The following is a 144,179-nucleotide window of genomic DNA, read 5'->3' as shown; positions in this document are numbered from 1 at the left end:
TTATTTGATATGCACCAAATTAGCTAATATATATTAGACTTAATTTCGTATATAACTACAGCTATTTATATGACATTTTGCTATGTAAGCGTATATGGAATTCAACTTCTGTTTAACTGATGAAACAACTTTGCATTATGATTGTACATTCCGAGATATTTTCGTCTTTCAAATTATGTATTAGTAGGTATTATAGTGTCTTTTAACGTGATAATGTAACCAATCCATTTTATTGGTATCGCACTTATACAAGATCGTGTGAAAGATAAGTCTTTGGTTAAACATGTATATCTCCTCAATAAATACATCTGCAATCATCATGTTTTGATCCTCAAATAACCATAGATGAGTGTCACGATCTTCAGTCGAAGGTTTAATTTGCTAACCGAGAGTGAGTTATATAACTAGCCTTTTCTTATTTATGGACACCTCCTTAGTTATGTAATGTTGATTTATTTTACCACGAAAACCAGCGAAATAAACGATTTTACTCAAGTGACTTTGTGGTGTCTAGTAGGTAGTTGTACGGAATGCAATAGGGTTAACAAAGTGTTACTTCTTCCACACTTACATAGCACACCCTCGCTCTTGTCTGTTAACAAAGTGTTACTTCTTACATACTTACATAGCACACCCTCGCTCTTGTCTGTAAACAAAGTGTTACTTCTTACATACTGACATAGCACACCCTCGCTCTTGTCTGTTAACATAGTGTTACTTCTTACATACTTACATAGAACGCCCTCGCTGTTGTCTGTTAACATAGTGTTACTTCTTACATACTTGCATAGCACACCCTCGCTCTTCTCTGTTAACAAAGTGTTACTTTTTACATACTTACATAGCAAACCTTCGCTGTTATCTGTTAACAAAGTGTTACTTCTTATATACTTACATAGCACACCCTCGCTCTTGTCTGTTAACATAGTGTTACTTCTTACATACTTGCATAGCACACCCTCGCTTTTCTCTGTTAACAAAGTGTTACTTTTTACATACTGACATAGCAAACCTTCGCTGTTATCTGTTAACAAAGTGTTACTTCTTACATACTTACATAGCACACCCTCGCTCTTGTCTGTTAACATAGTGTTACTTCTTACATACTTGCATAGCACACCCTCGCTTTTCTCTGTTAACAAAGTGTTACTTTTTACATACTTACATAGCAAACCTTCGCTGTTATCTGTTAACAAAGTGTTACTTCTTACATACTTACATAGCACACCCTCGCTCTTGTCTGTTAACATAGTGTTACTTCTTTCATACTTACATAGCACACCCTCGCTCTTGTTTGTTAACAAAGTGTTACTTCTTACATACTTACATAGCACACCCTCGCTCTTGTCTGTTAACATAGTGTTACTTCTTATATACTTGCATATCACACCCTAGCTCTTGTCTGTTAACATAGTGTTACGTCTTACATACTTACATAGAACGCCCTCGCTGTTGTCTGTTAACATAGTGTTACTTCTTACATACTTACAAAGCACATCCTCGCTCTTGTCTTTTAAGATAATGTTACCTCTTAAATAACACACTCTTGATCTTTCTATTTAAATCAAAATTCGAATTTTGTTTGGAATTTTGTTTCAACTCTAATCAGACGTATACGTGAGTAACGAGGGGATAGAAAATGTACAAAGAATGGTCAGAGTAAAAAACACATTATACAATACTCATTTCTATAATAAAACATATTTTAATAGTCCTGAAAGAAATATATATATATATATATATATATATATATATATATATATTAGAATAACTTAAAACAACACGTCGAATTAATTATTAGCGTTTTCATTTCTGAATCTTCATGATGCTTAATAAATTACCAAGAAACAATGAAGATTCGGGAATGAAAGCGCTAATACTTAATTCGATGTGTTGTTTTAAGTTGTTCTAATATATTTCACCGGACACTGAGAATTCAACGCTTGTCAAACAGTATACATTTTTGAAGTCAATTAACTAGCAACCCTACAATTTGTTGTAGATTTCTTGTCAAGATAAGCAAGAGACAAATACCGCGATGTTGTTGTCAATATCCGAAATATTCAACCCCTTTCCCTTCCATCATTAAGTATAATTTATGAATGTTTATAGATACCCAAAATACGGATACATGCCACTACCCACTTATAAAGGATGAAGCGATTTGGTGAAAACGTTTTTCTCATTGTCATGAAAAGCGAAACGAATTTGATACATTATTTGTTTTAAAATTAAATCTACATGTCACTCAAGTTTTACATTTAGAGGTGCAGCGTCTCCATTCCAAATTAGAATTTCTGCATCAGCCACAGACAAGAATTAACTGAAAAAGAATCATAACTGAAGATATCATGCTAAAATGATGATGATCTCTTCTTAATATAGACACATTTCCTTTGATTATTGTCTGAAACTTCATATACTAGAAATGATTATTTTCATTGTAAAATGATCAATTATCAGGATATATATCGATGAGAAGTGTAAAATAATATAAATGTGTAACATTAGAATTATGTTATATGTATTCATGCACTGAATAAATACTATGATATCCCCGTTCCTCTGCAGTCACCCTGTTCTTTGTGCAACATGGATGGGGAACGCATGAAACGGCAATCGCCGAGACCAGCGGCGAGATTCGAGTGATGGCCTGGAAGTTTGAGAACGACATTACTTTGTACAGACAACATCACCTGCGTACAACGGTCATTGGAACAACAGTATCTCCCATTGTTATCGATTCCGCGTTACTTCCTCTGTCTGGTGATGACAGTCAGCTACTACTTGTACAGGTATAAGACGACATTCAACGACCTTCTGCAGCTAGAGCGTATGAACTTGACATGTACCTGCTTTCTGCATTATAGAACCTAATTTTGGATCTAATGTTTTCTTCTTTCTAAACAACCATTTTCTTCTTAATATTCCCCTTGACACTGCTATATGTTTGGACTGCAGTAGAGAGTTGGCCCCTGAAAGAAAGGCTTAGTGTTCTGTCCACTGCCCGAGATATACCAGCTTAGTTATACTACTTGTTCAATGCTCAGGATTGTGGTATTTTAACTACTGGCTCGCCTTTCAGTACATAGTATTCAGGTACCTCAAAGCGGTAGCGTTATGGTTACATTAATCATATGACATTACAGTAACGAATCGATAACGAGGCAAAATTACAATTACGTCACCAAGCAAATATCGTGTTTAACAACAATCTCCTGCCCATTTTCTTATTTTAATATTCTTGTCTCACCCCGATGGAAAGAAAACTTCTAATCGATAGACTTAGAATAGTTCAATGTAAATGAAATAGAAATTTCTTACCTTTCAAGAAGATAAACGTTATATTAACATTAAGTATCTTTATCAGAAACAACAAGAAAATACGAACATGTCAACATAATCATAATCCACACTCAAATTCAAAAAATACAAATTAAGGCAAAGGTACATGTATAAAGAGTAAGCGTCTTAATTTAGCTTTGACAATTATATTCCAACCTTAGATTATAAGGGATACATGATAGAATTCTCCGTTCTCTTAGACAGATGTTTATCAAATATGATTCAATAATGCATATGTTAAAATGATTACAAGAGCATATGAATGCGTGTTCTTAGAGGTAAGAATTTCGATGAATATTTATCCCGTAATTTTCGGTTAATCTAAGTTTTATTTTTATTTTATGTTTAGTGTGGATTCAATTACACACTGTTCAAAAACTCTGGATTTCGGTTTCCTGGGATAGGCTCCTCTATGACAGAAGGACAAGACGGGACCTTCGGAGGATTAATCTACGGTAAAATGGACAACTCAATATATATGTGGATACCCAATTCCTTCGGCAGCGAACAATTTAAAGGGACGATCTGCATTCATGAACCGTGGTCTACAATCATGACCAAGCAGTGCCAAGATTTATTTGGTCTTTTAATCATAGAGGTCATCGCCTACAACCTGCCATCTATAGGTAATTTTACGAATGATATTCCTTCTTAAATAATTTTTAACAAAAAATATTTCAATATTTTTTATTGTATTTTAAGAGATTGAGTTCAGTTCTTTGTTCGAATTGTCCAATAAATTGCTGGCAAGAATAGTATTAAAGTTGAAAGAAAATAGTACACTTCTTGAGTAAAATCCACGGATGTGATCATCCGGACTGTCGTAAAATTCGGCCAATCAAATAAAGTACGCTTACTAAGTTATTCAAATGTGTAAGTAAAAGATTTCTCTTGGAAAATACGGTGCATTCGGTATTAATGTTTTCATCAATGCTGACGATGATCAAACTTTGTATTTGCAAGTGTCGTGTTTCGTCACACAGTGCACTAGCAACGTTCTACTCTCTCTGTCTCTCCGTCTCTCTCTCTCTCTCTCTCTCTCTCTCTCTCTCTCTCTCTCTTGCAATTGTACACAAGTCAGCTGTTATATTTGGTATGTTTATACTCTCATTTCATGTATGCTACTGTCATATTGACACGAAAAGAACAGCAACATCCAATTTTTGATAACGTTTTAAAGATCTGAATCAAATTTTCCGTTGAAGTATCATAAGAAGATACATATACCATGGATGTATAAAGTCACCTGCATTAACACGACAAAAAGCAATATTTACGGTACGTAATTATCGACTGTATTCCATATATATGTACAGTCCAGTAGGTGATATCGACGTATGGTCTAAACTTTGTATTGGAACACACAAATATTCGTTGGTTGCGTATTACATTGTACTAGAATAGATATATGATCACTGAAGTGATAACAACAGCACGAACGAGTGCATTGTCCAATTTTCGAGGCAAACTTCCTTTCTATAACGACCACAAAATATTAATAGATCACCTCGCATACCTAGAATATTAACAACAAAAGTAAGGAAATACCAACAGAAAGATTACAAGGGGACTCCTTAAGAGTTACAATTGATTAACCGGATATGGAAAATTAAACCAAGTGTTCTGAAAGGGTAAGCGTCTCCTGCTTCTTTGACCACACCTGTCACGTGAATCCCAGAAAAAAGGGACCAACGTAAGATATTCTACTGCAATTATCATTTTTTTAGATGATGTCAGATGTCACTTGGACATGGCCGTTCAGACATTCCTTAACAACACTAAGTCCAAAGTTACACAGAATGTAACCCAGCAGGCGAGTTTCAAGTTTAACGAAACGCTGACCCTCGCCTGTCAACAAGGTTTTATCCACGTTTCCGGGAACGAATTCATGTATTGTTCAAGGGAAGGGATTTTTCAGAGTGATCTCGCCATTCAGTGCATTGGTAAGTTAGATTAGTGGATTATGCATTGTTAAGCCGACTGCAAGGTTTCCATGTCAATTCTATCGACAACTTGTCAACTTTCAATGCCGTTACTTCGGTTCGGTTGTTGTAGAAGAATTTAAAACGCATTAATTTTAAACATGGTAACACAAAGCAGTTGTGCCTGTTAACAGCAATAAAATATTCTCAGTGTAGGAGGAAACCGAGATATTTAGGAGAAACGCAGTTAGTTTCGATCGAGCAAGGATCAGATTGATGGAATAAGGTTCTAGTTGTCATCGAATTTGGGAAATGAGTCATACATTGGTACACCCCCTCTTCCCAAAAACCATCCCTTCCTCATCGCTTTTAATGGGATTATATATCAGTATTTCAGAAATTGTCTCCAATTGTTCTGCAAATGTATAGTTGAAATGAAATTAACCGAAATATGTTCGGCTTAGATTTGGCGCCATCAATTTACTAAGTGTGAGCTATGTATAAGCATAGAAAATAAATATTTTTATAAGAGAAATGATAAACAAAGGACAAATGACATTGGTACTTTCCAAGGTTTGCGTTTAAACGTAGTTTGTTTCACTGTCACACACTGTAAGCAGAGTATATGGTTCAGACACATTCAATAGAATTCTGTTGATTTTGTTTGCAGATGTAATATGCCCAGACCCCGAATCCGCACCAAACACAAATCCTCCAAATTCCTCTGGAACATCTCTAGGGGATTCTGTTACATACACATGCAAAGACGGTTATATACCCGATGATCCTACCACAGTGACACGCACTTGCCAGCAGAACTCCACCTGGAGCGGCGTACTACCTTCCTGTAGTCGTGAGTACATTAACCTAGCATTTTCAGGCACTGCTTCTTCTTCTCAATAGAAAGCTCATGACAATAGCCTCCCTCCGAAAGGAAAGTCAAAATGTAGATGGGAAGGTACACTTTCCCTACCATTCAATGAATTTCGTAATTTTCTTATATATCTGATGAGAAGAATGTCAAATTACTTATGTCAAAAGCAATAACAGATTTTATGAAATGTTTGTTGAATAATTTCCACTCATAATGGTGAAATTGGTGTTTTTATTAAAGTACTTTATTTGTGCACGGTTCAGATGATACACACATACATGCCATTGGTTTTTAATCAGCACATATATGAAAATTACGAAAGGAAACGGTGAACTTTGATTGGAGAACCTTTCACACACTCACGAAAATCAAAACGAGAAACAAGTAATTCCCGATTGTTTTTGGAATAACTCAGTATTTCTATTAATATTTTTGTTAATATTTTTTGTTATGATTTGTAATACAAATGTCATATTTTTAATTAGTTACCAGTATTTCACGACATGTCATTTCATTACCCTCTTACTAATATTTTACACTAAACACACATGACACAAAAGATGTCATTATCAAGTTTGACGTGTTTGATGCACGTTATGTTTGCCTGTTGGTGTCGTGGGTGAAAATCTTGCAATACCCTCTGCAACGGCTTTTGGGAAAGGAGGTTTACTTGAATCAGCTTGTCCGTCCGTCCGTAGATGATTTTTTCAGTGCAATCGTTTATTAATTTGGTGAGAAATGCCAATACATTATGAAAATGTGCCCCTTTAAAGTACCAAGAAAGTTATCCCCGTTAATATATATTTATACAAAAAAATAACAAAACAAAAAAAACCCAAAAAACAAAACAAAACAAAAACAAACAAACAAAAACATGAATGCAATTTTGTGCGGCTTCGCATTTTGAGAAATGGTTGCTTGTCGATCATCCACTTGACTTGAAATAAGGTTTACACGTTCTTTTACATAATACATGGTTTCTTTCTCTCTTAAAGCAAAACTCAGCTCTGCTTAGAGGTGTCATCTAGTTGATAATGGATTTAGAATACTGATTTCTTATATAAATACTCTTGTGGGATAGTGTACAATATGAAGTAGATTTAAACAAATGATTAGGATTTTTCAAACATTTGCCATGTTTTTGGATTTGTTTTTCGAAGTCTATTTTCCAGCATCATATGTAGCTTATCTATTTCTGAATAATCATTTTTTTCCGAAAGGTTAATTGAAATTCTGTTGACACCTTCGTTGAACAATATCATTAAATATATGATATTTTTATCCTCTTTTGACCAAAACCATTTCCGCTTAGTTTTCGGTGTATTTTGGACTTTCTCATTTTTCAAGTGTTAATCTCTGCTCAATGTCTTTATATGTAGGTGATGATGGATTCAGAATGCTGATTTCTTGTTTTTATGCTTAAAGGAAAATGAATTCAAGAGCTTTCTTTGCAGGATCTCCCGTAAAATCCCAACTGTACTAGCTGTACATTTCACCGTAACTCGCGAGTCAGTCATGACAGTATCATGGACTTGATTGATCATTTCTAGGGTTGCAACAGTGACAAGCCTTCCAGGACTCATCCTCAAAGCTCTGCCTACCACGCTTAAATCCTGCCATCAGTTTCACTGTAGCATATGAATGGGCATCATTCCCTAGTGTTGCTACCATATTAGTATGAATATCCTTGGGTGTTAGACCTTTCTTATGTAAAGTAACTTTTTCTGCGTTTCGTTAGTATAGCAGAAAAATATTGTCTGTAAGTTTTTATTGCCATATATAGTATAGGCGTAGGCTGATGAATATGCATTAGGCCAAATAGGCGAGTAAGGCATTTTGCACGTGGTTTTCGTTGTACTGAGTCAGGTATACAGGTGTATTGTATAGGTGGGGTCATTCTAGCCTTGGACAGCATATCGTACAGGCTGTTTTTTATTTTTTAATGTCAGAATTTAGATTTAGTAAAAATAGAATTTTTTATCTATGGGAGGTAACTCGGACATGACAAAGTTGTCGAGTGTAGGTAGTGAGCCAGAAGGTTTTCCAGAGCATTTAGCTCATAGAGTTTATCTCTGGTTTTTAACCCTGGACTGTATTGTATGGAAATGGAAGTTTAGAAACAAGAGTTATTAGTAGATATGAGCAAAATATTTCGGAGTATGTATTTCAAGTAATTTTATATGAATAATACAATAAAACAAAATATGTGTCAAATATTAATAAACGCCGGCTTTCTAGCTGTTCAGCAGGCTAAATGCATACCTGGCATTTGTGTTTTTATTTGACAAAGTGTTTTATGGGAAATAGTTTAGACTACTAAATCACTGCTCTTTCAGCGATTTTGTCCATATCGCAAAAGTCACTTGCCTTGTTAACTGTAGTGAGCTACCGATCCGACATAATCTGACCAACTGGAACACAACCTAAAATAGACAGGAAATAGTAGAGCTAAATAAAAGGACGTCTCTTCTTAACTTCGCCATGACAAGGCTCACAATTTATTAATCAACCCTCGTAGAAGACACAGATTTTTTGTATTATGAAGCCAGTGAACCTCCTAATCTTGATACTGCCTTTTTTCGATCAATCTTTATTTTCCTTTATTGCCTCCTAGGTTTCTTAATTCAAGCTACTAGCATCACTGACGAAGAACGAAACAGCAGTATGATCCAACTTCATCATAATTTGTATTTTCTAGATATCTAAGTCTTAATTTGTTATGAAATTTACTGTTCACGTGTGTTTGATATTGCAGGTGTTAGCCATTGGGATACTTAGGTCTCCGATGTTTATAGTAACCTACACGATTCATTCCAATTCATACACATGGACTTGTTATTCTTACGAAATTTATTGAATCATTGGGTTGATATTATCATCATATCATCTTGATTTTGATTTCATAATGTGCTGCAGTGTACACAATATATGTACTAAGTTTTAAGAAACTATTCTTTTATCATCACTGACGAGTCCTAGAAGGGCTGAACAGCTGAAGGATGCGGCTTTATAATTCGTTATCTGGATCTACTATATATTATCATACTTTTGCATTGAAATTTGCTACCCACTGGTGTGTGTTTTATCGAACAGTTTGAGATATCCTTGTGTTATTGATCCTAGCGATAGAGATATATATCGCGAATAAATTAGTTTGTCAACTTACGTGATTTGTAATTGATTATCTGCTTTTGGTTTGCTATTATACCTTTTTTACATTTCTAATTAACAGTTTGTGATTGTCCTTGTAACGGGCATAATTCTACAAGAAAACTCAATATGACACTTGAGGAACTTTTGGCAGCTCTAACAGCGGAGCTCAAAGTCGACAAAAAGAAGACAGCCATAGCCTTACGAAAGAAGATAAGCGTGTACGAAGACAGGCCTGTGGCAAAGGGACTCGGCAGCATCGGAATCGCCATGTTGGCATTCGTGTTTGCAATCGTTATAATCCCAGATGTACCAAGGCTTCTTAACGACATCCGGTTTGGACTACACAATTTGTTCCCGTGTTGTGGCCAGGCAAAATCTTATCATCCTTGATCAATGAGGAGCTAGTCAGCGGGAGGTGAATAAAACATTCATGCAGGATCATACATGCGTTTTCCTATGAGATTTACCGAATCGAGTAGCAAATAGACTAAAGTGTATATAAATGTAATGATTGTAGTGAAATCGTATGAGATGGATGTGGCATTATGGTATTTTAAGCTTTTCTTTTTCTTTTTACAGTATTTTGATGTCATAATGGATTTTTTGAGCATCGCACATCATTTTATGACGTTAGATAGTTTTTATTACATATGACCCCACATACAAATATAACATAGTTCATGATAGTTGTAATATGTAAAGTTAGATATTTCCAAGTAAAGGCTATGTTTTCATTCATCAGCATCATAGCATGATCATATGACAGCTCTATGCTCTTTGTCATACAGTCATACGATTGCATAAATCAAACAGATGATGAATCAAACGGTGAATAAGGTTTGCTTTGTATTCTCGCATATTTTTAATACAATATTGACTTACATATTTTGTATCTGTGCCGCTAGTTTGGTGACATTATCACATTGCTACATGTATGTTCACATTGTATCTGCTGGTGAAATGATAATAAACAAGAAATGCTCTTTTTACATACATTGTTCGGTGACGAAGTATGTGATTGTCACAGAAACGTTATTGTTTTGGTCACAGAAAAGGTATGGTGTTGGTTAAGAAAACGGCATAATAAAGGTCAGATATGATGATGGTAACTGAAACAATATAGTGATAGATACATAAATGGTAAGGTGATAAGCACGAAGGTATCATGATTGTAACTGAGACGTTGACAGGCATAGAAATAGTATGGTGATAGGCATAGAAATGGCATGAAAGTGGTCACCAACACGGCATACTGGTGCTCGCAAAACGTTATGGTAATTGCAACTGAATCGGTATGGTAATAGGCACGGTATGTCAATTAAATGAAATGATATTGGCCATTTTTCTCTCTTTTATATACATATGTATTGTTTTATTTGATTATCATGAAATGTAATTTGTATTTACATCATTTGATTGATCGTTTCAATATTCAATATTTTTATATGTTAATGTGTACTTGTACTAATGTTGTATTTCAACTGTAACGTTAACGTTCGAGATAATTATTACTTAATATAAGTGTTTCAGCAAAGGTATAAGCATACTATACAATACTCACATGAAGAACTCCATAAGAGGGAGTCAGAATATCAAAGGACTGTTTAGTAAGACTTTGATGTATCTGTCTTCTTAAAAATCTTTCGTTGGGCAATATATCGATTCTACCCTTTGGTTATTTCCAAATGTACGCTTTAGATGCATTTGTTTTATATATCTACATAAATTTGTTCATGACTTGACAGAATTGCAACAATGGTGCTTTTGTTCAGGCAAAAAAGGTGATTTTGAAGCAACTCTCTTTAGGGATATTGACAACAACCTTGACCCCAAAGTTATGGCAGACAGTAAGCATGAAATTATACATACACACACACACATATATATATATATGGAAGTCAAATATTTTGGTCCTGAAGGGAAAACGATGGCGAGGATGAGGTCTGTATGACTGAAATGTATCAAAACCTCATGCATGTGAAGAAGTAGTATAAAACGAAAACGCGACAAGGTAACACCTGTTCAGTCTGGCCAGTCACCCGTGACGGCTATAAATATGTCAAAGGCTCGTTAACACCAGTACGGTCATAGGAATAATCATAAAGAGGTTTATGGTCCTTTATTCCAGCCATTACATGGGTTTTAACAACACACACACACACACACACACACACACACACACACACAAACATACACACACGCACAAACACATCCCCCCTCTTTCGGGCAGCAGCCTCGTACTATACTTACATATATTACTTAATGACTGATTAAACAAACTAAATATTAATGATTCATTGTAATCGGGCTGTATTTAGGAAAGGTTATTCTACGAAAACAAAAATATATTTATATTATATTCGCTTATATCAATTCATTTCTCTCTTAATGAAAATTATATTGCAGTTTATTGATTTCAAAACATCTTTTAATACTGTTTTTCAAATGGGACTGTGGACGAAATTGCAAAAAAATATATATATAACGAGAAAAATATTCGATGTTATCCATAATTTATGTTATGATGCAAAATCTTGTGTTGGAAACTCTCAAGACAAATAATAATAATTATTTAATTATAACTATTTTCTTTAGACAACATATCAATAACACATCAAGATGTCTGTGATCAATTGTTTCTCCTAAATAGTAATAAACCAGCTGGGCCTGATGGTATTGTACCAAAGATAATCAAGGAACTTCAACATTCTATTTCTCTTCCTATAACTTTGCTATATAACAAAACACTACAAACAAGAGTTATCCCCCTTAGCTGGAAAACTGCCAATATTAATGCCATTTATAAAGGAAAAGGTTTAATAAATGAAATATCTAATTACAAACAAATCTCTATAACTTCATGTTTAAGTAAGATTATAGAAAACTTATATTTAAATACATGTTTAATTATCTAGCTGATCATGAAGTTATTTCAAAACATCAATCTGGTTTTATGCCTAAGGACTCTACAGTAAATCAACTTCTTTCAGTATATCACACTATTGTACAATGTTTAGACCATGGTAAAGAATTAAGGTTTGTTTTTTTGTGACATAAGCAAGGCATTGATAGAGTCTGGCATGAAGGTTTATTGTATAAACTTCAAGTATATGGCGTCAAAGGGAAATTTCTTAAGTGGTTTAGGAATTTTTTAGATGATAGAAAACAAAGAGTCTTAACTGAGGGATATATATCCACGTCTAAGTCTGTTAGTGCAGGGGTACCACACAGAGCTCTAATCTCGGTCCATTATTGTTTTAACTTTATATTAATGATATTGTTGATTGTACTCTGTTAGTGCAGGGGTACCACACAGAGCTCTAATCTCGGTCCATTATTGTTTTAACTTTATATTAATGATATTGTTGATTGTACTTCTAATATAATTACACTGTTTGCTGAAGACACTTCCCTGTATGCTATAAAATATGATGATCCAGTTGAACTAGCGCAAAAACTTAACAGATGATCTCAGTAATATTCAACTCTGGGCTAAGTGATGGGATATAAAATTTAATCCAAACAAACCTGAATCTGTCATTTTCTCTAAAAAATTTAATACCCATCATCCAAATCCTTTAGATCTATTAGATTATTTGATCATCCTCTCTGTCAAGCTGTCAATTATTATAGTAGCTTCTTCCCATCCATGTTTAATGAAATTAATAATATAGCTCGGGATCTTCAAAATATTCGTTCTACTTATCAGTTTAAAAAATTCATTACACTTGTCCAAAACCTTAACACAAGAACAACTGATATTTTTAAGTACTTTGGAAATCGAGAAACCAATATAATTCTCTGTCAGTTGAGAAATGAGGCCAGCAACCTAAATTGTGTCCTTCAGAAAGATCATCTAGCTGAGTCCTCGGCTTGCTCTTGTTGATTTAGATTTGAAACAGCATCTCACTACTTTCTTGATTGTTTAAACTTTAATCAACATCGTGTTATACTTTTTCAGAAGAACCATTTAACTATTGACATCATTCTAAATGGTTGTGAGAGATGCAATGGAATTGAAAATAAACATATCCTTCTATCTGTCTCAGATTATATCTTAAGAACTAGAAGACTTAGTATGTCTAACCAAAATCTCTAACTCATTCATTTATTCATTATAATTCATTCATTCTTTCATTCATTAATTCATTCAATGTCATCTGATTTCCAAATAAGGCACCTTACACATTGATATTTGTTCTTTAGGGAGGATTTAGTTTTCATAAGACCAGTTATGTTGTCTACTCAAAATATTGGGAAACAACTTTATGAATAGCATTATAAATTTGAAGAAATCTTATTGAATAACACAGATATCAAACCTGTAAACAGACATAAATTAAACTATTTGGTGGGATTGAATTTCCAAATTCATCAGTGGATGGTCTTGTGTGATACAATGGACTTTTCTATCCTGTAGCTGTTGGGTGAGGTAATTTAATACAATTTATCTCTAATAATTTTCATCTCTTCTTAAATGAAATGTAATATTTTTATTTAAAATATTATGCGTAAAGGTTAGAAAATGAAATCAAATGGAATTATATGAGGAATATATCTAAGTAGTTGTCTCCCCTACTTAAGCATTCTGGTTTATTTATATATATTTGTATATGTTCAAATGTCTACTTTTCTATGAATATGTTTGTACCATTGTTTGTTAACATGTTTGGAGAGTGCTTAAATAGGCTATGCCTGCTGCCCAATCCATTTGTCAATTTGACAATAATGATTGTTGAAATTGAAATTACGATATATATATACCGTAACTGCATTGTTACTACCAATGTATATCTATAACTAGAACAGATGTATTGATTCGACCATCATGTGTTGTCTAGATTACCTCTTGTAGCACATGTATATATGCGTAGAGAAGTAAAGAAAACTTGAAAACTTTAAACTTGCAAACTAAACTCAAACGATAGCAGCCTTGACCTCACGTAATTCCAGCATTAGTACTGATAACGGCAACCTAGTTCCAAAGTAACCGTCACACATATATCGAGATCTATTAGATATTTCAACAACTTTACAATCTACAGAGAGATTGGTATATTCGGCTTCACCAATGTTTATTTACCAATAGGACGTCTATAACACGGTTTTGCTGTCATTAGTGAAAATTACAAACATTGCCCTTGGTACTGTGAACGAGAGATGTACTACCACCAACAATGAATCACACTAAGACCCTATCATATTTAATGACCTCTTAAGGATTAAGACATTACATATTTTTCAAAATAGCTTCAACCTTCATACTGAAAAGGAAATATTCCTTTAAGTCGCACGTTCAAATGTTCTGTAATGCATTTTATACCTTATTTATGTCCTGTTTGAATTTTGAATATTTATGTATTTTATCATGATCTACATGAATATATTTTTTTATATGTTTTCGCCCTTGTAATGTGTAGCTTACTTTGATGTATTCTGATTAAACCATATCATTAAACGAGTTTTAAGTTATTTCAATAGTATCGATTTTTCCTTATCTCTGTTGATAGGGAAACCCATAATGGCTTCCAGCTTTTGTGACCCAAGTACATATATCCTTTATGTTATTCTGCCTCGCCATTTTAAAGAGATGGTAGAAGGAGGAGATTGGCAATATAGTCGGCAGTGGTGTTTTTTTCAGCTTAATTGTTATATTTTTCGACATTCCTTATACCACACTTTTATTATTTAATAGTGGGTATCCACCGTTGAATATTATGAATAAATAATCTGTAACTCCAAATATCTGTTATCAAATTGAAGTATTTATATGGGTTTAATCGATATAACATGTACAGATACAATAGGTATCATCTGTGCACTATCATAGACTGGCAATTCGGAGTGATTGCAATCTGTGTCCATCAGAGGTTAATTGGGGTTTTTCTTGATATATTTCTTTTTCCAAGCAGCGTTGAGTATCAATAATTCAGGAGTTATTGAAAGCTTACCGACTGGTATGCCACGTAAACAACAAAGCTAGTAGTTTTCTCGTCCCAACAGGTAGTCAGATGGGTAAAGATGAAGGGCTAATTTTATTGCTTCCTTTCACTCTGATATTACATATTGTAAAACATATCTAATTTTTGTCTTTCTCATTAAAATGGTATCTCATTTTCATGTGGTTGATCTGATTGATATACTGTTATTATACATTGTATTTGTGATTTTCAATATTATTTCTTAAGTCTAATAATATATGTATATTGCTATAAAATGTGTTTATCGGTTGAAATTCACATGTAATGTTTAGCATAATTGTTATTGTTTACTAATCCACCCACGCCACCTTTTGATTTTAGTTCACTTCAACACAGCCAGAAAAAACTCAGTAGTATCTGCATTTCCTCTTTTCACGAACAATAGACCTTTCAAAAATTGGACCGCTTCGTTGAAGTGTAAAAAAAATGGTAACTTCACAAAACCTGGTTTTAAATATGGAATGCAAGCGTTTGTCTGACTTTTTTTATCATCATTATGTGATAAATAGCATTCCTCGATATAACGAACAACAAGAAATTTCACATTTCTCACGATTAAATATGAAAAAAGTATTTGAAAGTAATAATCAAAAGTTATCGTTAATTGGTTGTCAGAAATCACTATAAAATTGTCTATTGATTTTACGATTTCAGCAGTTTATCAAACTGTTAAACATTACCATCTTATTTCTAGAAATAAATAAATAAAAAATATGTATTCTTATTTGAAAATATTTGTGTCTTGCTTTTTAAATTTAACACCATTTCACTAAATGGTTTGCAATAAAGATATGTTTAGACTACTGGTTGTTTGGCGTAGTGGTAACACACTCGTCTTTGACTTAGCCATCCGTGGTTAAATTCCAGATTATGACAAGTAGGATGTTACGACAGGTAAGATATATAATGACAAGTAAAAGTTTATTTCATGAATAGTGTTATGGCAGTTAAGATGTTACTGTAAGTGGGATATTATGGCGGGTAAGATATCACGACAAGTAAGATGTAATGGCAGGGGAGATGTAACGACAGGTACACTATTATGAGAGGTAGGGTGTAACGACAGGTAGGAACAACAATGGGGATGTTACGACGGATGGAATATTCCGTCAGGTTGGGTGTTATGGCAGGTAAGATATCATAGCAGGTGGGCTGTTATGACAGGTTGGATGTTATAGCAGGTATATTGTTACAACAGTCGTGTACCCGTTAAGGAATGGTCTCTTCAAGTTTGCGGACGTACACGGCCACAAAATGTAGATGCTCCTTTTAACCTAAAAAGTTACTGATTTATGGATACAATTTGACAGATACAAGTACTATACGAAATTCAGAAATTCTCGAAAATTGTATTACACTATTTGCATGGTGTGTTGTGGTCATAATAATTGTAAGCCCTTTGCAAAATCGACCGAACTGTTGATTTCGGCATCGAGGCGCGACTTGCTGTGAGATACTGTTCCAATCGAAATATTAAAGTAATCTAAGGCTTATTTGCATTATCAGAGAGACAGACCAATAGCATCGGCTTTAAAGCGAAAACAGTATCTGCTCATCGCCCCAGTAATATTCACAAAAAAAATGCAGGAAAACAATCTTCTTTAAGTAACGGACTGGTCCTCAGAAATATATAGCAACTTTGACAGAAAATTCGCGCACCTGCGTCACTAATGTTTACCTACATGTACATACAGTAAGTATCACAAGTACAACAATAGTACGAACAGTACCACGTATTCCTAATTCTGCATGTGTAGCAATAATTATAGGTATATAAGTTACCGCCTGACTTTCCTGAGTCAGTCTGGTCATTCCTACAGATCACAACAGCTCACTCTTTGTCCGACTCAAACCCCCATTTTATAATGTATGGGTGATATACATGTCCGTGTAACATTATCTGATAAAATCATAATTTCGACTTGGGAGATTGACTTCTGTCCGGCTACACTTATCAATATCAAAAATTGTACAAAAGATGCACAAGTTAGTTAATCACCCCGTCTATATTTTTACTTTTGCATCGGTCAAATTTCATAATTCGTCTTCTAAATTTCCGTACTTTAAGTTCAATGTATCACCGACGAGTAGTGTAAGAATAAATAAAATATCATGTGTGGCGATTTTACAACCGTTTTATTGACGTTGAGTTTATATTCTATCCTGCTTTTTTCACTACCACAAAACCCTACCATCAGTTGTGTCCACATTGGTGAAAGCTGGAATGGGAAGGAATTCTCAGACGTTTATTAAGGTAAAATCACGATAACCATGATAATATTGAAACGAATATTTGGTTGTTATTTTTTTGCACTGCTCTTCAGTATCAAGAAAAATAATTTAGTAAGTCTGCTTATTTCTAGAAGCAAAATGAAATCAGAAATAAAAACGATGTACATTGTCCAAACAAAAACTCACATTCTTCATCGATAAATACGTTTGTTTACCTTGCCAATATCTACGTTGAGCTATGTGATTTAAATTCCAACAGCATATTGGTATATGGGATCAAACACCGCTGCTCACTTCACTAATTCGTTATAGAAGATCGTATAAAAACTGGTCGTAATGATGTCCTGTTTTTATAAAGCAACAAATTTATTTACAATGTCAATCGTAAATACCCATCTGAACTTGAACTCGGACATGACAAAGTTCTCTACATCATCCGCTTCCACCATGGACAGCCATCTTACAAGCTGTACCATTAGCATACTGATTTTAAAAAAAAAATCAAGAAAATACTGATATGTAAACCTATTCATAATCAAAGTTTGAATTCCATAAAACTAGAGCAAAATATTATTTACATAGAGACATTTGAAAAATCACAAGAATAAGATCAGGTGTTCCGGAAGAGTAAGCGTCGTCTGCTTAATCGATGACATCCGCCATATAAACTTTGGTTTGTTTGGAGATGAAGGGAACCAGAAGGCAAACAGCAAAAACGTCCAGCATATGTATGTCAATAGTCTGTTTGAAGATCTTCCCAACAAACTCAACGAAGATAATATAAAACAGAAACCCGATCATTTTTATGATTTCGTTCCCAATATTTCTCCTTTGATTTGGAAGTATTTTCTTCACAAATTGATGTTTCCTTCGTGAACTTTATATTTTAAGATAACAACATTCCTTTTTCCCCAACCTGCTGTGTTTACATTATAGAGTTGCTTCGACGTTCATTGGGTTGTTCCAGATATCAAGATCTTCGTGAAAGGTGTTGATAGCACATATATGAACACACAATGCAGCGCTTCCACATATACAAGGTGATGCAGACTATTGGGTTGTTTCATTATCGTCATAAAGATGTTGTTTCTAGCTACATGTAGTAAAATTGATAGTTTTCTTTTTTTTTTTTTTTTTTTGAAAGTGACATTACTTCCTTGAATCGATCAAAATTACATAGCGGATGTCGTCCATGAAGCAGAATGCATTTCCTTTTTCGGAACAGGCAGAGTTATTTATACCTCTTCGAATTCTGTGCTTGAATTGAGATTCTGTTTGACGTATCGGTAGTTACTTTTTTATTATTATGCACTGACGAACTGATCGGTGAACTATTAAAATCTCCAATGACCAATAGGGAATCTACACCGGAGCGTGTCGGAAGTTCCCGAGGTATGAACGACTTTGCCTGTCTCTTCCATTGTAACTATCTTCTGATATGCAATTACACAATGTGTGCGCGTGTGTGTTGGGTTTGTGTGTGGGGGGTTGGTTGGTTGTGTGTGTGTGTGTATGTGTGTGTGTGTGTGTGTGTGTTGGTGTGTTTTGTGTGTGTGTTGTGTGTTTTGTGTGTGTGTGTGTGTGTGTGTGTGTGTGTGTGTGTGTGTGTGTGTGTGTGTGTGTGTGTGTGTGTGTGTGTGTGTGTGTGTGTGTGTGTGTGTGTGTGTGTGTGTGTGTGTGTGTGTGTGTGTGTGTGTGTGTGTGTGTGTGTGTGTGTGTGTGTGTGTGTGTGTGTGTGTGTGTGTGTGTGTGTGTGTGTGTGTGTGTGTGTGTGTGTGAGAGAGAGAGAGAGAGAGAGAGAGAGAGAGAGAGAGAGAGAGAGAGAGAGAGAGAGAGAGAGAGAGAGGTGTGTGTGTGTGTGTGGGGGGAGTGTAGGGGTTTGGACTAAAAGTATGGGGAAGTTTAATGATGGGCATGATGATCTCGCCGAGAAATAAACTTTTTTCTTTGTGTGATAGGAAGCTGGACTTGCTTAATGCTCGTTACCTGCTTGTCACGTTCTTGTTTATGTTGTTCTCATTTGGAAACATGACATCATACACTTAGATTTACGTGGCGGTTATCGTTGATGAAGAAGAAGACGTTTTCCATACCGGAATGCATGGTCAATTTATCCTGGTAACATTTCAAGAATTTCCGTGCAAATAATTCTTTTGATCTTACTTTACCCTTTCGTTCATATTTTGCCCTCGTTTCTTCGAATTTGTGTTTGAAAAATTATTCTCTTAACATGTCGGTATTCACTTTGTTGGTTTGAGTGATTGATACATAATGTTTATGCATACTTTATAGTGTAGAGGAAATACATTTAGGTGAATATCTTATTTCATTTTGTTGTCATTATATCACTATCTCATGGGATCAACCGTCATTGACTTATCCCTTCATAATTTCTTCATAAGTTTATCAACGGTTATATTGAATAATTATTTATTAACAACACTACTGCTTGAAATATGATTGAAAACATTTTTTGAACAGGTGGACATGCAGAAGCACTTAAAGTATGGAAACAAGAAGGTCAACTATTTGTTCTTGGATTAAGCTTCGTTTTCGATTTCGGAAGAGTTAAAGCCTCATGCTGTTACCCTTTTCTTGCTTGAGCATAAAAAGAACGAACCGAAAAATACATTTAAAGCGTTGCAATAAATATGCCAATAATACAAGCAATGTGCGTGATATATTTCTATATAAGAATCAGGCATCAGGATACCATTCACTATCCTGGTTTGCTTATCAGTTTCTTCATTATAAATTGTATAATGTATAAAATACGATAGAAAAAAGTCCAGGGTAAAACAGAATTCACCATGAAAAGGTCAGAGTATAGCAAACTCTGTAACATCAGTAATGCTTGGGATCGTTAGTGCAACGTGCTGTCTCCATAACGCTGTTGACAATACATTCATAGGAATGATCTCGCACTATTACGTAGACTATTTCATTTGACAAAACAAGAGGAAGGGTTCATTTCCACAATAGGTTTTCTATTTGTCCTTCGCGTACTTTTTATTTCTCTTGCATTTGAAAAGTATATGAATACATTAGTCTGTGTAAGTGTTAACTTAGCATTACAGTGGTACCAGGGAAAGTATCTGCCTTCTTTTTTGTACGTTCTATGATTGGGAATGCATCGAACCCATTGTTGTTTAGCTGTCCCATGTAAAGGTTTAGACTCGTATGGTTTTGCTATCTATGTTATCGAAGTGTTTATACAGCTCATGCTATTTGTAGTCGGAGTAATAGGTACGAAATACATTGTCAAAAAATTTTGTAAGATTTTCATTACAATTGATTATACAACAACTTAAGCAGACATGTTATGCCTGTCATTGTCTTTCTATTCACGGCCATATGTATATCTCAAAATGAACTGACAATCATCTCCATATTAACTGTATTGTCGTATTATGTCATAATAAAATGTGTTATATATATATATATATATCATTACGGGTGTTTGTTGTGAAGAAACTGTCTTGGTATTAATGGCTAAAGACAAGCCAGGAAATTAAAATACCATATACCTTATCATCGGGGTTCGTTTGGTGGCTACAGAAAAGTCATGAATTTAGAGTTGTACACTTCATTACCGTGGTTAGTTGTATCGACTCTCTTGTAGTATTTGTATTTATAGACAAACCTGGAAATCAAAGTATTACATACATCATTATCAGGGTTCGTTGTGTAGAAACTCTTGATACTAGTTGCTATAGGCATATATATATGTATTATACTATGTATTTTTTCTTTATTTTTCTTCCTTTTTACTTTTACTGTTACACATTTTTACACATTCGAATCAGCGTCTCGAATAATTACATATCTAAGTTTGATGATACATATGGTTTTTCTCTTAATTCAGTGTTATACTTGGCGTATACAAGACAACAAAAGTGTTGTACATGAAGCATCTAAAGAGGAAAGAGTTAACAAAAACAGTATTCGTGTCCAACTATTAACGAAAGGCTTTGAAAATGTACGGAAATGTATGATGCAATTTAATTCATTGCTGGTCTCTATCTGATTCTACGTTCGTATTAAAAGGGTGTTATTCTCCTGCTTGTTTTTGATAAAATTTCATACAATGACATAATTATCAACTTATATTCAATGAAACACCACATGCTGTAAATGTCTAACCATGTGCCGCCAGTGCAGTCATAATATCACGTACAAAGCCGAAATCTCTTTCATATTTATATATTATATATATTTTGGAAAAACGGAAGTAAGTAACAGTAATTATTCAGAAAGAACGAACACTTTTTAGATTTCACTATGTATAATTAGATGACACAATGCTTATGGTGTTATCAAAATTCAGCTATATTTTAGAATTGATGTCAACACGCAATGTTTTTCGCTTGGTTACACGGTAAGGTACTTCTACTTACATTAGGAATAGCAACGAAATCGATACCCTTGTCGCATTTGGTTCACAAGAGACAAAATGCTTTATCGCATGGCTGCGAAAAAGTGATGCTAACGGGTATGATGTTGTATCACCTACTCACGACTGCCAATAGGAAACCATTAAGGAGTTTCCGAGGCCTGCAAGGTAAGCATTATGGGGCTTTCACGACATAGCCAGATACGATTTCCAGGTAATTGATATATCGTTTTAGATGTCCATCTTTTATAATTTTTTTTATATCTATATCTGTGTCAGATTCGTCATCTCTATTCATTTCTTGCCAGGTTCGCTCTTGCCATCATCAGTAGAAAAAGAACTAATTCAAAACACATGTCTTTCAGACATCAATTCAATGAGTGCTTCATCATCTGCATCGGAACTGCGCGCCCAGTTCACAACTTGCAAAAACCAGCAGAGATAAGTTTAATTGATAGGCATGTTAAATTGATAAATGTTTAATTGGTAGATAGAAATGGAAGTGATGATTTAACAACTTCGACAGAATTACTTCTAACCATTGGCAGAAGTACTGACAAAGTATATTTCTGTACTATTTATAAGTATCCTTACATACTCTGTCTTGTTGGAATTGTATGGGAAGTGTTGCTGATTAAGAGTTTAAATAAATGAATGTAGCGGCAATTTTGATTACATTAACTCAATCTTATTTTGTAACAAAGAAACTCATGAAAAATAATACTGATGTTTTCTCTTTATTTACATCGTTTTTCCCATCTTACCACCTTCAGTGTTTTATGTTATTAATGTCTTTCATTGGAATGATATCGACACATCATTTTGTCCTTCCAAGTGAGGAGACGTGTACGAATTTCCGGTATGCGGGAGGCATAAATGATAGGATTAAAGGCTGAGTTTAAACATCCCAAATAGACCAGAATATGTCGGACTTGTCTGGAGAGCACGAAATCCTCAAACCATCCTTCCATAAACACCACAACTACAATCATGGGTGTCATTGTTATGAACAATATGACCGCTAGAATGATCAGCGTAATTACTGCCCTTACCTGGTGCTTTGTTGTTCGGGGGCGCCGTTGTCGCTGCGTGGGTGTCCCGGCAGTCAACGACTTTAGATATTGCACGCTTAGAGGCAATTCATCGCGTTCCTTTTTAAGATAATGATATTGTGTACTATGTTTTGAATCAACCAGAATTCTAGATCTTTGTGCTTCTGGGGTAAATTCTTGTGAAGTAGACGGACTAGGACAATATCCCGCATGTTTCACTTTTTTACCCCATGCTTCTTTAACACCAGTTTTATGCATCCTTGGTGGAGACTCCTTCCTGGTTCCTACACTTTCTCTCTGTAACCCTCTGTCGATCCTATTACCATAAAACAACCTACAATTTGAAGACGTTTTCTCATCTCTTTCCGAGTTTTCGTTGACAGATACGCGTCTGTGGTGCACAATATTCTTCGAACCTGTGTGACTAGATATTCTCTTCCGATAGATGGATCTATACAAAACTAAACTCATCAAAATACTCGAACCGATAATCAAAATCTCTGCGAATAAAAGAAGCAATGACCATGATTTCAGTAATGGGGTTGCTCCGTTACAGAAAAGTGTTTTGACCGCGCAGTGTGATAGATTGTAATTCTTTCCATAAACAGTGAATGGAGCTATGGTGATTAAACCGGAGGTGGACCAAGACGCAAATACAATGATCCAAAACCGAATTCGGGCTTGTTTCAAAGATATTGGAACACTTCTCAGGATTGCCCAAATTCTATCAAGACAGATGAAACATAAATGAATAATTGAAACTGCAATTGCAAAGCAGAAAACACAAAGTCTAACCCAACATTCATTATAGGAGATCTGCCGAACTGTGAAGGACTGGTACACCGGAAGAAGGGAAACGCATGTGAGCAGGTCGCTAAAACTCAGGCTAAGTATATGGATATTGGTGATAGTTTTCCCAAGACACCTTCCACTTATCATTATGATTATCACGGGTACGTTCAGGAACACAGATATCAGCGTGGTGAGCCCGACAACAAGATGTACGCCCATGTTTGCGGTTTCTGTATCGTCATCCAACACGGAAGACAGAATGTGGCTATTTGTTGAATTGTTCGTGGTTGATGCCATGGTTATAACTTTATACTCCACCTGCAAACTAAACAAAAATGTTGTTTTTTTTTCATGGAATATCAAAGACGTACCCAAATGCTTATACTCTAAAAATTGTTTACCAAAGCTAGAATATGAATTAGCACAAGCAATCATCTTGTTTTGTCATCATCCTAGTTAGTCTAATACAAGACACTGCAGAACAGGAAACAATTGAACAAAACAAGATGCGTACATATACATTCGGCATTAATTGTGCGATTAACAGCGAATTTTGACAAAATATCCCGGTGCAGTCTACAAACTTAAAAGTAACATATATTCTAAAGCTACAAAAAGCAAAACCAGTACCTTTGTATAAAACTTTTAAATGTGCAAACGATAGCTTCACATACTTTAAAAGTTACAAGAAGTTTTAAAAGCTGCAAATAAGGCATTCAACCTGAAACCTTCAAGACATGTACAAACTTAAAATGTACCAACAGCTGATAATAAAACCCAATAAACCGTTATCAGAATGAATTACTAACAGTCGCAACATAACCATTAACTGATACATAGATTAAATTACAAATAGTCGGAACCTAAACCATAAAACCGTTATCAGAATGAATTACCAACAGTCGCAAAATAGCCAATAAAATGAAACATAGATTGTATTACAAATAGTCGCAACCTAAACCATTAAACCCGTAATCAGAATAAATTACAAATAGTCGCAACCTAAACCATTAACCCGTAATCAGAATAAATTACCAACAGTCGCAACCTAAACCATTAAACCCGTAATCAGAATGAATTACCAACAGTCGCAACATAACAAGTATACTGATACAAAGATTAAATTACAAATAGTCGCAACCTAAACCATTAAACCCGTAATCAGAATGAATTACAAATAGTCGCAACCTAAACCATTAACCCGTAATCAGAATAAATTACCAACAGTCGCAACATAACCATTAACTGATACAAAGATTAAATTACAAATAGTCGCAACCTAAACCATTAAACCCGTAATCAGAATGAATTACAAATAGTCGCAACCTAAACCATTAAACCCGTAATCAGAATGAATTACAAATAGTCGCAACCTAAACCATTAAACCCGTAATCAGAATAAATTACAAATAGTCGCAACCTAAACCATTAAAGCCGTAAACAGAATAAATTACAAATAGTCGCAACCTAAACCATTAAACCCGTAATCAGAATGAATTACAAATAGTCGCAACCTAAACCATTAACCCGTAATCAGAATAAATTACCAACAGTCGCAACATAGCCAATAAAATGAAACATAGATTGTATTACAAATAGTCGCAACCTAAACCATTAAAGCCGTAAACAGAATAAATTACAAATAGTCGCAACCTAAACCATTAAACCCGTAATCAGAATGAATTACAAATAGTCGCAACCTAAACCATTAAACCCGTAATCAGAATGAATTACAAATAGTCGCATACCATAGATTGAATTACAAATAGTCGCAACCTAAACCATTAAACCCGTAATCAGAATCAAAACCATTAAACCCAGAATAATTACATTAAACCCGTAATCAGAATGAATTACAAATAGTCGCAACCTAAACCATTAAACCCGTAATCAGAATGAATTACAAATAGTCGCAACCTAAACCATTAAACCGTTATCAGAATGAATTAACAACAGTCGCAAAATAGCCAATAAAATGAAACATAGATTGTATTACAAATAGTCGCAACCTAAACCATTAAACCCGTAATCAGAATAAATTACCAACAGTCGCAACATAACAAGTATACTGATACAAAGATTAAATTACAAATAGTCGCAACCTAAACCATTAAACCCGTAATCAGAATAAATTACAAATAGTCGCAACCTAAACCATTAAACCGTTATCAGAATGAATTACCAACAGTCGCAACATAAGCAGTAAAATGATACATAGATTGAATTACAAATAGTCGCAACCTAAACCATTAAACCCGTAATCAGAATGAATTACAAATAGTCGCACCCTAAACCATTAAACCCGTAATCAGAATGAATTACAAATAGTCGCAACCTAAACCATTAAACCGTTATCAGAATGAATTACCAACAGTCGCAACATAACCAGTAAAATGATACATAGATTGAATTACAAATAGTCGCAACCAAAACCATTAAACCGTTATCAGAATGAATTACAAATAGTCGCAACCTAAACCATTAAACCCGTAATCAGAATGAATTACAAATAGTCGCAACCTAAACCATTAAACCGTTATCAGAATGAATTACCAACAGTCGCAACATAACCAGTAAAATGATACATAGATTGAATTACAAATAGTCGCAACCAAAACCATTAAACCGTTATCAGAATGAATTACCAACAGTCGCAACATAGCCAGTAAAATGATACATAGATTGAATTACAAATAGTCGCAACCTAAACCATTAAACCCGTAATCAGAATGAATTACAAATAGTCGCAACCTAAACCATTAAACCCGTAATCAGAATGAATTACAAATAGTCGCAACCTAAACCATTAAACCCGTAATCAGAATGAATTACAAATAGTCGCAATATAAACTGTTAAGCAAGTAAACAACAACATATAAATAGTAGCAACATTTACCTAAATCGGTTCTTAGACTGAATAATGAATTGTAGCAATGTAAACCATTAAACCAGTCCACAGGAAAAATACATATAGTAAGCTATAAAGTTAGTATAAAGAGTAATTCATTAATCTACCTTAATGGAAAATCAATGTATATTATGTGTTCATGATGTTGATCGTTATCTTGACACATCTATCTATGCAGCTTTAAAACGGTTTAAGTGTTGGTGCTACATTTAAAAAAAAATACATCCTATTAGCCGAACTCTCATTGAACGATAAATTCGTAAATTATTGAAATTGGTGACTCCCAGTCATGTTCTTTGTACAAGCACTCACCTTTGAACTGGTCTTCGCAAATGAAGATAACTGCATTCATAACATGAATAAAGAGTTTACTTGGACTCTCTTGTCTGCAATGTTAACAAACATCCAGGACGTCACAAACCCCTTACAAATAGTATGTTTTGCAACAGTATTTCCTATCTGGGTGTATCAACATCTACACCACGGTGTCTAGCATGTTACCCAATTAGTTTTCATATCAACAAAGCAAACATCTAGAAAACATCATCTTCCAAGCCCGCACTGAAAACAAATGACACAGCAATCTTTCTTAACACTACAGGTGGTGTGGTTTGTAATCAGGGTTCCGTGACGTCATGCTTGATGGTCCTCCATAATCATAAACATTGCAGAGGACAGAAAGCATACGAACTTCCTTACAGCTAACCAATCAGAACACCCACGTGACATTTTAGTAACTACCTGATATGATATCTGATTGTTATTCTCTCTCTAAGATTAATATGTCTTGTGTTGTTCCGTTACACTATCCTCGGCGCAATGCTGGATCTGGTAAATTACATATCTAATTGTTTTCTTTCCTTCATACCTGTATATTATTGTATTGAATGCCTCATTCGGACCAAATATGATTATAATTATATCAATGACATTGTATCAATGAGTTTAAATGCAAGCACGTTTTATACTACTCGTGTTTTTTATGATGAAATAACAAATTAAGATGTTCAACAATCTTACAACGAGTTTGTCTAAAATTTACCTAACTCTTATTCCCATAAAAATATGGGCGATTACGTAGAGATGTACAAAAAAAATATACAGAGGATTTCTTATTAAAGGGCGTATATACAATGTCACCACATAGTTATAGCCTGATAATGAAGATCTCACTGATGAGATTTCCACTAAAAGACAATTTTAAAATATGGTAATTATATTTTTTTCTATATTCTAGCTATTTAAGTCATATTACTAACATGTAATGACATAATACATAAGATAAAATGTGGTTGTGTGATGAAAAATCGTTCACCTTGTTCGACAATGCTTTTAGAACACTTAGATACACCTTCTAAATCTTTCCTGATACGCTAATTGCCCTTTCAATAACGTCTTTTATTAGATGCGTGTGCTGGTTTTACATCTTATGACCCAAGTAATAAAGATGTATGGAAGTTTGTTTCGACCTAATTTTATAATATCTGTTTGCATTTTTAAGAGGACTAGATCACATCACAAGTCGCCCGGAATAGCCAAACCAACTTCCGGTATAGCTGGCATTTATTTAATCATACACTATTTTCAAGACACGTTTATTAACGTGGATCACGATTTGACTGGTCACTAAAACACCAAATGGTTACAGATAATTGCTTCGTTTGACATTTTATACATAAAAAACGTGTTTTAAAACAAAGATTTCCAATTCATAATGACTTATGAGATAAAAAGTGTAAAACATGACTGTATATTTGGAACATGTAACCCTGTTGTACTATTTCGACAAAAGTAGTTGAGTTCGACACCAAATATTGAAGATAAAATATCTGTGTGAGATATCTTCATTCTAATGATACAGTTCATTTGCTAATTAATTTTTGCACGCATTTTCTATTGGAAGTTCATTCTTGTTAATTCCCGAGTTCTTTTCACAATGCAAATTTGTAAAAAGTATTTGAAAACAGCAAAGCCTAACAAGAGTGAAGCTTTATGATTACCGAAGCACAGGCATCAGATTGAAACACTGAATAGACGCATGTTAGTCATGGCTCGAAGATTCTAAAAGCTGATTTTAGTACAAATTGTTTGATTTTTATATCATATTTTCGTCTTCATCATTGTATTTGTAGTGTCCATGTAGTTCTGTTCTAAAGCTATACACATTATTGCTTCTCATGTATCAAATTCTTTGCAAAGTCACATATCTAATGCCAAATTAACCTGTATTCTGCAAACTATATTTAGTTGAAATATTCTTCAAGTTAATAAAAATGTATATCATTGTTTCATTAAATGAAGTCTAGTTGTATCATGTCTTCATCAAGGTAAAGCAGGATACAGCGTACACAACAGCAACGTTAACGGTACGTTTATACGAGGGAGGCAATTTCAATCACCTAGCTTCTTAATCTTTTTTACAAAATATCGAAGGATTGTTGAGGAATACTTTGTATCCGTTATAGTACTGTTTTAACTCTCAATGAATCTTATTCTGTTCATAGTGTGGAGGATCAATTGTTGTCAATCATCTATGGTATTCTGTTGACTTTTCATCATAACACGAAACTCAGAGATCAACAGATATTTGCATGTAACGGATACATGTACAAATGTATCAGATCAAAACTAATAATAAAGGGACAACACCACGTACATCAATCTGTTTCCATGCCATGCATCTGATCAGCATGGAAGCATTGCTTACATACATCAACGATACCCTGAAGATTAAATTATCGTGATCAAGAAGTTTCGTTTCTAGTCATCCATATAAAACTAATGTCAACATTTGGGATTGCGAAAAATAAAATTAACATCGAACAATAGGTGATAAAACGTTTAATAGATTGAATGGTTATATTACATTTCACGTGTCTTGTCAAGGTTTCCTATCTCAGTACACTAATCTGTATGAGATTCATAAAAAAAACTTGAATTAATCATCATAGTTGCAGCAGTCAGGGGTCATAAATTGCCTCCGTAATTAACCTTCAGCCTACTAAAAATGTTTAGCTTTAATAAGACATTTATACTATTAATGTCGAATTAGTTTATCAATTATAAAGCATGCGATAAAATTGCAGGTGCTGGCAAAATGCACGATATGAATGTAAACCAGTAAGTTTATCTTCTAAGTATTACGATATTTATGCGTTTACACAAATTACTAGACCGAACGATATATAACTATTATATTTTGGTCAGTTGCTACTTGTATAAAGGGATCATGAAATTGTTCACTATTTTTTGTTCATAGCTACCATTTCCATTTAATGTAATGAAAACGAATAAAGTACATATGGAATTGATGTTTTTTAAAAGGACTACAGAATTGGCAGGGTCATATAGATAAATCAATATACAACTAAGTTGAAATTGACGCATCTTATATGATGACCATGAAACCAACAAGAAAATACAAACAAGTGGGAACGTAATTATAATTCAAACTCAAATTCCACAAACCTCAGGCAAAACATTAACAAAACAATAAATTACGCCTGAAAATTACTAGGATAATAAGATCAAGTGTTCCAGAAGAGTAAGCGTCTTCTGCTTCATCGACAACCTTCGTTCAAACCTTGGTCAATCCAAGTCAGTGATGTGACGTTATCAAATGAAAGCAATGTATAAAACAACGAAATCAACAGACAAACTAATGAGCATCAAACACATCCATCTTTATTTGTTATGACAACTGCCAAATATTACTCTATTTGTTGGCGATGCATGCATAGCTTCATATTCCTCAATCGTTGGTTTGGATATTTTCAGACTTAAAATGAAACAAACAATTAACCTTCATAGTATCTCATTTTTCTTAGATAATAGAAAACATCAATTCAATTTCCCCAAATATTTTATTGATAATGGTCGCACTGACAATAAACTTATCATCATACTTCTTTCTTAATCAAAACAATAATATTATAATCACCAAATCAACACGCTTATTTCTAACGGACAACATCTGGGAGTTTAAATGCCATATATCCGCCGTTTATTCACTGTTCAAAATTAAAACCAACGATATGCTCAATAGTTTCGTTACTCGAATAACGCAACGCTGTTATACAAATTACGATTTAATTCAAAACATCACCGAGTTCCTGTCACAGAAAGTAATTAATAAAGTCACAATTACAATTATTTATCATACATATCTTGTATTATGATATTAATTTTTGATATTATGCTTAATACTCCAAAATATCACGAAAATAGTATCGTGGTGTTTTATAATTTATACATGGCAAGTGGATAAATATCTATTCTTCTTATTCACTTATTTTCTAATTCTGCAATGTCAGTGCTTATTGCGTTATTGACATATCATAGTTATTTCCATTTTCATTCTTATGTTGTCTTTCTTTCATACTTCTATTTTCATCTATATTTCCTATCTCGTCCGAATGTCCATTTTCACTTATGAATCCGTTTTCATTAATGTTTCCATTTTCACTAATGTTTCCATTTTCACTAATGTTTCCATTTTCACTTATCACAGATAATCTTATATTGTTGAAATCCACTTGTTCACTATTTGGACATAAACTTCTTGTTGAACTATTTCGTCTTACAGACATCCTGTTGGGATGGCCACCATTTTGTATGTCGGTAGAAACATTGGATAGGCGTCGAAGGTTTGATTGGTATGTCAAACTCCTTCTAGAATCTCCAATGAAAGCTGAGTCTCGTCGTATTCTATAACTGGCTTTGATTAGAGAGGAAACCTACAAAACATGAAAACTAAGACTTCAGCCAAATTACAATGAAAACATGATAAACAAAACAACTTAAAAAGAAACACAATCTGAAGAGAGAGGATACCAGGGTCCATAGAATAACTCACCTCTCCGTTGAAATAGCAGTATATGAGCGAAATGATTATTCCCTGGAAAATAAGATTTATAGCATTAAATAATTTTAGATATCATATATATAATGTGTGTATTGACATTTTACTTGTTTTACTAAAACTTTTAAACAAAAATAATGTCATTTTCGCCAAATTCATGAAATGGATTATAATTTCCCAGTGTCACAAGACTCAAAACTGAACACTTTTATTGCATTTGATGTAGCAATTTAATTTTGAAATAAAAGTGAATAGTAAATTTTCATATGAAAATTGAATACGATTCTCAAGTGTGTCTTGTATACAATCTAAGAATCTAGAGCGATTGTACATAATACCTCTAATAAGATACTAATCAACGTCTTTAAAAACACGCAAATGAAATGTTAAAAAACACAGGGAATGGTCCCGTGGGGACAAAACACAAAAATAAGTTTTTTTTCAAAAGTGGACAAAAGAATTTAATGAGTATTTGCACAGTTGGCGTTTAAAACATTTAAATGGCGAAAAGAATAATCGAAGGTACCATCGAAAATTTAATGCCACTTTTAAAATTTAGAAAGCACGGAAGTGAAACAAATTATGTTTCAATAAATTTCGTAATTTCATGGTATCTGGAAATTTAAAAAAGCAGAAAAAGAAGAAACGAAAACGTGAAGTACATGTTTATATTCTAAACCGTGGGTCGATAAAGAATATTGCTGTCATCTGCCTTCACCTGTAACTGAAATAGACCACTTACGTTGTAGAGAAGGTGACCTAATAATCAATATCAGATAAGAGCTGTTGTCAATCATACAATAAGCAGATTGATATAAATATGTGTTTATATCATATATACCTAAAAGTCGAATAATATCTATCTTTGGTATATAGCTAAACGCACACCTGTGAATTGTATACAATTGTAGACGCCATCTGGAAAAAGTCGAAAGCTTTCTGGTCTGGAGGAACCAGGTAGATTATAAAAAACACATGGACACCAAATAGTGGAACAAGGATAAAGGTAGCCTTAATCGCTTGCCTGAAAAAAAACATACAAACCAAAAAATACAAGTCATTTCATAATGACCAACTAATAAGTAAGGATGTTCTTTTGATGACTGCTCTTTGAAATTATCTTAATGATAGTAAACTAGTCATTTTGTTTTAATCAACAGTATAAACGTTAAACTGATTCAATTTAAAATTGTATTTAAAAAACACCTTTGGCCATTTTATTCTAAAATCTTGCTTACATGCTAAATCATACTCAATAATTACTTTTCTCCCAACTAAGTTATAAAAATTGTGTTTGTGACACGTCCTTAAAACCATTTAAAAGCAAATTAGTCAGTTTTACTTGGTTATGATTGTTAATAAATGTTGCTCTATATATATATGCTTATATTGCTACAAGCTATTCTTCTAAAATAGTTAGGTTTATCATGAAGCTAGAGGTTACATTTATTCCATCACCATAAACTAATGAATCATTTCTTTTGCATTGCTGAGTTAAAATCATCATAAATGTTTACTACAATTATCTATTAATACATTACAAATATTGTTAAGGTTTTTTTCAGATAGTCTAACCATTGTGATAAGTATCGCGAAATCGATTGATAACATTGTGACAACATAGAAAATAAAATTTTGATATATACAGTTGCATATCGTATTGTCGGTTAAACAAAACAATTCGCGATTTCCATATGATTCATAGGATCTAATGTTTAAAATAGAATTCCGCGATCTGGCATTAACTGGATATCATTTATTTGACGAATAGCCCTAAGCATAAAGCGATGTACATATTACTTACTACATAATATCTGTTTCAAAGGTTTAAATAGCTGAATAACTCGTAACAACCGATTCATGTAATGAGTGCAAACAGTCTGTACCTAGATGCAACCTAACGATATATCGGTGTTCACAGAAACACTTAATATCACGGACAATATTTCCAAGGGTCTTTATATTTCACGGATCAACATTTTACGATCACGTAAATTACCCAGAAAATAGGGAAAAAATCATCCCCTTGGAAATGAAAGGCTACATGCTATATTGAGGAATCCACCCAAAATTTGTCTCTCCTTAAACGATACAACATCCTATAGGACTGAAACTTCTATTTACATTTGATCATTTGAAGAGACCTCACCTTACTACGAAAAAAAAATAATCCGCGTCTTATTTCGAAGTGATAAGGTATTTAGTTGCTGTTTTGTTTATCGAAGTGATGGTTATCGGACTATAGTAGAAATGTACCTGTAACTTCGCGGCTCTCGTGGATGGGATGACACTTGTCTAATTACGATTCGAATTATATTTAACATCAGGAAAAGATTAATCTGAAACGAGATTAAAAACTGAGTGACTACAAAGGTTATCAATGGTTAATATTGTATTCATCTAGAGTTATGAGATTTGAGATTTGCATCTACCGATGAAATGGAACAGAAATAAAATAAAACATATTTTAAAGCAAATTTCTACGTTGAAATATATTAGTATGATAGTGTAATACACAGCTGCAATTTATGTCAAAGTGAAGTAGCCTTACCACTATACAGACTAACATAGGGGCAGTAATGATCCACTCTATACCACCAGTAGATCCCTCTGGAGGCTGGATCCAACATGACCTTGTAAAAACAGAAAGTTTTGGATGTATGTTGTTGTTAAATACAGTTGCTAGTCTACATTCAGGTTCCGTATTTCGAAATCAGATTTTTTTCGCTTGAGGTAACATACGTTTTTAATAATTAAGTTAAGAACCTAATCATCCATATAAAACAGACAGATGGATCGTGTTTGTTAACTGGATAATGAAAGTAAATTTTAAATTAAGAAAACTTGTACAACTAGGCATACTTGTTCTACTCACTGGTCGTCAGCTAATGTCTTTCGTAGAATTCCGTAAAGAACGGCGAAAAAGGCAGGACATCCTCAAACGAAATGAAAGGTGTTAAACAATAGCAATATATCGTTTTTTAATCATAACATGTTTTATTTTCTTTGAACGTTTTACTACATTATATCAAATGTTATGGCTTCAAGAAAAGTCTTCTATTACTTCTATAAACGATGTACAAAAATGTTCAGTTTCACGTCGTAACAAAAGTGACTATTTTTTCATCACAGTAATTGCATCTATATTATATTATTTTAGTAAAGTTCAGTTACTTTTACATACTTCAGTTGTTGTAGAAACATATATGTGTATTTGTGTTAATGTTCATCCGTCACTCATGTGTGAATAATATGTTGACAATTGATTTCAGTGAAACACGATATAGCAACGCCGTTTGGCATTGATCATTTGCCATCTTCTCAGCAAAGTAATGTCTATCATATGATAAGAACATAAATAATACCATAATAATCGATACTTTCTGCTAAGGCAATAATATCGATGATATATTTTGATAAAACTGGGATATATATAGCTTCCTACCACGTCTTTGCGTGTTCCTCAATGAAAAATGGTTGGTATATTTACCGAAAAATGCAAACATACCATGGTTTTCATTATTGTTTTAAACGAATGTCCAGTATGTGCTTATGTTCTGAACCGTGCAATTTTTCTAATGCTTAGAGAGTAAACGAAAATTACAGAAAACCTCTTGGATTATTGTCAATTAGCAGTGTCTACCTCATGACAAAACTAAATCTACAAAAGAAAATAAGGCCTGAATTTTAGTTCCATTTTACTGAAGCATTTCATTCACACAGAAAAATCAATAGTACTGTAGGTCTCTTGATTATTCTGACAAGAATTGTTAAAGCCTACCCCATCCTAAGATGTAATATCCAACAATTTGTTTCGGGGGTTCGAATGCCTTCATCAATAAGGTGTGCAGAAAGAATCCCTCACATAGCATCCAGAAGAAAGGCGCGATCCGAGCAAACCTCCGGAGTATATTTAAGAATTTACAGCCGTCCTATCAAAAATACAAACATTAATGATGTATTTAACACTCCACGATATATATACACAATATTTTACTAAAAGTTTGTTGACATGAACATTTATTTCTGTCCTGTTAATGCTAAGGCTGAGTTATTTCAATTATGTTGTCTCTCGGGCTTTGTGTAATGGATTTACTTTCAATGCCTAACAAATGATAACACATGTTCAGTGTCCCGATTATATCAATAGCCTTAAATATGAGCACCTGCTTGTCACGGATACACTGGGAAAGAAGAAATATACTGAGGAAGAAATCATAAAGATGACCGAGTTTCTGGTTGACATCTTTGTTGAGTGTAATGATAATATGTTCCAACAGGCAGTTGGGATAGCTATGAGAACTAACTTTGCCTCTCTGTTGGCTGGCTTGGACAGCTTTACACGAAGTGTGATGATTTCAATACTATTCTTGTCAATTTTCCGCTTTTAGATAGCAACAATCCTGCATCAACAACCTGTGATATTTACATGTCATAGCTGATTCGATATCCAAGGGCATGTTCCCATTATCACGATTGTCGTGCAATTGGGAAAATGTGCGGTTTTCATAGAAATATCTTTAAAAAATATTCTAATTTTTGTGCAACATTAAGCTGGACGTGTTTGCTACTCGTCAGTTTGCATGTTGTCGGATGCCTTGTTCTCATTTGAGAACATGACATTACTTACATTCATTGACAAAGATTTACATGATGGGCGTCGTTGGCAAAAAATATGACGCTTACATTTCAATGACTCTCCAAGTAAACCTTTCTTTTGTTATATTTTGCCTTAGGTTTTCTTCATTTAAGTTTCGATTATGATTATGTTTACATGAATATTAACTCTGGAACATATAAAAAAAATGACAACTGTCTCCATAATGAAATGGAACTTAGCCGGAAATAGACAATAGTCGGTTTAAAGAGTACCCAGTGCATTATCTAGATATGTTCTCAAGCACACAAAGATATGAATCAAATAATTTTTCTGAAAATGAAATCAAAACAAAACATTTACAGTTACAATTAAATGGTACTGTTTCATATTAGCAGTAATGTTGATCTGATTTTATTGTCATTACTCACAAATACCTCCGTTCCATACAAAATGACTTCAATTACTTTGTGAAACTATAATTAAATACAGAGAATCCAGCTAAAACCTTTAACCATTATTAAACCATCATGTGATCTTATAAATCAATGACACAAGCAAACCTGGTCAGTGTGAACTAGAGAGTGGGTTCCATCGTGGACCAGTCTGTTGTACCTGACCACTACATCCCAGCACATCCAGATAATGCCATATAAGAGCAGCGATGTGAAGAGATGAATATGTATTCGAATCCTCAACTGTCGACGTAACTGCCTATATAAAAGACATGACAAACATTTTGTACTTCATCACATTAATATCTGCAGCTACAACTGTATTTATTGTGTGCTCATTTCGCTAAAACAATACGACTACTGACATGGCAACATACTAGCTTATTATCAGCCAATGACAATTCTACTCTTTGCTTAAGTCATTTGTTTGGAGCTGAGAAACCTGGATCTAATTCCAATAAATGTTGTGCATTTACCTGTAAAAGATGAAGACGACAATTGCGGGTATTAGAAGTAGTATTCCTAACCCATTCAGCGATATCCCGACAATAATGGAATTTTTATACACCTGGAATAAAGATTGGTTTATATTGAAAATCAAACGGGGCTTCCGTTGTACAGTCAGGATAAGGATCCAAAATAGAAAGAATCGAAAATAGCTGTATTTCCTGTTTGAAACATAAACAGAAAAATCCTATTTACGAAACAACTTAATAAAAAGAGAAGTCAAGTTACACCATTGGGAGAATACAAACTATTTTTGGTTCCATTCAATTTAACAGATAAGCATTATCCAATGGTATCGGACCTCCCGACTATACATGGTCCTCGAGGTGCTTATATACTAGGTAACGGAGGCGTCATTTTCATCATTGGTACTAGTATATTAACATACCAACAAACCAGATGTTGCCTTTTAATCATCTGAAATATACTAGTACTCTTGTTTACTTCCATAAATAATAATGAATTATTTTGTACATTTTGACATATCTATTATTAGGTTATGTCGTTGTTAAGAGTCTTAAAATCTAATATCGTTTTATAAGTATCTGTTTGATAAAGGGCCACAACTGCATCCGAACAGCATTAAAGCATGTGTAGCATGTGTCAGTAATTACTCAAAGTGAGGAAGGAATAGGCATTTCTGTATCGCATTACTGACATTCCTGAGTGTATGTACATACATACTGGAATAGCGGGCCAGCAGATGCTACATATATACACATGCCTGGTTATCTACAATACAGCCACGCTACTCACATGCTTAATCAGAACTGATTTGAAACATTAGACAAACAAAAACTCTTTTCCTCTACAAGTTCTGATAACTTTTACTTTACAATCTACAGTTAAATGTAAAAGTAAACATATAGGGCAAAGGTTAACTTATATTTTGAAAGTTTAACAGTATAGCAGAACCAATTCAAATTCAAAGAGAAACTAACTTGAGGTTGTTATATTTTGATAGTGATAATACATTAAAACTGATGAGTTATATAATGGTATAATACTAATAATCGAAAATACCGTCTGCGTAAAATAGTATATTTAAGTCATTACTGATAATCTGAAGGAAAATGTAGTGTGGCGTGTTAAACATACCTATTAACCTGATAATGGAACCTTTTTCCTGTGAATCTGGTTATGTTTGTTTCTGAATTTGTATTGTATAACTTATAATTTCCTTGAAAGGAACTTCAAGCTATCATAATAGAATCTCTTTGATGGATAAACATGTGATCTATATTTGTGACAAACATTTACATTTATTCAATAATTCCACTCACTATGATCTTTTTAACGTCTTGCATTGGGCATAAGCACTTAATTATAGGTATACTTGCATATCTTAGATTATTTTAATGAAAAAACATAATATTCAAAACTATAAATCAAGAGAGTGATCCCACCTTTCCTCCGCCCTCCATCGCAAAGTATAAGAAGATAGTATACACAGTTCCGCCTTGAATAAATGATGGGTACCTACATTCGTTTTCGTTTCAACATGCGTCTCTACGAGGTAGGAAGAATAGACGGAGAGACTCCAGGAAATGAATGTACTCCGATCAATATTTAACGTTTAACATCGACAGATATATATAGATTTATCTAGTGTTTGCATATGATTGAGAGTTATTGTGTAGTCCACACAATTTTAATTATAAAACGTATTATGTCAATTATATGAATCAAGACGGTGGATTGAATAATGGAGACCTAAAGTGAGAAGTTGATAGGGAGGGAAAATTGAATATTGTAAACAACCATATAAAAAACCAAATTTAAAGCCTTTGACTAACTTCATTTAGTCTTAATATCACACTCCTTTTAAAGTAAATAAAATCCGCGATCCTAAATCTGCTAAGAAGATTTTTATATATGATTACATTCCAAGTTTTAGCATTATTTAATTAAGCTTTTACGTTAAACATATGTTTAATGGTAAGGCGGATTCATTTTAACATGCAACTGACTAGGTCATATTGGAATGTATTTAAAAAACTAAAATAAATATCACACAAGTTGATTCTTCTTCTACGATTGTGACCTCGTCGATCTCGATATGAAAACACAAACTGCTGTCTCCACACCTTCATAAACTAGTTTACGGAGGGAGAAATAAGTTGAAACTATAACTAATACATTACATCGTGAATATTAGCAATCAATGCGTAAGTAACACCTTATTACAGTTATAGATTAGTTCACGATCCTACTACGCCTGGTTTTCTATTTTTTCCTTTAAACGAGTGATTGCAAATAATTGAGATCTGACATTAAAATGAGATTCATTACAAGTATATCGAGCTGTTATATTTATCCTTTACAAGTCATTATTGACGAAATGTATCCCTGTTTCAAAGACCGATTCGGTAATATAGGTATGTCTAATATTACCTTGAGTAAGCTACGGTATTCAGTGGGAACACACGTGGTGTAATCGGAACGTTCCATATGAGACGTGGGGTCCACCCACCAAGAACCGTTAGTTGTACATTGCTTCGTTACCTTGGCTGAAAGTTTAAAAAATAGATATAAAAAATGTGTGAAGGATAAAAAAGTAAGTGATAAATCTTAAGTAATAATGTGATTTTAAAATCTGTTTAATCCGTTGCATCTATTCATATATTAATAGAAATTAGAAAATAGAAAAATGAAGACGAAAGGATTAATGTTTTATTGCTCTGTTCAAGAATACTTTTTACACATTATTACCACAATGCATGGCCCTATTCACCATTGTCAATACAATAGAATTATAAATGTTAGACTTCAAAACAATCCGAATGACACCAAACAGAATTAACATAAGGGCAGCTTTCATTCTTCCAAAACACCTTGTCTTATTCTCTTTGTCCTTTTTGCTTATTATAATTATTTGCTGTTGTCTATACCTTATACATTGTGATACTGAATTCTACACCTTACACTGCTTAAACAAAGGTTCTTGCAACAGGACCAATCCATCCATACTATGTGATTTTTTACTTATATATTGAAATTCCCACTTCAAACGCCTAACAAAGAAAATCCTACTTTACATTTCAGTCTGACAATTTAGTTTACACGTAAACTATGCATATGCTAACATAAGCGCGCGCTTTTAATGAAAATTTGTACCATTATTTATTGTGATGGAATATTCAATCAGATGTTTTAAAGAATTCAATTTGAATGTAATTAACAAGTATTTAAAAGAACCTTTTAACACTTACGATTCATTTCCAAAATGATGTACTTCAAAAACGACGGACAGACTTGACTTGTCGTTGTCCCTTGCTCTGTAAAATCCCAGCATGACCAACCATCCCATGTCTGAGGACACATTGCCTGCCTTGATTTTGTAGGATTTTCCATTTGATTTTCACAACAACTCCAAGCGTTTCTACAACACTGACTCCAATCGTTACAGTCGTATTGTTCCCCATTGATTGTGCTGCACACGTGATCCATACTTGTTTGGTTGTTTACATCGGGAAATATACGAATATTTTCTTTTCTGTTTAAAAGGTATGTAATATACTCGTTTTGGAATAAGGTCATTCTTTTTTGAAACATTGGATTCCGTATAAAGAGGTAAAAATAACATTCAGAGCAAGTGGAAATGCGATAGTATAATGGAGTACGAACTATGCCCCGATCACGACAAGTTGGCTGTTCATCTGATGTATGTGAATCTCTGTCCACTGTGCTCGTGGAAGCAGCGTCCTGAAAACAAAATAATTTAGTGCTTAATAAGGGTAAAACATAACGTGTCGTTATTTTCGGATAATGAATAAAGGCTTGTCAATCTATTTTTAACCACTATTCATGGAGTGTATAATTATCATGTAAATGAATTAAAGAATTAACATGCAAAATAAATCATCGCATAGAGTCAATGTCTGTCAATCATGCTACGAACACAAGTTGGCGTTAAAGTGCTCTAGAGCAACAGTTATTATCTCACTTACTATAATGAACTTATGTTTCATAATTAATCGTGATTATATCAGTTTAGTTGTGTTTATAACAAAACGACAATATCAGATCGCATGGACGTATAACACTAATTCATCTGCACATACCTTGGAAATAACACAGACCACTAAAATCAAGTATATGCATTTTCTGTTTGAAGTCCTCATAGTTCCCCTTTTCGTCTGAAGTCCTGCATAAAATAAGTAACACTTTTAAAAAAGGCATGAGAATGTGTACATTCTGAACCGCTCAACTACTTGAATGAACTAAAACTTGTGATGGAGGTAACGGCAAACCTCGGACACTAAATGTCCAACAGAAGTATCTACCATCTGCAATCTCGTGACTTTCCGTTGTATCTTATAACCAAAATGATATTGAATTACAGATCAGTGCACCTCTCCATTTTACTTTTTCAACTTTAGTTTAGTTTAGTCAGTACACATTCCTCATATGCAGTATGAAATGTGTTTAGTCAGTACACATTCCTCATATGCAGTATAAAATGTGTTTAGTCAGTACACATTCCTCATATGCAGTATGAAATGTGTTTAGTCAGTACACATTCCTCATATGCAGTATGAAATGTGTTTAGTCAGTACACATTTTTCATATGCAGTATGAAATGTGTTTAGTCAGTACACATTCCTCATATGCAGTATGAAATGTGTTTAGTCAGTACACATTCCTCATATGCAGTATAAAATGTGTTTAGTCAGTACACATTCCTCATATGCAGTATGAAATGTGTTTAGTCAGTACACATTCCTCATATGCAGTATGAAATGTGTTTAGTCAGTACACATTCCTCATATGCAGTATAAAATGTGTTTAGTCAGTACACATTCCTCATATGCAGTATAAAATGTGTTTAGTCAGTACACATTCCTCATATGAAGTATGAAATGTGTTTAGTCAGTACACATTCCTCATATGCAGTATAAAATGTATTTAGTCAGTACGCATTCCTCATATGTAGCAATGGTGCATGTGTACCTAATTGTCATTTATGGTTTGGGGTCAATAAGGTCATCTAGATTTACCAGTAAACCGAAGCGAATTTAGTTATCTTGTAGTTTGAATAGCACAACGTCGGAATCTGTTAGTGATAAGGACCGATATTAAACTTCCGAGCAGTCAAATAATCCTAAATATAGAATTACACTTGGCGAGAAGTTCAGGCAGAGACAGTGCTATAATGTTATGTTTTAATGTCATTATGTAGGTTTGCAAATATAGCTTTCAGACACCTGTCAATGCGATGTACAAATTTTAGGGAACGGAAGGACGGATGATGGATAGATTGCAGACGGATGGATGGACGGTCACACAGACCTTTGGTCCTATGTTTGACAGGAGATTTAAAAAATCTTCAGAATATGACGTGTCAAAAATCAGCATTGTAGATGGTATCCTGTTTTGATATCCGGGATGTTCTGTAATACCCCCAGACCTATATAGGACGGTTTTTACCACACTGCTGTAGATCCGTTTTATCTACACGAAAATCTTTTTAGATAAAACGCTCATACGTGTGTGTGTAAAGCAAATACATATCGGTAATACACGCGATATCTCTAAATGTACGTTACAAATAAGGAAATCGTAGCCTCAGTTGGATTCTATATTATCATGACTTCGTAATCGCAAAGTTATCGAAAATGGCAATATATCATCTGCTTGTGACCTAGATTTTTAAGATTTACAGTAAACGAATCCAAGAGAGAATACTATTTTAATCTGTTAAAATACAAAGTGTAAAGATTGAAAACATAAGCATACAAGTCTCTCTATTGTCCGGTATCTGTTTATTTTAATATATTTTTTTTCCAATTCTCCTTATTACATTTTCTCTACACTGCTACTTAAGAGTAATGTCTTTAGGAGAGAACAAAAATCTTATAAACCAAGACCTGTGCCACCTATGATATAATTCAAATAAAACGTACGTTAAAAAGTCAGTAAACCATCTGAAAACGAGAGCAATGAAAGGCACGAAATTTTGATGATGTTGTGCACGCCAATAATGTCATCAGTGAAGACTTTGTACTAAAAGTACACAGAGAGCATTTAAATGTTTCGTTCAGTTGACAATCTCAGAGTTGACTGCGTGATGATGTTTGTTTTATCTTTCATAATATTGATGCATAATTATCGTAGCAACAAAAGAATAAGGACGTGTTCACCGACAAGCACCTCTGTTATTGGTCAGTTGATTTCAGTGTTATGTAAGGACTGGTCGATCACACCAGGATAAGATAATCCACAAGTAAGTCACAGGCAACATGTGTCTCGAGCCGATTATATATATATTATTTTTCATGCATTAATTCTGTTTGTAAAATCAAAATTCTTTTGAAACCGAGCAACAGCATATAATAGGTGTTACCTATGATATATGTTACCTAAATAGTCAGAAACCATGTATTTAATCACAGAAATTGAACGTTATCTTAACAGAAAATACATCACATCAAAGAACTTCAAATGGTAGCTGTTATATGTGGGGAATACATTACGTCAAGCGAGGCTTTCACACATTAAGTGTGGAGTAATCACCGGTCATTTAGTACACACACAGCGGATTGGCTGCAGGAGATAAAACTGCCATTTTATAACACCTAAAGTTGTATTCTCCCGATAAAATTTTATCGAAACCAAAAGCAACAAACGCAATCTTTGTTTGTTATCAAATGCACGCTTTACTGTACAATAAATCATTTTTGTAAATATAGTTGGTATTGTAATATGTACTTAACGTGAAGATTAATCCTTTCGTACTCAAGGGTTTTTATTTCTATATCAGGGAAAAAGAAAAGTCAAAAAAGAGAAGATAATATGAAGTAAAGAACTTTATCACTATCATATTGAGATATATTACACAGAGACAATTGGTATACAATATGATATAATGGTCACGTATACATATATGTAGTTTCATGTAACGTAAATGACCGTATCTTACATATTATAATCACAATCAATGCAAAGGAACAGCACATTCCAATACTTTTTAGGAATTCAATTAAGTAGAACCAAACAATTATTTAAAAGGCAATGTACACCTATTTCGACGCGTCTACATTAGCTAAGCACTACATGGAGAGTCGTATCACCAAACTGTGTGGTATGATAATCTCTATTTCCCTACTGTACATTATAACCTGTTTCTTAATGACATATTTGATTTTCGTTGTACATGGATATATTTACTGCAAAGAAAAAATGACATAACCCAAAGACAATCATATGCGAATTTTTTCCCACGCACCTTTTAGTTGTCAGAAAACAATGAGGACAACATGTCAAAAGGAGCGAATTATGGTAATAATGGAAGGTGTTTGGCAAAAAGCTAATTAAATACTATTTACGTTAAGAAGATGCATCCCACTTCCGTATATAACATATTATCAATGTTGTGTCAGAAGGTATTTTACCAATATGACAAGAAGATATACAGTGTGATGACAATGCATCGGGCTGTGTGATAATTTTCGATATTTGGAACGTCTATTGTAAAATTACTTTACGACAATATGCACACTGTATGCCAATAATACTTCTCACAAAATCTTAAGTAATTAAATCTTAAGATATTTCCATATGCTTTTATTTCCCTTATATCAATAATAAACAAATATCGCATTAATATAAATGCATCAATATTTAACTTCTATCTGAAACAAATATCACAAAGTGTAATGTGTGTATAGTATAGTGAGACATTCCCATTTTAAATGTTATAATCAAAGCATTTTATATTGACTCTCTCTAGCTATCTAAAATCTCCTGATACTTGATTATTTGCACGAGAGAAAACGTTTGATGACCTCATTCATGTACTACTTTGGTCTTACTTTTACTTGAATATCATTGACATGGTGTTAATTTTAGCAGAAATCTCTAAATGTAGTCAGTACCATTTATTCCTTAAATTCATTCACTGGTTTACTTCCTGTTAGTTCAGTTCTTCCCGGATGATGGACGTCATTAAGACTTATCATAAATTTGCGAGCCACGTTTTATTTCATTTGAATAGTGGCTAGGTTCAGAATATACACACGTACTTGATATTCTTGAAATGATAAAATATTAGAAAGTAGATCATTATGTAATCTGTTGAAATATAGTGTCAATTTTTCTTTTGACATATAAATCTTCATTAAATTGTTTTATTACTGCAGATATTAGATATAACAGGGTTTGATTCAACCTTAGTTCAACGTATGTTCGATATCTAAATTTACATTTTGTAACTTAAATCGTTGTTCACAGACCATATTGTATAGTTACCCTTGATATTTTTTATGATAATTATCATTATAAATATTATAAACAGTGAAAATACAGAATATATATGTTTTTCCACGATGTGCTTTTCTGAGAATGGTACTATGAAGTATATCTTAAGTACAAGTATAGCATTATGTATACACTAATTAACGATTGACTGTAAATATTTCTGGTATAGATGTATTAAATGCATTCTGACATTACATCCTTGAATCTGAGGAATATGTATCAATTTATGTCGTGCTGTCATATGTTAAGTTAGACCCAGAAGCCGTTTTCGTCGTTAAATGAAAGTTAAAGTGAAGCCAATATTTCAGCATTAATATCTCCCAACCCTGTTGTACAATATATATATATATATATTGTCTAAATCTGTCTAGAGGCAACACCTCATTCAAATGATAAACCTTAACAATCTAGATTGTAGCTTGGGATCCATTATTATTAATTAGTCACTTACAAATATACTTAAATATAGCGTTATTCTCAATCCTTTTGTCAAATAGCAGCAGACGGTGTAATGATATTAAAGTCTCTGATATTTACAGCAGATCACAAATGAACAGACTTGAACATACATTACGTATATGTATAACATGTTATTTCTTTTCTCAATCACGTTTTATATCTTTCTGAGAAGAATGACAGAAACATTTGATTTTACCCCTGTGAGACCCTTGGAACATCTTAGTCTATATGGTATCGTTACTTCAGTAATAGCATGCCCGTAGTTGTACTGAAAGTTTGAACAAACTATACACAAGTGATTTTCACCTTCCAATGCAAAAACAACAGTGAAAATACCAACCTGTCAACAGAATCATAATCCAAACTCAAATTCAATACAACTAAGGTAAAATATGAACGAAAGATGCTTTACACGGACCCGTGAAAACAAACAATGCAAACTAGACTATATGTAATTTGTAATCGTTTGTAAATAACAATTATTTGGTCATTCTACGACTAGTCACTAATACAAAGGGCTAACATTTGAATACTAAGATAAAACCGATGAGAAAAATGTAAAAATGTAGATGGAAAGGTTTACTGGGCTTATGATTCTATGATATTGTAATTTTTGCTTATCGTATAATTATAGAAAATGTAAAGAGCCTGTGTAAATTAACAACGCCACTCTTCTAATGAATTAAAACGTGGAATACGGGTTACGGCAAACCTCGGGGATTAACGTCCACCAGCTTTGTCTACCACCTACAATCTTGCAGATAGTACAAAATCAAAATTCATCAAAAGAAATATCAAAGTCTAGATAGGGAGGTGTTTAGAGAACAGAATTAGCGAAACAGTTTAAGAAATGAATACTGTTTTGGACGGTGCCGTGTCTTTGTAATTGTTTTTAGTAATCCAATTTTCTTGTGTAATAGCGGTTATTTTATTTGTTTTAAAATTACAACAAACATTACTAGATTAACAGCACGGAAAGGACATAAGGTATTGATAACCGCATTCATGCAAATAAAAGCCTCCTTCACGTGGTTTGCTGTTAGCAGCTTTCATCATAATTCATATCTATGTATTGTTCTCTAGCTTAAGAATAAAAGCAAGTGCAGTAAGTTCTAGGTTGACATTTAACTACCAAAAGTTGTTTATATGGATCCCACCTTACGAACATACGCAAAAACAAAACAGAAAGTATTTATGCACTACCAGAATCTGAATTCAAACTCAAGTTATATTAAACCAGGTCAATATGAACTCTGACATAATAAAATGAGGGGTGGAAAAGGTGGTTCCTGAAGAATAAGAACCATCTGCTTGATCAATACACTTTCGACTAACATCCCAGACTAAGAATTGAGTGACTAAGCTTTTGTCAGTAATAAATGTTTTTGTTTATCAGTACAGTACCCATGAATAAAGATACAAAGAGAATTTTGAAATACACAAGGAACATCGAATTACAGTTAAATCGGTAAAGACTATGGAGATTAGCGTGAAACAAAACCATATACAGTTATAAATAGGAACTCTAATGGTGATATTGTATTTGATAATAACACTGACTTAACATTGTAAAGCGTTCAATCCATTTGTAAATAAATCTCATATGCCATGTAATTCAAACAATAATCTCGTGATCTTTATCCAGAATTATCCAAACAAACAGAATGCAGCGAATTTCACCGTTACATTCCTTACCTGCAACAGTGGTATCCATCTCAGTACAGTCTAAATAACCGGCCGTTGTCCATGTTTTCTCTCCTAACATACACAGACTGTCGACTTCATGTTTACATGTCTCTGCACCGGTAGCTTTCACTGGCCACGATAACCACTGTTTGTACCCCTCATATCACTTTGACAGTAGACGTCACAACGACCTCTGATATCAACCTCACAAGAGGTCACTTCTTTCACAGATTTTTAAACCTTTTCTTACTTGTCTGTAGATAACCTGAACTTGCCAAAATCGATGAAGTTAAATATCTTGAACTGCCAGAATTTAATGGAAATGTGATTGTTTAGAGATGTCGTATCAAGTTAGAAATTAGAGTGGTGGAAGTACACAAACAATACAGCGAATCTGATAAAACAGTAAATAATCCACACACATTATTTCACATCGATAATAAAAATGGAGTATTACATCCTTACAGTTATTGGACACCGTTTTCAATCTTATTTTAAAACGGAAATGATATAGTCGTAATAGTTTCTTTAAATGAAACTAAGACTGTCGGCCAGATAAATATATTTAAAAGAGGCCCATCGGGTAGATATATACAAGCGTTATGTCGTACTTATATTTGAACTTACAAGAGATCTTAAGGTTTATATATATATATATATAATGTGGAAGGGGACTTAGGGGCAGATGTATAAAGTATACAAACGGCCTTTGGGGCCAATTTATATGTGCAAGAAGTTTTTCAGTCCCATAGGGTAGATAACTTTGATCTTAACCGAGTCTCAAAGACAAAAAATTATCAAACTTTCATAAAATAGGTGATGAAAACTGTTTGAGATACGTTTGTCAAATAAAACTGTATTTTGGTGGGTTTAAAGTTAAAATGTGGCAAACAAAATCATTTTCTCGCAGGTCGGATGGACTTTCGAGAAATCGGAAATCATGTGAACATATTTATTATTATCATATTTACACTGTAAAAACTACGCTACCCTATGTTTGACCAGGAAACAATGTTTTTAACTCAATCACAGTGAATATTTTAGCTTCTTTTTCCATTTTTTTTTTTTTTTTTCTGCGAAATATAAGATTTCTTTCACCAAACCACAAACGAAGTAAGATGCAGATATAAATTCCCGTTTTCTCTCATTACAACGTATCCCTTGTCTGTGGGTAACACGCATGGACTTCTGTTGGCATAGGTCAAATTCTATGAAACCCATGTAATTAACTCCCATTTTTATATACTGGAGACCACTCCTCAGCCTTCAGGTGAATCACCTGCTGATGTTTTATTTGTACGTAAGCCGAATCAACACTTATGCTGAGTCAAACCGACTCCGATCTCCTCCATCAAGGACTTGTTTTTAGAAACATCCTGTATGTCCCATTAACCTCCTCATTTCAATCAATCTACCTTCACTCCTTCACATCATTCATTTATATTGAGTTACTTTGTATGTCCATCACATAGTTCTATGTGACAGAATGGATAAAAAAGAGAATGCAGCTTTATATTTAGAAAAAATATTATTGTAAGATGGATATGATGTCCGGCTACAGAAAAATAAAACCATGATTTAATTCAGGTCAGTCTTCCCTTGTACTGTGCATACGTTTCAGGAGATTAATGTTTGGCTAGTGGATTCGCCTTCAATGCCCCGATTCTCAGTTATCCCCGTTTACATTAAATTTGAAGTTGAAACATTTTGTAGTTTATGTAATTTAATGATAATATGTGATAATTTCTGCGTTGTCTTTTTTTACATAAGAGAAGAAACTAAGAAAATACCAACATGTCAAAAGAGTCGCAATCCAAACTCAAATTCAATCAAACGAGGGCAAAAGATGAACTAAACAAACAATTTCACTCTTGAGAAAGAAAAAATGATTAAAAGACCAGTAGTTGCGGAAAGCTAAGCGTCTTCTATTTGTAAATCTTTTCGATCAAAGTAAGTGATGTAACGTTATCAAATAAGGACATTAAACGATAGCAGGACTAACGTATACTAACGAGCACCAAACATGTCCAACTCCATACCACATAAGGAAATAAGATATAGAATATTATTTTCAAATTCATTCGTGACTTGTGTATCTGTTTGTTAGGTAGTATAAACCAGGTGTGTGGTGTGTGGAAATGAACTCCGTTAACCAAGCTTTGTACAAAGGTGTGATACACATACTCGTGTGAACGGGATTGTTTGACATTCCCGGAATGTCAAATCTAAGGTCAACATTGCTAATCAAGAGCTTTAGAATTGAAGTTATGTTGTCCAATAGTTCTGTCTACATATGATATCTTAATTCGGAGGGGATATTTTAGGAAAGACCACTTGATACGATTCTAATATTAAGTAAGATGTTGTATTACTATTTGAAGTTTAACGTGTCTGGAAATTTAATTGATTTAACCCTTGTATTAAAGGCGGTGTTACCCGACAGCCAACAGTAACTCTTCATAAAACCTAAACGCAATATATGGATAATAATTTACAACAATATCTCACTTCATGATAATTTAGTTAAATTTACATTTAACGAATGAATTGGATATTAAAAAAAAACAAAAACACACTTTAACACACAAATGCTACCTACAGAAAGTGAACATGTTGATTTCTTCAGCCAAGTAGCAATATATACATGTAACAAACCTTTAGCAGGTTGACAAATATAGCCATCACTTCAGATAATTTTTTTTTTCAACGAAGAGTTTAACACATAACTATGATTTACACTGTGTGAAATCAAACTTCTTCCATCTGTCTTCATTTTGATAAAAAAAAAATTGCTGATCCAACTACCGCTCCACTACAGTGACATTTGCTCCGTGTAATAAATCGTCTATATTGGAATACGCTTTAACTTCCCCTACAACCGGCACGCTTGATAAGGGAAGGTTTCAGATACAAATTCTCCGCTGGTGTTTTCTCTTGCGTCTTAGCAAATGTTGCTACATATAGAAAAAGCAGGACACTATAGATGTTAACATTTTAAAAACTATAACTTATCATGCTTCATTCCAATTTCCAATTGGGTGTTTTCTTTAACCAGCAAATGTAACTACTGGCATAAAGCATAATCAGATCTATAAAAGCGTAAACCCGAACATACATAAATACCATGATATTTTTAACAAATATTTCAAAATTCAGTCGTAACTATTTCACAATACGATTTTGCAATTTTAACTGAAGATATATGTGTTTATAATCCACAAACAATTTTTCACTCGTCTATCATACTTTTAAATTATATAATATCAAATGAGAAACCAGATGGTCTGAAGGTCGTCTAGTGATTATATATTACTTTCGCAATTTTAATCAATGAGAGCAGTAGATACTAAATCGAAATTCGCCTATTTTTCCGTTCGATTTTCCTCCTCGGACGCAGATGAAACGAAGGTGGAATAACCTTTGTGTCATATCCTAATTTGGGATTCACGCAATGTTGAAAGCGATTCTTAACATATAACAACATAGAAGTGTGGAATATCACGTTAAGTGACGAAAACAATTTGGCGTTGTCGTTTAACGGGACATTTTCTGACGTCAAAAAACGTGCTAGTATTTCCAGAATGTTTTTGAAATCTGGAGTAATCCATGAATTTATAGGGGAGCTTATCAAATTAGGTCACAAACACAAATTCCTTCAATTTCACTTTAAAATATATCGATGATGAAATAGCAAAAAAATATTGACGATGCCCACTGTACATCCCAACCAAAATTGGAAATCTAGGACAGAACAGACGTGTACCTCATATTTTTGCTACGACAAAACTAAGATGAACAGCCTCATACCAAGATAAACGTGATGACTTTAATTTGTTGTGAATTTTCCATTTCGAGATACAAAAATTCTGCACCACCAAATTATGGTACTTCAATAGTGCAGTTGATTTGATACTCAAGGACTTGTTCGAGATATTTCGTGCAAGATTTTTGGTAACTGACAAACTCACGCTAGAGGGTTCTGAAAAATACTGATGAAAATTATAGGGAAGTTTAAAGTCAACATACTGATCTCGTAGGGAAATAAGCTATTTTTGTATACAATTTGTAGTCGATCGTGTTTGATGCTCGTCAGTATGCCTGTTGATTCCGGTTTTTTTTATTTATTATTTTTTTTTCCTCATTTGGAATGACACAATACTTACTTCGATTAACGAAAATTTACAGACAAGGGTGTCGTCGATGAAGCAGAAAACGCTTACTCTTCCGGAACATCCAGTTATATTATCCTTGTACTTTTCAAGAGTCTCCTTGTAAATCTTTCTTTTGTTTACATTATGCTCTAGTTTTATCGAATCTGAGCTTGAAATAGTATTCTGTTGACATGTCAGTATTCCCTTTACTGCATTTGAATCGGGAAGTTTACGATCTATTTTTCTTTTAAAGATATGATCAAAAGTAAATTGATCGGTTAACCATTAAATAAGTAAAGTATGATAGAACATATTTTTTTTCCTATTTGCTTCTCACTAGTCTCACAGCGGTATCATTTAACGGCAAGTCATTAGTATATCTTTAGATACACGTCTGATAAAATGACCAGTACATAGATCAGAACAGTCTGTCTATTAAGCATTTATTATTATTTCTTTATGCTGAACATTACTGAAACCAGTTAACTGCGATAATGTATCAAAAAGCAATGTTTGCAATGTCTTATGTTTGAAATCTACGTCTTCACTATTTCAAAGAATGGATCAACAATCGCTGAATTTGTACTTTGCCTTTGTTGATGTCTTCTAATGTAATCGTGCACACAGAAAATGATTTACAATGACATAAGTGTATATGTACTGCATCGCTGTTCGACGATTATAGTAATTCATTAACCTACTTCTGGTAAATAAAACAAACGCCGCAAATAACATAAATAATCGATGATGAATGTCAACACCACACATGTGGTAGAAAACGGTGGAATTATATCTCTGATGTCTTCTTATCGATAATTTCTCATGCAGAATACTTGCATCAGCCTTTAGCGATTTCTTAAAGTCTTAACAAAACGGACACTCTTAAACACACCCAACGCTAGCGAACATAATGAAATTATTCGTCATTACCGATCTCAACAAAAATCAACAATTTCAGAAACATGCAGTAGATGAGTTGATCACTAACAGTTCCAAGACTTTCATGTTCGGACACATTGAATTCACTTTAGTTATTAGCTCAAGAGTCTCAGGAGTTACTAAAGCTTAGACACTGGGCTAAAAGCATGACGTTAATCGTTCCAACGTTCTGATTCGTTGTATTGTCGGTCAAATATAATAAGATTACGTCGGTCACAAGATATCACACTAGGAAGTCCTATAAGAATCAGTTTCTCGTGAATTATGTTGGTTTTCATCAACGATTGCAGACATAAAGTCAGTACTGAGGCGTTGTCAGAATGATTTAGGAGGTTATTGATCATATAACGGACGACAGTAACTCACCGCAAAGGCTACAGACACTCTATGTCATATTGGAAAGTAGCTTTACATATTATTAGCCTGCAGGCGTCATAAATAAGCCTGCAGTGAGTGTGAAACAGAATAGTGCAAAAAGAAGCTATTACAGTACAGAAGATACCGCTCTACATCATCTTCAATAACAATTATATCTTTTCCTTTCTTTTCTCTGCAATTATTTAATCATAGAGTAACATCAGAGCCATTGTGACGCACATATCTAAGGACCTAGAAGAAGCTACAAATTACCTCAAAGAAAGCTATTCTAAACGTGAACTATCTAATATCAAGATAGCCACATTATATCGGGAATTCTTTTTTTAAGCCCAAAGTCGGTCGTGAATAACTTAAGTCCATGGTAAACCTTCAAATGATCATCCAGTACTCACTTTTTCTTGATAACAAGATTCATCGATCAAAATTTATGATGGCTACTGGCTACCTTTTTTGAACGGTCATTAAAGTGTAATGGCACTTTGAAGGACGCAGTTGAAATACATTTAAAGCATGAAAATGTCAACATAATCAAAATTCAAACTCAAATATGGCAACATATGTACAAACAATTTACAAGAGACCCCTGAAAAGGTAAAAGGAGAATAAGACCAGGTGTTCCGGAAGAGTAAGGGTCTTCTGATTCACCGACGACGCCCGCTATGTAAATATTGGTCAACCTAGAAAGTAATGGCAGGTTTTCAAATGCGGACAGGTATTCTACAACAGAAAAAAAAGTTTCAAAAAGGTCAAAGAAGCAAATACAACAGATTATATTTGCTATTGTAGTCTCTGTAGTCGTACGTTTACAAATAGGCACTTAAATTCAAACATGTACATACGCAATAATATAGCACCCTTTTTGCCAAAAATGAATGTTTTTTAGCAAAATGCTACGGTATCATTTCTTCATTTCCCCAAAGAGCTAAACATGAACATGTTGATAATATGATGTTAGATGTCATATAAACAAATAGAAACCACAATTTGGAATACATCGGGAACAGGAGATAACAACGTGATGGATTTTGCGAAGGAACACGACTTTTTATATTAAGAAAAATTTTCTGAACATCAAAAATTAACTTCCTATTTAAGTTCATTAGTAATTATTTGCAAACAAATCTTCAAACAGTATAAAATAATTTCCCCAAAAATAGTAATTAGCAGTTTTTTGCAGAGTAATTTAAAAATTGATTGACGATAGTGTCATGTATTTTTGAGGTAAAACAAGCAAAGGGGAAAATCTGTTTTATTGTAAAATGCACTGAAGTAAAATGTTTGCACTGGTTTTATCAATACACAGGGATTTTCAACTGCAGTAATTTCCCACTAAACTGTTATTTCAACTTTCAAAATGACCGTCGTGTTTCTTAATAACCACAAAAATTAAATGTTCATACAACTACTGAATCAATAATCTATCAAGAATGCTAAATGATAACTTGAAGTTGGTTTACACATTAAACCACGTGATCTGGAGTCCGATAAGGCTTTTTCGTCCTAGAATCTGATTGCCATGTCAGTATTGGTCTACATCGTACAGTAATGTAGTTCTAATTGTCCAAGTCGGCTATACCTAATGCCTTGAAGATGAATGTTGGTAGCAAAATCAACATTACTCGGGGTTTGTCTGTTTGTTTTAACATTGGATGCAAATGCTTACTGGTTTCTAAATACATGTAGTATACTACATACATAGTACAGGATACTGGCTACGTGGGCACATACCCTAATTGTTCTTTGTCCAGCAGGACACTGCCAATTATAATCTTTAATATAATTAATGGCGTTGGAGCTGTCATGCTGGATCCAAACATTGTACTTTACACTGCTCTTACACCTTGAGTGGATCTGACATCGTACTCTATCTTGAGTGCCGATAGATCCAGATCTCGTAGTCACCATCACCACTGAGGTGCTCTCTTATGTTGCCTGTTGTCAATGACATTTGTTATGTGCCACATGATATTGTTCGAAGTATTCCATGTCTTTTTGGAAAGTCACTAATATTTGCAGTAGTGTCATAAATATTAATGTGGCCCTTCTGGTAAGATGATCATTTTTCACACCCTGAGTTAAGTTGTTGTGAACACTAAGACTCACTTTTAGTTTGACAGTCAGCGCCCTATCCTTTGCATCCCGCACGTTTGTTGTAACATATATAGATACTTAGACTGTCACTTTTCTAACGAATGTCTCGATAGCATCAATGCAAAAGTTGCCGGCATCTTGTGTTTTGAAACACAGCCATTGCTTGAATCGTACGTAATATGACTCCCCATCTGGATTTAATGATAGATTTTTCAAGGTTAGCTTATAGGTCGTAATGTTGAGTCTGCCTAGGTTTCTGGAATCTGGCAAAATATCCCTAAACCCTCGATCACCAATGGCGTTGTCATCTTTATCCAGCTGGGAGAGACGATCCATGGTGGCTATTGTAATTTTCGCACCATTATCGGTTCCAAGAGAAGATCCGTCTGTGTCCGGAATGTAATCATCAGGCAGGGCTATGTTCATAAACTTCAAATAGTTCTTCTTGCCACAGTAGCAGATTATCTGGAGCTTTTGATCAGAATTCTTAGGAATAAAAATATATATACCGTCAATTATGAAAGTCGCCTGCTGACCACGAAATGCTTCTGAGATTACAGTGTAGTGCTCCAGAATATTTTCTCTTGTAAGATGATCACGTCCAAGGAACAAAGGAACAATGGTTATTTCAAATATTTTACTGTGGAATGAAATATTTGCGATATACTGGAAATTGACATGTTAAAAAGAGTTGAACAGTGTGTCCGTCTTCATTGTTACCCAGAACAACAGAAGTGCATCCTTGGTGTTTGGAGTGTAAAAACCACTGCGAATAGAGGAGGAACTATCGGACAGAAGTTTTTAGAAAATGTGTTCCCGTCCAATCAGTCCAGGTTTTACAATCTGCATTATTCAGTAAGGAGAAACGCAGAGTAAAAGATAATTCCTGCTTTGATAGCATATGTGATATCTCCAAAAGATCATTAATGATTTCATTGGATCTGGAAAGTAGCTTGGAAGACAACATTTCTCTTTCATCAGTGCAGATTTCAATGTTATGGTTAAGATCTTTCCCTATGAGATGATGTGAACAAATACGCGAGAACCAAGGACACCACAGCTTGTGATGAAAGATGAGTTGGTGTTTTGCGTGCTTGGGCAATATGGTCGAGTTTTGATTGAAACGTTCCATATACAGTGTGCTTTTTGCGTGGGAAGACTGACCTTGAAATAGATCCTCTATGGATAACGGTTGGATGTTTCATGTACCATCCTAAACACTAACGTAAATTGCCATCTGCTTTTAAAATTGTTTACATTATATTTGTTAATAATTACGTATATAATATTCTAACAGATTTCTTGGTTTTAATGTCTCTCATTGTGAGAACACTACTGTCAGAGGTGTTTAACGGTTTCGTCTTAGTAGAAAATGTAGAAAGCAATGTCAAAAGAACAATTGATGATATTGGGGTATGTAATATATTGTTGGAAGATTTGTATAGTAACTATCGGTCATATAATATATAGTATTTAACGTCCTAGTCATAATTGACAGATATAGTCATTCAAGGACATAGCGCCGTTACTTGTATGCGTAGTAGGGGTTGTTATATATTAGGAAAGACACGTGTGTACATGAAGGTTTGGGGTGTAACAGGGTGATCTCCTATGTCCACTATCGTTCAACAAGTCATTGGGGTGATACAAACCAAAGCCAAAAATTCACTCTTTACACAAATGGTGAAGTTTCGATCTTTTGGTAAGGTTAGGATAAGAGATAAAGCTTTTTATATGCTAAATAATTTTGAATAGACTGAATATTCGCAAAAAAGATTTATTCACAACATGCTTAAAAATCAATAATATCGGCGGTATACTTACTGTTTTAGTATTTTGGTATTTAGTTTTTGGTTCGAACCTAGTAATTTAGTTACGTAATTAGTTAATTAGGAAAGTGAAAGGAACATTAATCTGGATTAAATGTAAAGCTAAGGGAACCAACTTTGATTGCACAAAGCAAGGTATCGATAAATGTTTTAAGGGTTAAAAAATTCTTTAGGCCAACCTGTATTGGAATTAGCAATGCTGGAAACTCCACCATTGAGGATGGTCTACCCAGTACCGCTAAATAAACTGGAGGCCTGGCGGCCTTGATGGTCACCTGAGACAAGCAATATTGAATACATATATTAAAGTGTAAGTAGCTTTTAAGTGTAATGAAAAGGAAATTGTGACTGATGATAGTTAGCCTTTGTCAATTCATGCATACCATCAAAACGTCATGGAAAATGTTGAAAGTTTATGGACGCACGACGCGTGACAAAGTTGATCACAACAAAAAGTTGAATTGTGGATTTACCTCAGCAATTTTGTTTTCCGGTCTCAAATGTCAACAAGCACCACGATGAACCACCATATGAAATTTCAAAAAAATATATTTAATATGTATCAAGTAATGCAGTCAGCAATTTTCAATCGTCGAAGTCCAAATTTCCCGTCTGGCTGTGGTTTTCTATGCCTGCCATGTGGTTTTCTATGAATTATATAAAGGACCCAACATAGACGGACAGACGGGGCCGCATACAAAGCGCGATTTGAATAGACCACCATTTGTCATCTGATGACGTTGGACTAAAATATATAAAAGGATGCCTCTTTATACGTTGTAGATGTTCAAATATTTAATTGTTGTTTTGTTAAGCAGAATTTCGTGGTATTTTAATGACGTCATAATGTCACAGGCACAAGAGACAATCGATGTAGAGTATGTATCAATAATCCTACAAGACAATTAGAGTTATCGGTATTAGTGTTTCCCCATCTACACATCTTTACATGTCTAATAGCAGCCTCCTCAGCATGATATATATTTATATACAAATATGGTAGAAATCGCTAATCAGAAGCGGCATCATGAGATGCAACAAAGGTAAAGATTTACCAGTAATCTGCTGGTCTCATAATGTTCTATGCTGATCCTGATAATAACCCATATTTACGTTAAACTGTGGGCTCTTCTGATTTACATAATCATTTATTCTAAATATTTTTTACATGTCGTAATAGGTTAACCAGTATCCGGTACTTCATGAATATTCATGATTTCTAGTGACATTGGTACGGTTATGTATCTATGCACAAACAAATCGTATTTGCTCTATGTGAATGAACTCGTTTGTGTTTCACTTGAGTGTAAAACAACAAACATTAAAATTGCCTTTATGTTTTTTATCACTGTCACGATTTGATTACTTTGTGCACAAAACAGAATATATTTTGCTATGTAATATTGCCTGTACAGAATAGTTTATTTTCTTTAATGTATATCACAATGTTTCATTCATTTCATTCATAACACGCCCTAGTAATTAATGGATGGTGGAGAAACATATACCCCTGACTTAGGCACGACACGTGACATCAGGTTTTCCAATTCCCGATAAAACCGATCCAGTTAAAAATCAAAGTTATCTTAGTTTGATCGTTTTAATCCTGTGCCTTCTTAATGTGTTATCGGACCGTCATTTATCAATCATATGATGACGTTTGTTTTAACATTCCTGTCTAAAACAAGCCAGAGTTTCTATAAATAAACGCCAGACATCTGGGTCGGATTGATAGATTGTCTCTTATCGTTTTCAAAGTCCGAGTGTATTTTGTAACGGGATTTTTAAGCAATAAACACAAAGCTACCTGCGGGTAAAGATATGCCACATTTTCTATAAAATTAAGTGCATGATCATGTGCTTTTCAATATGATTTATTTTAGAAATAAGAGCTTAATTCAAAATTTAGCGGGACTAATTACATTTCGACTGTGACGCTATAGAGGTAATAACTCGTGTCATGTTACTAGGAATGCGAGTCGTGGCCACTCCGTAAATATATATATATATAGTATGAATATTTAATATAACGACAGAGGATGGACAGATCAATTCAGACTAAAGTCCAACGTAGGATCAGTTATCCTGAGCGTGCTTTACTTGAATTCTTTAAACTGTAGATTCGTATAGCCTAAACGTAAATTGATAAATGTTACACATTCAAAAATGCAAAAAGGCCAAATCTAAAAATAGTTAAACGTAGAAAAAATTGATAGTCATAAAATTGTCATATAAAAAAATCCTTCAAAACATGAATTCTCCCAGTTGCCTGGAGATAAGTGTTTCTGTATTATTCTCTCAACATATAGCTTAAGTTCCCTTGAATGAAGACAAGACATCAAGAAATGTTTTATACTACATTTTATTAATATTATTAAATTATCAAATCTTGGAGAAACAGGTTGTGTATATTACAAAATGTCTACTTAAACATGCTAGTGATCTATTTATCAGACATAGTATGCAGTCATATAATTTAGCAGTTACATAAATATATGTGACTTTCTGATAGAGTTGGTTTTCATCTTATCAGCCTAATTGAATGAAACAAACATAGTGGGATGAATATAAAAATTGCAGTAGTTTGTGTCAGCTATTCAGACTCTAATTATCTAAATGTAAATATTGAGTGTAATTTATAAGTTGTCCAATTCCCAACCTCAATAATACTTCAAATCAAATTGATTGGCTTCTTTTTAATATCTTTTTAATTCCTTCAGAGCATTCATATCACCATGTGTGACAGAGGATCTGCTAACAGGCCTCATTTTATATAAATAAAAAAACATGAACATTTACCATATACTAATCAAGCTTGTGTTGGTTTTGTATACTGATGGTAGAAATACCTGGTTGGCATGCACATCATTGCAATGATGTTACCTTTTTGAAAATAATGATAAATTTTCACAAAATGTTACTGAATACCTCTTTAAGATAAACTATGTGATCAAATATATCATGATTTGAAGAACAAAGTATGTGTTTAAGTTTTTATTGCTTTTCATGAATATTTTATAACAACGTACATAAATCATCATCGTTACTATTATTACTGCCTTGGTTGGTACTCAGTTTATGACTGCAAAATCACCCAGAGCACCCAGGTCAAACAATCATGTTGTATTATTTCCAAGTCCCATTATTGATTGGTGGAAAATTGTAGGTATGTATAACACAAGACATAATGATTCTTACTGTTAAACTATTTGTTCTGTTTAACACAAAACAATATTTTCATATAAAACACCACTAGTTACTTTATATAGACACAATAAAGAGAAGAACTTGTGTACAACAAATTTGTGTAACCTGAAAGAAAAGTCAATAGCAAAAATGTCTTAGCCAATATAACCGGAATTATTCCGACATTCTATCAATTTTTAGCTCACCTGGATGGAAAGAGTCAGGGACTATATATATGTAGTGAAGATAGAGGAAACATTTTACTATGCATTTTTCTTATTCTATTGGGTTGACAGCATTTTCACAAAATTTGTTTAGATACATGCTAGGGTTGAGAGGAATTGTAAGTCTTTTGTCCGTGGTACCAGAGTGGTGGGAGGGAATTAAGGCAATTAAGCAAATTCTTATTTCAAGGAATGACACAATTTTGAAACTTAGTCCAAAGCGTCTTTTAAAGGGATCTCAATTTCAGGTAAACAGTAGGTTTCACCCTCCTGCAGATTGAAGGGTGTGATCCTATAGGTTAGATGTAATACTTGATATCCATTGTCTTCTGTTACAATGAAAATATTTCAACCAAATTTGGTTTCAATTATCCTTGGGTGAAGGGAACTAAATTTTGTGTAAATCAGAGGTCTGCAATGAAAGCATAATACTGAAAACCAAGATAATATAGAAAAAAATAGTCATTAGTAATAATTAAGTCCAATTCGCCCGAAATTTCTCATCTTTGGGCAAAACATAATTTTCAAGTGAAATATCCAGTTTAACAATACAGGGCCCCCATGGAACTCTTGTTAACATCGGACTGGGATGGTTGATGGATGACCATCAGAGCTGCACCATGTAAGTGGAATGACCATTCTTTCCAATCTTTCAGATGCTGACACAGGCATGATTTGCCTATTTGCCATACTTTTTTGTGGAATCAAGAGTTCTGATGTTCAACAAAACCAGACTGCTATAAGAAAGTTGACAGAATGTCAGAATAATTTTGACTAAGCCAATAAGAGAACAATACCAAAAACAGCCTCTATTCTTAAGAGAACATTTTCATATTCAGTCTGTCTACCAAAGACTTGTGAATGCTGAGAACTAAGAAATATATCAGATGATTGAGTAGCACGTACAAAGCGCCACCTTGATGATTACTGATTCTACAACACATTCACAGAACTATTAGAGGAAGACAGGTCAAATAAATCAACATAATTGTCAGGACTGCAAAACGTTTTTCACTACATGTTATAGCATGAATATTATCTATAGATTTAAGGCAGTCCTTTTTTTAATAGCCTTCCTTGACAAGATCAGATGTTGTAAAATACTGGTTTCAGACCAATAGAAGTTGGTTGAACTCTGATCATTCATTCAGAAGTAGAATGTTAACAAGGAAAAAAACGATTTTAATGGAAGGCAGTTTTTCTACTTATTCTATTTTGTGTTGTGTAAGTAAACATTTTATGATATATCTATGCTGAAAGTGAAAATGATTGTAATCCCTGGAGTATCGAGGATGTGCAGAACCACATATAGCTTGTCTTCAATAAGGAACCCTGAACAGGTTTAAAAGTTGACATATAACCTGTTGGAACTGAGGACAGAACAAATGCTATATTTTTCTATAAAATGAAAGTTCAAACCTAATTGAAAAACATGAAATCGACACTTGTATCACACATTTGTAGGTCTCTACTTGAAACAACATGTAAACTATTTAGCACAATTATCAAGGTTCACCTTCATGCATCATACATTTGAGGTGTTGAAAGAGACAAAATAGAATATCTCCTTCAGTGGCTCCTTTTATATCACAGTTAGTTGGATTCATAACACTCCACAATCAAAATGACACACACCTTCAGTCATTTACAGCACTTAAGGTACAGAAGATGTTGCTATAAGCCTCCAGACTTAATTGTTAATATCACTTACTACTATAAGAAGGCAATGTGCCCTGAGTGAGTTTGGATTTCCTTATCAACCTTTCTCAAACCTTTCTAGACCACAACGATGCTTCCCTGTGATACATCTTTAACCTTTTAAACCCCTGGATATTGTGTTGTCTGAAACAGCTCACTGTCAGGGAACACATCACGTACCCTATACCATTGCATCAGCACAAGTGTTATCGTAGAATGATATTTCTGGTGACAGGGAGTTCCTCAATGAAGTTGAAATCCAATGTATAGCCACTGTACCAGACAGTTATCCATGGTTTTGTTTCCATCAACTGTCTGTTATCTGCCCTTGTAGGAACAGGCATGTTCTGCTTGTTAAGCACAGTACCTCAACAACATGTTCGTTGGTCTAATGAGCATGCCAAGGAAACACTGTGAAGTGTTTAGAACTTTAATTAACGACAGTTGATTCTTGTAAGATGATGAATGGATAGACAAAGATCACTGTATTTGAGCCACATTGAAGTGTTTTGCACTACTTATATCAAGGAAGAATGGTCCTTCCTGATTGGGTAGGAATGTACAGGGCTGTATGTTGTAAACACCACCTGATAGCTTATCCAACTGCAACACACAGTATCCAGGACGGAAATCTCCAGAGGTTGTCTTTGTGAATGTTCCAGGAGCTCCCGGAACATTCTCACTAACTGATCGTACCTCAAATCCAACACTGTATTGCCTGCAAAAGTAAAAATTTATTTCATATGAATGTGTGTCACTTGCCACCACATTTCTCAACTGTCACGATTATTGCCTTAGCTTTAAAATTAGAGGTGATTGGAAAATAATGACGAGCTGGAACAATTGCAAGTGATCATAAATACAAACTACAACAGTTGAGTTAAGGATACTTTTACACTGTAACTTACTTTGGTCCCAGCAGTTCTATCATAATGTAGTTGTCCGTCGTACTGTTGTCAAGCTGTACTTGGTATATTGGATTGAGGCCGTGGGTATCACTGTAGTTGCTACAGCCCCCTGCAGATCTACCCTTCCATTGACCATTTATCTGTAACACATCAATATCTTAACTCATCAAGGTACATCAATTACTACAGCCCCTAGAAGATGAAGCACATCAACATCTTATATCATCAAGGGATTTCAATTGCTACAGTCCCCAGCAGATCTACCCTTTTACTGACTATTTTTCTGCAATGCATCAATATCTTAACTCATTAAGGGACATCAATTACTACAGTCTCACCCTCCTCCCTCAATCTACCCTTCCACTGAGCATTCATGTGTAACACATCAATATCTTCTTTCCTGATCTGATATCGATTTGACCTTCAGGTCACAACTCCTGACATACTCACCTGTTTGTTTTTTTGTTTTTGTTTTTTGTGGTTATAACTCCTGTACTCACATACTCACCCGTTTGTCAAACTGTTTTTGGTAGGGATCCAGTATCTTTGTCATGGTGAACTCACACGAGGCATAGACCCGTAGTGAGTAGTGGATTGTGTTGTTTTTCTCATACTGTGACACAACCAGAGTATAACTGGTACTCCCTCTTTCCTCTACCATCTTACATAGGTAATGTGGTGTGTTGATTCTCACTCCATCCTTGTATGGGGGCGGGGAATCTAGACACAAAGTCATCTCCTATATCATCACACATGTTAAATATATAGGCACAGAGGTTATGGTCAAATTAATTGTACCAAATTGCTACCAAAGACTTCAATACATTTTATCAATATGACCTAACTTAATCAATTACATACTAGACCACCTCTTAAAAAAGAAAGAAAAAAAAAGAGGAAAAGGGGAAAAAATAATAGAACAAAAATGAAGTCAATATAGGCTTGTGATATCTGCCACACCCCATCAGGAATCATGTGATTACCAGTCTTTGCTCCCAGAAATTTTTAAAACAGGATTTAAATGATCTTTACTTGTTAAATCTTGACTGATCATTATAAATATCAATATGAGGATTAGAAATTGATGTAAACATGCCATGCTGTAAACTGATTCTCTCATGGCAATCATTAAATGATACATACTTTACAGAAATTTTATTTTCAAAGTGGTCATGTTTGACCTTTGACACTTCAGTCTTGACTACTAATAACCAAAATTTAATTATATCTAAAACTTACTGCTACAACACTTAATGCTAAGATACCAATGAACACTGCACAAATTATGCACAATCCAATTAATTGCTACACTCTTTCAACTATGTGTGGGTGTTATGTACTCACAAGGATAGAAGACCTTCTTGCCACCAGTTTTATAAACCAGTAAAGTGATAAACTCCTTATTGTCTGCAAAGTCATCCTAAAAATAAGAACGATTACATTCACATTAAATCTTAACTTCAATTCTAATATGTCTAAATAGCATTGACATCTCTATGAATATCTTCATTCTTGATCAAATAAAGTCTGTTTCTATTGAGAAATGAAGCATTATATATCTATTTTTGTTGATGTTAACAAATCATAATTTAAACATAACCCAAATGGCAGTTAACTGTGACCTTAAACTTAACTACTGTGGCGAGAGATAAAGTATCAACTGCTAGTGACCTTGACCTTAACTACTGTGTGTGAGAAATAATGTATCAGAAGCAAACTGTGAGCTTGACAACCATATTGTAAGTTTTCCTGTGAACTTTGCCCGTGACACCTACACTGCATGTGTTTAGGTGATAGCTGTCACCATGACACCTACATTGTATGTGTTTTGGTGGTAGCTGTCACCATGACATTGGTATGTGTCCTGTATGTTTTTTGTTGTGACCTGGGACTTTGACACCTTCACTAAAGGCTTTCCAGTGTACTGTGACCTTAGCACAAATACACTCTTTGTGTTTCCTTGCTAATGTGCCCTTGACACCTAAATTTTATGCATATTCCTGTAAGCTGTGACCATGACCCTTACCTTGTCTGTTATATGCCGTGTCAGAAGTATCCAGATAGCTGCAGGTTGTGCTGTTTTGATCTCCAGTCTGTACTGGGGGTTGTCACTGATATTATAGGAGTCTTTCTTAGGACCTTCCTTAGCTGCCCACGTACTGAAACATCAGGAGATCAATGACTGACAAGAAAAATGGAATTCTTTGATCATCTACCAATATATTAGTAAAGCACAATGAAATTCCAAATGCTATTTTGCCAAGCTAACTGCTTTATATAGCTTTTTTAACTAACACTTGCCTCTAAGATATGAATACAAATGCTCCTATAAGAATTAGAATATGATTAGATGTAGAACATTATGTTATGACACAATAGGGAAAATTTGAACCAATTCTGTTGAGAGGCTCTTGAAATACAAAATGTACAACACTGATTCTGAATGGGATACCACAAACAGACATTGGTAACACTAAATGCTCTCCCTCCCCACCTATCCCTCTCCAAAAGAACAATGACTAGGACATGAAAACGAAAAAGAACTAAACGATAATATTGTCTCACTAGTTATTGACAATGTTCAGATTTTATAATTCTCTCTTCTCTATCTGACAGTGCTGACAACTTACGAGTGAACACAATGTGTATATTTGAAGAGTTCTGGACTCCAGTTCAGGTAGATGACATCAAAGAAATGGAGCAGAGAATCATAATCTATCCAGAAAACCCCTGTCAATGAAGAAAACTTTTATATAAAAATTCATTCTGACTGGTACAACATTAAACACCTTAACATTAATTCTGATTGATACAGACATCCTGCATAGGGCATTTGGCAGTGTTTGTTCCTTATTATCACAAGGCGACTTGCATGAACATATCACAAATATCAACATCCCAAAAGCAATCACGCTTATCACATGCACTCACCTTGCATATGTCTGGAAGTCATCCTTGAATTAACATATCTATTAACAGGACATTCAATAATCAAAAACCAAACATGTAAATAAAGATACATATATTTGCCTCTAAAAAACTTGCCATACCCTGTCATCATCTCTAACTATATATACACTTTGTCCAAATCTCTCAATGTTGATATCTCACAATCTATTTCACCTACTACTGACCTCACGACCCTGTCCAAATTTGACCCCTTATATCCCCTACTCCCACCGTCTAAATGTGAAAGTCATCTTACCATTGTCATAGGTCTGAGCACTTTTCGGGTCATAGTTTAGGAGTTTCTGTAACTGCGGAGTCCAGTTTGCCATGTCTACTTCTGAAAAGTTGCCTTTCCACCTTAAGTGGCTCCAGGGGTTTTTCAACATGAATAACCTCTTACCCTGTATGGTTTAGTAAAGATGAATTTGTTATAGACAAATATTAACACAATTTAAAGATTTATTGATGAAGTACATAAAGATAATTAATTTTATATGAACCAAAATTTTTCCAGAAGAGAGAAAAATTTAGTGTTCCTGATTTTGCCATGAATTTTCAGTTATTCACCTGTGGGAATTTGGGCTAATGCTGAAGTATTTAGCCACTTCACAAAACCATGAATTAACACTGTTGTATTTTCTCACATATGAGGTAATTGCTTTAGGTAGTGATCCCAAAAAATCAATGGAATTCATATTTTTGGATGACTTGCAAAGTTTTTTTGGGACAAATACCGAAAAATTGTATTCATCAAAAATCATTTCATGATTAATTCCATAGTGGTAACCTTCAATCAAACTGTTTTTGACATAGCATTTAATAAAAACCTTATTGTAGATCTTCAAATCACTCAGTAAAGAAATATCTATTGCAGACAAACATAATTACAATTAAGATTTATTAAAAACCTTACAATATTCAAACTTTTCTAACCAATAATATCTTCAAAAAATGGTGCATTAAAATTCAAACAATTCACAGAAATATTTCATGCAAGAAGATTCACATTTGTCACAGTTTCTCCATTTACAGTAAACAATTTCTAGCACAAACCATTTCTTCACGTATGTCAAGCATAGCATAAGCATGGGTTGGTACAAGTCCAGCACGATCAGCTTCAACCTCGGACAGTTCTCCTGTTGCTACAGTGATGAGACAGTGACCTTTGTGGAAACGATCTAAGATTCGTCTGAATTCTCTGTCGCGATCAAATTCCTTTGACTTTTTGCGTAAGGCTAATCTCTCAGGAATCCAGCCAGTAAGAGCATGTAGATCTATACTCTAAAGAGACAGGTTCTTGTTAAACAATAGTGATAGAGTATGACACATTATAGACAAAGTTCTGGCTCACTGAACATAATTATGGAATATGTATATCACTGTAAAGTCTTTATGGATGCCCTGGCACATATAGAATCTAAGCTTTTTAAATAACGTTAATATTAGATTTACTGAGCTATACAATGTGAAACTCTCCTGTTATCTACATCTATTTGCCTTACATGCCCATCATGACAGATGTGAGGCCTCATGATACAATACTGTTGGTTTACTTACTGAATTATCTGACCATGGAAAGTCATATCCTTCCATCATCTTCATAATTCATAGATGCTAGACCTAATGAAACAGGGTTTCTTGTTCACTAACTGAAATATTATACCCTTAAAAATCATATCCCCCATCATCTTCATAATTTATAGCCACTAAGCCTAAGGTTACAGGGCTAATGGTTCACTTACTGAAATATTAGACCCTTAAAAATCATACTATCCCCAAACATCTACATGATTTATATGTATTAGACCTACTGATACAGGGTTAATAGTTCATTTACTGAAATATTAGACCCTTAAAAGTAATATCCTCCCATCATCTTCATAATTCATAGCCACTAAGCCTAAGGCTACAGGGCTACTGGTTCACTTACTGAAATATTAGACCCTTAAAAATCATACTATCCCCAAACATCTACATAATTTATATGTATTAGACCTACTGATACAGGGTTAATAGTTCACTTACTGAAATATTAGACCCTTAAAAGTCATATCCTCCCATCATCTTCATAATTCATAGCCACTAAACCTATGGCTACAGGGCTACTGGTTTACTTACTGAATTAGACCCTGGAAAGTCATATCCTCCCATCACTTTCATGTAGGCTTTCTCCAGCAGTGACACCCACAATTCATTCTTATTGTTAGAAAAGGAACATAGCAGCTGGCCATCTCGTCCCATTGGTAAAAAGTCATCTATTACAACCTGGCCAGGGAGACAAGAATTCATGCTAGAGACCAGTAGAATTTAGAAATGAGTGGCGATTTTATAAGATTTTGTAATTATGAGAAGACAGAAACATTCTACATCGCTATCCAATTCTATAACAAGATATTGAGTTTAAATATGGTAGTTCTTTTCAAAAAAAAAAGAAATCAACAAGCAAGATAAGAAATAAGGAGGGGAAAGTGAACAAGATCAACATCACATAATGACTAACCTTTCTTTGTACTCCATTAATGTGGAGTTTGATCATGTACTTGCCACATGGATTATACACAGGCTGTCCCTGTCTGTTCTGTGGGTAGATTATGCTGGAAATATGATGTAAATATAAGCATTATATCTTTAGTCAGACCTCTATTCCAAACTTAATATCTCCACTGTGACCTTATATCTACCATAACTGTATTTATCCCTATGGAAGCATTCAAAGGGACAAAGCAGCCATTAGTGAATGTCACAAATATATCATAATTCAGTGACATAACATAAAAAAACACTACATTTGATTGGTGTTATACTGCTAATTTTACTGTTGTTATTCAAAAAGGTAATTTTCCTTAATGTCTAATGAAAGTAATTTAACAACAATAAGATAATCAGGTTTTATCAGAAAGATATATCAATCACCCTTGATAACAAAGATAGTGTGAAGAAATGATGCCTTTATTCGCAAGAGAAAATGGGAATGAGGTGGAGGGAAGTTTAAGAATCCCTCTATGATCAGAATACTGACCTACAGCTTATTTATCTGTTGACAACCTGTTAGTAAAAATCTTATTTACCTGGTGATTACCGTAAAAACCCATGTAATGTCCGCACTTTTTTTCACCGAAAATCAATCCAATACTTGTTGGTTTAAGATTATTTACCTGGTGATTACTTGTTGGTTTAAGATTATTTACCTGGTGATTACTTGTTAGTTTAAGATTATTTACCTGGTGATTACTTGTTAGTTTAAGATTATTTACCTGGTGATTGTTTATTGGTAAGAACTCACTTACCTGGTGATCAGCTTCTTTTTAAAGCGACGTTCATATTGAGCACTGATGGCCAAAGATGCTACAAAACTGCAGTCAGATACGACAGTCTGAAACACAAATTATATACAGCCTTATAAACACATGTTGTAAGTAATAACTTACACTTTATGACATCAAAATCCTGTGGCTACACCATGACCCAAATATAACCTAGCTGTCATGATTGTCAGACAAAGGAAAAGATATCTTCTTGAAAATAAAAAATCTGACAAACAACACAAATACCCTGAAGCACTCCTCTTCATATCATTGTACACTTGTTCTTGGTGATGTATAGGAAATAACGACTACAATCAGGAATCGGAGAAATAATCATCAAACTATTCCTGTTAATCAAATCAAACAATTATCATCATATCTTGTTTATCATATAATCAGTATAGCTCACCTGCTTGATGCTAAAACAAGAAACAGCCAGAATAAGTTTTGGGTCGTCCTGAAAATCTTCTGGTCGTACCCAACCAGATAAATTTTTCTTCTGTTTTGGAGAAAGGCTTAGTTTTCCATGTTTATCTCTGTAATTTGAAACAAAAATAGTAAAACTATTCTTCAGAAAAGTTAACATAAAAACAAAACTGGAATCTGCAGATAAACATGGTGGCATTAAATATACAGGTAAAATTTATCAAGGGTTATTTGTAAAGGTAACTTATAATGATGCATTACACAATTTGCAAAAACACAAATGAACAAACAAGAAAGAGCTGACAATATAATGAAATCTCATGATAAAAGTAGATGAAATCATATGCTGTACAATTTAGTTCATAATTGATGCTGAGGCTAAGGAAGTTAGCTAACTTAAAATGTAAACACTAATTAACACATACTGTTCCTGTCAACTAATTAATGATATGATCTTATAGCACTAATCATGTGACCTCTGTATGCATATTATGTAAACTTTTCACTTTTCCAGAAGAGCAAATTTTATCTAGAATATAAAAGTGGTAAGATAGAAAGGTTTCTATTTACTCACTCAAAAGGCATGGGGTAGGCGAATCTTTCCTTCATGTCTACACTCATAAAAGGCACATATTCTCGACTGTTGATGAAGGATGTTTTCCTATAAAACAAACAGAGAGAAATCATTGCTAACATAGCTGCAGAGAAAAATAATTTCTATTTTGAATTATCAATTTCACTGTCTCCTATCAACATAATCTAAGTGATAAACCAGTGATTCACATCCATGCACATCCATCATTCATATAACAAAGTTAAAAAGCATTATTAAAATGTCACTGATAGGAGCAATATCGACAGTTCATGTCAAAGAGGGATAATGACAGCTGATACCATCCTATGATGTAGCATATCATTCTTCCTGATAGTTTCCTCCTTTAAAAGTCAGAGGGTAAAGACATAATTGTAGTTCTTTATCTCCCTTTAATAACCAAGGACTACTGACCTCTATGTGACTCCACCTTTAAATAATCAAAGGGATACTGAATTGACTGCAGCTCCATTTTTACATAATCCGAGGGATAATGACCTGATTGTGGCTCTCTATTTCTCTTAAATAACTGAGGAATAGTGACCTCAATGTTACTCTGCCTTTAAATAACTGGAAGGATACTGACCTGATTGTGGCTATCTCCTCCTTTGTATAACCTGAGGGTCCAACATTTACTAATCCAGTAGAGGACTGGCCCTGAGGCCTTACATTCTGCCGAGTGGCCTGTGGTGTGCCTCTCTCATTCTCATCATCAAGAAATGCCCCATATCCCAGTGGTGGTATCCCTCTTCCATCATTCTGAGGTGTCTGCACTGGTTTAGGGCTCTTGGCAGGACCCTCCTGCTTTTTCTTTAATTCTTCAGCTCTGTAGATAAAAAGTTAGATGCATACTAATAATACCAATAGGTACTGTTACAATTTTGAAGCTATATGGATAATCTAACAATCAGTACAGGTTTGAACAACTGTGAATTATGGCCCTGTTATTGTGCATTTGAAGTTCAAAAATCTGTGTTTTGACAAATAACTGACCTATCCAGAGCTTTTGTTGCTAGGACGGTAACCTTATCTGTTAGTGTTTTGTCCTTTCTCTCCATGGCTGCCTTTCTCTGTCAAATATGAATTAAACATTTGTTGAGAAAAAAACATGCAATATCATCATTATAAAATGTGAAGTAAACACCTGACCTTAACCAATCAATATAAACTTGGAAAAGACTCAGCATTTTTAATAGTGTCAAGCTATTAAAAAGTCTTGAAAATTCTGATAGAAACAATGAATACTTGATGTAAAATGAATGACTGAAGGGTATCAAACTGTTCTGGGGACAACAGGCATTTACTTTGAACATTTGAAAGAGGGAAGTTTTATTAAGTACAAAAGCCCCAGGAAGTAGGAACATTATTAAAGGTGAAATAACTTTATGAAACTGTTTTATTAATAATCACCCTATATTTTTATCTTTGTATAATTGAACATGCACAAAAAGACAGTATTCTGTTCTTACGGAAAACCTTGCAAATTTAGATTTTCTCATTTCTGACTTGACCTACAATGTTGAGGAACAGGTCACAAGATTCTGTATACAGTTCTCTAGCCTCTGTCTCATTCCCTGCTTCGTCCTCGTCAAATGCTTGGTGAAGAAGAAATGTCGCTCTTTCTAGATCCATCTGCATAAACAGATAAAAGCATACATCAAGGCATGTAGGTAGCAAAGCAACATTCTCAGAAACATGAAACTTCATCCAAGGAAATTGTATACTGATTCTAAGTCATAAGGGGATACATATACAATATATATATGAGCAAAATAAAATTGTTCTCCAACTCAAAAAACAAAAATTTCATATTAAACTCCAAAAAGTATTTCAATTTTTTTGATACAATATCACTTGTATTCTCAACACATGCTAAGAGAAAATCAGTTAAAATCTATCATCACTCATCGTTTAAGATTAGGTAGGCTTTTCAATACAGTTAATGAATTACAAGATTGGGCAAAAGTGTGTTCAATATTCATTATGTGAATGCATCTTCATTTGCAGTAATATTTTATTTTTTGCACCTTTAACCTAAAACTCTTCTCTTACCTAGAATTAGCATAAGAATGCATATTACTTGCCATTGGAATCTTTTTTATGCCTAATTTTAATTTTGTTTTTGCTAAAACACAAGAAAATACTAAGATACTGATGATCAATTATAAAAAATATACAATCATTGCACCAAATGAGATTAAATGATTATATAATCGATTATATCCAAGTCTCATCCCATCACTACTTGCTACTGATTTCAATAACCTATAAAGTATGGCTGTTCTCCCTTGATCATATTATCTGATGACATTTTCTCAAACAGCATTTGTTATTACTTCTAGATAAATGAACACACATAAAAATAAGATTTTATCTAAAATTATTCATACTACAGCTGATAAACTGGTAATTTTATCTTTTTGTAATGCAGAGTTATCTGTCCTTGTTCTTGTTAAATCAATTCAGAGTTATCTGTCCTTGTTCTTGTTAAATCAATTGTTTGTGAGAGTAACATCAGAGAAATGACATAATTTTAATCATGCACACTAATGACACAACAATCAAAACCTGCTTAAAAGAGCAGATGGAATTAAACTTTCCAAAATATACATGTATATAACCATTTTTTAAATACAAAATATATCAAGGATACCTTTTCTTGAGATTTTTGTCCTTGGTTTACTGGTGCTGCCTGCAGATCTGAATCGATAATATATGATATTACTGTGTTATTTAAGGTATTTAGGTAATATAAACAAAATGTTGTTAATAAGTTTTAACTGAACAATATCAGGTTAAAAGAAAAAAATTATGAATGATATCTGTAACACAACTTCATTTGATAAAGTATTCATCTACGCAAAAATATGCTTGTAAACATTACTATCATGTTTTTAAACAACTTTCTGGTAAGTTACTTGATCTGAGAGCCTCTGCTCGAAGGATGTATTCGTTGGCGTGGGTGATGATGCCTGACATTGTTGATCCAGCCAGAGCTGCTGAGAGGAGTGCCTGGGCTGCCTCCTAGATAAATACATGATAAATTACATGTTTATATAAACTATACACATTTACACTGACAACAACTTAATCCAAATTCAGAAACAAAAAACACTGAATTTGATCAAATAACTTCCACTTCTGTTGTCACTACTTTTTGTTATTCCTATATCAATTGTGTGCATGCATCAAACAGTGAAAAAAATAAATTGTCATTCAATCTGGATTAAAGTCACATTTTTCTACCAGACACAATCAGAAATCCAGTGGGATTCATTCAAAGTTTGAGAACCCACTATATCTCCAAGAATCAAATGAGATAAGTATCAAACAGCACTTATTAAATTTTTGGAAGTTGCTTTCTGGACTTCTCAAAAACATCAGCAAAAAATGATGATTTAACTTATAAGTAAACAAATGGGAATGCTTATCACTTCCTTTTCAATTGTACAAGCTTTAGTCAGCAGAGGCGAACACTATATCAAAGCCTAAATACACTGGATGCCAATATAAACTATGCAATCAATATCTTTTGTGGAAACCACATCTTTCCTGTAGACCTTATTGTGGGAATATTTAGAAACGTACATTTGTTCATCAGAATCAGCAATAGATTTTAATTTCTTTTCAAATAATCTTTAAGGTAGATTTTTACCTCCAAGAATAAGGAGTACATTTCGTGTTTACTTCTTCTTGTTTTTCCCCATTATGTTTGTTTGTTATTTGTGAAGAGGGTTAAAATAATGTCACAATAATTTGTGCCCAATTTGTTGGCTTGTTTTCTTGGCAATAAAATATGTTTAAACTACATAAAGTAAAAGAAAAATTCAAGTAATAAGCATTTATATCTGTTTATTTCTGTGATATTACCTGAAAACTTTCTCATGTTCTTTTTATTCACTTTTTTTCCCAATGTCAGTGTGAATTAATATCAGTTTCCTTATAACTGAATCATGTACATCATATCTCTGTAAAGTTATATTGTTAATATTTTACCAATGATTGTTGTATCTATAACTTAGCTTAGTCATAATGAATGATTAATGATATGAAAGAGTGTGCAATGTGATATAAAATCAGTTATATTTTGATTTTAAAAAATTTTTTATTAGTATTGTATGAGTGTGCTGTAAAACATTTGCTATGGCATATTAAATTATTTACATCAAATTAAAGTAGAATACTGCCTTATCAAACAGAATTGCTCACATTGTAGTAAAACATTGCTGTGTCATATCTCCCAGCTTTGTCATTCTCCACTGCCAGATATGCAAACTGTTTGCCATCATTTTCAAGGATGAGAGGGTCCGCTCCTAGATCACCAGGGCTATTTGAGGGATCCATTTTACTGAAAGTCTGACTTAACAAGTCGTGTATTTTCAGGGGAAGTCATCAAGAACCTCCATTCTGATAACTAACTGTCAAAAAAGGAAGATAATTATATAAAACCACTGTAAAAATGCAATATATGCAATACTTCAACTTCCTCATGGCTCACTTGCATTGCTAATAAATTCTGTGTGCAGAAATAAGAATATAGAGTACTTGCAATAAATTAAAAGATTTATATCCAACAGTTTTATGCGGCTGTAGCAAAGAAAGCATGACTAGAGTTTTAAAAACAACAGCAAATAACACTGTACCTGTGAGGAAAACTCACATTAGTATTTTATGTAATTCACATGTATGTACATTGTATGTTTGAACCCTTCTTGGGAATTTCCTTCTGTTTTTCTCAAATCAAAAATGAGAATCTCAAGGTATACTCTACTTCCCTAACAAAGTATTCCCATCTTCTAGCAATGGTCTATGTAATCGATGGAAGCAACATATTTGTTGTCAGAAGATACGATGGACGCAATATGACATGCATGTCATGATCACTATCTTCAGTGATCATCATCTTCAATAATAAAATGAGAATAAAATATCTTTTTTATAAGACAATAAATGTATATGTATATCTGTTGATTAGTCATTATGTATTTCGTAATTTTCGCATTGTAATAGCTATTTATATTTAGCACAATATAGACAAGCTGATTTTAAATATTTAAAATGTGTTTTCATGTTATTGTTCCTTGTTTTAAATACATTATTAGACATAACATCAATAAAGTGTGGAAAGAATGGATTAATAAAACTAATGCAGAAAGCAATCATTTTTAGAAACAACAAGTGTTTTTTGTAAAATTGTAATACTGCTTGTTGCATCTGACGTTATAATTCGGCAAAATTGGCAACCTGAGTAGACCTAAGTTACCTTCTCACTCAAGCATTTCTGAACGCTCCAACTTCTACATCCAGAAGTCCAGGAAGTTGTTCAATTCCGATACGTAACAGGTTAAAATTTACTGTTGACAGTTCAATGACTACTTAAATTCGAGCAAAAAAAATACCGGAAGTACAATTCGGTTTCTAGAAATTAAAAACGAAATAGCTGGCTAGATTTCCGGATTCAAACGCTGGATATTGTAGCGGCATTTCACAAACGACAACGTAACGATTGAAATAAAGCAAGCAGTTGAAGTTCATGGATATTTATCTTCATATTCATCTACACAGAAAAGTAGGATACACGCATTTCAACATTGTTTTACTTATCAGCCGCCGTATGTAACATTAGCGTATTAACCAAATATTGGAACGCTACACCAAATGGATCATTTCACAAATATTTCACTCAGAATTTTTGTTTTGCAATACACGTGAATATTGATTATTCAAAACCAAAAATAGGATGTTTATGAATAATTATGGCATTTTAAAAGTATTTGAAATTAAAAAATAAATCCAGAGAAATGATGCAATGCCGGATATCCAATCATGCTTTTAAACAATGAAAAAAACTGCTGAAATTAACTTTTTTGATAGAGAAATGACTGTGATTAACGAGAAAGTTGCTATTTTTTTAGATGAAATATATTTAAGATTTTGTTGGTTATTTCTATAAACGAACAGAATAGAAGAGGCGTTCCAGTTAGGGTACCCTTACCTGTTGAAAGGCATTGCTGAATTGTGCTGCTATATTCTATTTATGAAGAAAAAACTGCAGGATTCAAACACTCGGAAATTTTTTATTAAAATTGTTTTAATGTGTTGAGTAGCGCCACGTTACACTGAAAAGATGCAGTGGTGTCAGTGGTTGATGTGATTGGTCTCCGCTTCGACTAAATAGAAGCTAGCGTGATTTCTTATTAATGATATAAGATGCACATTTACATAATTTCGAACTGCATGTTTCAAATTCAATAAACACTGAGTTATAACTTATTTTTATTTAATCTACTATTTTCATTATTCCATTAATGGTTGATGTAATATATGACTAGGAATGTTGTGAGTCAGTCATCATGGGATAACGCCATCCCGACAAGGCTGTCGAGGAAATTCAAAACCAATTTTTCCAACTGTGCTTCAACTCTTGTAAGAAAAAAACTCCTTTTTTCTCTCAATTAGACCGGTATCAATTTGGAACAAAGTACCAGAACAAGTTATTTCAGCAAAAAGTATTAACAAGTTTAAGAATGAGTTAGATCGATAATGGAAAAAACAAGAACTATTTTTTAACTTAATTATTGAAATGTTTAAAGTAACAATGTTATTTTCATGATATACCAAACGTGTCAAATCTCTATAGCATTCATGTGGGAGACAAAAGATTATAGTTAAAGGTACACGTACAATTCTAAACAATTCGAGTTTTATTTTATGGGATATGGAAGAATCAATGAAATCTTAAATCAACGATAGGGTGTGGTAAACAGATACGAATGTTCAGCGCAGATAAATAAGACATTACTAAAGGGAAGAATGACATTAATACAAAAGCTCTCTCAATCAAGTAACACTATTTCCACAAACAATATATTGTTAATCTACGCTGTATAGATTGAAAACAAAGAGATTGTGTAAAGTACAACTTTAATTTTTCATCATGTGAAAACGTGGATTACAATCAGCAATATATGATCATACACATGTACATTCATACTACACGACTTAAATTATGATCGGAAGACAAATGCAAAGATATCTAATTTGTTGTTCATTATGTTTTCTACACAAATGCAAATATATCCAATTAGTGATGTCTGACATTTCCGCGTTACTTGAAAACAAAATTAAAATCACTATCATTTGTCCTCCCTAGCTAAGACGGAGTTTCTTCCAGTGTCGTATCCTTTGTTGAGTTTATCATCCAAAATGAGTTCTGTTGTATCTAGACTTCTCACCTTTTCTTTCATGAACCGCCTGTTTACGCCTGTACCCTGTAGTGAATTTAAAAGATTTAAATCTACATATTGTTATCATGTATTGTTATTCATTTTCAATGTGGCATAAGTGATATGCTTCTCACAAAATGCTTTATTTACTTGTTGATGTTATCCACGAGCCTCACATATTTTCCACTGTAGGATATGATATGAACTTTATTTATTTGACATCGATTGCGAAACAAGTCATTTTAACATATACTAATCACTCATTTTGACCTGGATGAATGTGCACAGCAGGTCTGACGTGACAGGAAACCAGAATGCCCGGGGAAAACTCACTTGGTAGGACAGGTGACTCCTTACCTCCTTCTTAGGCGAGTGCGCTACCACTGCGCCACCTGACCACCCCATACTGTGGGATGGTCGAAATGCATCACAACACATCATTGCCTTAGCTACTGATTTCATGTGAGATGATTATATTGCTGGCTGCGATTTATTTACTTGGAACAACTTGTTGGAGAGAGTTGGTAAAATGGTGAAAACGGAGAGGAGGTGATAAGGTTTCTTATCCTGGAGGGTCAACCTTCTAAACAGGTTGAAGAGCGAATGAATGCGATTTATGGAGATTCATCCCCTATTCCTGCAACTATCAAGCACTGGGCGCCGGAATCCCAGCGTGACAGAGAGATTTTAGAAGATGACATCTTGTCAGGATGGCCATCAACTAGTACTGGCCTGGAAAACCTACCAATTGTGTACAAACTGGTGATTTAAAAAAAAACACCATAGTACTCTTTATTTGGTGGAACGTACAGACCTTTTATATGGATCTATCCACGTCATACGTCCTGACAAATTACACATGTTCAAGGCATGCGGAAGATGTGCCCAAAGAAGGCTATAGTTGTATTTGTATGTTCAGCAGTGAAAACAGGAATTGACAAAATATCTCCAAAGACAAAAAATTTCAAAGCTCCCAGTTTGGAACAGTAATTAGGTGATAAACATCAACTATTTTCCCTTTGGAACCACACTACTGAAGCTGGCGCATTGTGCGGTGTGGCTATGAACTGCTTCCTCACTCATCCTATCCTCCACACCAAAGCTCCAACCTCTCATCTTTCTCAAACTGACAACACTTTCGGGACCAGGGATTTTAGGATGAGTGCTGTGATAGAGGGATGATAAGGAGAGGAAGATGTTGAGTTCTACCGAGTAACAATGACCGGTCAGTTTGACGGAACAAGTGTGAGGTGTTAGAGGGGAACTATATTGTATTGTGTGTGATGTGTCTGTGTGTCTGTGTGGGTGGGGAATGCAGTGGGTCGATGTGTATTAAATGCTTGGTTTTACTAAAACTTGTTTTTACCAAGTGATGTTTTATCGTGGATTTTTATGAAGTTTTATTGTACCAAGTGATTTTATTTACCTAATAATGTTTAATCAATTGATTTTTGTCTGATGTTTTTGTCAAGTGCTATCCTTACGAAATGATGTTTTCACTGATTGTTGTATAAATCACTGAACACGTGGTTATTTTTACCAAGAACTAACTTTAGGTGATTTATTTATTAACTGATATTGTTTATGTACCCATTGATTATTTATTTATTGTGTGATATGTTATTTACCTGCCGTATGTCAATGATGTTCAGTAGTACCCCAGATAGGACTGCCATCACAGATAAACATGTCATCAGTAAGAGAGCTTCCTGGTAAGCATGGATTTGTGCCTGGTGACTGAGGCTACAACAACAAACACAGAATGATTAACCAGGTTAGAGTCATCACATCATAAAATAGTCTTACCCGGATACTCTGAGGAACATGTATACTAGCGTTAAATACCCTTAAGATGGTTTTATATTAATTAGATGCCAAACGCATAAATTTACGTACAGTACAAGTTTTGTAGAACTTTCATGTCCAGTCTCTTTACTCAAAAACACTAACAGTTAATCCTAGCTAAGTTGGAATTTGTGTTTCCTGTTGATGTTACATAACTGACGTGATAATGTGGGACTGAATATACAAATATATTTATAACCGCATTGTTCCTTCTAAAGTTCAGGATGTCCTTCCCCAATATCTTCAGAAATGTAAACCGAAAAAAATCCCACATTTAATCTTCACCACAGATGCATATAGCCGTATTGAATCATAAACTGAACAGCACCAACTTGCAGACATGCTTTACAAAATGTAATTAAGGGAACGTATTAACACACTTTCACTACCAATATAAGTAAAGTCAAAATAACCCAAAATATAATTGGGAAAGAAGACAGAAATGTTGAAATAATTCAGAATGGTTCGGAAAATAGTTAAGGTCATGCCAAGAATTGAAGAACTGCTACATCTTCCCTTTGTGATAAGACTTGATAAGATATTTGCTACTTATAACTTTGCAAAGAACTTAACAATTATTTTCACTTTTGAAACACAAAGAAAATGTAGGTGGTGAGCATGTTTAACGCAGCATTGTTCTCATCATTCAATACCTTTCTTTGTTTTCAACAATGGTGCCTACGGAAAGGTTAGTCAGACCTATTGAAAAGCGCATCATGAACACAGCTACGCCTGCCCCGGTCCCGAATATAGCTGGTGGCAGCAGGTTAATAGTAACCTGCCACATTATTATCTACAAATCAGAGACAAGATCAGATAACATTTCTCGGGTATTGCTTCTGTTATTAAAGTCTGTAAACAATAAATCCAATGAAGAATTGATAATGCCTTTTTTATTTTATATTTCTAGCACTTGTATCGGAAACATGAAACTATAATGAATCATTTCATTTCTCTCGAAATAGTTATACATTAGTTTATACTATGTTATATTTCTAAAATAATACATTACTATATCACAGCATGCCTGTTACGCAAACAATGAAAAAGCTATGGATGGAATATCAAACTGATAGTTACAATAATACATTGTCGATACATACCGGTTAAATTACTCTAAGTAATAACAATGAGATATTAATTATTTTTCTCGTCGGTCAGTTTGTTTTAATGTGAAACCTGAGGCAGACGTACCACATCAAATGTGTAGACGATGCCAATACACACTGTGAGAACGAAAGGCGGTATGGAGGGGCTGTATGCCATCAGGAGGTACACGGGTATGCTCATTGTCGTCGCCGACATTGCCATGAGACCGTTACAGTCAATCTTTCTCTAGAGAAAATACCAGACAAGAACATCTCATCAATTAATTTTTCTTGCTTTCTAAATATAATATGGTCCTGCATTTTGTTAGATTATATAATATTTCTAGCAAATCAATATACAGTAATGTTTATTTTATGTATAAATCAATGGTTCATGAAATGCTGCCATGTATGTATGTAACCTTGTATAATTGTTTATGGAAGAGGACGTTCCTAAGTTGTTTAACTTGTGTCCAATTCCATTTGATTTTTGGTCAAATAAAATATGTTTAAACTAAACTAAGCAAATAGTTTGAAATTTTTAGTTCTTATTAAGGTTAATATAATGTTGTTTTCTACTTTAATTGTAATCGATGTATGATATATATAACAAAACAGAGGACACGACTCACCAGCAGGAGCGCAACAAAAGGTGCCAAAAACACAGGTCCCAAGTAGGAAGCTCCTGTGATGTATGATGCGATCACTTTCGTGTATCCGTATCTCAACTGGATGTATTGGCTGTTAGGTAAATACAATCAATCCGTTATATTATCATCAACAAAAGTGATGAATCGATATTCTTCTGTTTTATTGCACAATGTTCGCATTTGATAAACAACTGTACCAACAGGAGAGCTGATCAAAATAATGAAAAAAAAACCCAGAATCATATCAATTTGCTCCATTCCATGGATATAAGGTATGGTGACGAATAAAAAATATTTATTGTACATACGACATATTGGCGACGAAGGAAAAGAATGTGCAAAAGTGGAACCCGATCATAGCGACGTGTATCCAGAAGGTTTTCGGTAAGTTTGTGATGTCTGACAGCTTCTGCAAACAATTAGACTGATGTCTTAGCATATGATATATATGTTAGTTGAGTAATTGTATTGTATGTTGAGGCTAACACAAAACAAGTGTAGCAAGATTAACTACGTAAGGATTTACTTTAATATTTTATGTTATTGGACCAACATACAAAATAAATAAAATACTAAGCGGTTCTTTCAAATATCTTTTTTTCATATTTGTGATACTTAGCTTTATATTTAAGTTCAAAGCATGCAGCAGACTCCAATAAAGAATGTTTGAGCCAATTTAGTGATTTATTATTATAGGTTATTGAATAAGGTTTGGGGTAAGATGTGTACCCTGGCTCACACCCATTACAAGGATCATAAAATAGGTCAGATATTAGATACTTCTAATACCTTGATAAATTGTTATTGTCTTAATGCAATGTAATGTACAATTAGCACTGTACACTAAGTAAACACGATAATAACGTTATGTGACATATATATGTACGCTATGTTATGTTTACTGTTGTAGCACACCGTGATATAGATCGGCATTAAGTAAATGTGTGAATTAAACACCAAAGTGTACATACGACAGGTCGACTAGCCATTTTCTGTTGAGACTCAGCATCCAGTTTTCTTGTTCCATGGAAATCCAATATGGCTAGTACCACACCAGCGATTATCCCCATAGAACATATCAATGCCCCTGTATGATAAAAACAGCTATCGTTGTATATGATTGTACAACAAGAACACCATGTACTTTTGAAAAAGACAATGGAATTGGGTACGTTATAGCCGAACAACCAATGGAAATTGTACACAAGGGAGAAATGAAGAAAATTTGATTTAACAAGTTGTTTTTTTATTTTGGTCATTGCGAAATTATCTTACGACTATTATGCTCTTTGTACTTTAAGAAATATGACCGAAAAAGAGACGACGCCAGTGTCGATACAAACCCATCCACAGAGACCAAGAAAACCCAAAACTGACGGCAATATTTGCCGTTGTCAAGAAGTTAAGCATTGTGCCTGCTCGTCTAGTGAGTATAACCAGACTGACAGCTATAACAGAGTCCTCGGAGAACCAGTGGGCAATCACACGATCCTGTACGACTGAAACACCAGTACAAAACCATTGTAGAAATGATAGATGATAAGTACAACTAAATCGATGAAATGAATGAGTGGGTAAAAAGAGATGATTGTAGATAAATACTTGGGAGACGTGGGATCATGTGATCTAGAAATGGAAAACAATAACGATTACCCTTGGTGATATTCTTCGTGAAACATTTCCTCCGTGGTGCTTTCCCTTTTGTTCTTTAAGTTATATGCTTTTATTTGCACTACACCTTCTGTTTACTTTTTTGTTTTGTATAATGTAAATACATGTATTCTTTTTTCTTTGAAATATTGTCGGAAGTAAGTGTCAACTTTTCAACATACTTCTGCCTGATATAAAGCTAATGTAACTGCTTTGTGAACTTTCCTTCTTATAAAATAAAACAACAGATTTTTTTGAAGTAAAAGATCTATGACATACTACGCATTGGTCCGTCGCCAAATCCGAGTAGCATGCGGCCAATGAGCATTACAGGGAACATGGAAGAGGTATGCCGAAAACCGTCGGATCCAGCGATGGCAAATAAAATTGAACCTAATGACGTCAGGATGATGATAAGGACGGCCGAAACTAGAAAATACATCAACATCATAACAATATGGTTCAAGTCTAATCATAAACAATTCAATTTTTAAATCATTGCATTTGTTATAAATGTGTTCAATGTGATCGGTATCGCTGGACCATACACTGGCTGTAGTTTGTCCTTTTATGAAAAAACCAGACAGAAAAATAGTTACAACTTTAATTCTGCAAAGTTATATGTTTGTATCTATATTTTCTATACGCATTCATCACTTCGCACGAGTTAAAAATGGAAGAAAATCAAAACATTGTGCTGGATAAGCCTTGCTAATGCAGGCATTCAGTCATCACAACAGGATAGCCTCCTGTTTTTCTTGTCTTTGTTTATGGTATGTACTGATTTATGCTCTCACTTGAATTACCCCTGTTTGAAAAACGTATTCCATAAATATAACAGAATGTATATATTGACGTTCCTTATGTTGATGTATCCGGTAATATTCTTGGAGACAATGACGTCTTCAACGGTTAGACATTGCATTATTCTTTCCATATACCAAAACATGTGAAGATTCATATGCAATAGAGATTTTTTTCCAGAATGCGGGTAAATTAGAGAGGGGGGGGGGGGTGGAATATAACTTCCATCAGTTAATGATTTGTGTTGGTCGACTTACCGCGGTTTCCTATTCTGTCAATGACGTAACCAGAGAGCAATGACGTGATGGACGATCTGACGTAAAGAGAATGTTAATCAGCCATGCAGTTACTGTATGAAGCACTTACAGTGTATAAAAAAACTTGTATCAAACGTAAGAAGGTAGACGGTAGATATCTACTGCATTCTTCTTGAGATGAAAAGCTTGGGACGAAATAACGAACTACGACAGCTGATGATGTGCCGAAATAGGTGCAACCATGCAGACAATAAACTATGACAACAAAAACAACAACATGTTTCGGTAGCCGTTTCGAGATAGGGCATACACGTCATTTTACATAATCAAGTCATGAAAACAAACTCTTGTTAATCTCTAAACTGGTTTACAATGTAACTTGATACAAATCTATGTCAATATTGTTTTAACCTATGTCACATTAGTTTCTATAGAAAAAATGAATAAGGGAAATTATCAGAATGTTTTTACTTCAAAATTTCAAACGCATATCAGTTTTTAAAAGTAGACATCTTCTACATAATCAGTGCAAGAGAGATTGTTACGAGAGTACTTACGTCCAATAGAGAAAGGCATGGAGGAGGTTGTATCGCGTGGGTCCAAGGTTGAGGCACGTGTCGCAGCACGCACCTAATATCGACGTCTCGTTCATGTGACATTTCATAGCCTGATCAATTAAGAATGATGATACAGGGTCGGGAGGGATGTCACGAAGTTTAATTTCATCGATTGCTCGCTTATTTCTAGATATGTAACATCATTGAAGTTTTACTAACTTTCTTTTCACACTATTTATCAACGAAATGAGTATACACATATGGAATGCATAGCGAGTTTTATTTTACACATTGTTGTAGGAATATAGAAGAAAAAACGAAGAACAAGTGAACAAAAACAGAAAGGAATGTCTACTATCTCCATATTTCAGCACTTTGATAAATTCAATTGGTTGAACGTTCTGAGATACAATAAGTGCTCATATACTAAGCTCATTCAATTATTTGAAAGAAAAACTATATTACTACTCTAGTAGGCCAAGGCAAAAACGTGCAGGTGCACATGGTTTCAGTGTAGGACGAAACCATCATTTCACACGTGATCAGAGAGTCGATAACGGCTTCCTCAGAACCTCCCGAAGACCAAGCATAATTAGTATAGTGTAAGTCACGAATTCATGGCATAATTGTATACCCAGATAATACTACACTATAATGTTTCTCGCAATGTTTAAGGTTAGAAGTGTTGAAATCAATATCAGTCTTACCTTGCCTCCCTGGAAGTCGACCTGTAAAGAACTAGGCATGTCGACACAGAAGTACACGCCAAACACCAACACACAGTCACAAAACAAAATGCCATACCGCCATTTCCCTTTTAAATATAAATTAAATAAATCGAGAAAACATTTTCCAGGCAATATAATAACAACAACTGTACATTTATGATGTAAGTTTGCGATATTTCATGTGAAACATGCAAAATAACAAATTTAAAATAACTTCTTATTCATCATGAAGGAATTTGACCAACATACTTCTGGCAGTCTATTTATACGTGTAGAGAATTTTAAAAAGGTTTTGACGTTTTAAAAGGTTGAACCAAAGAGTATACACATTTCATAGGATTCAGTTGATTAGTATACATAAAATATGAGATATATGTGCAATTTTAAACTTTTTCACTCTGGAATGAATCTCCATCGTTTTCACATGCCTACAATCTAGAAATTAGAAGACATGGAAATGAAATAGTTAAAAACAAACTAATTTATAAAATACATGTTTAGACAGTGATGTTGGGGGGAGGGAGACTTGCTCTAAATTTTAATAAATTTTGTAAATTTTCAATATGAAATGATTTAATAGAAACATCAAATATATCAAGAGTATTTACAAAATAATCTGAACAAGGCTACCATTCGTATGCGTAAATCTTCTTCGGCTATCCAAAAGTTTAAAAAACTACGTAACAAAGTCAATAATATGAAAAAGTACTGCAGGCTACAGTTTTATGAGCATGTACATGGCTTTATTGATAATTACTGATCTACTGATGCCAAAGTCTACTGGAGATTAATCAAACGGTTAATTAATTCTTGTGGTACATCTAATGACATACCAATTCTGGTAGACCCTTTTACTAATACTGTAATTACTAGTGATGTGGATAAAGCTGATCTACTTAATGACTATTTTTGCAGTATAACTAGTATTGATGATTGTGACGCCCAAGTTCCAGATATTGCTCCAAAAATCAATAAAACTTTTAATTTTATTAGAATTAATTATATGGAAATAAAAGATGTGTTGCAAATACTGAAACTTGAAAAGGCTTCGGGCCATGATGAAATTAGTCATTATATGCTAAAAAATGTTTGTAATACTGTTTGTAAACCACTTGAGTTACTATTTAATATGTCACTTTCTGTTGGTGTTTATCCCAAAGTATGGAAATTAGCTAAAGTTATGCCGTTGTTTAAAAAGGGTGATAGACACTTTCCTTCTAACTACAGGCCAATATCTCTACTGTCTACTGTTGGCAAAGTTTTCGAACGTGTAGTTTTCAATTATATCTATAATTATTTCATAGAAAATTCGTTGTTTTATCAATATCAGTCTGGTTTCTTGCCCGGACATTCTACTTTATATCAACTGATTGAAATGTATCATAATATATGTCTAGCACTCGAAGAAAAAAACATACATGTATCGTCTTTTGTGACATCTCAAAAGCTTTTGACAGAGTTTGGCATAAAGGTTTGTTTATTAAGTTAAAATCATATGGAATAGACGGAGAGCTATTGGCTGGGTTGAAGGACTATTTACATCAGAGACATCAAAAAGTATGTGTTCATGGGTCTTTTTCTAAATTAGGTTTTATAGATGCTGGGGTTCCACAGGGTTCTATTCTTGGCCCTCTTTTATTTCTAATTCATATTAATGATATAGCAGATGTATTTGATTCAGCTTCAAGACTTTTCGCAGATGACATTTCTCTCCAATGTTCTTCTTCCTCCTATCAAGAAATTCAAACTATCCTTAACAAAGACATTGAATCTCTTAATTCATGGGCTAAAACATGGCTTATAACTTTTAATCCTGACAAAACGGATGTACTTTTCATCTCTAATAATAATGAAATAGATGGTTTATTAGAATTAGAATTAGATGGAAATATTTTAGATTTCACTGATAGTCACAGACATCTAGGTGTTATTCTCAACTCACGTATTAAATGGGGGGATCATATTGAAGTGATTTACTCATCTGTTATGAAAAAAATAAATGTTTTGAGAAAATTGAAATTTGTATTAAAACGGGATGCGCTTTTAAGAATTTATCGTACTTTTATATTACCCATTCTAGAATACGCTTGCGAATTGTGGGATGGTTGTTCAAATTTGGAATCTGAAAAATTAGAAAAAGCCCAATGTGAAGCAGCTAGAATTATTACAGGCCTTCATTTTTATGCTAGTATTCATGCTTTGAATTTTGAAACGGGTTTAGAAACTTTGTCTTCTAGAAGGAAAAGAAGAAAACTTCAATTCTTCTACAAAATGCATACTAACCAAACACCTGAATACCTTCCTAGTTACTTTCCTCTACTGTACAAGATCAAGCTCAATATTCTTTGAGAAATAGTAATAATTATAGAATTCCCTTTTTCCGTCTTTCTGCAACTAATTCTTCTTTCTTGCCGTCTACTATGCGTTGTTGGACTAATCTAGATAACTTAATCAGGTCGTCATCCTCATTAAGTGTTTTTAAAAAGTCTCTACAACCTATCGATCACATTTCTCCACCTTCTCATTTTGGGATAGGTGACCATAAATTAAATATCATACTAAAGAAACTTAGACACCAGTGTAGTTCTTTAAATTATGATTTATTCAGGATAAACCTTGTGGATACCCCCAGTTGGTCTTGTTGACCTTTATGTGAAAATTCTTATCATTTTTTCTTTATGTGTTGTCATTACATTTAGATGATTGAAATTTACCCATACATTGTGATTTAGATTTGATATTGTATGATAATAATGATCTTTCTTTTGGAACAAACTCGAAAATTTTCTTGAATGTCCAAAACTTTATTAAATCTAGTAATAGGTTCACTTGACGTCATCCGCCTAAACTACCCTCTCTCTCTCTCTCTCTCTCTCTCTCTCTCTCTCTCTCTCTCTCTCTCTCTCTCTCTCTCTCTCTCTCTCTCTCTCTCTCTCTCTCTCTCTCTCTCTCTCTCTCTCTCTCTCTCTCTCTCTCTCTCTCTCTCTCTCTCTCTCTCTCTCTCTCTCTCTCTCTCTCTCTCTCTCTCTCTCTCTCTCTCTCTCTCTCTCTCTCTCTCTCTCTCTCTCTCTCTCTCTCTCTCTCTCTCTCTCTCTCTCTCTCTCTCTCTCTCTCTCTCTCTCTCTCTCTCTCTCTCTCTCTCTCTCTCTCTCTCTCTCTCTCTCTCTCTCTCTCTCTCTCTCTCTCTCTCTCTCTCTCTCTCTCTCTCTCTCTCTCTCTCTCTCTCTCTCTCTCTCTCTCTCTCTCTCTCTCTCTCTCTCTCTCTCTCTCTCTCTCTCTCTCTCTCTCTCTCTCTCTCTCTCTCTCTCTCTCTCTCTCTCTCTCTCTCTCTCTCTCTCTCTCTCTCTCTCTCTCTCTCTCTCTCTCTCTCTCTCTCTCTCTCTCTCTCTCTCTCTCTCTCTCTCTCTCTCTCTCTCTCTCTCTCTCTCTCTCTCTCTCTCTCTCTCTCTCTCTCTCTCTCTCTCTCTCTCTCTCTCTCTCTCTCTCTCTCTCTCTCTCTCTCTCTCTCTCTCTCTCTCTCTCTCTCTCTCTCTCTCTCTCTCTCTCTCTCTCTCTCTCTCTCTCTCTCTCTGTAGTTAGTGTATTTGTTGCCATATGGCTATTGCGTTGTCGAACTATATTTTGTTATATATTGGGGAAAGGGTGTTTCATAAATTGTAATAACTTGTACCTAATCCTGTTGTAACAATTTTTGCAATAAAATATGTTTAATTCAAAAATTAAATCAAAATGCGTAAATCTATCATTCATAAACTACAGTAAGCTTTGCTGTACTGCAGACACGCTCCAATAATTAGGTATCCTATGCAAATTTTATTGAAGGATAAGGTTTTCCCACATATTTTGGTTCTCTTGTGGTGCTTTCTTTTTATTCCTAAGCAATTGTTTGAATGGAAAAATTATCAGCAATTAACAAGTATGTTGTTCTTTTTCCTATGTAAGCTTTAGCATTAACGTGATATGAATGGACGAAATTAACAAAAATAAATCCAAATATTTTTTGATGATTTTACACTTAAGTTGATAAATAAGAAATGAAACACGCAATGTTGTTACCACGCATTAAAAAATATACGAATTTTAACAGTTAAAAATATTATTTGTAGGTTTATATTATACAGCATTAACCGATTGATCTATTGATTTTATAACGTGATGCCATCACATACATGTATACCGATATGTATAGTAGATATGGTATGTATCTGATTATATCTGGGATACCAGAAGATTGTATCTGGACAAAATTTGTTATCGGAATAGTCATCATCCAGACATATGTGAGAATGCTTCAGTAAATACGTTGTTAGAATTGTAAATATACATCAACGACATGTGATATCCTATCTACTCCTACTAACACTACTAATGAAGCTAACAGCTGCTAACCTAAGCGTTATTCTAGTCATTCATGATATTTTCGCCGAATTTTTCAATCAGTGACGTGAAAATGAAGTGCTACCTATAACTACACCATGGTTTTCTTTAGTGATATCTAGTGCTTATCACTGGTTAAAATGAAGTGCTACCTATAACTACATCATAGTTTTCTTAAGTGATATCTAGTGTTTATCACTGGCTAAAATAAACAGCGCTATGATGGTATTACTTGTCATAGGAAAGGCAAAGAGTCAACTTCTGATCTAAAAAAGTTACATAATTTTACTACGGTTGGCCAACTATATCTTGGCTAATTGTAAAACGCTAATTTGGTATACAACAAATTATTCAAAACACACTTTTATATATATATTAATCTCCACATCTAGGCATGGAGCACCTTCAGTATGTACACGGATTATGTTCAAATTTGATTACTTTGTTCACATTCAACATTATCTCAAGGCCCACGTTCAACGTTTGACAATTTATCATCTGCCTGGCGTTAAATATCTATGAATGGCCTCAATTTCAAACTTTATCACGAGGCCCATGTTCAATCATTTTGTTTACATTCAGCAATTATCATTTGTATGTTGTTCAACATTTATCTCATAGCCCATGTCCAATATTTATTTCATAGCCCATGTCCAACATTTATCAACTGGCTCCATGTACTCTTTTTTTTCGTGTGAATCACATTGAGCACTTGATTTATATCTTTGCATGGATTAGAATAAATAACAATCATATTACATTGACAACGCTTTGTTAATATTATATATCAACATAATTCATTCCACGTTTACCCACTATTACCTGGCACAATAGTTAAACATCCTACTATTCATTACGGTACACATAACAACCATGTGTTATATATATTGGACGAGATAACGGTGTCTTAACAACAGCGACATTTTGTTGTTTGATCACATAAGCTTGAGTTTTCATCGGCAGATCAGAAAATAACCACGACCTATTTATACATTTGTTCATTTGTCGATAGAAACCCAAGCAGTTGTGGTATTATACATACTTACATTCATATGGTTTCATCTTCTCGATATCCCAGTCTCACCACCAACAGTCCCAACATCTAGGAATAAAACCAGATGAGTACATTTCTTTACAGACTCCTACTGATTTTAAACAACCTTACCATCACTCTATACCTGACAGAATTCGATTTGTGTAATTTTGATTTTCCTCGGTAGCCTCCTTGCACTTTAAGCTCGAGCATAACTGACACGCTTACTACATATATAGATATATACATATAGTTATGTGTAGTAATTACTTTGTAAAATGTCTTTCTAACAAACAGAATATTCAGCAATTAATTGCAAACAAATGAACCACTAAATATGTCTACTTACAGGTATAGCCGCTTAGGCTTTAGAACGTCCCTTGGCTTAAAAGATAATGTCTTATGTATATTTTTGTATTTATCTTGGTTCTACCCATCCATTCATAATTAACAACGTGACATGTGGCAACACGCCGTGTTAAAAATGTTATAATGATACAGTGTTAAGATATACGATTTAAAAAGTACTGCTTAATGATTCCGTCTTTTCCATGAAATATGTATATATTTATATTCAAAACGGGAGGATCTAATGCGAGTCAATTAGTAGTGGATGAGATATTTAGATATTCTGAAATCTGTAGCCAGTGTGCGGAGATTAAAATCGCAAGGAAACATATGCCTTTTGATGGTATAAGGATGCAATTTATTAAAACGTTGCTGATGGTATATGTTCATGGTGTGGATATCGGTTCTAATACAGTACAGTGTGTAGGATAGCTTGATGTCAAGAGGAAGATTTCACCAATAAAGAAACAGGAAAACTCAAAGAAGTTCGAGTGTTGCTTGGTAAAAGCCAAGGACACGGTTAAATTTGTTGAGAGTTATTGTCGAAGATCGTCTCCTTATGCAGCAGTCTATGTGTAAATCTTTCATTTGTTAATATTTTGAGGGGATCCAATCCCATACAAAATTCGATATGAATGATTTATTAAATGAAGTAAAATGTTAAGACTCATCAGTATATAGCTTATATTAAAACTATATTTGATTATAATCACAACATTACGGTTGGCTTAATAATGAATACTGCCATGTTTGCTTGTCAGGAAACCATATTTGTTGTGGTTGTATAGAGTTCGGTTAATGATACAACATGATTAATGATGACTGTATTTTGGATAATGAAACAACAGGATTAGTGGTGGTTCTGATAAGAGGCTGGATCATGAAAAATCAGGGTTAGTGGTGGTTGTGTAAGGAGGTTGGATAATGGAAAGTGAAACATCAGGATTGTGTTAGGAGGTTGGATAATGGAAAGTGAATCATCAGGATTGTGTTAGGAGGTTGGATAATGGAAAGTGAAACATCAGGATTGTGTAAGGAGGTTGGATAATGGAAAGTGAAACATCAGGGTTATTGGTGGTTGTGTAAGGAGGTTGGATAATGGAAAGTGAAACATCAGGATTGTGTAAGGAGGTTGGATAATGGAAAGTGAAACATCAGGATTGTGTTAGGAGGTTGGATAATGGAAAGTGAATCATCAGGATTGTGTTAGGAGGTTGGATAATGGAAAGTGAATCATCAGGATTGTGTTAGGAGGTTGGATAATGGAAAGTGAATCATCAGGATTGTGTTAGGAGGTTGGATAATGGAAAGTGAATCATCAGGATTGTGTTAGGGGGTTGGATAATGAACCATCAGAATAAGTGGTGGTTGTGTTAGGAGGTTGGATAATGAACCATCAGGATAAGTGGTGGTTGTGTTAGGAGGTTGGAGAATGAACTATCAGGAGAAGTGGTGGTTGTGTTAGGAGGTTGGAGAATGAACTATCAGGATAAGTGGTGGTTGTGTTAGGAGGTTGGATAATGAACCATCAGGATAAGTGGTGGTTGTGTTAGGAAGTTGGATAATGAAACAACAGGATAAGTGGTGGTTGTGTTAGGAGGTTGGATAATGAACCATCAGGATAAGTGGTGGTTGTGTTAGGAGGTTGGATAATGAACCATCAGGATTCGCCTTCTGCACTTCATTTTTCTAACAGAGGTACAATGCTTGTTGGAGATGGTTTGAAGCCAGAATATTCTTAAGATTATACACAGAATATAAATTTAAATATCAATTTAATAGTTGCAGTCCCAGTGACTTTCATGGTTTAATGTATGACCTTGAATTTCCCTTGTCATATTCCATCTCGTTACCATGATATACATATAAAAAAATTAGTCCTTACGCCTGCATTCACATCTGTGTAAAATTTTGCATGGCCCATAATATTTTTGTGAAGTTTCATTGAAATAGGTTGCCCAGTTCTTGAGAAGTCTGGACAATACATTTCTAATCATAGGTCTTCTTTGATTACCATTGAAATCAAACGACACCAGATGTTTCAGAAAATAATTCATTGTAACTACCATTCTTCAAAATCCATCCATGTTCTGCATAATCGGACAATAACTCAATTTCGACCAATCAGAAGCCTCCATCACATTTCTAAAAGTACCGGTTCTGCAAACAACTGTCAAATTACAGAATTTGATAATTTACATCATAATTATAATTGGGCTAAGGACTGATGAGCTATGTGCGATTACACAGAAACATGTGCATAGTGCCCCTGTTACCATGGCAACCAAAATGTCTTCTGGAAATGACCTGCCTGCACATCTTCAGATAGTCCTTAACATTCCTGTGAAATTGACTGATTCCAGAATAACCACCTAATTTTGATGCGTGAGGTTATATTAAGAACTGGTCTGATTTGATTGCCAAATAAAAGGAAAATTATCTCGCTTTTCAAGAAGCAAACAATATATCAACTCTATTTCTGCTGATTCGTTGGCATTCAAAACTGATTATATATGCAGGGATGGACATATGGATCTTCATATTTTAAAATTTTCTCACGTCATAAGATTCCCTATACCAAATATTACATAGTACATCTGGCTAGGTTAATTCTTCATACCCTTATCCAAACTTCTTTCTTCTATCAAAGCAGGGTTACAATAATCATACTTACTTTCCTATTGACATAAAAAAAATGTCATTAATGGTATGTTGTCAAAGTAAGGATCATGTCAGAATATGGACGGTGGACAGCGTAGAGTGACATAAGATTGGTAAGTAATGAACTACCGAACTCAAGGGATACATAAAGGTACTTGTAGTTTCAAAGCAGAAATATGAAACACTGACATAACTGTATATTGTAAGTTTATTTTGTAAAGATGTTAATCAATGTATACAATTAACTCAAAGTAAACAGTAGTTAATATCCAAAGTAAATCAAAACTGTGACGTAAACTATCAAACAACCATCCAAAGTCATTTCTAAAATAAGTTTTAATTTCTTATACACATTGGGAAACAAATTGGAAAATCAAGTCAATCCTTAAATTAAAACTAATTTGAATTATGTTAACTAATTAAAGCTTTGTGGATATCAATTGTTGTTACTTTAAAATGTCCTGATTTCCTCATGGAGATCTTTTATCTTCCTAAACTCAACCATTTGTCAAATACCACGTGATATTTAATATTGTTTCGAAGACTAGCAAACATGCGATGGCAATTGTTCATGTAATCATTATTATCAAAAGACGAGGCATTATCAATGAAATGTATATCTGAAAATGATATGAGAAGAACTCAATAAAAAGAGCCTAAGTCCGGTACACAATGATGCACCGCTTTTCGTCGATTCCATGTTCACAATTGTTCCTAATGCAGCCAACAACTAGAAGTACAGTACATACAGGTTGAGGTTAACATAAGACTGTGGAGAAATGATATGGCTGTTATCATGATTTTACTGGGCCGGTTATTTTCTTCATTAAGTTACATGTGTTCTATGCACATTAGTTTCAATGTCATTAACATTGCATGGTAGCTGCTGTCAATGAAACAAATAACACCTTCCTGATCACCTGGTCTTTTTTCCTTGTACTTTCACTTAAAATAAATAAACTTAAGTGGAACGAAACTTTCAGAATGATTGTAGAAAAGAAACACAAATGAATGGCGCTTTTCAATACAAATTTAGAATTTGATACCCTTAAGTGAGTCCAGTCCTTTGAAAGGACAAAGAATCAATATTAAAAAATTCTTTATTAGACGTTGGCAATAGAAAATATAAGAACCGCATAATCGCAAATAATTAAACTTCCAAAATTGATCACAACATCATTATACTCCAACATAGCATTCCATTGTTTATATAAAAAGATCACATGTAACGATTCTGACATCTCACAAACAATGAATCTTCTATATAACATTTTCACACAGTTGTACTCTGAATTATTTCTACAATCCTGCTGCCAACCACTTCATGAAAATTCTGCAGAAAAAAACGGCTTTCTTAAGTCTATATGAAAACAATAACATTCATTATATTTAGGCACAAACTGTAATGAAATAGTGTCATCTGGCCTTTTTACGATTACTCGATAAATGACCTGAAATCACAAGCATTGCATCAATGTTTATATAAAACCTCTATAGTTGCACAGCTTGTTAAATTTCATATTTTTTCAGAGAAAACAATTTTTTTTTATTGCCAATGTCGATTCTATCCCAAAAAGTGACAGATCGGCCCAGTAATCTACAGTTTTCATTGAATTTTTAATGAACACGGGGATCCAGTTGATTTTCAATATGATTGTGTTTCACCAGATCAAACGAGATTGATCCCCATCACCATTTGACAATGACATCATGATCAGTGATTTTAACCTTGCGTTTCAACCATTTATAGTTATTTCTTCAAAAGTACATGTAATTGCGACTTAAATAGAAATGTTCGATCTTAACTTACACTTCAAATGTAAATGTTATTGTGATATTGTCAAGATACAAAAATATTGACAAATAATATTTCATCAGTTACCAAGTTCTATAAATGATAGTGTTGTTCTAATTTATTAGTCTTATTACAATAATCATTTTAAATTAAAACAAACCTCCATCTCTGACGACAGTCCTGTAAATAGATTTCAATACATTTTATACAAAAATGTTAATCGTAATAAGAAAAAAAACAAGCTAACAACCGACTTGAACTAGTGGCTTTCATCCATTGAAGACTTAATTATTAAAAGGCGATAGAATGACATAACAATTGATCTGACATCATCAAACACATGATACAGGAAAACAAAAAAGCACAATTCTACTGGGCCTGTTAGGTCTTATTCAAAGATTTATTTTCTCGATTTGTTTTCTTTCGTTTTTAACAGAATTGTATTGAATGAATCCATATTAAATCATATATCTTTATTAGGTAATGCATTGAATATGTCATCGGAACAATCTGAAATATCTTGATTAACATAAATCTTGTGATGAATCGATTCACACAGTGGTTTGTTGTCCATGTACAATCATATATCAACAATTGTGATGTTTATGCTGTTAATTTGTCCAATAATAGTCAATAATGTAATATTTTATACATTATGCCAGGGTATGTACAGGTATCAGAGGTTTGTTTCTATGCAATAACAACACGCCATAAAACAACATTATCAATAGATAGTTGCTGCGAAGCAATTCAACAAAGGTACAATATGTATATATGTATGTGCTTGTCATCAATGTCATAAGAACTGACTATCAACATTCATGTAAAGACGCAAATCATATCACAATGTATAAATCATGGCGATCTAATGTTCATATCACAGACACATTGAGCTCAATCTTCTACAGAATAATTAAAACAATCCAGACGAGGTTTCTACCTCTGACATAACAATACAAATACACACTGAATGTCTTCACCGTCAATGAAACTAAAATATACAGGAATAAAAAAAGGCATATCACAGTTTGATAAATTTGTAAAACTTGATCAACACTTGATGATTAAGTCAATGTTTGATTTAAAACCATGCGAGACATAAGGTAATACAACAGTTCTTTTTGTTATAACAAAGCACTACAAAATCTATATAACACACAATCCTGTATACTGACATGAAAATATGATGAATTTTAATCATGTTGCATATACAAGCCATGGAATATCTTTTTGTATAATCAATAAAATTCAAAATGTCCATACTAAAAACATGTAGACATCCCACATGTACCTGAATTTATTGCTTATATAGATACCTCACGGAAATCAACATCACATACATGTATCAACTCTCAGCTTTTACGTACTTGTAAATCTACCCTGGTTATCATATCCATTTATACTAAAAATGTTGCATAGAATTCAACGTCAGTATCAAACAAAAATATAATAATACTTCATACATACAATCACATATTTAATTAAAAATATCAAAAATAAAAATATATAAAGATGTCTAAATAATGGATGGTTAGGGATACATGTAAAACTGAAGTAATAAAAACTCACAAAGATTCATAAGAAATGTCATTCTATAAAGAACAAGGAGAGACAAATTTCAATAAATGTAAGAAAATGATAAGTTAATTTTAAAACATGATTGTATTACTTATATGTAAATAAGAAAGTTAATAATATATGTTAGGTTATCAAATAAATATTCACTGAAAATTTCTATGCACATATTGCATATATGCTTCTCATTCTAAATATTTCTACAACAAACATAATAAAACAAGTAAGATTTTATCAACAAAAATTGCCAGGCTTGCATGGTTACTTTATGTAAATATCTTGCTGCGTATATATGCATGTCATTGTTATGATTTGTGAAATGAACATTACCAATACAAATGTACATCATAACATAATCAAAAATACAAACGCATAAAAAAAAATCATGACGTTATTGCAAATAACAGAGGGTCAATATCATAAGATAATACCTCTACTCCTGTTTACAGTAGTGTCCAATAATGTACATCTCTTTATATGTTAATAACTTTTTAAAGGATTTTTTCACAGGATTTCTATAAGACTGAATACACAATCAGTATACTACAGTATCCTATCTATATGTTATGTACAGATCCAGTGTCAAATCATGTCACATTTAAGTGATGTCCCTTAACTAGTTTTTTTTCTGAAAATCACAATGACGATTTAGGCAATTCTTATCAAACTTAATACTTTTCAATTTACTGGAAATGATGATTTGATCATAAACAGGTATCACTACAGCAGACATCATATAATGATACACTGTACTGGCATTTAGGACAAATAGTATCATATATTGTACCTTGTAATCATACAATATAAAACATCTTATATATAACAGTCACAGTATCACCACACTTGGCCTCAGCTGTTGTGCTCTTTCTTCTACTTTGTTACACATAGAGACTTTTTTATACACCTGTTAATTGTCTGCAATATCACGATCAAATTAAATTTGAAAAATAATAAAGGAGAAATAACAGAGGAGAAATCGCAGAATAATATATATTTGCTTTTAAGAGCAATATGTCCTTATCAATCATCTTGTTCCTTCCCTTCATCTCCATCATTGTCCTCATCAACATCATCATCGTCATCAGATTTCTCATCTTCGTCATCATCTGGATCAAGCATGTCTTCTTTTTCATCTTCGTCATCCTCATCCAATACCAAAGTCAAGTCAGATTCTGTATGATTAGAACATGGTATATCAATCCATGTGTCAGTAGGTGTGGATTGTAAACTGACAACAATGATTATGTATTGTAATAAGAGATATAGAAATCAAGTACCAAGGGAATAAACAAATTTCCAAAGATAGACAAGTGGATAGCAGCTGTTTGAAATTATGAAGTTTAATTCATAGTTTGGCACTATAACTGTAGCTAACTCCGTTTTAAACTTCATCATTGCATGTAGCTGTTTCTTCCTTTTAGGATTCATCAGTGATGCCCAGGGCCTAAATTTTGAAGAGTAGGAGACCAATGAAAGAAAAGTCAGAATCCAGATGGATAAATGCACATGAAATAATTAATTTCGTAAATTTCTATACTACATATTTTATAAAAAATTTTGAACCATGCCACTATCTGAATGAATGAAAATTGAACCAGACTTAGTGATCAAAGTATGTCTTCCAAATTACCCTCCTGATCAGTCAAACTCCCATGAACCTTTGGTTTCCATCAACTTAAATCACTCAAAACATGCAATTTTATCCCACTAATATAACTATCACATGTGTAAGCTCTGTAGAGAAGATTCAAAGCAAAATATCAGCCCCCAAGGCACTGGAGGACGTCGGATATACATGTAGTTCACAAGCAGAAGCTAAAGTAAAACAGTCATGTCCTTTTTTCCATAGATACATGTAATTTGCTTTAGGCATGAAAGTTTTTTCAGCTTCAACTATCCTCAGGTCTATTTGATAGATTAGACAATTTACTTCTAATCACAATACATAGAGCCTAAAGCAGAACTGACCTTCTGATTTGAATATAGCAGGTTTGGATTCCAGGTTTGAGGCAGTCTTGGTGCCAACAAGTGTCCACTGTACAACGTTAGCAGTTGGAGACCTTGTGGTGCTGATAAAACACAATCCATCCCCACACACTACTGTATCAGCAAGCTGTCAAAATATAACAGATATACACACTACTGTTTGAGCAAGCTGTCAAAATATAACACAGATATACACACTACTGTATCAGCAAGCTGTCAAAATATAATACAGAAACACACACTACTGTATCAGCAAGCTGTCAAAATATAATAATGAAACACACACTACTGTATCAGCAAGCTGTCAAAATATAACACAGATATACACACTACTGTATCAGCAAGCTGTCAAAATATAACACAGATATACACACTACTGTATCAGCAAGCTGTCAAAATATAATACAGAAACACACACTACTGTATCAGCAAGCTGTCAAGCTGTCAAAATATAATACAGAAAAGACACACACTACTGTATCAGCACACACTACTGTATCAGCAAGCTGTCAAAATATAACACAGATATACACACTACTGTATCAGCAAGCTGTCAAAATATAATACAGAAACACACACTACTGTATCAGCAAGCTGTCAAAATATAACACAGATATACACACTACTGTATCAGCAAGCTGTCAAAATATAACACAGAAACACACACTACTGTATCAGCAAGCTGTCAAAATATAATACAGAAACACACACTACTGTATCAGCAAGCTGTCAAAATATAATACAGATATACACACTACTGTATCAGCAAGCTGTCAAAATATAATACAGATATACACACTACTGTATCAGCAAGCTGTCAAAATATAATACAGATATACACACTACTGTATCAGCAAGCTGTCAAAATATAATACAGAAACACACACTACTGTATCAGCAAGCTGTCAAAATATAACACAGAAACACACACTATACAGAAACACACACTACTGTATCAGCAAGCTGTCAAAATATAACACAGATATACACACTGCTGTATCAGCAAGCTGTCAAAATATAATACAGAAACACACATGACTGTATCAGCAAGCTGTCAAAATATAACACAGATATACACACTACTGTATCAGCAAGCTGTCAAAATATAACACAGATATACACACTACTGTATCAGCAAGCTGTCAAAATATAACACAGATATACACACTACTGTATCAGCAAGCTGTCAAAATATAACACAGATATACACACTACTGTATCAGCAAGCTGTCAAAATATAATACAGAAACACACATGACTGTATCAGCAAGCTGTCAAAATATAATACAGATATACACACTACTGTATCAGCAAGCTGTCAAAATATAACACAGATATACACACTGCTGTATCAGCAAGCTGTCAAAATATAATACAGAAACACACATGACTGTATCAGCAAGCTGTCAAAATATAATACAGAAACACACACTACTGTATCAGCAAGCTGTCAAAATATAACACAGATATACACACTACTGTATCAGCAAGCTGTCAAAATATAACACAGATATACACACTGCTGTAACAGCAAGCTGTCAAAATATAACACAGATATACACACTATTGTATCAGCAAGCTGTCAAAATATAACATATATACACACACTACTGTATCAGCGAATTGTCCAAATGTAATAAAAATACATACACTACTGTATCAGCGAATTGTCCAAATGTAATAAAAATACATACACTACTGTATCAGCAAGCTGTCATAATATAACAAAATGAAACAAATTAAAGAATGTTCCATATTATGACAATACACTGTTAACACCCCTAACCCCACTTTCTGGTATATTTCTCATTGTCCCATAGTTTACTGTTCTTGAGCTTTTGCTTACAGACACCTCTACATGGCAAGCTTTATTCAGTATCCACAATGCATTGTTCACAATTTTCTAATCAAGGCAAAATATAATATATAATGAATAACAAATACATATAATATACATATATACATGATGAATATATATTTTTTTTAATTCTAAAATCATAAATGTTAAAGTAAATTGATTTTCATCTGTATTAATGATTATAACTTACAGTATGATCGAGTCTGAAGCTTGTCACACACTCAAGAGTTTTCTTGTCCCAAACACGAATAGCATTCTCTTCATCATACTCCGCCAAAGACAGGAAGTAGGGACTCTTTTCATTTGAAACCAATTTGGGTGCAATTCTGTGTCCTTCCAGTCTCTTTAATAACTCTCCTAGGTTAAAAGCAAGCACAGAGGATGGATAACTTTTCTATTTATTTCACATTGTCAGTTTGATCAAGCTGTCACCAGTTTTGACTACTGTGGAACATACCATGTCCTAAATTCTAAAATTGAACATCAAGTTAACATGTAATTGGTCGTGTAAAAGATTTTATAGACAATGTTATGTAAAGATGTCTTTATGGTCAATAGATCTTTTACATATATGTATCAAAGATAATATGAGCACTCAGATCTGTCAGCTTTACCTGTAATAATCAAACTGGGTAATGGTAATTTCTTCGTTAATAATGCCCTTCTTTTACATGTTGTGTATCTAGAATAAGTCCATGAGACTTCTGTTTCACCTTATGTTATAAAATGATCACTCCTTGTTTAAGTAACTGGTATGCTACCCATTAAAAAGTCAACTCACTTTTCATCATTATGATAAAGACAGGTTACCATTTTTGAGTTATAATCGTGTTATACATATGACCCCAAATCCATATAGCTGAGACTTCAGTCTGCTTATAGATCTGTTATACTGAGACCCAAGTCATCGATCAAACACATCCTTCCTCTCTCAACAATTGTTTATTGGAGATTCTCAATGAAAGTCTTATTTGGTCAAATTTTTCTTTGTTACACTAATGTTATGTTTTGGCATGTTATCACTTATAAACAGACCATTTGTTTGCAACAACAAGTTTGAATTAATCCAGCAGGATATTTGTATAAATTACCTGTTTTCAGACTCCAGACACGAATGATAAAGTCATCACTTGAGGTAACTATTCTATCATCATCCAGTAACATGGAGTTGTCTATACTGACGTCTAGACCTTTCCGATTCTGCTGTGTATGGTACTTTGTGAAATATTCTTTGTCCATTAACCATCTGGAGGCAAATTCCTCTGGAAAAAGAAATCAAAAGCTCAAAATGTTGATTTGTTCACATCAGGAAAATACTCATTAACAACTAGTCAAGGCATCAAACTATATGATTTTTATATAGTTTTCCAATTCTTAAACAATGTATGTTTAAGTTATGTTAAGGTATGTTTTCCTACCTTTCTTGATATCATATATGGCAATACAGGTAACAGATACAGTGTCTGTTTTCTTCTTTGGATTAGGAACATCCTGCTCTGTTTGTAAGGCCAGGATGGAACCATCTGATGGAATAAATCCTGCCCAGAGCATCTTGTCTTCAGATGTCAACAGCTTATCTCTGATGACATGGACACAGACGTTCTTCTGTAGATCAAACACAGCGATTGGACCGTCCTCCACTCGACAGACACACAGGTTACTTTTACTCACCTGGAGTTGAGGGGAAACACAGAAATACACAATATAAATGCAACATAAAACAGTCTCAGGCTACAGTATAAGATGTGGTTCTATTTAGGATTTTTCCTCATTAAATTTCAATAAATATGGAATATGTAAATGAACTGAATCTATAATTTCATAGTTAATTGGGGTCATCTTCATATCATTTATTGAACCATTGAACAAAATATTGATAAATAAGCTATTTAAGATCTAAACACAAGAAAAAAAAAAGAAATTCTGTATTTTTCTTGAATATAAATAAGATTAGTAATTTCTAGCTATAACACGATACAAATCATGTGATCTAATGATCAGACAAAGTAATATCGGTTTTGAAGCAGACACTAGATCTAAAGAGTTGTAAACCTACCGACAATGTTGAGTTGTCAAATCGCTCAGGCAAATCCCTAACATCAGATGGGGGGTACAGGATGGCTTTTGTTTTTCCTGATTTTCTGTCATAAGTCTTCAAACCTTTCTGACCTCTTGTCATGGTCAGAACCTCTACAACAAAGTGATGACAAGTAAAGGTCAAAGTGATATTCAAATTTCCCTTTTGTAACAGTGACCTTGACATCTGACAGATTATGTCCTTATGCAACTAATTCGGAGGGTGTTAAAGGTTAACATAGCTGTAAAGTCTGTGTTGAAAAAGAAAAGACAAAAAGAAGAAGATCAAGGGCCATAACTATTACTGGAGTTACAATGCTGTTGTTGTAATGTGTGAAAGAAATAACCCTGTTTACAAAGTAAGATAACTTGTATTACATTGTACATGTAATGCAAATGTAAAATGTGTTTATATTAATTGTGCTCCAATGCTAGGGCTTCTAACCATGTTTGAGTTAAAAGAAATTACACTCAAACATGTTAGTTACCTATATAAACTCTTTCAACCATTATATACTCTATCATATGTTGGTAATGAGAAAAGTTTTTAAATTTGAGATAATTTGACCCCTTTTGACCTTGTCCATCAGCCCCTAGGGGTCAGCCAAGATCAATATGTGTATAACATCATACTGCCACCTTATGTTCACAATATTTCCAACAGTAAATATAAAATTTATTCTAAAAAAATGTCAATTTATTTCTATAAACTCTTGTAAAGTTTCCCGCCTCCCCAGGGAGAAATGTGAGGCATATCTTTGGTCATGAGATTTACAATTTTGGTAAAGCACCATATAAGTCTCGTCGACCCATGAAGAGTATTCAATTATATCTATACATATAATCAAACCTATACTAAGAATTCTAACCAAGTGTGAATTATTTCCATACCTAAATAAACAAATTATGTTCAAAATACAATTTTCATATCAAACTTTAGTAAACATTACCCCCTCCCCGGGGGTAAAATGTGAAACCCTGAAGTCATGAAATTTACAATTTTGGTAAAGCATCTTAAGACCCTTCCATCCATGAAGAATACTTGATTCTCTACCATACATGTACTTGGCTACTGAAAAGTGTTTTGAAATTTCAACAATTAGACCTCTTTTTGGCCTGTCCCTCCCTGAAGGGTTGGGAACTACATACAATTTACAATTTTGGCTCACATTTACCTTTTCCATCTTTTATCACTTCCAATGCATTGCAGTATTTGCACACTTTACCCTGGAACACAGTTGTGACTTTCATGGTGTCTACGTTGACAGTTTTTAACTTCCTGTTGTTATTCAGCATCAGTACCTCCTTATCACCAAGGCTTTTCATGGTCCTTGGCAGGTCAGGCTTAATAATGAGTAAATAATGTCGAGCATAACACATGTTCTTTTGGTAGTATATAGTCACTATATTCATGAAAATATCTAACAGGTATATTTATACATAGTCACTAGTTAAATAAAATATTTAACAGCTATATATATATCTATTGAATGATTTTGTATGTTGTTTTGTTTAGTCTAAACATCAAATCATTTTATAGAAAAGGAAACCTGATTTATATCAATGCTGTAGTTATTGTGAGGATATGAAGTTTCCAACACCTTCATGACCTTGGATTTTAAGCTAGCTATATATATATAACATTACTTTCCACAATGTGGTTCATGATATAAAACTTATTGAAAAATGTTGCTGTAATATTTTGTTCAAGTCACAATATAAGCTATATCAACGCCATTTGAAAATTTCAACTGATATTCCTTTTACCCAGCAAGGGAAACTGCTACTTTTGTTACTCCAGGCTACAAAGCTATAAAGTTGCAGAGAAAAACTCAACACTAAGCTAATATCTAAGACTATCCATAGATTTACTGTCATTAGACCCCAGTGCTAGGAGATGGTGCACATATACTCTTTAATGATCAGGAGAGGTAAATCACGATTTCTTTTTAAATATATTTCAAAATCAATGATCAAAATGGCATTGCTGAAGCCACATGCACTGTATCTTACCATAGTTGCCTTGCGGACAATCTTCTTAGTGGCAAGGTCATACACAATTAACGATCCAGCGTTGGTTTCCTTCTTGTCAAGTCTGATGATCAGGGCAACATAACGTGGATTGGGCAATAGACAGAAATGCCTGATGATTAAATAAGATACTGATTTACATGCGAAACAAAGGGTTTCCTCAGTAAATGATGAAAATCGCCTAGTATGGAATACTGAATAACAACTTTCCTTAAAAAGTAATTATCAAGCTTCATTATGTAATATCATGATTCACTCCACTACCTGACAAGTCTGTTGTCAAAACCCGGGCTTGCAACATCCCAAGAAGTCCATACTTTTACCATTTCCTTACACTGATATCAAGTGGAGATGAAACAGACTAAATAGCTGTGCCCAAACGTTTTTCGTTGATAGAAATGGAGACAAATACAAAGTTTAACAAGACATTAAATTGGGCAGAGAAAGTATTGTTTGAATTTTTTTGGTACACCCGGTAAAGCTGTGCACCTTCTAATTTAATATTCCGGCAAAAGCTGAAAGATAATCTAATTCACCACTTCTTCAATGTTAAGATAAAGATCAGAATGTTCTTCACTCCAGTCTATTCTTACATGATTCTCTACTGCAGGGAAGAGCTGTCTGTCTGTTCCAGTATATACTTACATGACTCTGTACCCCAGGGAAGAACTCTCCGTTTGCTGTTTCTCTGGTTTAGTGATATCCCAGATTCGAACTGCTGTGTCTTCCGATATCGTAGCCAATGTTTTCCATGACTGACAGATGACGCCATTGACAGTGGAAGGATGAGACAAGATTTCACTTCTTTTCTCCTTTTCAAGGTCATAAACCACCACACTATTATCATGTTTGAAATACAGTTGTTTGCCATCCGGAGAAAATCGGTAAGTATCACAAAAGTCATTTTCATTTCCTAAGTAAAAAAATATGTAAATGATACAATATAAGGTGACAGTTTTAAATGAATTTCTAACATTGAAAGATAAAGAGTATTTGTAAGTCCTACATGACAGCTTCTCTTGCTTACTATGTTTGTAATATAACAGGCTGTGAATGAAGACAGTAAATGACCAAACTTGAAGTGATTATCATTATGCAAAAAAGTCTCACCTACCGATATCGAATAGAATTAACTAAGATCATCTTACTATATAAGCAGAATATAGATCTGTTTCAAACTTAATGTTATCATGTTGAACCACTACCCTCTGATGACTAAGGTCTCAGCCCTGACAGTACCATGCTGAACCACCAACCACTAATGACCTAGGTGTGAGCCCTGATATTATCATTCTGAACCACACACCACTAATGACCTAGGTGTGAGCCCTGATATTATTATGCTGAACCACCAACCACTGTTGACTAAGGTCTCAGCCCTGACATTATCATGCTGAACCACCAACCACTGTTGACTAAGGTCTCAGCCCTGACATTATCATGCTGAACCATCAACCACTTATTAACTAGGTGTGAGCCCTGATATTATCATGCTGAACCACCAACCACTTATTACCTAGGTGTGAGCCCTGATATTATCATGCTGAACCACCAACCACTGTTGACTAAGGTCTCAGCCCTGACATTATCTTGCTGAACCACCAACCACTGTTGACTAAGGTCTCAGCCCTGACATTATCATGCTGAACCACCAACAACTTATTACCTAGGTGTAAGCCCTGATATTATCATGCTGAACCACCCACCACTTATTACCTAGGTGTGAGCCCTGATATTATCATGCTGAACCACCAACCACTAATGACCAAGGTCTGAGCCCTGTCATTATCATGCTGAACTATTTTCCACTAATTACCAAGGTCTCAGCCCTGACATTATCATGCTGAACAACAAACCACTAATGACCTAGGTGTTAGCCCTGATATTATCATGCTGAACCACACACCACTGTTGACTAAGGTCTCAGCCCTGACATTATCATGCTGAACCACCAACAACTTATTAACTAGGTGTAAGCCCTGATATTATCATGCTGAACCACCAACCACTTATTACCTAGGTGTGAGCCCTGATATTATCATGCTGAACCACCAACCACTTATTACCTAGGTGTGAGCCCTGATATTATCATGCTGAACCACCAACCACTGTTGACTAAGGTCTCAGCCCTGACATTATCTTGCTGAACCACCAACCACTGTTGACTAAGGTCTCAGCCCTGACATTATCATGCTGAACCACCAACAACTTATTACCTAGGTGTAAGCCCTGATATTATCATGCTGAACCACCAACCACTTATTACCTAGGTGTGAGCCCTGATATTATCATGCTGAACCACCAACCACTAATGACCAAGGTCTGAGCCCTGACATTATCATGCTGAACTATTTTCCACTAATTACCAAGGTCTCAGCCCTGACATTATCATGCTGAACCACCAACAACTTATTACCTAGGTGTAAGCCCTGATATTATCATGCTGAACCACCAACCACTGTTGACTAAGGTCTCAACCCTGACATTATCATGCTGAACCATCAACCACTTATTACCTAGGTGTGAGCCCTGATATTATCATGCTGAACCACCAACCACTTATTACCTAGGTGTGAGCCCTGATATTATCATGCTGAACCACCAACCACTGTCGAGTAAGGTCTCAGCCCTGACATTATCATGCTGAACCACCAACTACTTATTACCTAGGTGTGAGCCCTGATATTATCATGCTGAACCACCAACCAATTATTACCTAGTTGTGAGCCCTGATATTATCATGCTGAACCACCAACCACTTATTACCTAAGTGTGAGCCCTGATATTATCATGCTGAACCACCAACCAATTATTACCTAGTTGTGAGCCCTGATATTATCATGCTGAACCACCAACCACTTATTACCTAGTTGTGAGCCCTGATATTATCATGCTGAACCACCAACCACTTATTACCTAGTTGTGAGCCCTGATATTATCATGCTGAACCACCAACCACTTATTACCTAGGTGTGAGCCCTGACATTATCATGCTGAACCACCAACTACTTATTACCTAGGTGTGAGCCCTGATATTATCATGCTGAACCACCAACCAATTATTACCTAGTTGTGAGCCCTGATATTATCATTCTGAACCACCAACCACTTATTACCTAGGTGTGAGCCCTGATATTATCATGCTGAACCACCAACAACTAATAACCAAGGTCTGAGCCCTGACATTATCATGCTGAACAACGAACCACTAATGTCTAGATGAGCCCTGACATTATCATGCTGAACTATTGTCCACTAATTACCAAGGTCTCAGCCCTGACAGTACCATGCTGAACCACCAACCACTAATGACTTAGGTGTGAGCCCTGATATTATCATTCTGAACCACCAACCACTTATTACCTAGGTGTGAGCCCTGATATTATCATGCTGAACCACCAACCACTAATGACCAAGGTCTGAGCCCTGACATTATCATGCTGAACTATTGTCCACTAATTACCAAGGCCTCAGCCCTGACATTATCATGCTGAACTATTGTCCACTAATTACCAAGGCCTCAGCCCTGACATTATCATGCTGAACAACGAACCACTAATGTCTAGATGAGCCCTGACATTATCATGCTGAACTATTGTCCACTAATTACCAAGGTCTCAGCCCTGACATTATGCTGAACAACAAACCACTAATGTCTTAACACAGATTTTATAACTGAACAACCAGCCTCTCATAACCCATGTGTGAACCCTGATGTTATGCTGAAGTAATTATGACCTCAAATGACTTGAGTCTGAGCCCTGAAGTTTGGAATCCTGTTGAATAACTTACCTTTTATGACCCGAATCTTCTGTAGAGTCTCTATGTTGTAGAAGTGCAAGTCATTGTCCATACAGTTAGAAACAACAAAACTTTCTTGGTCTGGCGTGATGGCCACAGCATCCACATTTTTGTCATCAGCATCATCATCATCAGGTGGAGGAGGTTCAAATATGACCAGCCAATCTGACATCTCTCCACTCTCTGCATTGACCACGGAGATTCTGTACATGTCTTCATCCACCAGTAGAATATACTTCTCACTCCCTTTAAATTTGAACACCAGAAGTCATGAGAATCAGACTCAAAGAAATGAGAAGTATAGATAAATGTTTATACCTTTTTCAATTCTTCCTCTTCTCAGCCTTAAATTAACACTTACAAAAACTTTCTTTGCCTTAATTTGTATATTCATGCTTCAGAGCACAATCTCTTCACTTTCAACAAGGGCCATCAGAGACAGGTGACACTCCCAAAATGGAACATTTAAGTATAAAAAATAACAAAGGACAATAAGAGAATTATAAATATTGTGCACTACCCTCATTCTCTTTGAGATCTATCTACTCATGAAGTTTCATGTTAATAGCTCTTACAGTTTTGGTGTAATATTTCAGACAAAATTTAAGTATGAAAAATAACAAAGGGCAATAACTGCAAAATTATGCAAAAGGGAGTGATGGTTCTGATGCCCTGCACTTCTCTTTGTTAATATCTATTTACCTATGAAGATTTATGTTGATACCTCTTAAAAGTTTCTGTGTTATGCTTTGGACAAAAACTTGATGGACGTACAAACTGATGGACGAACAGATAAAGTGGCAACAGTATACCCTCGCTTCAGGCAACATAATAAAACTTTAAGATTGCCAAATTTAAGTCATTCAGAGTTCAATCAATCCAAATATAAGATTGAGAAAGATTTTTGTAACAAATGACAAAAAATAGAATAAATACTTACCAGCAATGGTACTAGGATTATTTGATGAAATATCTCTCATTGGTCTAGATTTCTGCAGGAAGGTCACAGATGACTTTTTCCCAGTATAGGCATCAAACAAGGCACCCACCTTGCTCTTGAATATGGCCAGCAGACTGCGGTCCTTGCCTGTAGTTGTGTAAGCTCCTGTGGAGTAGTTAAAAGTATACGCTACCTCTCCAGTGAGCTGAAGAGCCTTCAGGTTTTTAGAGTACTCCACTAACATCAGGGTATCATTTGCTATAAATGTGACGCGATCAGGACATTCCCCTAATTTATTGAAGGATTTGATCAAAGTGCCGTCTTCTACATTCCATGTTTTAACACTCTGTTCATCATCATCAGCACCTGAATGTATTAAAACAAAGTATTTTTTATATGATTTTGATAACTGACTTCACCAAAAGGATACTTTGTTACTTCCATACTACTTAATGTCATGCTTCACTATGAAAAGTCTATTGATATTTTCTAATTCATTTCTGCTTATACATAGCTTAAAAAATTATCTGTTTATAAAACAACTTTGAAGATGTCCTTTTAAGAATTGCCTAATAATAGAATGTTGCTTTAGTAAAAAACATATACAAACTAGGAAGAATGAAAAATCTAATTTACCTAGTGAAAGGTATATCATTATCTAAGTTTTACCACTATTCCTTACAACCTTCTATCATAGTCACACCTACATGTAACAATGATTTTGCCATCCTTGGTCATATCCAGTCCAGTTACAGCAGACGTGTGTTCTGACAGCATGCAGACCATCTGACCACCTGGTTTGACCAATATGTCCTTGTCAGGCATCAAGTAAGGTGACGGGAACTTCTTACATTGCAGGCAAAATTGAACCAATTCTGGATTCTATGATAAACAAAAAAGTATCAAAAAATTAAAAGTAAAACAGAAAAAAATAAAATTATAAATTCTTACTGACATTTACAGCTATATACTGTTAAGTCAAAACGAAAATTTATTATGACATTATTGTATAAAATATAACATGCAGGTAGCAGACTGATTGGACAAGACAAATCAAACACTGAGTTGCGTATAAGATTTTTAAGTCTCAGTTTGTAACATGAGGCCCATGGGCCTTAACAGTTATCTGACTATAAGGACCTATTGATGAAAAAGGCAAAATAGTCCTCAAATAAATTACTCAACTACTCAACTATTCTATATACATGATCTACACAATTGCTTGTTGAAAAATCAAGCTACAGGCCCAATATCAAGACCCTTGACCTGTCAGTTATTGAGAAGAAGTTGCTTCAGCATTTCAGAACATTTGACCCCTGTGATCTTGAAAGTTGGTCCAATATCAGCAAATTGGTCCTTAAGTTATTGAGAAGTCATTTAAACATTTTAACAAATTTGTTACTGGTGACCTTGAAAGTGGGTCAATGTCAATATTAGCGAAGTTGATAGCCCTTCATCCCAGCATGCTACAGACCTAATTTCATCATCCTTGACCTTTTGGTTATTGAGAAGACATCATTTAAAGATTTTAACATATTTGATCCCTGTGGCCTTTCAAGCAGATCAAGGTTGGGGTTGAATCGACTTTCTGGATCTAAGAAATGATTACCCACTGCCCATGATGTTTAAGACTAAATTTGGTTGAAATCCATTCAAGCTTTAAGAAAGAGTATCATTTTGAAGCAAAATCTTGTCTAACTTCCTTGTTTGAGGCCCCATCCCTGCCCCCAAAGTCCCTAGGTGTTAAATTAACTTTCTGAATCTAAGAAATGATTTCCCATCCCCAATTTGGTTGAAATCGATTCAAGCATTAAAAATAAGAAGTATCTTGAAGCAAAATATTGTCTTATTTCCCTTTTTGAGGCCCGCCCTTAAGTCTCAAGGGTCAAATCAACTTTAAGAAATGATTCCTCATGCTCTATGATGTTTCAGGCCAAATGGCTATAAATCATGATGTTGTAAGAACTGTAATCTACCATGTGCCTGCTCCACAACAAGCAATATGACAGTCATATGACAATCTTACCTGTTCCCTGGCCAGTCATATGACAATGTTACTTGTTCCCTTGCCAGTCATATGACAATGTTACTTGTTCCCTGGCCAGTCATATGACAATGTTACTTGTTCCCTGGACAGTTTTATAATAATGTTACCTGTTCTCCAGCTAGGCGTATAAGGATCTGGGGAGTCAGCTGGTATGGATCATAGATCAGGGCCTGCTGCGACAGCTGCATACAGTCGTGAAGCATCTCTAAAGCATAGTCCTGTGGCAGCTCTTTCTTGGCTGCCTGGAAGTCATACACCACATTCCTGCAAGAATACCAGAGGGATCAAATCAAAGAGAAGCTTTCAAATTTCTTGAAGAGGAGTTTAAAAGTTGAAGATTTTGGTCCTTTTCAAAGAAACTGTCATACTCCGTTAAATGCATTAAAATATACTCTGTTGGGTAAGTAGATATTGAAACCTCCGTTTATAAGGCGTACTGACCTTACGGAGGTGGCAATCAACTTGGCGAGGAGGAAGTGGAAGTTAATCAGGCACTCCATCTTGACTTCTTCCAAGTGACCAGCCATGATTCGATGGAATGGAAGGTTGTTCAGTTTTCGAATATTGTATGCATCTCCGTATTTCATTGGCTGAGCTGCTACATGGCGATCCTCTATTCCTTGTTTTCCTGATCTGTCTGTGTAGGACTTTTTGTTTCCTAAGAAATAATATTAGTTTTGACTGCACATAAGAGTAAAACCACAAGATGTTGAAAATAAGTTTGTTTCCATATAATGCTTTATCATGTGTCTGTTAAACTCTAATGGACATGTAGTTGTATAGATATTAGAGTTGACATGTAATACATGTTACTATACACAACGAATCTTCACTAAAACTTTAGTATGAGGGGTCTGATTGTTTTCTTTCTGAATGCCTGACATAAACTTGATATGATATTTTCAGTACTAAAGCAGACCATGACCTGAAAGCTTTCTTCAATCTAACACATAACACCACTTCATACATTATCTTCTACCTCCATCCAAGAATGAGGCTGTTTTATGTAGACTAAATACAGTTATTAACCTTATTTTTTGCATTTTATTTCAGCAAATTAATTCAAGGTGGTACAGGACTGAACAGCAGTCAAGGCTTAAATCACTTCTCTCCTTAAATCTCATTTATTCATATCAATGGTCACCTATACCATTGACATCCTGTCTTGTAGTTTTGGTACTAATGATGTCAATTTATAATGCACAGCAGCGCCTACCATAGCTCATTCAATAAAGATTCAGACTTTATAACCTCACATGACCATCCAAATATAAGGTTCAATCTCTAATTAGTTCACATTGAGATCAATGACATTCTGTGCTGTCATGATATGGGCAAGATATTTTACCCCCAATCACTCTGGATTAGCAGGTGGCCTTGACCCTTTATGGTTTTTAGTCAGAAGCAACCAGCTGCTACTACTACTCTGGAGACGTCACCTCAAAACACATCGTTAAAAGTTTTAACTATACCTAATTTATGATACTGACCTTTGCTCCATGTGCCACTGAAGAACTCGGCCAGCCCAGTGTGAAGATGTTTAATAATCTTGTCACCACAGTAACGTGACCTTGCTGCCTCTATAAACTGTCGATGGTACCAATACATGACCCGCACACCATCAGCTCCTCTCTCCACTGTAACAGGTATAAAGGTCCAGTATAACTGTACATACAGTGATCTCCTGGAAAATCTGTGATACTCATTCAAGCTACTGAGTGATTTTCTACTGATATTATTTTGCAGTTAAGCCTGTTTAGGAGAAGTTTACTGGGAATGAATTCTGTGCATGGCCTTATATTAATTATCTATATCAACATATTCAGGCATACAAAACACATTTTCTGAAAAATTGATTCACTGCAAAATATCAGATGAATATTGAATTTTGCATTCTCTTTCAATGACAGTTCCTATAGCAAAATCGAATTCCTCTCGAATACCACCAATTATACTTAAGTGGCTGGGGGAATAAGATTAACTACAGATTTTAACATTAGTCATTTAACAAATAAATCTGAGCAAATACATCTGTTCTCAGTCAGATAAGAAAGAGTGGGGTAGACATTACCTATATATTCCTGTAGATCAGTTCTCAGTCGGACCAGGAGGACAGGGGGCAGACATTACCTATATATTCCTGTAGATCAGTTCTCAGTCGGACCAGGAGGACAGGGGGCAGACATTACCTATATATTCCTCTAGATCAGTTCTCAGTCTGACCAGGAGGACATGGGGAGACATTACCTATATATTCCAGTAGATCAGTTCTCAGTCGGACCAGGAGGACAGGGGGCAGACATTACCTATATATTCCTGTAGATCAGTTCTCAGTCGGACCAGGAGGACAGGGGGCAGACATTACCTATATATTCCTCTAGATCAGTTCTCAGTCTGACCAGGAGGACATTTACCTATATATTCCAGTAGATCAGTTCTCAGTCTGACCAGGAGGACAGGGGGCAGACATTACCTATATATTCCTCTAGATCAGTTCTCAGTCTGACCAGGAGGACATGGGGAGACATTACCTATATATTCCAGTAGATCAGTTCTCAGTCGGACCAGGAGGACAGGGGGCAGACATTACCTATATATTCCTCTAGATCAGTTCTCAGTCTGACCAGGAGGACATGGGGAGACATTACCTATATATTCCAGTAGATCAGTTCTCAGTCTGACCAGGAGGAGAGGGGGAGACATTACCTATATATTCCAGTAGATCAGTTCTCAGTCGGACCAGGAGGAGAGGGAGAAACACCTTATTGTATGGATCCAGAACATATACATTACCTATATATTCCTGTAGATCAATTTTCAGTCTGACCAGGAGGAGAAGGGGAGACATTACCTATATATTCCTGGACATCAGTTCTCAGTCGGACCAGGAGGAGAGGGGGCAGACATTACCTATATATTCCTGTAGATCAGTTCTCAGTCTGACCAGGAGGAGAGGGGGAGACATTACCTATATATTCCTGGAGATCAGTTCTCAGTCGGACCAGGAGGAGAGGCGGCAGACGCCTTATCGGTGGAGTCCAATACATGTACACATCATTCAGAACAACATCATCACAAGACAGAATGTCTTCTAATTCTGATTCTGATAAACCACTTGTTGCTTAAAAGTAAAGAACAAAATATAATTCATATTATTATACAAAATCTTATAGTAAAGGCTGAAAGTGTTTTAACTCAAAAACCTGGGAAACTCAAAATTTTTCATCACCATGATGACTTGGGGTTAGAGTTTGACTGTAAAGTGAAAAAGCACTAAAATTGTATACTGCAAGACTATTGACGATAAAAAAAAATGAATTAAGAGCTGTAACTCTTGTTTACATTATTATATAATTGTGAACTATAAACTCAGATAGGAGCTGAATTGATCTTTAAGAGGATGCAACCATTCATAATGGAAGGACAGGTATTATAAAATCCTACTTACCTGTTGTCAAGTATCCAAGAGCATGAGAAACAAAGATTTCGCCATGCCTGACCTCAAGTCGTGAGTACAACATATTGATGCTGTCTCTCACTGTAGTCTGTAGTCTAGTGTCATCAATGGATGAAAAGGAGTTCCACTTGCATGCCTCATCAAAAGAAAGCTTTAGAAACAATGGAATTGGACACTGGTCAAATGATGTGGTCAGTACCTTACGTTGGTCACTGGTCAGTGTACGCTTGTTAGACTTAAGCCAACTGTCTAAGATATTGTTGACATCTTTTTTCTCCAGGACAGGGACAGGTACAAATTGACTAGAGGTTTTCAGTTTTTGCTGAAACATACATGTGATACAATTTTTTATTTCACTTATTCTATCCATCAACCTCAGCAATGAAATGGAGTTTAAATATTCAGGTTTCTCCTTTTTAACCTGATGTGCTTTTCATTTTGTGATCCTGATTATATGATCTTAACAATATAACTATATTTTTAGGATTCTAGTTTTATGACATTGAAAACTAGTATTATGTACAATTATTTTGGTCTTAGGTTGTATTTAGCCAATATGACCTTGACAATTTACCTATATTTTTCTGGTTCTAAGTCAATATGACCTTGACATCTTATCTATTATTTTAGGTCCATGCACAGTCAATATGACCTCGACAATTTACCTGTAGTTTTTAGTTCCCAGTCAATATGACCTCGACAATTTACCTGTAGTTTTTAGTTCCCAGTCAGTATGACCTCGACAATTTACCTGTAGTTTTTAGTTCCCAGTCAGTATGACCTTGACAATTTATCTGTAGTTTTTAGGTTCCCAGTCAAAATGACCTCGACAATTTATCTGTAGTTTTTAGGTTCCCAGTCAAAATGACGTTGACAAATTATCTGTAGTTTTTAGGTTCCTAGTCAAAATGACCTCGACAATTTACCTGTAGTTTTTAGGTTCCCAGTCAATATGACCTCGACAATTTATCTGTAGTTTTTAGGTTCCCAGTCAAAATTATCTTGATATTGTTCTTGTAGTTTTGGGTCTCTAGAAGAACTACAATAATTATGCCAAGCTGACATGGGCCATCAACTCAAGTTTAGATCAATGAATTTGTGACTTTACTATAAATTTATCTATTTATCTGCAGCTTTAGGTAACGTATAACACAAAATATGATGACCTTGAAAAATATCTATATTTATATACTTATAGTTTTGAAGAAACATTAAAAAAATAATATGAACTTTAAATTAATACAACACAAATCTATACTTACCTGTAGTTTAGGGAAGCACTCATATATGTCGTCCTCTAGCGTGGACACCACAACCTTGACACTAGTGTTCAAGACTGTAGGTAACCACTGTAGACTACGGGCATTGTTTGTTGGGTCCAGCTGATCCAGTGAGTCCAGCATGAGAACCAGAGGTCTGCTGGGTTTGGCATGACGTAGTGCGAACTGAAGCTCTTTAATCAGGTCCGTCAAGTCCTGTGGTTCAATGGAGAAGCAGATGGAAGGTAATACAATACTTACGTTTTTCACTTTGTAACTACCAGTATGTATTTTACAACATATTTAATTGATAAATTCTAAGGATACAGTGTACAACATTGTGACATATAGCAAATTCATAATCTACATGATAATGGTCAAATTTTACCAACGAAAGATGATAAAGTCATACAGTACTACATGTGGGTATTGTAGGTGTATAGCTGTTGTTTCTGTACCTATTGAAAACATACCTAAATATATCACATCACAAATATCAAAATAATTCTGTTAAATTACAAAAACGCATCTTATAATATTTCACTTTCCACAGCAAAAGAAAATACATCACTTTCAGAACTAAAAAACAATGTAATGTTCCACCTAAGTGGTTAGATGAAATTAAAAATCTTCATCAACATACAACATAATGGAATGACAGAAGACAGTTTCAAAAATAGTATATAACAGCTGACATAGAGAGAGCACCTTAATTGTGCTAGTACACTACATATATCAACTTTTCCACAATTTAGTGAAAGGTTGAAAATTTACAAGTCTGAGAAAAGAACATGAAATTTAGCACCTGGTACATCTGAAAGTTTATTTTCAATATTCATATATTGATACAGTTCATCATTTCTTATCTCCCTTAAATTGACAATTATATACACTTAGGTGAACAAGGTATTTGAGGGTAGAAAAATCATGCTTGAGAGTGTAAAGGTCAAGGTCAGAATAACTAATCTGCCACAGATCTGTACAAAATATTCCCCATCACAATTATATCACCACAAAAGCAGAATCTACTTAACCTCATTCCCTGAACTTTGTCAAAACTGATGATAATGAAACAGATGTAAGTAGTCATTTTCTTATCATAATTAAAGAAAGTCATAGTCAGAAATATCACGAGAAGGTATATCAAACAGATACACCTAAATGTATAGAATTTCCAAATGTTTCATGTAGTAAAGGTTTATTTTTGTCACCATTGACTGACCGTGACATTTGGACACCACATTATATACAACACTCTTTCAATGACTAAAACTGTACAATCTGTGAACATTAGTCATAAATTGAACTGACTTCAATACTGTAAACATACCTTATTTGGCAGAATCCAATTTTAGCGCATTATCACTTTTTGCCAAATTAGCACCAGAATGAAAAAGTTCATTCCTAATAATAGCTAGGTAGAAAAACAACATACAGATACTGCAATTAGCATGATCAGATTCAGTCGCAATATCTTCATTGCTAAATGTGCTTAAGATTACTGCTAAACTATGTACATTTACAGTATCCAACGTGCAAGCTGCACTCTCTGGGATGAAATAGGAGACACATACAAGTTCCTGGGGTCACCAAGTGCAGCTTCATGATGTCTTAAAAAAAATGGCTGTTCTGTATAAGACATTGTATCATAGAAAGCAGAGTTAGGAGAAAAAACCGGTCTTGGTACTTGAGTATTAATGAAGATTCCATACAAATGTTTTATCTGCTGTAAACAGTTTTTTGTTGATGGTTGAAATTTATTTTTGTAATTTCAACATTACTTTGGTTCAAAAGGGAAATTTTCACAGATGCCATGAATTAAAGGCTTCATTATTGTTTATTTTCAAGGTATCTATTTCATTGAAATTTTAATCCGTCCTTGAAAAAAAAGCGAACAGAACTAAAAAAAAATGAAGCCTTCCATAACAACACCTTTTACAGCATGTGTACTGTTCGTCACAACTAGCAAAGTATTATAGAGAGTTGAGACAAAGCTGTGGACGAAGTTTCTGGGTATGACAGTGATTGGTGTAGTAACAGAAAAGTAGTCACTCATTTCAACAGCTCATTGATATTCATACCTATCAGTGTGAGAACAAAGGAATAGAGGTCAATGGAGCAAGTGGTGATGAAATATTAAAAGATATAAACAAAATGGCTCTGAGAGGAGTCTGGGGCATGTTAGTGTGATATGATGTACATCATGATGTCTTTTATCGCTTTTTACTTGATGTTTTGTTTCAATATTTGTGCTGGTAAAATTAAAGTAGCATTTCATCAATTTTAGTGAAATTATTGCACAAAGCCATCTGTGTATTTGGTATCATTACCCAGTTGTACTTTGCATTTTATATACATGTTATGGTGACACTATATATAAGAATTGACATTTATATACATATCCCTAAATAATACATAATTCTGCCTAGGAGGTAACTTTTATCAATTATTATCTTAACTGGGTTTGATCTGAATCTTTGCTAACCAAAAGAAACCCTATCAGATAGATTGGTCGATGATCACTGTTCAGATTCTCTCATTTTTGTCAACATTATGGTAAATATGATATTGAAAGAAGAAAAATTCTGTTTCAGATTCAAACTTTTACTGGAAAAAAGGTGAAACAAAGCAGCCATTACCCATGTGTTGAATCTAACTCAGTGATTAGTGATCAATATCACTCTGTATTCTGACTTCAAGTGTCAACTTCAACACATTTCTTATAAAGACTTTCGTGCCACACTCTGTGAAAAGCTTTACAAAGCTGTTATAAGATCAAACCTGACCTTGCCACTGTCAATGATCTGGAAAAAAATATTTGTCAGGAACAAAATAATCCAACAGGTGCACTATAAAGACCAGAATATAGAAGTTTAATTATATGGCTGATTACACATACTTTATATGTACAGGATAATACCTGTTGTACTACTACCTGTTAAACTGTCACACTTACCACATCAAAAGCACATACACAGTTCTTGAACATGTCATTATTACCACATAAAACATTGCAATTTCCCTGAATAAAAACTTCTCATAATATGCTATTATAGCTAGAGTAGATAGTGAAATGTAGATGTATCACCTTGAAGGTTGAACACAGTTTTCTCCCTTTGATATGATAAAGTGATGTGGTGATCTCCCTTACATGTCAATGAACTTACATTTTATTACCATAGAGTGAAAATGATATAGAGTTACTTCCCTTACATCTGATGTTATATATGATACTCACCATGGAGTGAATATTAGGTTTAATCATATTGCTTAACTATGACAAATTGAGGTGGTGCATGTATATATGTTGCATTATATTCAATGTGCAGTGACAATGAGACAGATTTATCTCCCTTATCTCACAAGGACATGGCACGAATTCCATACCCACGGTTTGTATACATGTATTATAGAGACAAGGGTAGTAACTCCTGAGAAAGGGAAAAGGGAAAATTTTGTTTAATTATGCTTTTAGATATTCATAGGATCACAGATCTTAGTAACTCATACATTACCTATGAAAGCAATGTTTTTCTTTCCCATGAGTGTCTGATGAATGAGATTAGCTCGATATTGACAAAGTTATGACCTGACAAATTAGAAAACATATGTAGAAATGGTCAGTATTGTCTCCCTCACCTCTGATACCTCAAGGCAGTAAATGTGTTGTTATAGGATACTCACAACACAGTAAGATTATACAGAATTATCTCCCTTACCTCTGATACCTCAAGGCAGTAAATGTGTTATATGATTCTCACAACACAGTAAGATTACACAGAATTATCTCCCTTACCTCTGGTACATCAATGTGGTAGCCGTAGATGATGTTAATCTGTTGTATAATGCTCATCAAAAGACTATTGATGTTAGAACTGTCAGGAGTCGTACCTAAAAATCTACAACAAAAATAAGCTGTCAATAACGCAAATATCCTGATAAAGAATTTAGGTATGTCAAGTTAAACTATCCTTTGAAAATTCTAGGTTTTAACAAACATATCACTGAGGCACAAAATTGACCTCCAATACAGTGTTTTCAGCCTCTCACTAATGTCCAGTACTCTAAGACACACAATACTGACTCCGTAAGATCTCACACACATCACTGATGCCATACATTCTCAAAACATGGTTCTGACACTCTATCACACACAGCTCTGACTCCCTCTCAGCTCTGAGAGCTCCAACACAGCTGTGACACTTACACACACTCCCTCGCTGTGTGACACCTACACACACTCTCTCACTGTGTGACACTTACACACACTCTCTCGCTGTGTGACACACACACTCTCTCGCTGTGTGATACTTGCACACACTCTCTCACTATGTGACACTTACACACACTCTCTCGCTGTGTGACACTTGCACACACTTTCTTACACTCTGCCACCACCTGATACAATGTTCTCACATGACTCTGACACTCTCGGATACACAGCTCTAAGACCCCTAACACAGCTGGATACTCTCTCACACTTACCTTTGACATCCTCTGACACAGCTCTGACACCCTCATATTCACCTGTGACATCCTCTCACACAGCTCTGGCAGTCTATAACTTACAACTCAGGTGTCTGTATGTAGCTCTCACCAACAAACTCACCTGATAACTACCACAGGTTCGGTGTTGGTCATCCAACTAGGTACCAGTTTGGCAGCCATGGCAATGATGGAGGTCTTTCCACACCCTGACATTCCATGAATGACCAGTGGTTTTTGATTGGGAGTCGTCAGGTATGTCTTGATTTTCTGTAGATCAATCAAACCAGTATCATAATTTATATCACACTCTGGTGATTTCTACCTAAAATTCTCCTGGAATAAAGATTATTTAACAGGTGATCCCTTGTTGTGATCTTAATTAATCTTAATGATAGTTTGATATTATGTTCCTCAGGAAATATTTTCTGGGCAAGAGAATCAGATAGACCAATGCTGTCATAACCTTTCACCAAGACGTTTACATAAGATGAGATTCACAATTAAGGTAATGAATAGATTGTAACAGATAGACACATACTTGATTTTGTTCATACCTCAAGAGTTGTCTCCCTTCCATGGAAGTTGGCACACTTTTGCTGACAGAAGCGAATGTGCTGTAGAGACTCTGTAAAGAGCGGATCGGAGTTGGAAGATGCCTCACGCTCCTGTATACTGGCTTTAATCATATTTGTTACAGTGTTCACAAAGTCATCTGTCAGTTTCTTTAGGTATTTCTTGTGTTCTGTAACCTCTGGGTTTATACCTGTGTCATCAAATTCATTATCATGATGGTCTAATGTCTGCATACTTAGTTTATAATGAATTTATAAGTCTTTCATGTATGGATATATAGGTATAATAATGAACAATAATAATGAACAGCTCTCCTACTGGAATGTGATCTGAACATTGAACATGTCAATACAGCACAAAGGAAAATCTATTGCTTACATACATAGACAAAGCAGCTTGATCACATCGTAATTCAAGACTCTGGTCAAAAGCAGTACCTTGTGCTATGAAATTTTACCACCAGAGGGTGCTGATTTTTATTTCTTGTTTCAATCACCAGGTGTCAACAACATTACAACAATAGGTGTACGATAGTTTGTGTTTCCTGTTTAACAGAATTAAAGCAAGGATATATATACCGTACGTGAACATCAACTCAAGAGAAGCAGGCCACGAACCAGAAAAAGGAATATATGAAATGATCTCATCAAAGAGGTTACAAAAAAGTGTAGCCATCTTGATAAGGATGTGTAAACTGCTGTTCACTGAAAACATATAATAAACAAACTTCTCGTAAGCCTCATTTTGATATAACAGAGCCACCTCAAAGACTAGTGGCCAGATACTCTATTGTTGTACTATGTGAATACAACATGAGTCTGATTGTGCACAAGACTAGTGATAACAAATCACAATTGTAAAAATCCAAGATGGCTCCCTGTTGGCTATTTTGTTTTTTCAAAAAAAAAAAAATCATTCCCAAGATCAGCTATGCACAATTTGGGATCAAGAGGTACCAACCTTTACAGATGATCCATCTTGTCTTTCTCCAGAAGCAGTGATAACAAACTGTCAAAACCTAAGATGGCCTCTTGTCAGCCACTCTGTTTTTACTTACCAGTATTGAAACAACCAATTTATAACTGCATGTATGAGATTTTGAGAATGATGCATAAAAAATTTGTGATATCAAGAATTGCTAAAAGACAGTTGGACAATTATGGCCCACAGACAATGAGCAATTTGAACAACCCACCATCTTATGATGATGCGATAGCAATAAAAGAGAACTTGACAACAACTATCTGGTCCATACAATCAAACAGCAATTACAAATGATATACAGATATATACAAAACTGAAACTTACAAATGCATACAAGATTTTAAATTAAAATGTTTATTATATAGGCTATCAACAAATGATACTGAGGATATTAGTTAAGTGTACTGCATGTATGAGATAAACAGGAAATATTTTCCCTGTTTGGTACAAAATGGTGAGACTTTATCCATACCCTAATTAATTCATCTCATCTGTTTAGACACACTGAAAAGTGTTGAGGATCAATAATAATATCATACAAAGAAAAAACAAAACCATTATGTTAAAGATTTTGTTATGTCACATCATCAAAAAGTAGTGGAGAGATCACAACAGGTTTAATATGTTTAAAAGAATTATGGCACGTTTTATTCTGAATATTATATTTTCGTGCAATCATTATATTTACTAATCGATAAACTTTAAAATTTTAGAAATCAAGATGGCAAAATATTGCAGACTTTCACATCTACACAATCTTTACTGGAAGTATTTGGATATTCATAGCTAAATGTGTAAATAAGATAAAAAATAAATATCAATGCTGAGAATGTTCATTGCTAAAGTCATCTGAATATCATCATTACAATTTAAAACATCTTAAAAGTTTGTCAGTCAGAAGACATGTCAATGGCCCATGATGTATGACCCTTTAACCTTGACTGATGATAAAGAATAGAACTTCCTGTCTTTATACTATTGTTAAAAATTTAACAAAAAAAGTAGAGCCAACGTTAGATCCCAGAGAGTTGGTGAGTGAGATGCTGCACATTGGGTATGAATATCAAAATGAAATAAAATGACAAAATCAATTCAAGTACGTTTCAATCACAACACAGACCATGCACCACCAGTGGTTATTGACTGGCCCAACAGTTATCTAAAAATTAAACAAATCAGTTGAGAGGTTCTCAAAACATAACATTGATTGGAATGGAATGGCATGAACACAGCAGGAGATAGACCTGAGTGATACTATATAGCATCCCTCCCTCCCCCACTCCTGCACCCCAATTATCCAGGCTCTACCCCCAACACAGACATGGTAATGGAAAGATTAGGAGGATCTGAAGTGTTATGGCACAGTCATCTTTCCCAATTAAAGACACTGGAGCATTACTAGTTTGTAAGATAACTATAGGAGATATATGTTAAACCTGTGATATGTTAATTGTCATTTTGTGATGACCAGCCAAGATATTAGTGAACTCATTGTCATTAGATCTCACAACTAACACTTCCTTAGTAGTTTGTAATCATTTTTAAATTAGATTCAACAAGAAGAGGTGTCGTGAAACATTTTCTTCAGGTTGATTAATGCAGATGTTCTTATATCCCAACCAGAAAAGAAAATGTTTATGTAACATTTTGATGACAACTCTAGCTATCACCTTTATCAGACAAATTACCAGTGTGAAGTGTATCAGCACTGATGTTTACAATGTACGAGAAGGTAATCAAAAGGGCTTTAATATACATTGTACATTTACTCTCAGTGTTTACTGAGGTGGAAAATAGTGTGACAAAATTGTGGTAAGATATAAAGGTGTAGACAAAACAAACAGGTGATCTAGCTTCCATTTGTACCTTAAATAGTAACTATTAAACAGTGGGATAAATGTTCAAAACTTGGTTTCAGATGAGTGTTTCAAAATGGCCTTCCATCTGATGATGAAGATAGTGTAGTCATCAAAACACACTACATACACAGTCTTACTGATTGTAATAGAGGAACCTCTAAGTAGTCATCAAATAATGGATGCTGTCAACAGTGAAATAGGAATTCAACATTTGATTACAATTATGAACAGTTATGTTATAAAAAATACCAAATCAATGTCCATTGATTCTAAACCAAGTGTATGTTATACATGTTACATCAATTAAACAGACATTAGAGAAAGTTGGGAACATTAGAGGATTAATTTCAAACAGATTATAACTATAATCAATACCATCTTTGTATGCTGCTCCTGAAAATACAAAATTTTGTAGCATGATTCACCAAAGCTAACACTGCGTAAACTAAACAGAAGAGAAAATAGTCTGAATGTTTCTTTTAATTGCACAGACTGGATTTCTAACATATAGCAGAAATTCAGATGAAGAAGGATTTAAGAGTTAAGAAGGTAATGAAATGTTTAGGAATATTCTGCAGTAAAGTGAAATGTATAAAATCTAGCAAAGAAACCTTATATCATTAAAAACATTTTTGACATAATTATACTTTTTTAGAAAAAAAAAATCAGCAAAAGGAAATAAAATCAGGAAAAAATGACTTCACAAGTATTTTTTAACTCTTATAAGCCCAAAACAAAATATTGTATAATACAACTCAAAAAGAGATAATAGAGACAAACTAAATGGAATGTTTATACCTGTATTTATCAGTAACTACACTTACAGAACATTCTCCACAGTAACAGTAAGAATAAGTCCATGCAATAACAAAACCATCTCCCTCAAACTCAACCAATGATATAAACAGTATTTAGCAGTCATCTCATTTCAGGACTTTTCACATAAAAGTCTTTCACTGAAATATAATTACACCAACAGGTTTTTGTATATTGTTGCTAATTTGCCAAAATGTGATGATATAATAAACATTGCACATAAATCATTATGTTTTTGTTGTTCTAAATGTAACGGTAAGTTAAATCTTAATGTAGGACATCCTCCTATTTTTTGTACATTATGGTACATTGTATGTGTATTGTCATATTCATTGAAAGCAATTTATAAGATGGTCATACACTTAATTTTAAAAGATATCATTTCTTAATACCTTGGTAACCCAGAGTTGAATATTCAAGCATTAGCATGCACACAAGAAAACTGCATCAAAATGCTAGAAAGTCAGTACTTTATGAAAACAGTGCATCAACATTCAAGTCTTTTATAATTACATAATTTGCCTATTACATGGTACATGTCATCCATAACTGATCCACATCAGTATAATGATATTCTTGAAAAACTCATTTCTGTTAATGTAATACATGTACTGTTGATTAATTTCATCTCCAAAACGTTTCACTACAATCATTCGCAAAAACAAGGACTGGCTAATTTTCAAACCTTCAATTAACCATAAAAAAAATAAAATTCTAGCAAAGCAATCCTCCACACTCAATAAATAAAGATAGATACAGGCTATAGATAGAAAAACATTTACCACTCACTGAACCTGAAACACAACAGGAACACACACAACAATAACAAAAAATACTGACCATCACAATAATAAAATTGAAAGGAAGTAATAGACAGGTTCACACAGTTTTTAATTGACCTCTGAGCTCATCAGCTCTTTCGACTCTAATTTTCTTTGTATTGACATCATAAACAAATATTTTTTTCAACAATGAATCGTATATAAAAATATTGTCTTTAATAACAGCAGTTTGTGTATGTCTTTGTCCCTTTCTTTGAACAGATAACAAGCCAATATACACTTTGTACAAATAGAATTTTAGAATAAATCATGTGAAAATGTTCAATACAACTTGGCATATCAAAGAACAACTTAACCAGGAAAATCTTCCAAATAAAGAATAACAAACCTTTATCCGTCCAAGACACATTGTAGGAGATGATATTTTTTTCTGGTAGACAGTCCGTGATTTGTCGTTCTTTAAGATCTGCCAGTAAACGTTGGGCCTTCTGCACTTTATCCTCTGGGCCAAGACATTCTGCACGATAAGTATTCCAACATTTCATGAATTTCATCATGATGATATCTTGTAAATGATAGATTACTAATGACAATATTGTCACAGTTTTTCATACAATACTTGTAACCAACATTGACTCAATATTTCTGGATGTTAAACTTTTACTGTCTTCTGGATTCTTCCTTTATTGATTTATGGTTTAAACTTCTAAATACAAAACAAGAATATTTCATACCCATGTATCGTGAAAGCTGGTAACTGGCCGTTTCCTTTTCAATATTCTTTATCACTCTGTTAAACCACAAACAACTCTTTCCTGCCTTCTCTTTGTCCAATGATAACAGGCCCATCTGAATTTCTTTTTCTGTCACTATCATTTTAAAAACAACAGAGTATATTAAAATAGGTAAACAATTAAAAGCCACATATTTTCATATTTTCCGCGTTTCGGAGAATCGCGGAAAATAATTGTCCTATAGGTACGGTAATCGGGTATCTTCGCGAGAGTTGTATGGTCCAATGCGAGTGCGAAGCGTTGTCCGCACGTGCAAGTTAAGAAAGTGTGTAAGGGTAGGCGAGGTATCGGGCATTCTAGCCGTGGACACCCACAAGTACAGTCAAGAGAAATGGACCCGGCATCATTGGAAAACAAATTGCAAGAGCGCATTTCTGCTTCCCAGCACGACATGTTAGGCCAGCTCGAAACTATGTTAAGTAGGAAACTGGACTCTTTCAGAACAGAAATACAGGATTCCCAACGTCAGTTATCGGCAGACCAAATCTCAAAATTTGTGGAATTGAACACTCATTCTTATTCGTTCAGACATAAAGGCAACGAGGAGCAGTTCAAAGTTAACACCAAAGTTGTTGCTAAGTTGCAGGAGGCTCACTCTAGCATAGTTGAACGGCAGGATTTGGTTACGGCGGCCGACAAAATAACCGAGGGTATGAACATTTTAAAGTACAGGCAGAAACTCATAAGGTTAGCGGATTCTTCTGAAACGGGGTGGAAAATCGTAGCGGAATATGAGGCTAATGAGCTGGCTGAGGCTTCAGACGATGAAAAACGGATACAGAGGGCGGAAATCAGGGCTTAAAGGAAAGTAAAGGCACAGAGACAATCCAGGCAGAGGCGGTTCTCCCCGTACGGTGCCCCTCGACCACAGGGACCTGGAGACTTGTCACACGTGGACGCAACAAAACTGGCGATTCCGGCGTATAACAGGAGGCCAGGACTATGTTACTCTTGTGGAAAGCCAGGACACTGGAGGATAGAGTGTCAGCAGCAGCAACGTAGCGTTGGGCAGGGACCAGACAATATAAGTATTCATGTTTTTCCTGAAGGGAGAGTGTCTGTGTCCAATATTTTTGTAGCGAGCGTTGAGTGTGGTTTTACTACAGCGGTAGTAAAAACAGCTGATCAGCATGTTGGGTCAGAGGTCAGGTCACCTATTGGAATGTTACGGCGAGCGTTTTATGAATGGGAGTGCATTGATGCGTGTCCAGTAGTACTCGATATTATACGGTACGGGTATAAGTTACCTTTGTATCAGATTCCGGACGTCATAGTTCTCGGAAATAACAAGTCAGCGAGAGATAATGCTTCATTTGTGAGAAACGAAATCCTGAGTTTGTTAGAGAAAAGGTGTATTTCGGAAGTCACGGTCAGGCCAAGGGTAATAAATCCTTTAACGGTGGCTGGTAATACCAAAAAGTTGAGGTTAGTTTTGGATTGTAGGCACGTCAATCCATGTCTTCATAAGTTCAGATTTCGGTTTGAGGATTCAGCCGTTGCTTTAGAGCTGTTGAGAAAAGGAGATTGTTTGTTTCCTTTCGATTTGAAATCTGCTTACCATCATATTGAGATTTTTTCTGATCACAGAGAATATTTAGGATTTAGTTGGGATTTCGGTGGGGTCACGAAATACTTTGTTTTCAATGTTCTGCCATTCGGGCTTTCAACTGCAGGTTACGTATTTTCCAAGGTTACGAGGGAGTTGATAAAGTATTGGAGATCCAAAGGTCACAAGGTCATAATGTACTTGGACGACGGTTTAGGAGGCCACGGCGTGCAGGAACAGGCGCTAAAGTTGAGCAATGAAGTAAAGGTGGATTTAAACCGTTTCGGTTTTTTAATAGCTGATGAAAAATGTAGCTGGAAGCCATGTTTAGAGGCAGATTGGTTAGGTTTGGTTTGGAAGATGGGCGAAGGGAAGGTTTATATAACCGAAAAGAGATTGAGTAAGCTTGAATGCAGTTTAAGGGCCGTATTGGCAAGTCAGGGCGGTGATGCAAAGGGCGTTACCGCACGAGCTTTGGCGGGCGTGGTCGGTCAGATTATATCCATGAAAGTTGGTATAGGTCCCGTTACAAGGCTTATGACAAGATACATGTATGCCAACGTCTTAGCAAAGGCCAGTTGGGACTCTCGTATCTATATCACAAGCGACGCTTTGTTTGAGGTAAGATTTTGGTTGGAGAATGTTCGTAGTTTGAACGGACGTGTCATTGAGCAGCCAAAGTCGCATGATGTGGCGGTTTTTAGCGACGCCTCCGGTATAGGGTACGGAGATTATATGTTGAATGTCAATGACAGTGAAGTACTAGGGGTGTGGTCCGAGGCCGAGAAGGCAGAGAGCTCTACATGGCGAGAGCTGGAGGCTGTGAGACGCATGATGAGAACGTATGACGAAAGCCTGGTAGGGCACCGCCTGGTAGGGCATAAGGTGTTATGGTACACTGATAACCAAAATGTGGCTAGTATATTGGTGAACGGTAGCAAAAAGTGTTGTTTGCACGCACAGGCTAGAGACGTTTTCAGAATGTGTTCAGAAAAGAACATCAAGTTGATTTCGGCCTGGATCCCAAGGGAGATAATCTGGTGGCTGATTTGTATATCAAAGCCGGAGATTCAGAGGATTGGGGTATTAAGCCGTCAATTTTCAATTTTTTTAATAAGGCTTGGGGCCCTTTTTCGGCGGATAGGTTCGCAAGTCCCTATAACGCAAAATGCGAGATTTTAAATTCCCGATGGTGGTGTCCGGGTACTTCAGGTATAGATGGCCTTATGCAACCCTGGGGTGGGCTTAATAACTGGTTGGTTCCCCCTCCTAGTTTGGTGCCGAAAGGCGTCAATAAAATGATAGATAAAAAGGCTAAGGGGACTTTGATAGTACCTTATTGGAAATCGGCTCCGTTCTGGCCTGTTTTGGCTCCCTTAGGCGGAAGTTTTGCTAGTTTAATTAAGGAGCATATAATATTGCCCGCAAACAAAATTCTATTGTCCACTACTGGCTAGCGGCAGTCATGTGTTGGAGTTATTGTTAGGAGATGAGTATAGAGAGGACATATATATTCCACCTAATCAATAGTATAACTGGTACTTATTGTCTGCTGTATTTGCAGAAGAATCCCAGTACTATGGTTGTATGTCACTGTAATACAGAGGTTGCAGGCCCTGAACTTGACACACTACACATCCTCTTAGTATGACCAATGTATACACCGAGTTTCATGATCCTAGTTTTAATGCAAGCAAAGCTATGGACACAGAATTTTAACAAAGAGTACAAACTTTGTTATAGAAGGTTCATGGGCGTTGACTTTGGTATACTGCACATTGCTTTTATATAACTAATGAAAACATCAGGTTTTTATTATCCTAGTATTAATGCAGGCCACCTTATGTAATGGACACAAAATTTCAACAAAGGGCAATAACTCTGTAAGGGGTTGTGGGCCCTGAATTTAGTACACTTCACATTGCCGTAGTATGACCAATGTATACACCAAGTTTCATGATTCTTGCTCAACTCTGGGCAAAGTTATGCTCTGGACATGAAAGGATGGAGGGAAAGATGGATGAACAGACAGATGAACAGAGCGGCAACTTTATGCTTTTTGGGGGCCATAAAAAACAAAAATGATGTGTTTGCAAGCCTCTTTTTCATTTGATTACCTGAGATAATGAACTTTTTAGCTGCCTCTGGCCCTAGAGCCTGCTCTGCTGATGACTCCAAGGCCGCCTGCATGATGTCACTCTCCTGCCACCATTTTGTTTTTGCTTCCTTGCTGGCGTCCTTGTCACTGCTAAGAAAGTCTGGAAGGTGTTTACTTATGGGAGATAACAAGTACATAGGTGGAACAGCATTGTTATCTTTCTGGTACCACCTGTGAAACAAAATATCATGATATACAAATTATTCATCATATTCATCTCCATGTATCCTTCTGTAAGTTCCCTTACACACCTGGCACCAGAAGCTCAAAGCTTGGTTAACCAGTTGTTACTGAAAATTCTCAAACATTTATTAAACATGATGGAGAACATTCTTTATCATTTAATAGTTGTAGGTGTGTTCAGACACATCAGAATGATACTTTCAAGTATCAAAAAATTTGTGTTAAAATGTTCTTGACTTTTCAGAGTCAACAATTTAATTATTTGATTAACCACTAGTTAATAATAACTAGAGCCCAGCTGATCTTCTTATCTCTCCTTTCAAATGTCAATTTTATAAAACAAGTCTTCCCTTAAAATGAACTGAAATAGCAGAATGTTCTACTTAGTTCTGGGGTTCGTAAAAGATGTCTTGATGCTGCATGACCTACTTTTGTAAAGTGTGAAGGTTATACGTTTAACTCTACAGAAGTTCTCTTCCTAAATGAACTTACTTCTGTAACAATTCTTTGGCTTCAGTTGATTCAATCAAAGAAAATATTTTCTCAAATTCTTCTGCATCAATTTCTCTTGTTAGAGACCTGTACCCATACTTGTGTGACAGCAGAGTCTATTTGAAAACAAAAAAGTTAAGGATCTGTAACAGTGGAAAACTAAAAAAACAAAACTTGAGTGTCAACTGTCTGTACAAAAAACATCCTTCCAAACAAAAAATTCCTGTTAACATTTGGTTTGTTGCAATATATATTCCATCATTTCCACAAATTTTTAACCTGGAAGATATCATTTTTTTATGTGAGAATACCTGTATTCATTAAATGTAGTTATTATTGAGGAGTTCAAGACTTATTGTCCAGTATTTTAGAGGATGACATAAACTGAAAGAAACAGAAAGCAAGAAAATAAGATTTGGAATTAAGAAAACAACAGTCTATTTCATGATCTCAGCAAAAGAAACAAATTCAAAGAAATTTTATGATCAATGAAAAATAACCACCCTTTCAACTAAAGTCGACAGTAATCATTCCAAAACCAGTGGAAATAGTTGTGGTGGTTTTATTGTGACAATTTTCTTCCGACAAAGGGGAGGTAATTGGTGATATACATACCACAAAGTTTGGACCTGTTGAGAGTTTTTGACACAGTTGAAGTTCCTTCAGACAGAGGTCAGTAGTACTATGGTCATCCATAGCCTCGTCTCGTACTCCCCATCTCATGTCCACCACCTGGAACTCATACCCGAGCTCCTGACAGAACATCTTCACACGAGGGTAGGCCTCACTCATCCACACATTCCTCTCATGCATGGTGTCTTTAAAAAGAACATGTATATACGATATACTTCTGGACACAGGTCATTGTAGATCGAGTATGATAAGCCTACCATATGCGAAAAAAAAACTTTGCAAAAGAAAATAGAATTATATCATGATACTGAAAGCCACTTGAAACAAATATATCTATTGCAATTCTTTTTCATTCCTTCCGACACCTGACAGTCAGTAAATTCAGGGAAAAACACTTTTACATTGTCAACAGGGTTTACTTGTATAACATGACCTTACGTTCACAATTTTCCTTTTAATAAAGCTTCAGCATCAGATTGAACACATGAATTTATTACCAATGTTCCTTTATATCAAATCACACATACAAATGAGAATATGTCAGGGCTCATAGCTATATATAATTTTAAAAACAACAAATGGTCCACTACCAGCAATGACGAACAAACAAAAACAAAATATGAATTACAAGACTCTGGAAAATATTTCAATTTAGTTACTTTATAACAGTTGTTTAACTAGTAACTCAACTTGTTGACCAAAGTGGAAGCACATGAGGGAGTCTTACTGTGGAACCCAGAGTTGGAAGGGACGGTGGGTAACCCATGTGGTCGGGCAGGTGTCCCCAAACTATTTCACGTCCATTTGGAGATGTCTTGGTGAAAGGCAAGTGTGTTATCACTGCACCATGTGATGACCCAAAATACTGTCAAAATTTATCTAATATATCCTTCTAAATGATATTCTTTGTATCTGTATATACATCACTAGCAGAAGGTTACCCGAAACTATTCGGCTACACCTTAGTTAGAGACTAGTTCTGGTGTCATGATACAGGCGATGACATTACATCATATTGAAAATAGTACAACAAAATGGCTGCATGTCATTGATTTCAGCCTCATAAGCTTCCATTAATAAGAGGCCTAAAAGGCCTGATCACTAACCTGATTTAATTTACTGTAACTGAGTAATTGACACTAAAGGAAAAATATTCTGAACACTTATATCTGCTTCTCCTTATAAACTCTGTCCCTCTGCCCCAAGGTGGTTAGATGCACAGTTTATACAATACTAAATTACCTTCACCTAAGGATGCTTCAGAACAAATCTGGACAAAATTTAATCATTCCAACAGAAAAAGGATTTTAAAGAGTTTGCCCTATTTCTTCTATTTGGCCATGCCCCTCCTGTCCCAGGGGGACTTAAAAACCATTCTTTATACAAAGTTGATCCCTTTTATCCAAGCATGCATCAGACCAAATTTAAGCAAAATCTAAACATTCCTACAGAAGAAGTAGAATATCAAACAATTTACTCTATTTCCCCTATTGGACCACACCTCTCCACCCTAGGGGGGCCATGACAAACCCTTTATATTAGGAAGGATGCATCAGAACAAATCTGGGTAAATATGATCCTACAGGAGAAGGATTTTAAAATTTCCCATTTTGGGCCCTGCCCATCAGGCCCCATTTAAAGTTCCTTTCCCAAGAATGCTTCTGACCAAATTTGGTCAAAATCTACTAAGCAGATTATGACTACTAGTGATCCGTAGGGGGAAAAGTTGGCAGACTATAGACATGTGATTGACGACAGGTGCTGCAGTATGATGCAAGTTCATCAGTCCCACCAGGTGAGATGACAACATGTCAAAATGTAATTTTGTGAATAAGAATAAAATAATCTCTCTTTAATTTGTTTTCATTTTATACAAGATTTTATAAAACAGCACACATAATTCTTCTACTGGTTTTCATATACATTCAACTAATGTCTTCTATTCTTCATGCATGTATGATTATATGTCATGTTGATAATAAGCCAATAAATCTGTAGTTATGCGTTATCAACTTTGACCAAAAAAAAATTTGATCATTGTGATTCAAATATTAATTTGCAGCATTGTGTATACTGAATAATTTTAGTCAACACAAAAATACAATTTGTATTGTTCAAGTTCTATAATCACATAAGTATATATGGAACATGTAGAAATATTATCCAAAGAATGAATTGTATATGTGTTTTGCTTATTTACAATTTACACCAACAATTCTTTAAGAATTTGTGTACCACACAAGTTTAAAGTATGGCTGAGTGAAAATAAAATCTGTCTGAAGTCTGGCTTAATGTATTTCACAGGTAATAATCTAGGCCTTCAATCTCTCTCTCAGATAATCGCTAAAATGCTTCAATGTGTTCAAATGGAATAGATGAGGGCAATATAAATTAATTTATTATAAGATTGTGAATGCATGGATAGGTGGTATAACATCCTCAAGGTACCAGTTCAAAGGCAAAATAAGTAAGGATAATGATAAAACATTGTTCACAGTACTACAGTGTTCACATCTACAAAGTATGGTCAGCTTAACAACAACACATCTATAACATATGTACACATGTGTATGTAGAGTATATGGAACAAAAAGTCAATACCTTAACTTCCACCTAACAACCAATCATTTAGAGACAACATATATAGTAAGGGGGTAAATGCTGTAAACTTGTACTAAAAAACTGATATAATAATTTTTTTTTACATATTTACAGATCTTGAATGAAGTGAACAAAGCATGAAATATCCCAGAACTTAAAGTGCTGGTGGAGTTTTGAGTGTCATTAACATTTTTATATACAACTTTTATCTTTCAAATCATGAAATTAAATGTGTGAAATTTCAAATATCCAGGTACTGATAGCCCCGTAAATCCAAGCTGTCCTGTTTTCATATGCCGAGCTCAATTAATCTTGTTGGGTGATTTAAATTGAAGTTAGAAGTGTATGTAGAGTAGAGTTTTATGGATTTCTGTCTAACCTATCTATAAATATTTAATAAGGCTATGATCACATGGAAGTTTTGTTTGGTGACATATAATCATAGCATTGTCAACATTTCAGATTTTAATGTATATTCCAAATCAGATGGTAAGAGAACAGGGACACTTGAACAAGGTTTAATGATACACAAACATTATTGATATGGCAGGTGGCATGGTTTGTGTAGTGGGCTTAATTCAAAAATAGCTAAACATTTTAATATCCAGAGTTTATACAAGGTCTTCAGTTAAATTTGACGTCATAAACAATTTTCATATCTTGATATGGTAATTAAAATCTGTGTTAAATCTACTGAGTAATATATTGACCATTGATTTATGCTTGTGGTGGTTTTTAAACTGAGATTTTTAAAGGAATATTGATTTTAAAATATTGAACAATATACAGTGTATCAGACACCGAAAGAATTTGATAGGAAATTTCATGCCAACAAACGTTTTATGAATATTAAATCGTTTCATCCAGAAACAGGTGTGAAATGATATGGTATTTTTTACAGTTAAATAGTTCAAAGTTACTACATATTATCATTTTGATATCTCTAAGTTTTTCACTTAAATTATCACACTACAATTGAACATCAGAAATGTTTGTAGTGAAGCAGATTACAAAATTGAGATATTATAACACCCATAGGCAGTTGTACTTTGTAACAGAGTAACTCAGCATGTAGCTTTGGTGTTTCTCTCCAATAGTATCTTACAAGAAAAGTGAAACCAGAACATTGTGTAGACATGAATGTGCCCACATCTTCAAGCTTTTTCCCTTGAGAGTTCCCATTGCAGATGCAGTAAAGTGTGACCTCTGAATATTTAACCTTGACCAATGACCACCTTTATAATGAGTATAGGTGTAGATCGCAATGTTAGGATACTATGGGGAAGTAAATTATCATCGCAATGTTAGGATACTATGGGGAAGTGAATTATCATCGCAATGTTAGGATACTATGGGGAAGTGAATTATCAACAACACAATGTTAGGATACTATGGGGAAGTGAATTATCAACACAATGTTAGGATACTATGGGGAAGTGAATTATCAACACAATGTTAGGATACTATGGGGAAGTGAATTATCAACACAATGTTAGGATACTATGGGGAAGTGAATTATCATCACAATGTTAGGATACTATGGGGAAGTGAATTATCAACACAATGTTAGGATACTATGGGGAAGTAAATTATCATCGCAATTTTAGGATACTATGGGGAAGTGAATTATCATCGCAATGTTAGGATACTATGGGGAAGTGAATTATCATCGCAATGTTAGGATACTATGGGGAAGTGAATTATCATCGCAATGTTAGGATACTATGGGGAAGTAAATCATAAAGATATGACAATGATTCAAAACAGGTGCAATGGCCCAAGGTTACATCACAATATAGTGTCTATTTTTTTAATTGGGGAGGTTACAATAAGAAAACTCGACCCCTTGTCGTTGCATGCACATGTTTGTGTGTTTACGGATATATGTGCTGTCTCTTTCCTGTTGTTTTCACATCTTATGGACAAAAAGGCCTAAGGAATAGATAGAACTTGAATTTGAAATGTCGGATGACCAACCACACAAGGAGTTAATGCAATTGAAAAGGAATATTTGAAAAACTAGATCAGACATGTTTGTAAAATTTTGGCACTGTAAAATGGTGGTGGGCTATTAGAAAGATCTATTTTTTGCTAGCATGGATGAAAGAGAGAATTGGGGTTGATGTGGGAGGCAATTTCTACTTTCTAGCTGTAGATTTTCCATAGAAATTATTGAATTATTTTGAATTCTATAGACAATTAGTTCAAAGACATTTCCTACAGAGTATTGTAAAACAAGAGATCCCACAGCACATTTGTCATCAACACCATTGTTTGATCTTCATTTGCTCTATGAAAGTTGGATCTTTTTTGTTTTTTTGCTCTTAATTATACGAAATTCCTTTCAAGAATGAATGATAATAATCCACAATCCACATACATCACAATGTATGTAGGCAAAAAAAAAAAAAATACTTATTTGCTCCAAATGCGGCAGGGACAAGGGACAACCCACCTGAAAAGCAATACTCAAACAAGTCCCTTTGATTAAGAAGTATTGTATGAAGTTTCGAGTTTAAATGTCCAAAGAAAACCCAAGAAATCACACAGAACCAATTTTTGTTTTACAGCTACAATGACCTTGACCTTTAACCATTTGGTAAGGATATTTTACGGAAACAAATTTTCTATTTATATTAACAGTGACCTTGACCTTTGACCTTATAACCTGAAAAGCTATACAAAGCAAGCTCCTTCGGTAAGGAAGCAGTGTATGTAGTTTGAGTGTAACTGTCCTAGGAAAACTCAAGTTATCGCATGAAAACCAATCTTATATATATATATTGTAACACTGTCTTTAATCTCTGACCTTCATATGCCAAACAGAATCCCATGGAAGCACTTTTGGTAAGGAAGCACTGCATGAAGTTTGATGTTTATCAACCACAGAAAAAAGTTATCACGAAAAAAAAACAATTTCCTTTGGACCTGAAAAGCCATCCAAAGGAAGCACTTTTGGTAAGCACTGTATGAGGTTTGAGCTTGATCGACAACAGAGAATTGAAGTTATCGCCAAAAAATCTTTGTGCAAACAACGTCACCGCTGCCTGCAATATAGTAATACCTATATGTCACCTTCAGCATGTAACACAAAAATAGCAATAACAAAATTTCCTTGTCAAGGTTCAAGATGACTAACAGGTATTGCAGACACAACCAAGGATCAAGGGAAATCTACATATGAAATTTGTTACAGATCCATCTGATGATGGGCTAGCGATTCTCAAGAATTCTGCAGACATCAAAGAAAATCGCATTTTCCTTCATCATGATACATATTTGTTAACTTGGCTTTGAGGTCAGCATGCGTTATGTTGAACCAGAAGACTTAACCGTTGACTGAGGCTGAAGGCCGAAGGTAACAGTTTGGTCGGAGAGTTCAACATAACACATGTTGACTGAAAAAATCCAGTCTACATATGTTATGCTTTAACTCTACTGTTGATATCTAAGAAATTGAATCATTATAGATAAATATGAATGATAAGACAACATCGGTTCAACACTACTGCTTGATGGCGGAAATTGTCAAGTAACGACCATAAAGTACCAAACAGTAATGAGCTGTGTCGTAAGCAGTCAAGATCAAGTTGTTGACTAGTCACCATTGTTCTCGGGCAAACATCTAGAATTTCAGATTTTATTCACCATAAAAAAAGTATAAAGAATAAACGGTAAAGGTGTAACAAGCTTATATTGCCTGTAGGCAATGTTCACCAACAACAGATATATTTTCCATGGACATAGCAGGCATTTTCCATGAATATAGCGGATACTCTACTAAAGTGCATCCTCAGAATTATACAATCAGGGAGTCACACCTCAGTTTTCTTTGTGACAGGAAGTGTCTTATTGACTTTGTTACCAAACTATATACTTCTTTGTCTTACTTAATATGTGTCATCACAAACTATCCTACAGGTAAACAAAATATGTTATTTACTTTATGTGATAAACTTCTAAATCAAATAAAACTAGACCATGTCTAAAGATGTATATGAACAGGGACATTGATGTGACACTACACCTAAAGCAAGACGTATAGATCTACAGGAGGTATTAGCTTTACAATCAATATTGAAATAATACACTCTTGTTTTGTTGTCTATTGACATTGGTGACAAGAAATATGAAGGTAATCAATGGTGAACCAGGACATTTAAAACTAGAACGGAAGACCTCACCCGCTCTGATAGTAAACATAATGTCTGGACAATTGGAGACAATAACTAACATACAAGTAAACACATACCTGCCAAATGCACTACATATTTTAATTTGTAATTAATCAATACATCATCTTGTTCGGAAATTAATCATATTGATCAAAAGATCAGATTTTTTTCTTAAAAGTTCATGAAATGTAAATAAAAACAAAGTGAGCAGGGTCTCAAACAGCTTTTTAGTTGCAAAGTGGTGACCTTTGACCTAAAACATTGACTGATGGTCACCAAACTCTGATAAGATTTATATCTAGTACAGACAAACATGCATTATTACAAGTGATATGGTACCTTTGTAAACCTGGTAAAATGCTAGCCGCAATATACCACTTGGCTAGAGAGAACTTCTCTTTAGCTCGATTGGACTAGTAAGCCAGGGGTCCCGGGTTCGATTCCTATAGGAGGCATTGAGATGAAATATGACCTCTATTACATTGGCGTCCATGTAGGGACCCGAGAATAGTACTAAGCCATGCCCCACCGGCATTGCTGTGACCCCTGGTAAATCAAGGACGAGTTATTTCCTGGAGGGGGAGTATGTAACCCTGGTAAAATGCTAGCCTTAATATACCACTTGGCTAGAGAGAACTTCTCTTTAGCTCAATTGGTTGAGCATAAGACTAGTAAGCCAGGGGTCCTGGGTTCGATTCCTAGCGGAGGCATTGAGATGGGAAATGACCTCTGTTACACCTTGACCCATGTCTTCTCCAGGCCAACTAAAGTGTGGAATTTGCTTGTTTGATTTGCATCAACTGAATGCAATTTACATGTATGTAAACACCTTTTACACAAGGACACTTTCTGATGATTTGTAATTCAAGGTAAACACAAGATAAGTCAAACAGAAAGGCGAGATCAGCTGTTTTGTAAAGAAAGCTGAATCATTTTTCTACTTTTGAATAGCCATATCCTCACACATCAATGGAAATTTTCAACACATTTTTTACAACCATCCAATAATCAAGATTTCTGAGCAAGCCCCACCCTTAAATATAGGTATTTCTTCCTTCTAAACACCAATTACTTTATACTAAAGCCAGATGACGATTGTCAGTAAACTAAGAATATTTCACAAAGCCTCTCTTAATCAGAGCTGAGTATTGCTTATTCCAAAACTATTTCTACTGAACCTGTCAGAGGAATAAGGATAAAAAGTAAATAACTCACCTGTAAAAGTGCTGCTGGTGAAGATTCTTACAATTTTTGCAGTGGTAGGTACATCCACTGATATATCCCCTTGTAGAATAGGACTGATTTGTTCAGAATCTGTTATCCTCTTCATATTCATTCGTGTTTTCTCTCTAACTGTCAGCAGCTTCATGGTCTCTTCAATTTTTTTTTCCAAAAGCTTGTAATCATCCAATATTTTCTGCCTCTTTGCCTTTTCTTCATCAGTAAGTTTTCGTTTGCCATCAGGGGTGGTCTCCCGCCCACCTACCGGAGGGCCACTACACAACAAATACATGTTACATCTATATTAATTACATCTAAAAAGAAAAAGATACGAGAATTTGGAAATCTTACCAATATCAGTATCTCATACTACCTTTAGCAGTGAAATCTGATGAAATTTCTAAATAATCAATTTCTTTGGATTGATGTCATTCAACAAGGAACCAAACATCCCCTTATTCTTCAGGCATTTTAAAGTTAAATATCTACAGATATTATTTATAATTTGATAAAATTTCTTAAACACTTAACAGGAATGATTTTTAGAAAGTTAATGTACAACCACGTACTTGAAACAGATCCAAATACATGTTAAAACAATATATATTAGGGAATATCAAAACGTTTGGAGTCTCACAAATTTTTTTTCTTTTAAGAAGGTGAAATAAGGCACATTTTTTGTAACTGCTGTTAAGAGTTGTTTAAGGGTACAAAAATGTTGGAATCTACTAATCAGACATCAATTACTGGCCAACATGTATGTTGAGTTGGAAGGGGACTATGTTGAAAAATAAAGCAATGTAAAACCAAAGAACTTGTTCTTTATGGGTGAGGCTCAAAGCTGTTCGACATCCCTCAAAATATATCTTACCCAATTAAACATACACTTAATCATTTTTAGCATACTGTTAATTGATCTTCAGGTGTACCTAAATACTTAAAGTGATATAGTATTATCTGCAAGTGAAACCAACTGAAATTCAAGAATATTTTTAACATCAATGTGTTATAGCCAAACCTTATAAATACAGTGCTGAGAGTTTAATGGTTAATGTGTGATAAAGAGAAAAAAAACATGCAAGAAAATTAGGATTATCTCCATCTCCAAGAAATAATATTCAGAGATGGCATTTCTTGTTTTACTTATCATATATAAGAGGAGTGATGTATATGGAATATCAATGCCAGGTATCAGAAGACAGAAGAAGCAATGATACAACAGGAGACATATAATGCTGTATGATGTATAGAACAGGCCTGAGGTGACACTTTACTGTAATGATTTAAAAATCAAATGAGAAATTCAGTAATCAATAACACAACACAAAATTAAGACAGAATTCATAAATACATTGGCTAAAATACATCCTATAGGAAAGAGAAAAATCTAAAAGGTTAAAAATTGTGCCGTAGTTAAACCTGTCTATATTGAACTGCACAGGTGGCGCCCTATCCACAATGACTGTAGGTATGGACTGTTGTTCTTCAATCTCCACAGATTCATCAGACGAACTACTACTATCCCAATTTATTGAATGCAATCGTGGTGAGCTGTCCTTTGTTACCAAAGGTAATTGTGGTGAGCTGTCCTTTGTTACCAAAGGTAATTGCAGCGAGTTGTTCTTAGTTTCCAATGGATATTGTGGTGAGCTGTCCTTAGTTACCAAACGTAATTGTGGTGAGCTGTCCTTAGTTACCGAAGGTAATCGTAATGAACTGCTAGTTGCGATTACAGATGCTCGTCTTGAACTGTCCTTGGTTACTACAGGTACTTTAAGTGATCTGTCATTGATTACAATAGGTACCTGAGGTGACCGAGGTGACAGAGACAACCTATCTTTACCAGCCACAGGTGCACTAGGTTTCAGTTTGTTATAACCTACAGATCTCCTTGGTGTACGATTACTAATATGTTCAGTTTCAAGAACTGGCTGCTTTTTCATGGCAGCAGGTGTACTAGTTGATCGATCTTTATCAACTACTGGTTTCGGAGGAGACCATTCTTTCACAACCAGAGGTACACGCGATGACCTGTTTACAGAGGTTTTTGTTGTTTTGCCATGCCGCCTGTAAAATATTTCTAAAAATGAGGATTGATGTAGTAAGTAACTACTCGACAATCTTATAAATGAGGATTGATGAATTGACTACTGGACAAAGTAAATTATACAAATGAATGAGGATTGATAAATTGACTGCTGGACAAAGTAAATTATACAAATGAGGATTGATAAATTGACTGCTGGACAAAGTAAATTATACAAATGAGGATTGATAAATTGACTGCTGGACAAAGTAAATTATACAAATGAATGAGGATTGATAAATTGACTGCTGGACAAAGTAAATCATACAAATGAGGATTGATAAATTGACTGCTGGACAAAGTAAATCATACAAATGAGGATTGATAAATTGACTGCTGGACAAAGTAAATCATACAAATGAGGATTGATAAATTGACTGCTGGACAAAGTAAATCATACAAATGAGGATTGATAAATTGACTGCTGGACAAAGTAAATCATACAAATGAGGATTGATAAATTGACTGCTGGACAAAGTAAATTATACAAATGAGGATTGATAAATTGACTGCTGGACAAAGTAAATCATACAAATAAGGATTGATAAATTGACTGCTGGACAAAGTAAATTATACAAATGAGGATTGATAAATTGACTGCTGGACAAAGTAAATTATACAAATGAGGATTGATAAATTGACTGCTGGACAAAGTAAATTATACAAATGAGGATTGATAAATTGACTGCTGGACAAAGTAAATTATACAAATATGGATTGATGCACAAAGTAATTACTAGACAGTCTTACTAATGAGGATTGATATTTTGACTGCTAGACATATGTAGTAGATCTTAATAGATACATAGATACAGTAAATCTTACGAAAATGTATCTAATCCTACACAAGCTTTTGTCTTCAAATAACGTAAACAAGTTTTGGTCTAGGTACTACAGATACAGAGGTATAAAATTTTATAGTCTACCTAGCTGTAACTTGTTTTTATCACTCACTATTCAAGAGCAAATTTAGTGACATCAACACAAAAATTACACAATCATATTGTACGTATACAAAATTAATATTCTTACCAACTTCAAATAATTTCTGCCCACTCAATATTCAAGCTACAGAAAAGCACTATCTTAGATCTTCATCTGACAAACAAACATTTTACAATGGATTTTTAAGTTCTAAAAGATAGAGAAGTTTTACTAGTAATACATCTTAGATTTGCTCGAGAAAGAAAATATCATTGGGTTTCTGTTAAAAATAGGTTGTGTTCACAACAGTGGATGATAAATTTGAAGCTGAGTTCACTTTTATGGTAAATGAAATGTTAGTATGAGAAATTTGAAGCTGAGTTCACTGGTATACATAGTAAACTTGTAACTCAGTCTTCAGTACATGATTACTTCATCATTCAAACATCATGTATAAGAATTGTCTCCTTTTGTTAATGAATAGGGATTGTCTCCCTTCATCAATGCATAGCTATTGTCTCTCTTTGCAAATACATGTTGTCCGTTTTTTCTTGTTTCTCTGGATTCACTTCTGTTTGGATTAAGATTATGAATCTTGCATAGGTTTGATTTAATCTTCTATCCTATTCTGGAATGTGGTCACATGTATGACTTTGGGATGAAACTTTCTGACAATATCTCCACCTTATCTGTATTGTCTGGAGAGTGTGATAACAAGACACAAGAAGCTATTGAGGTACAATAAACATCAAACAGGTACTCCAATACGATATTACAGTTATTGTCATCGATAAGTTTCATAATATCTAAAATTCCAAAATCAATCAGAATGGAAAAAAAACATGAAAATGATACAGCAGTTGTATAGGGCTACACTGTTTTGTTATGTAGTCCATGTAAGTATGAGGTTTAGATGCTAATCGCATACAAATATATATGTACATCATTGTTTAGTGTACATATATATTTTTGTAGCATGTATCACAACAGAGACATCTCTGATCTCAAGAATCAAACAGAAATTAAGATTTCATTCTGAAGTAAAACTTATCCCATTCATAAATATTTTTTTCTAAATCAATCTACATTTTTATATGATCTATCAGGGACGTATATTAACGTGATATATACGTCCCTGGATCTATAGAGTGTACATTTATGACAGGAAGTAGAAATTATTCCTAATAGTATTTAAACAAAATCTGAGACTGTTCTGAAATTACCCTCTGAGTACCCCGTTACCAACAATAACACTTGTCGCTATCTCCTTTAGATTGACAGTAAACCTAATACACATGTAATAATACCCTATTCAGCACCTGATTGAGATAGTAATACGTACCCTCCAGCTGGGGCTCCCTTCGCAGGTTTCTTACTGCCTCCCGACCCCATGTCAGCGAGATACTGACGATACATGTTGGAGTCGCTGTCTGTACACCGTGAATCTTCGCTTCCCTAGCAGCTGACTTGACCCACAATTCATCATGTTTCCTTTTTAGCCTGGTATTAATATTCTAATTATCGGTATGTCCGGTCGCTCTTCCTATGCAATCACATTGAACTGCCACGGCGTAAAAGTGTAGGGTATTCCTGTGTGTGATATAAATAGCGCCTGTCACTGGTAGTAAATACACCTGGGGTTGTCAGGGGGTACAACATATCA

The 144,179-nt window shown here is 34.5% G+C and overlaps 5 protein-coding genes across 6 annotated transcripts; all 5 read right to left on the bottom strand.

The window, feature by feature from the left end:
• Nucleotides 1-22,685: 22,685 nt before the first annotated feature.
• On the bottom strand, nt 22,686-24,041 carry LOC132547327 (alpha-2Db adrenergic receptor-like). The gene has a single exon (XM_060211091.1). It carries the CDS (start codon nt 24,039-24,041, stop codon nt 22,686-22,688), a length of 1,356 nt encoding a protein of 451 aa, XP_060067074.1.
• Nucleotides 24,042-30,968: 6,927 nt separating this feature from the next.
• Nucleotides 30,969-55,371, bottom strand: LOC132547326 (calcitonin gene-related peptide type 1 receptor-like). Its single transcript, XM_060211090.1, has 13 exons — nt 55,167-55,371; nt 53,519-53,661; nt 40,285-40,777; nt 39,467-39,582; nt 37,042-37,133; nt 36,674-36,824; nt 35,295-35,445; nt 34,389-34,449; nt 34,065-34,146; nt 33,770-33,852; nt 32,402-32,537; nt 31,508-31,549; nt 30,969-31,388 (listed from the first exon to the last, which is right to left on the bottom strand). Exons 1-13 carry the CDS (start codon nt 55,369-55,371, stop codon nt 30,969-30,971), a joined length of 2,175 nt encoding a protein of 724 aa, XP_060067073.1.
• A 3,862-nt stretch (nt 55,372-59,233) lies between these two features.
• Nucleotides 59,234-75,497, bottom strand: LOC132547297 (calpain-7-like). Of its 2 annotated transcripts, XM_060211062.1 has the most exons (20): nt 75,416-75,497; nt 74,362-74,570; nt 73,071-73,176; nt 72,806-72,852; nt 71,668-71,784; nt 71,146-71,222; nt 70,739-70,978; nt 70,135-70,221; nt 69,544-69,670; nt 69,117-69,202; nt 68,330-68,423; nt 67,948-68,094; nt 66,883-67,110; nt 66,086-66,230; nt 65,511-65,610; nt 64,907-65,039; nt 64,225-64,300; nt 63,389-63,600; nt 62,881-63,020; nt 59,234-62,690 (listed from the first exon to the last, which is right to left on the bottom strand). In XM_060211062.1, the coding sequence occupies exons 2-20, from the start codon at nt 74,494-74,496 to the stop codon at nt 62,453-62,455; spliced, it is 2,535 nt and encodes an 844-aa protein (XP_060067045.1). In that variant the 5' UTR covers nt 74,497-74,570; nt 75,416-75,497; the 3' UTR covers nt 59,234-62,452. The 2 variants fall into 2 exon arrangements, with proteins under 2 accessions (XP_060067045.1, XP_060067046.1); XM_060211063.1 differs by lacking the exons at nt 72,806-72,852; nt 73,071-73,176; nt 74,362-74,570; nt 75,416-75,497 and having other exon boundaries at nt 71,622-71,693.
• A 1,791-nt stretch (nt 75,498-77,288) lies between these two features.
• On the bottom strand, nt 77,289-90,396 carry LOC132547324 (major facilitator superfamily domain-containing protein 1-like). Its single transcript, XM_060211089.1, has 13 exons — nt 90,381-90,396; nt 84,937-85,043; nt 84,230-84,339; nt 83,673-83,728; nt 82,891-83,040; nt 82,305-82,460; nt 81,933-82,048; nt 81,270-81,370; nt 80,944-81,052; nt 80,418-80,558; nt 79,877-80,016; nt 79,007-79,121; nt 77,289-77,423 (listed from the first exon to the last, which is right to left on the bottom strand). The coding sequence occupies exons 1-13, from the start codon at nt 90,394-90,396 to the stop codon at nt 77,289-77,291; spliced, it is 1,452 nt and encodes a 483-aa protein (XP_060067072.1).
• A 6,792-nt stretch (nt 90,397-97,188) lies between these two features.
• On the bottom strand, nt 97,189-143,932 carry LOC132547335 (NACHT and WD repeat domain-containing protein 2-like). The gene is made up of 29 exons (XM_060211101.1): nt 143,859-143,932; nt 139,501-139,781; nt 131,492-131,694; nt 130,877-130,992; nt 130,161-130,372; nt 126,438-126,572; nt 126,092-126,220; nt 121,244-121,482; nt 120,811-120,956; nt 119,998-120,100; nt 118,988-119,005; nt 116,205-116,417; nt 114,934-115,264; nt 114,454-114,606; nt 112,976-113,122; nt 111,927-112,143; nt 111,593-111,749; nt 110,146-110,320; nt 109,439-109,804; nt 108,490-108,744; nt 105,343-105,610; nt 104,680-104,809; nt 103,842-104,010; nt 102,647-102,780; nt 102,009-102,261; nt 101,682-101,852; nt 100,781-100,947; nt 98,715-98,859; nt 97,189-97,918 (listed from the first exon to the last, which is right to left on the bottom strand). Exons 1-29 carry the CDS (start codon nt 143,930-143,932, stop codon nt 97,767-97,769), a joined length of 5,259 nt encoding a protein of 1,752 aa, XP_060067084.1. The 3' UTR covers nt 97,189-97,766.
• Between the last annotated feature and the right edge of the window lie 247 nt (nt 143,933-144,179).

The sequence above is a fragment of the Ylistrum balloti genome, unplaced genomic scaffold (genome assembly GCF_031769215.1).
Source record: "Ylistrum balloti isolate Yb309-2 unplaced genomic scaffold, AGI_CSIRO_Ybal_v1 Utg369946, whole genome shotgun sequence".
NCBI lineage: Eukaryota > Metazoa > Mollusca > Bivalvia > Pectinida > Pectinidae > Ylistrum > Ylistrum balloti.
This window is presented reverse-complemented; position numbering and strand designations above follow the sequence as displayed.

Coding starts and splice junctions, on each gene's coding strand:
- LOC132547327 (XM_060211091.1), bottom strand. CDS start 24,041: ATGGCATCAACCACGAACAATTCAACAAATAGCCACATTCTGTCTTCC.
- LOC132547335 (XM_060211101.1), bottom strand. CDS start 143,932: ATGTATCGTCAGTATCTCGCTGACATGGGGTCGGGAGGCAGTAAGAAA. Junction 131,695..139,500: donor CACCAGCAGCACTTTTACAG/GTGAGTTATTTA, acceptor TTCTTTTTAAAG/ACACCATGCATGAGAGGAAT. Junction 112,144..112,975: donor CAGTGGCACATGGAGCAAAG/GTCAGTATCATA, acceptor ATTATTTCTTAG/GAAACAAAAAGTCCTACACA.
- LOC132547326 (XM_060211090.1), bottom strand. CDS start 55,371: ATGGATCGTCTCTCCCAGCTGGATAAAGATGACAACGCCATTGGTGAT. Junction 36,825..37,041: donor GTCGTCTTCATCTTTTACAG/GTAAATGCACAA, acceptor TCTTTTATATAG/GCAGTTACGTCGACAGTTGA. Junction 33,853..34,064: donor CTATGTTAGTCTGTATAGTG/GTAAGGCTACTT, acceptor ATCTCGTTTCAG/ATTAATCTTTTCCTGATGTT.
- LOC132547297 (XM_060211062.1), bottom strand. CDS start 74,496: ATGGATCCCTCAAATAGCCCTGGTGATCTAGGAGCGGACCCTCTCATC. Junction 73,177..74,361: donor CAGCAATGTTTTACTACAAT/GTGAGCAATTCT, acceptor GTATTTATCTAG/GAGGCAGCCCAGGCACTCCT. Junction 72,853..73,070: donor AGCAGAGGCTCTCAGATCAA/GTAACTTACCAG, acceptor TTATCGATTCAG/ATCTGCAGGCAGCACCAGTA.
- LOC132547324 (XM_060211089.1), bottom strand. Junction 82,049..82,304: donor TTCTTGGTCTCTGTGGATGG/GTTTGTATCGAC, acceptor TTTATCATACAG/GGGCATTGATATGTTCTATG. Junction 80,017..80,417: donor TCGTCTACACATTTGATGTG/GTACGTCTGCCT, acceptor TCTGATTTGTAG/ATAATAATGTGGCAGGTTAC.